Here is a 134,326-nt window from a genome sequence, read left to right as displayed (position 1 = left end):
GAACCGTGTGCGGGGCAGGCCCGTGCGAAGGCCCTGAGGCAGGACCATGGAGCGGGGCTGGGCCGTGCAGGGCCTTGTGAACGAGGCCTGGATTTCATTTTATCCTGGGAGGGAGGGAGGGAGGGAGTCCAATCCAAGGACCTGCTGTGCCTCCAGAGTTTCCTCCAACCTCATTTTTATTTTCTTTCTTTATTTTGCGACAGTCTTGCTCTGTGGCCCAGATTGGAGTGCAATGGTGCGATCTCGGCTCACTGCTACCTCTGCCTCCCGGGTTCAAGCGATTCTCCTGTCTCAGCCTCCCGAGTAGCTGGGATTACAGGTGTGAGCCGCCACGCCCAGCTAAATTTTGTATTTTTAGTAGAGACGGAGTTTCACCACGTTGGCCAGGCTGGTCTCGAACTCCTGACCTCAGGTGATCTGCCCGTCTCGGCCTCTCAAAGTGCTGGGATTACAGGCGTCAGCTACTGAGGCCGGCCTCCAACATTATTTAAAAAACATTATTTAAAAAAATCGGCCGGGCGTGGTGGCTCCGGCCTGTAATCCCAGCACTTTGGGAGACCGAGGTGGGTGGATCACGAGATCAAGATCATCCTGGATAACGAGGTGAAACCCTTCTCTACTAAAAATACAAAAATTAGCTGGGCATGGCGGTGCATGCCTGTAATCCCAGCTACTCGGGAGGCTGAGGCAGGAGAATCGTGCAATCATGGCTCACTGTAGTCTCCAATTCCTGGGCTCAAGCCATCCTCCCACCTCAGCTTCCCGAGTAGCTGGAACCATAGGACCCACATTCAACTAATTTTGTGCTTTTTTTTTTTTTTTGCAGCGACAGGGTCTTGCTTTATTGCCCAGCTGGTCTTAAACTCCCGGGCTCAAATGATGCTCCCACCTAGGCCTCCCGAAGGGTTGGGATTACAGACATGAGCCACTGTGCCTGGCCCTGTTTTAATTTTTACTTTATTTATTTTTGTTTTTTTGTAGACAAGCAGGAGAGGTGGATCTCACTCTGTTGCCCAGGCTGGAGTGCAGTGGCGTGATCTCAGCTCACTTCGACCTCCGCCTCCTGGCTTCGAGTGGTTTTCCTGCCTCAGCCTCCTGAATAGCTGGCATTGCAGGTGTTCACCACCACGCCCAGCTAATTTTTGTAGTTTTAGTAGAGACGGGGTTTCACCATGTTGGCCAGGCTGGTCTCGAACACCTGACCTCAGGTGATCCACCTGCCTCAGCCTCCCAAAGTGCTGGGATTACAGGCGTGAGGCACCGCACCTGGCCTTTTTTTCATTTTTCTTTTTCTTTTTTTTTTTGAAACGGAGTCTTGCTCTTGTTGCCCAGGCTGGAGTGCAATGGCACAATCTGAGCTCACTGCAACCTCCGCCTTCCGGTTTCCAGCGATTCTCCTGCCTCACCCTCCGGAGTAGCTGGGACTACAGGCATGTGCCACCATGCCCGGCTAATTTATTTTGTATTTTTAGTAGAGATGGGGTTTCACCATGTTGGCCAGGCTGGTCTCAAACTCCTGACCTCGTGATTTGCCCGCCTCAGCCTCCCAAAGTGCTGGGATTACAGGCGTGAGCCACGGCGCCTGGTTCATTTTTAGTTTTTCTTACAGAGTCTGGCCCTGTCGCCCAGGCTGGAGTGCAGTGGTACCGTCATAGCTCACTGCAGCCTCAACCTCCAGGGCTCAAGCGATCCTCCCACCTTAGCCTCCCGGGACCACAGGTGCACACCACCACACCTGACTAGCGCTTTAATTTTTCGTAGATAGGGGCTCTCGCCGTGTTGCCCAGGCTGGTCTTGAACTCCTGGGTTGAAACCATCCTCCTTCCTCGACCTCCCAGGGTGCTGGGATTACAGGCATGAGCCATCGCCTGGCCCAGCCTGGAAGTTTTTAAATTCCTGGGTTCCAGGACACCCAGCAGACCGGGCAGGTGTGGGCTGCTGCCACAGGCAGGAGAGGGCAGGGGCAGGAGGAAGTCGATGGACTACAGTCTCCACCTTCTCACAGGCCTCCTGCTGCGGCCCAGCCAGGCCTTCCTCCCCTCCTCCCCTCCCTGGGGACGTGGCCAGGCCAGGCTGCAGTGTGAGGTCAGAGGTCACCCCGCCCCCAGCCTGGTTCCTGGAATGAGGACAGACTAATTGTGTTGGAGCAGGGGACAGAAGCCACACTTTGGGGGCATCTCCAGACCACCCGGCGGCCGGATCTCGTTGGTGCCAGCTGGAGGTTGTGAAGGGGGGGGTAACCAGGAAGGGGAAACTGAGGCACAGAGGCAGGAACGTTCCCCTCGGGGTGTAAGGCCCTCATTCTCCATCCCCTGCACATTTATGGAGCACTGCCAGTTTGCAGGCACTGATGAACCCAGCCAGACCCCAGTCGGCTTGGCTGCCCCGGTCCTGGCCCCACAGACCCAGCAGCTGCGGCCGTCCTGCGGCAGCCCCATCATTACCTATGCCAGTGGGGAGAGCAGCAGCCGGCTCTGGTAGCCCTCTGCTTTTGGAAGCGTCTCAGCCGCCGCCTCTCCAGTCTGGACTCTTGGCTGGCTCCGAAAATCTGCTATCAGAGGAGGGTTTGAGCTTCACCTCCGGGAGCCTCCCGCCCTCCTAGCAAGCACCTAGCAAGCACCTAGCAGGCGGCCCAGGGAGGTGGCTGGGCTCTGAGAGGCTAGGGGGTGGCTGGGCCCTTCCTGGGCTGGGGAGGAGGTTGGGGGCTGAGTCCGTCCCTGGCTGGGGAGGGAGGTGGGGGGCTGGGGAGGGAGGTGGGGGCCTGGGGAGGAGGTGGGGACCTGGGGAGGAGGTGGGGGGCTGAGTCCCTCCCTGGCTGGGGAGAGGTGGGGGCCTGGGGAGGAGGTGGGGGGCTGAGTCCCTCCCTGGCTGGGGAGAGCTGGGGGCTGAGTCCCTCCCTCCCAGGCTGGGGAACTCAGAGGTGCACCCCCTCCCTGACTCCCCGCCTCTGAGGCCCTCAGCTGCGGGTGAACAAGCAGGGCCTGACGATCCAGTTTGGGGTGGGGGCTTTCCCAGGGTTCTTCCCTCCTCTCCCTGGGGCCGGCGGGCTCCTCCAGGCAGTGAGTGGGACTCCATCTCCGGGACGCAGGGTTTAGCAGACTCATTTCTGGCTGGAATGGAAAATGCCATTTTCCCTTCCGGGGCCAGGGTCTAACGTGGGTTTCAGGAACCAACCGGCTGGGACAGGTGTGGGGGTGTTGTTGGTCCCTCGCCTCCAACACAGCCCTGGGGAGGGACGTGTCCCGGCCAGCCTCGGCCAGGATGGTGCGCGGGAGGCCGGGCAGCTGAGTCTGGGCCTGTCCACCTCCAGCCACGCTGACCCTCCTCCAGTCACGTCCCCTGGGCGTGGGCAATGGGAGGGTGGACAGTGGGTTAGGCGGCCCAGGAAACCCTTTCCTGGGAAAACGTTGCAATACCACTTTCTTTGGGTTTGTGGGCTAAGAACGAGAGGCTTTTATTTTTTAATTTTTAATTAATTAATTAGTTAATGTTTTTAGAGACGGAGTCTCGCTCTGTCACCCAGGCTGGAGTGCAGTGGCATGATCTCGACTCACTGCAAGCTCCGCCTCTGGGTTCATGCCATTCCCCTGCCTCAGCCTCCCCGAGTAGCTGGGACTACAGGCGCCCGCCACTACGCCCAGCTAATTTCTTGTATTTTTAGTAGAGACGGGGTTTCACCATATTGGCCAGGCTGGTCTCAATCTCCTGACCTCATGATCCACCCGCCTCGGCCTCCCAAAGTGCTGGGATTACAGGTGTGAGCCACCACGCCCGGCCTAATTAATGTTTTTAGAGATGGAGTCTTGCTCTGTCACCCAGGCTGGAGTGCAGTGGGTTGATCTCAGCTCACTGCAACCTCTGCCTCCCAGGTTCTAGCAATTCTCCTGCCTCAGCCTCCCAAGAAGCTGGGACTACAGGTGCACACCACCACGCCCGGCTAATTTTTTTTATTTTAGTAGAGACAGGGTTTTGCCATGTTGCCCAGACCGGTCTTGAACTCCCGAGCTCAGGCAATCCACCCACCTTGGCCTCCCAAAGTGCTAGGATTACAGGCGTAAGCCACCGTGCCCGGCCTTTTATTATTATTTTTAAGAGACAGGGTCCCGGCTGGCCCTGTGTGGCCAAGGTGGGTGTTATCATTTGAGGTCAGGAGTTCGAGACCAGCCTGGCCAACATGGTGAAAACCCAACCCGTTGCTACTAAAAGCACAAAAATTAGCCAGGCGTGGTGCCGCGTGCCTGTAATCCCAGCTACCTGGGAGGCTGAGTTGGGAGAATCGCTTGAACCCAGGAGGCAGAGGTTGTAATGAGCCAAGATTGTGCCATTGCACTCCAGACTGGTTGACACAGTGAGACCCTGACTCAAAAAAAAAAAAAAAGGCCAGGCACAGTGGCTCATGCCTGTAATCCCAGCACTTTAGGAGGCCAAGGCAGGCAAATCACGAGGTCAGGATATCGAGGCCATCCTGGCCAACATGGTGGAACCCCGTCTCTACTAAAAATACAAAAATTAGCCGGGTGTGGTGGCGGGCGCCTATACTCCCAGCTACTCGGGAGGCTGAGGCAGGAGAATTGCTTGAACCTGGGAGGCAGAGGTTGGAGTGAGCCGAGATCACACCACAGCACCCCAGCCTGGGAGACAGAGCGAGACTTCGTCTCAAAAAAAAAAAAAAAAAAAAAAAAAAAAGAGAGAGAGAGAGACAGGGTCTTGCTGTTGCCCAGGCTGGAGTACAATGGCATGATCACTGTTCACCGCAGCCACCATGCCCGGCTTTTTTTTTTTTTTTTTAATTTCTGGTAGAAATGGGGTCTCCCTATGTTGCCCAGGCTGGTCTCAAACTCCTGGGCTCTATCCATCCTCCCGCTCCAGCCTCCGAGTGTTGGGATTACGGGTGTGAACCTCCGACTCCAGCTGAGTCCCTTTACTATGTTCTGGGTTTGAGGGCTGCAAACTGGCTGTCCAGGGGCCGAATCTGGCCCTTGGTCTTGTTTCCTAGGACCCGAATGGTGTTGAAAGGGAAAAGGTGAAAATGTGGCCAGCACTGGAAAAGTTCCCTCCCCCAGCCACCAGGACGCCCCTGAACCCCAGAGGCCTCAGCTCCAGGCGGCTTCACCAGTGGGCTGGTTCCTGGGCTCGCCTAGGAGGTGAAGGAGGGCAAACCTATGGGGGGCTCGGGAACAGGGTGTCCCGCTCGGCACAAGGGCCTCCATCTGGGCCGCACAGAGGGCGGAGGACGGGGGAGCCCCGTGTCTCCCACCCGAGGGGCCGCACCCTCCTGTCATGGGCAGGCGGGGACTGTGTGTCGGCTGCAGAGGATGGAAAGGAGTCTGTCAGAGCAAAGGGGGAGAGGGCTGTTCCCGGCGGTGGAACAGCTGTGTGAAGGCCCTGAGGCCGGACCGGGCCACTTGCCCTGGGAGCTCCGGTCGGATAACGCCAGGGGCGCCCGCATGCAGAACCCTGTTGAGGCAGGAGGCGAGGGGTCAGGCTCGTGGGCAGGTGGCTGGGGGTGCGCACACTGGCCCTGCCACACCTGTCATCCCAAATCCCTAAAACGGGATGGGTGTCGGGCTCTCAGCGAGGCACAGAGGTGCCCAGAGTGGCCTCCAGGGGCTCCCCTCGGCCCTGTGGACCTTGCGGTTGGATCCTTCTCTGGGGTGGGGACGTCCTGGGCACTCAGGGTGCTGAGCAGCGTCCCTGGACTTCACCCACTCCATGTCAGGAGCTCCCCCCAGATGGGACAAACACAGATGTCCCCAGACATGGACCAGGGTCCCCTGGGGGCGGAATCACCCTGGTTAAGGCCCTCTGGGTTAGGGGATTCCATGGACCCCCTACAGACTCTGCATCCCATGATCCTCGGCCCTGCTGGGGTCCCAGGAGGCTGCACACACTGAAATCCATGCCCTGAGTAGGGAGGGAGAGAGGAGGCGAGTCCCAGGAGCTGGGTTCCCCTGGGTTTACACCGTCTGCCCCGTCAGGAGCTTATCCTGGTGTCTGCTGTGGGCAGGGAGAACTGTTTTTACCCCACCTTAAATAATGAAGGCAGAATTTCCCAACTCCTGCAGTGTGGATGCTGGGCGCCAGATTGTTCTCTGCGGTGGGGCCGTCCTGGGCACTCAGGGTGCCGAGCAGCATCCCCGGACTCCACCCACTCCACACCAGGAGCGCCCCCCAGTCGTGACAACCACAAATGCCCCCAGACATGGACCAGGGTCCCCCTGGGGGCACAGACCCTGGCTGAGGACCCCTGTTTTTTTTTTTTTTTTTTTTTGATGGAGTTTCCCTCTTGTCGCCCAGGCTGGAGTGCAGTGGCGCAATCTCGGCGCACTGCAACCTCCGCCTCCCGGGTTCAAGCAATTCTCCTGCCTCAGCCTCCGGAGTAGCTGGGATTACAGGCACCCGCCACCACGCCCGGCTAATTTTGTATTTTTAGTAGAGATGGGGTTTCACCATGTTGGTCAGGCTGGTCTCAAACTCCCGACCTCAGGTGATTCCGCCCTCCTAGGCCTCCCAAAGTGCTGGGATAACAGGCGTGAGCCACCGCACCTGGCCAGACCCCCGCTTTTGTAGCTGTCTCTGCCGCCCGGAACCAGACCTAGAGTGATGCGGGGCAGAGGGGGATAGAGCACCCCGTTCCACTCACCCCTGGCTGTGCTGGGCAGGGGTGTAGGGTGGAGCTGGAGGTTGGGGAGACGCCAAAAGAAAAAAAAAACACCACAGGACGCTTTTCTGTTAAAAGTCAGAAGTGTTTTGTCTCGTTTTAATATCTCATCAGCTTTACAGGGTTACAATCGTCTTAAATATTTCTGAGGTTTAAATACAATCTGCATAATAATGTTATAAAATGTAAACTTTCAGTGTTCTTTTAAATTTCAAAATCACACTTTTTTTTTTTTTTTTTGGTCTTTTTGTCTTTTTTTTTTTTTTTTCCTTTTAATACCTGAATGTTCTGCGAAAACTGAACTTGTTACAGGCCACCCTGCCGCGGCCAGGGCGAGACAGGCTGGGCCCAGCCAGAGGTAGAGAGTAGTTTTATGTTTTTTAAAAATCTTTTTAAGTTTTTTTTTTTTTTTTACCTCCTATTACCTGAGTTTCAGGCGTGGTTCCCACGCCGTCTGACAAACTCCAGAGAAACTGAAATTTCACACGTCATGAATGAAAGGCTGAGTTTACATTTGCCAATGTAAAAGCACAATTGGGGAAAAAAGGGACCAGGTGGGTAAAAAATGATAAAAGAAAGGAAATTCAACTGTACAGATGCGTGACCCTTAACAACGACCCCAGCTGCCCCCAGTGCCCTGTGCCCACCCTCCCGCCTTTCTGGACAGCCACTTACGGGTCCCACGGAAGGCTCCAGAAGCCGCCTTTCTCCCAACATCTCAGAGCAGGGGGAGCCCCCGTTGGCCTTGACTGTGGGGCACCCACTCAGTACGCAGCTAGGCCCCACGGTCCCAAGTGAACTCGAACCCATCCAGGGTCCTCGTGGCTGAGGGGACTGCCCGACCCCCTCCCAGTCTGCATAAGGGGGGGTGCTGAGCTGCACCCCAGAAAGCCACACCGAATTTAAACCCCCACCGACAGGCGGTGGCAGGAGATGGGCACGGCTGGGGTCGAACGGGGCCACCTGAGGCAGGGAGGACCCTCTGGAGACACGGCTTCCTGCCGAGTATCCAGGACCAGGCCCCATAGACCCCCTGCAACTGCCTCCCATTTCCACGGCCAGCATGGCCGCTGCCTTCAGCGACTTCCTTCTCCTGGGCCGGGACCCAGCCTCGCGCCCACCCCCACCCACCCCGCCTGTCCCTACAATCATCGGAGTTAACAGCAGGCTCAAGTCCCCTGAGTTAGAATCCAGGTCCACCCACTGCCGGGAGGCCGGATCGCCCACACAGACACGACACGCAGGATTCCCGACACGCAGGATTCCCGACACACACACGCAGCCCGAGGGAGACGACCCAGCACTCGACCCTGCACAGCCCCTCCCCAGGCTCCGAGGTGGGCAGGTGCACGGGGGCCCCAGGGGTCCAGGGCCGCCGGATGCAGCAGGCAGCCAGGCCCCAGTGGCTGCTGCAGACCCTGGTGCACGGGAGGCGGGGGAGAGGCACCCCAGGGGCTCAGATTTTGGCATCAAAAGTCAGACCTGAGGTAGACAGAGAGGCAGCAGGCGCTTCCCCCAGCGCGGGGCCCAGGCGTGGGACGGGGGTCCCGGGAGAGGAGCCCTGGAGGCCGGGGCACAGACACGGACAGAGTCCAGGTGGTTCTGCGAGTGGGGCCCGATTGTGTCTGGAGGCGAAAAGACACCCCCTTCCCGGGGTGATTGTGCTGCTACGGTGCTGGCCCCAGGAAGGGACAAGGAAAACCTAGACGCCCACCACCCCCTCCTGGAAAGGGGGTGTGTGTCCACGGCCCTGAGATCCGAGAAGGAAGTGGGGTCCCCTCCCCAAAGACACAGGAAAGTGACAGTCCCCTCCCACAGCCCGACGGGAAAGTGAACCTAGACTCAGGGGCTCAGAAGCCCCCCAGCCCCCTCCCCAGGGGTCTCCAAGGCAATGGGGAGGTGGTTGGGAGTGGGGGGAGCTGGGGAGTCCCCTTCCTCACCGAGCCCCCATGCCGGTGGCCTAACAGGGCTCCCAGGGCCCAATTAGAGACCCAGGCTTACCCTGGGAATAGCTGAGTTAATCCCCACCGCACCCCAAGAGAAATGAAAGCCCAGAGCTCCCGTGTAGGACACGACAGCCCCGCCCAACACCACGCGGGTCCAACAAAGTCCCCAGACCCTGCTGGGCATTTCAGACCCAGCCTTTCTGCTCCAGCAGCTCCAGCCAAAATAACCCCCCAGCTCAGCTGCGGTGACCCCACTTTCTCCAAGCCAGGGGGAGGGGTACTGACCCACAGGGTGGTGGGGGGCAGCCTCCCTTCTCGGCCTCGATTTAGTCACCGCGGAACTCGGGGAGCTCGCAGCCCCAGCACAAAAGGGGTTGGGAGAAGAGGAAGGGACAGAGCGAGGAGAATGTTGGGGTGTGGGGGGTGTTCAGGATGCCAGAGCCCTGAAATCCTCACCCTGAGCGAGGTCCGGCTTCACCCCCACTCCCCAGTATTGATAGTCCTCAAAAACAGCCCTTTCGGGCAAGAGAAGAATCCCAATGAGACGCCACATTCATCCCTGAGACAGGAGCCTGGGGGCTGCGACAAGAACCACCCCCACCCCCCAGGCCCTTTTTCCAGCACTTGCTACTTTTTAGATAAGATTTCCAGACCGGGCCAGCGTGGCGGCTCATGCCTGTAATCCCAGCACTTTGGGAGGCCAAGGCGGGCAGATCACCTGAGGACAGGAGTTCGAGATCAGCCTGACCAACATGGCAAAACCCCCATCTCTACTAAAAATACAAAAATTAACCGGGCGTGGTGGCGGGCGCCTGTAATCCCAGCTACTCCGGAGGCTGAGGCAGGAGAATCGCCTGCACCTGGGAGGTGCAGGTTGCAGTGAGCCAAGATCGCACCATTGCACTCACTCCAGCCTGGGCGACAAGAGCAAAACTCCGTCTCAAAAAAAAAAAAAAAAAGATTTCCAGGCCCCTGACTCGAGAACCCAGCAGACAAGCACGGCACAAGCAAAAGCATCGTGGAATATCACAGTCAGCAAGTCACTGTCAGGGGCCCCTGGCCCGTGGGACCCCAGCATGCACCCTCTGCCCCAGCCCGGCCCATAGCACCTGAGTTCATTGGCTCCGCAGCTCTAGCCCCAGGGATCCGATGTGCTGGGCTCACAGCTGCCCAACGCACCCCCAGAAATGGACAAAGGGACCCAAATTGGTCATGGGAAAAATAAAAAGGTGAGTTTTTTTTTTTTTGGTTTTTTTTTTTGCTTTTTTTTCTTGCTTTTTCAAGACCAGTTTCCCTGAAGGAACACAAATATATAGCTATATAGATATATAGATATCCTTTTCCTAAGGTTTGATCCCCCCAAGAATAAAATAGAATATTTACACAACAAAACCCCTGAAACCTCTTAAAAACCCTACAGAGAAAAAAAAATTTCCCAAAGCAACAAGAAAAAAACAAAAATTCAGTGATCTTGGTTCAGGGGTTTCACTGGACACGAGAAGCTGGGAGTGGCGAGTGTGTGGTGAATAGAAAATAAGAGAACTAAAGCAGACAAAAATGAAAACACACAGTGCAGGGATGTATGAGGTAAACAGGATCGGCCCACGCTGCTGTGGGGCCAAACCAGACACCAGAGCCTTCGGTCCGTCAGGGCTGCCTGAACGCCCTGGGAAACGTCTGCCTCTTTCTGTTTTTCTGATGGATTTCCTTTGCTGTTCTCACAATTCATCTCTCTGAATGTCCAAAACCTGAGAAATTCAAGTGTTCCTTGGTTTTCCCCTGTTTTATTAAATTCTCTTTATATATATACGTATATATATATATATATATATCTTTTTTCTCTTCTTTTTGGCGTCAGCTGTGGCTCCTTTCTGGATATCTTCCCTCCCCACCCGTATCTTCCACCATCCTGGCCCCTGTGTGGCCCACCTGGACCCCCTGCCCAGGCCGGCGGGCTCCAGGGTGAGTGGCGGGTGGGGAGCGATGCGGTTAAGGCAACGAGTTATTTGAGGTAGATGTGGAGGGTGTGGACAGCCCCGCTGGCCCAGCCTGGCCGCTGCTGGTTCCGGTGTTTCCTCCCCGGCCGCCTGCGTTGCCGCCGCCACCGCCGCCTCCTTTGTTGGGAGCAGAGGTTGGCGTGGGGGCCGGCGGCTGAGCAAACAGAACTCCTAAGGCAAGAACAGAAGACATATGCCATGCAGAGTTTAAGCAGATGCGAGGCGGGCCACAAGGGAGACCCAATGGGGTGCTCCGGGGAATAAACTTCTCTCTCACTCTGTCCCCCGGGCTGGAGTGCAGTGGTGGCATCAGAGCTCACTGCAGCCTCAACCTCATGGGCTCAAGTGATCCTCCCAGCTCAGCCTCCCGAGTAGCTGAGACCACAGGGGTGTGCCACCACGTCTGGCTAATTTTTTATTTTTTTGTTTTTTTTTTTGAGATGGTGTCTCGCTCTGTCGCGCAGGCTGGAGTGTAGTGGTGCGATATTGGCTCACTGCAACCTCCACCTCCTGGGTTCAAGCAGTTTTCCTGTCTCACCCTCCTGAGTAGCTGGGACTAACTACAGGTGCCTGCCACTACACCAGCCAATTTTTGTATTTTTAGTACAGATGGAGTTTCACCATGTTGGCCAGGCTGGTCTCCAACTCCTGACCTCAGGTGATCCACCCACCTTGGCCTCCCAGAGTGCTGGGATGACAGGCATGAGCCACTGTGGCTGGCAATATTTTAGCAATTTTTTATTTTTTGTAGAGATGGGCTCTCAATATGTTGCCCAGGCTGGTCTCAAGTTCCTGGCCTAAAACAATCCTCCTGCCTCTGACTCCCAAAGTGCTGGGATTACAGACGTGAGCCCAGCTTAAACTTCCCCACTGTGTCTGCTCACTCCTTCATCACACACATGTGCATATATATGGATGCACGTGAGCACACACGTGTGTTTAATCCACACATGCACATCAGCGTGCACACAGCTCTTGCAGGGAGAACCCTGATGCCCATGGTTTGTTGATGTGGGGTTGCGAGACCCCTAGCACACAGTTGGCCTTCTCCCCTGTAAGATTCAATATGAATGTACACGTTTTACATCTGATTTCAGGAGGGCATGGACCCCTCAAAAATCCATTTGTGGACCTGTGAGGACACCACTGACCTCAGCTCAGCCTCTGACCACAGCTGGCGGAGGGGAGCCTGCAACAAGGCTGCTCGGTGTCGACAGCGCCACCTGGTGGCCGCTATGAACCATCGGCCTGACTCCACTTTAAGAAAAACTATTCATTTACCGCCGGGTGTGGTGGCTAATGCCTGTAATCCCAGCACTTTGGGAGGCCAAGACCAGCAGATCACGAGGTCAGGAGTTCGAGACCAGCCTGACCAACATGGTGAAACCCCGTATCATCTAAAAATACAAAAATTAGCCGGGCCTGGTGGCATGCACCTGTAATCCCAGCTACTCAGGAGGCGGAGGTTGCAGGAGCTGAGATCATGCCATTGCACTCCAGCCTGGGCAACAGAGTGAGACTCTGTCTCAAAAAAAAAAAAAAAAAAAAGAAAAGAAAAACTATTCATTTACTTATGTTCTTTTGTAGAGATGGGGTCTTCTGTGTTGCCCAGGCTGGCCTCAAGCAAACCTCTCTCCTTAGCCTCCCAAAGTGTTGGGATTACAGGCGTGAGCCACTGCCCCTGGCACTGACTCCACTTTTTTAATTAAATTTTTTAATTCTTTTTTTTTTCTTCCTCTGAGACGAAGTCTTGCTCCATTGCGCAGGCTGGAGTGCGGTGGCGCGATCTCGGCTCACTGCAACCTTCGCCTCCCAGGTTCAAGCAATTCTCCTGCCTCAGCCTCCCAAGCAGCTGGAATTATAGGCACACGCCAGCACACCTCGCTAATTCTTGTATTTTTAGGGGAGATGGGGTTTCACCATGTTGATCAGGCTGGTCTTGAACTCCTGACCTCGTGACCCACCCACATCAGCCTCCCAAACTGCTGGGATTACAGGTGTGACCTACTGTGCCTGGCAACTTTTTAATTCATTTTATTTAAAAAAATATGTATATATAGGGTGGGCGCGGTGGTTCATGCCTGTAATCCCAGAACTTTGGGAGGCCGAGGCAGGCGGATCACCTGAGGTCAAGAGTCCGAAACCAGCCTGGCCAACATGGTGAAACCTCATCTCTACTAAAAATACAAAAAAAAATTAGCTGGGTGTGGTGACACACGCCTGTAGTCCCAGCTACTTGGGGAGGCTGAGGCAGGAGAATCGCTCGAACCCAGGAGGCACAGGTTGCAGTGAGTCAAGATCGCGCCACTGCACTCCAGCCTGGGTGACAGAGGGAAGACTCCCTCTCAAAAGAAAAAACAACAACAATATATATATATGTAGATATAGATATAAAAGTATATATGTATTTATAGATACATATAAATCTATATCTAATCTATATATATATCTATATATAGCTATAGCTATATCTATCAATATATCTATATATAGATATATAGAGAGAGAGAAGGACGGGATCTCACTCTTTCACCCAGGCTGGAGTGCAATGGTGTGATCTTGACTCACTGCAACCTCCACCTCCTGGGCTTAAGTGATCCTCCCTCCTCAGCCTCCCGAGTAGCTGGGACTATGGGCGCCTGCCACCACGCCCTGCTGATTTTTATATTTTTAGGAGAGATGGGGTCTCACTATGTTGCCCAGACTGGTCTCGAACTCCTGGGCTCAAGTGATCCTCCCGTGTTAACCTCCCGAAGTGCTGGAACTATAGCCATGAGCCACTGCACCCAGCCTAGATTCAATTGTTTGGATACCTCATTTACCCTGATGTGATTATTAGGCATTGGATGCCAGTATAAAACATCTCATAAAACCCATAAATACATATACCTACTATGTACCCACAAAAATTACAAATTACAAATTAAAAAAAATAAAAAATACATTCATTAAATTTTTTTTCAAGAGACAGGGTCTCGGTCTGTGGCCCAGGCTGGAGTGCAGTGGCATCATCACAGCTTGCTGCAGCCTCAACGTCTCTAACCCCTGGGCTTATACATTCTTTGCTCCTCAGCCTCCGAAAATGCTGGGATTGGCTGGGTGCGGTGGCTCACGCCTGTAATCCCAGCACTTTGGGAGGCCGAGGCAGGAAGATTGCGTGAGCCCAGAGTTCAAGACCGGTCTGAGCAACAAAGCAATTTAAAATTTAAAGAGCAACAAAAAATTTAAAAATTAACCAGGTGTGCTGGTGCATGTCTGTGCAAGACTCCGTCTCATTAAAACAAAAAACTAGGAATGTGAACCATCCAACGTCACACTGAATATGTATCTGTGGACGACCCCCTCTGGGCTGAGCGTGGCACCGGGTGAATGATGGTATCCTCTCCATCAGTCTTGACTGTTTGTCCTGCAAAGCCCCTGGCCGTGCCCTGCTCGCCCGCACACCTGGGTTCAAGCAGGTGGCACCAGGCGCAACTCAGGGTCCTGAGTTCACGGCGGCGGGAGAGGCAAGGTCCAGGCAGGGCGTGGCCTCAGGGGTCCTACCTGTGTACATGATGCCGTTGATCTCCACCGACATGCTGATGCTGTTGCTGCCGTTGGTGCCTGTCAGGTTCACAGCAGAGTCCTGGCGGCTTTCGGAGGCTGTGGGAAGAAGAACAAATTAGTTTCTTTTTTTCCTTTTTTTTTGAGATGGAGTCTCACTCTGTTGCCCAGGCTGGAGTGCAGTGGCGCGATCTCAGCTCACTGCAAGCTCTGCCTCCTGGGTTCACGCCATTCTCCTGCCTCAGCCTCCCAGTAGCTGGGACTACCCGCCACCACGCCCGGCTAATTTTTTGTATTTTTAGTAGAGATGGGGTTTCACCATGTTGGCCAGGATGGTCTCGATCTCTTGACCTCATGATCCACCCGCCTCGGCCTCCCAAAGTGCTGGGATTATAGGCATGAGCCACTGTGCCCAGCCGAACAAATGAGTTTCTTTTTTTTTTTTTTTTTTGAGACGGAGTATCACTCTGTCACCCAGGCTGGAGTGCAGTGACGTGATCTCGGCTCACTGCAACCTCCACCTTCAGGGTTCAAGCAATTCTCCTGCCTCAGCCTCCTGGGTAGCTGGGACTATGGGTGCACACCAGCACACCCGGCTAATTTTTGTATTTTTAGTAGAGACGGAGTTTCACCATGTTGGCCAGGCTGGTCTTGAAGTCCTGGCCTCAGGTGATCCGCCCACCTCGGCCTCCCAAAGTGCTGGGATTACAGGCGTGGGCCACCGCGCCCGGCCAAAACTGCCATTTCTGATCATAAAGACACCTGTGACATGTTCTGTTTTCTGTCTGTCTCGCCAACTAGATTTTAGCTTTACAAGGTGTAGACAGTGTCTGTCACATTCATGCTGTCACCAGTGCACACAGTAGGTGCTCAATATTTATTTGTTGAATAAGTGTATTTGTCCATACTCCGCTTTGGTTTTTTTTTACCTTGTTTTTGAGACCAGGTCTTGCTCTGTCACCCAGGCTGGAATGCAGTGGTGCAATCATGGCTCACTGCAGCCTCAACCTCCTGGGCTCAAGTGATCCTCCCATCTCAGCCTCCCGAGTAGCTGGGGCTACAGGAGCGTGCCACCACGCCCAGCTAACTTTTGTAGAGATGGCATCTCACTGTGTTGCTCAGGCTGATCTCAAATTCCTGGGCTCAAGCAATCCTCCCATTTCAGCCTCCCAAAGTGCTGGGATTATAGGCATGAGCCACGGTGCCCAGCCAGTTTACTTTATTATTATTATTTTTTTTGAGATGGAGTTTTGCTCTTGTTGCCCAGGCTGGAGTGCAGTGGCGTTATCTCGGCTCACTGCAACCTCCACCTCCCAGTTCATGTGATTCTCCTGCCTCAGCCTCCCAAGTAGCTGGGACTACAGGGGTGCGCTGCCATGCCCGGCTAATTTGTTGTATTTTTAGTAGAGATGGAGTTTCACCATGTTGCCCAGGCTGATCTCGAACTCCTGACCTCCAGTGATCCACCCACCTCGGCCTCCCAAAGTGCTGGGATTACAGATGTCAGCCACTACACCCAGCTTTTTTTTTCTTATTGATTTGTTGGCACTCTTTACATATGTAGGCTCCAAGGCCCTCACCGTGTGACACATGCAGGAAGCACAGCGGGTCTGGGCACGAGGGCAGTACCTTGGCTGTTGATCCGAATGCTCATGGGCAGCTGGGCCGCCATGGCCAGGAAGTTCTGCTGGAGTGCACGTTGCATCAGCCGTTGCTGCTCATCGGCCACCAGGGCCATCTTCTTCTCCGGAGGCTCTGCAGACTCCAGCTTCTCCCGCAGCTGTTCCAGGGCAGCTGCCTGTGCGGCCACAGCTGCTTGGGCGGCTGCTGCTTGCACAGCTGCTGCCTGGGCTGCCACCACAGGGTGGCCCGCCAGGGAGACAGGCAGGCGGCCAGGGACTGTGATGGGGATGGCTGAGTCCTCCTCTAGGTAGGAAAAAAGGGGAATTGGTGGCCAGGAGGGGCTGGGCCCTGCCTTCCACTCAAGGCAGGAACATGCACCTTCTTTTTTCTTTTCTTTTCTTTTTTTTTTTTTTGAGACGGAGTTTCACTCTTGTTGCCCAGGCTGGAGTGCAATGGTGCGATCTCAGCTCACAGCAACCTCTGCCTCCCGGGTTCAAGTGATTCTCCTGCCTTAGCCTCCCTAGTAGCTGGGAAACAGGCACCCACCACCACGCCTGGCTAATTTTGTATTTTTAGTAGAGACAGGGTTTCTCCATGTTGGCCAGGCTGGTCTTGAACTCCCGACCTCAGGTGATCCGCCCACCTTGGCCTCCCAAAGTGCTGGGATTACAGGCGTGAGCCACCGCGCCTAGCCTTTTTTTTTTTCTTTGAGACAGAGTCTCGCTCTGTTGCTTAGGCTGGAGGGCAGTGGCGCGATCCCTGCTCACTGCAACCTCTGCCTCTCAGGCTCAGGTGATTCTTCTGCCTCAGTCTCCTGAGTAGCTGGGATTACAGGCGCCCACCACCACACTAAGCTAATATTTTTTTTTTTTTTTTGACACGGAGTCTCACTCTGTCGCCGAGGCTGGAATGCAGTGACGTGATCTTGGCTCACCGCAACCTCTGCCACCTGGGTTCAAGCGATTCTCCTGCCTCAGCCTCCCAAGTAGCTAATTTTTGGTGTGCGCCACCACACCCGGCTAATTTTTGTATTTTTAGTAGAGATAGGGTTTCACCATATTGATCAGGCTGGTCTCAAACTCCTGACCTCAAGCGATCCGCCTGCCTCAGCCTCCCGAAGTGCTGGGACTACAGGCGTGAGCCACTGTGCCTGGCCTAAAAAAAATTTTTTTAGACTGGGTCTCACTACTGTTGCTCAGGCTGTAGTGCAGTGGTGTAATCTCAGTTCACCACAGCCTCGACCTCCTGGGCTCAACCCATCTGACCACCTCAGCTTCCTGGGTAGCTGGGACCACAGGTGCACGCTGCCACGCCCAGCTAATTTTTTTTTTTTTTTGAGATGGGGTCTCACTATGTTGCCCAGATGAGAAATGGTAACTCAGACAGGCAAACTGAGGTGACACTGCTGTGTGTGCTGTTGGTACCTCTGTGTTATGGAGGATTCAGAGGCTCAGTGGGAGGGAAAACTGATCAACTGATGATGCCTGCCTCAGTGTAGACTGGAAAAACAGTGATCAATTAGTAATGTCTGCCTTGGCCACAGACTGGAAACACAGATTGATTAGCAATGTCTGCCTGCCACCTGTGTGGGATTAGAAAATGGTGATGGATTGGTAATGTCTGCCATGGGCAGACGACTGGTAGATTGGAAGCCCTTTTCCATGCCAACTATAGGGTTTTTCATCCTGGTTACCCAGAGAGGGGAAGAGGTATCCCCCAAGGTCAGACAGCCAGGCTGAAGCTCAGTTGGGAACACGCCCCAGGCCCCACACAGGCCCTTACCTTTCTTGATCTTAGGGGCGGGGGTGATGGAGCTGCCGTTGGTGCTTGCGGCCAGGCCCAGGGAGGACACAGGTAGCTTGGGTGAGGAGAGCATGCCGTGTGCCCCGCCTGGCGAGTAGGCAAAGAGGGAGCCCCCAAAGCTCTGGCGCCGGCCCTCCCGTCGGTTGCTGTCTATGGCTGCCTGGAGCTCATTGGGGTTACTGAGGCCCCGCTTCTCACACTCGTAGGGGTACAGGTACTTCATGTATCTGTGGGTGGGACGAGGGAAGAGGATGGCACCCGGGTCACCCCTACGGCTCTCTTTGGCCTTCAGTACAAAGTAAACCCCACTGTGGCACCACCATCCCTGGTTCTTCCCTTGGACTTGCTCAGCAGCCCCCAGAGCTGCTGGGCCTTCGCCCATTCCCTCCATCTCAATGCTGTTCCTCGCAATGGCCCCTGATTGCACAACCCCAGAGACTGTGTGGTCCTCGCACCCCTACTTGACGCTCTCGGGCCCTGGACGCACGGTGTGGCCCTGTGCCCTTTGCGGCTGCCCACCGCCCCCTCCTCTGCAGCTGCCCACCACCCCGTCCCTCTTCTGCAGGCCCCTTGCACTGGCTGCTCAGAGTGCCCTGGCCCGACCTCGGCACAACCGTCCGCCACTCACTGGGTCCGCAGGGTGAAGGCTGCGCTGGTGATGGACGTGGGCAGGTTGAGGCCCTTGGTGATCTCACGCCACAGCTTCTTGTTGATGACCTCCACGAGGCCGCCCTTCTCCGTCACCAGCACGTACAGCATGAACAGGTCAAGGACCTGTTTGGCCATGATGGGGATGCGGTTCACAGGTGTCCCTGGGGGAAGGCGCGAGAGGGAGGTTGGGGGCCACCTGGGCACTGCAGGGAGCCGAGTGTCCTGGCCTCCGCCCTCTCCATGCCAGGAGCACTCCCCCGCCCAGGCTGTGACAACCACAGATGTCTCCAGACGTTGCCCAGGGCCCTCCGTGGGTGCAGGATCATCCAGGCTGGGAACCGCTGCTCGAGAGGGTGCCGAGGGGGCAGCTCTGCCTCGGTTTATCCACCAGTAACCTGGGCTTAGGGACAGCGCAGCCCTCGGGAGGAGGGTTACTGAGACGAGGGACGTGCGGGAGACGCCCGGATCTTTGTTATTCCTTCTCCACGCCACACACCACGGCAGCTGCCAAAACAACTCTGCCTATGTTCCCAGAGGCCTGTTCCCTCCACACTGACAGGGGCTCTGCAGCCTCAGGCAGGCGAGGGGTAAAGCCTGGCTTACCCAATTTCAAGTTTGGAGAATGGAGGGCTGTGGACCGGCCTAGGGAGGGGAAGGGGATGGGCTAGCCCCGACATGGGGGGTTGGGCTAGCCCAGGAGGAGAGGGTTGTGGGCTACGCTATGCCAGGGAGGGAAAGGGGGAGGATTAGCCTAGGCAGGGGAAGGGCGGTAGGTGGGCTGGCCCAGGAAGAAGAGGCGGCTGGGCTGACTCAGGTTCCTGCCCCTCAACTCCTGGAGCCGGCTGCAGACGTGGCCCCTCCCCGCCCTTCCAGCCCTACCTGCCCCCTCCAGGGCTCTCCCAGGCTGCCCCTGCACCAGGAGCCTCTGGCTTCAGATGTCAGCTCCACCTCTGCCCAGCCCCTCCCTGGCCTGACAGTAGGCAAGCCCCCACTTAAACCTCTCATTCTGTCCGTGAAATTCTGCACTTAGGAGATCAATTGTGCACAGTCTGTGGCCCCCACCCCATGTTCTGCCTACGTGGGGTCCCAGCACTCAGTGGCATACAGTAGGCGCGCAGTGAAGACCAGTGAGGGCAGGTGGCCCAGGCCATAGCTGCTGCCCACTCACCATGGGGTGGGAGGGGACGCCCATCACCCTGTTAGGGATGGGGACGTGGACATCGAGGTTCTGGGATGTGACTGGCTGGAGAGCGGGTGCAGCCCTGAGTGAGCAGCCGGCCCTCTGCCTGGTCGAGGCCTGCTACCCCCGGAACCCCCGGTGCCTGACCTTCCAGAAACACCTCCCACCACCCTCCGCCACTTCCAGGCCCTTCCCAGGTTGCAAAACCGCCAGTGAATGGAGGAGGTCCCAGGTTGGAGGAAGATGAGCCTCAGACCCGACCCCACCTGAAACCCACTTTACAGCCTGGGCAAGAGGAGCCGCGCCGGGTTTCAGCTGCAGGATCAGCCCGGAAACCTGCCCAGAGCCTCCGCCCGGCCCCACTCGGGACACCAGTTTAGGCCTCAGAGTTTGCAAAGTAAAAGTAACGGCTTTAGGCCGGGCGCGGTGGCTCAAGCCTGTCATTCCAGCACTTTGGGAGGCTGAGGCGGGCGGATCACCCGAGGTCAGGAGTTCGAGACCAGCCTGGCCAATAGGGAGAAACCCCGTCTCTACTAAAAATACAAAAATTAGCCGGGCGTGGTGGCAGGCGCCTGTAATCCCAGCTACTCAGGAGGCTGAGGCAGGGGAATCACTTGAACCTGGGAGGTGGAGGTTGCAGAGAGCCGAGACCCCGCCATTGCACTCCAGCCTCAGCAACAAAAGCAAAACTCTGTCTCAAAAAAAAAAAAAGGATCAGCAGCAGAGGGTTGGTTCCCAGGGCCGCGCCCTGGCTCTGCGGCGGGAGGAGGATGTTTACAGAAGGAGCTGGGAGCATCACCAGGGCCCGTCGTGGGGCCCAGATAAGGAAGGGTGGGGAGGTTGTCAGGGAACAGCAGGTCAGGTGGTCCAGCTGCTGCTGCTGAGGGGAGGGGGTGTGGTCAGGACCCCTCCCTCACTTCTAGCCCCCAGAGAATTCTGAGAAATTTAGTTAGAGGTTTTTACTTTGTGACACAGGGAAAAAAAAAATTATTTCTCTCTGTCTGGAGTGAAGGAGAGGAAGATCGTGAAGTTGGGGGTGATGGGCAGGTTCACCTGACGGATTCTCAGCTCCAAGGGCCCCCATTACAGAGCAGGAAGCTCCTGGAGGAAGGCAAGGAAGAGGGAGCTTTGAGGCTGGGTTTTGAGGGATGCATAGGAGCTTGCTGGCTCCTGTCCTGTAGGAATTCCCAGCTTGGAGAGGGAGGTAAAGCTGGACACCAACCCTCACGGCCCCACGTGCCAGGGGCCCCCATCTCACCCACACGCATGAGCAGCCTACCATGCTTGCTTTTTGTTTGTTTGAGACAGGGGCTCGCTCTGTCACCCAGGCTGGAGTGCAGTGGTGTGATCTCGGCTCACTGCAACCTCTGCCTCCTGGATTCAAGCAATTCTCCTGCCTCAGCCTCTCAAGTAGCTGGGATTACAGGCGCCTGCCACCACGCCTGGCCAATTTTTGTACTTTTAGTAGAGACGGGGTTTCACCATGTTGGCCAGGCTGGTCTCGAACTCCTGACCTCAAGTGATCCACCTGCCTCGGCCTCCCAAAGTGCAGGGATTACAGGTGTGAGCCACCATGCCCAGCCCTCACCGTGCTTTCTAAGTACCCCCAGGACACCAGGCACTGTACCAGGCACGGGTAACAGCAAAACGGGTTGGCTTTGGACCCAGGAGGTCGGAGCCCCACAGCAGAGTGGTCAGGGCTGAGCAGGTGCGAACAGGATGATAAAGGGTCATGGGGAGGATCTGTCCAGCCTCACAGGGGGCAGTGGGCCCTGGTCAAGCCTGGCCTTGGAGGATAACACAGGAGGGGCCCCCGCCCAGGTCCCGGGTCTGGATCCTCTGTTCCCAGCACGGGAGGGGTTAACTCGGAGGCCGCTGGGCAGTGTGGGCCGGGGGGCCCACAACCCTCCTCCTCCTTCCCTTCCGGGCGGGCGGCTGGCAGTGGCGGGCCGGGGCCCGTGTTTATAGAAGCCAGGGGAGGGGTGGGCGGAGGCTGGGACACAGCGGGCCCCTGTGACGGCCCCAAGTGCGGGGACAGAGCCCTCTGCCCCACCCCTTCCGGCCTCTGTGGGCCCCGAGGCCTCCTCCCCCGTCTGAACAGTGGGGATCGGAGCTAGCTCCCTGCCCTAGAGGAGTGTCCAGGGGGTTGGGGCGGCTCCTACCTGGCGGCAGACGCTCCTAGGACCCTCTCCGGCCGACGAGGACTTGGAGGCGAGACGGAAGCCCTTGCCGCACTCTCTCTGCCCCGTGGTCACTCTAAGCTGGGGTGGGGCCTGGGAATGGCCGCTGGGACACCCCGGCTACCCTTGGTCGCCTGAGTCTGTCTTGTGTCTGGACCTCAGTTTCCCCACCTGGACACCAGCCCAGACCTGCCCTCTCTAGGCCAGGAGACTTTGGGGGCACAGAGCCTGGTATACCGTTGGTGCCCAATAAGTGTGCACAGTAAACAGCGGCCCTGCACTCAGCACATCTGGGGTACCTGCTGGCCACTGAGTTTTGGGCAGGGACTGTTTGTGTCCCATTTTTACAGATGGGGAAACTGAGGCCCTGGTGGGAAGAGGGGAGGGGCCAGGACTCAAACGTCGCATTGGCCGCCATGAGATCATTAGGCTCTAAGCCATCTCGCGGCCGGGCGGGGGGCTTCTGTCCTGCCGCACCTGCACCCACCTGGCCAGCCCGGATCTGACCCCACTCCCTAAACACAGAGGCTGTGGCTCCACTCCCCCATTACCCAGTAGTGGGGACCCCCACTGCACTGCACCCTGGATGCTAAGGAGACGACCTGGACTGTCTGTTCTGGGTTGGGGCCCTGAGACTGCCCTGCCCCCCACCAAGGGACCTACCCCTTAGACTCACAGGCGTGCCTCCCGCATCAAACCTCCATGGCAGGATGTGTTTCCCCCCAAGACACCCCGAGGTCCCTCCCGATTTAGGAGCCTTGGATGCCTCCAGCCACGGGGTGCTCACCACTGCCCCGACATACCTGGAGCCAGTGGGGCCCCTCCTACAGCCCTGTTTCTGTGACCTCCCTCCAGGGGGGTGGGGGCAGAGGGCTCACCTCGCTTCTGCATGAAGCTGAACAAGTCATCCAGGAATTCCTTCCTCTTGGGGTCCCCATCGAGTTCGTAGAGCTGTGAGGGCGGAGAGGGGATGGGTTAGTTGGTGCCAGAGCTCAGGTGTGGGAACCATGTCCCTCCTGCACTGGAGGCCAGGTCAGGAGGACAGGAGCAGGGGTCACCACCCCTAGGACCCCCAAGCTGCTGCCAGAGCCGAAACAGAGCCGGAGACCCCCGCTGGGCAGGTGAAGAACCACAAGGCTGCAAGACAGAAATGCCGGTGAACGAGCTTCCCAGAGGGTCTGCAAGGAGGCACCAGAAACCAGGTGGCCTGGGACAAGACAGTGTCCTCTCCCGGTCCAGGGGCCCGGGAACCCCAGATCAAGGTGCGTCCTGGCTTGTGGCCGCAGTGCTCCAGTCTCTGCCTCCGTCTCCACAAGACCGTCTCCCCGTCTCTCTCTCCTCTTCTCAGGACACCAGCCTGCTGGTTTTAGGGCCACCTCATCTCAAATCGATCCTTAACTCCCTACAGCCACACGTTGCAGCTTAAAGCAACAGAAATCTATTCTCCCGCGGTCCTGGAGCCCGGAAGTCCAAAACCGACTTCTCTTCAGGGTGGCGGCTCACACCTGTAATCCCAGCACCTTGGGAGGCGGGTGAATCGCTTGAGCCCGGGAATTCAAGACCAGCCTGGGCAACATAGTGAGACCCCATCTCTACATTATGATAACAAAAAGTTACCCAGGTGGGGTGGCTCATGCCTACAGTCCCGGCCACTCGGGAGGCTGAGGTGGGAGGATTGCTTGAGCCTGGGCAGTGGAGGCTGAAGTGAGCTGAGACCGCACCACTGCACTCCAGCCTGGGCGACAGAACGCAACCCTGTCTCTGAAAACAAAACAAAACAAAAGATGTCTGCAGGGCTGCGTTCCCTCCGAAGTCTCCAAGGGAGGAACCTTCCTGCCTCTCACGGCTTCTGGGGGCTCCAGGTTCCTGGGCTTGTGGCCGCGTCGCTCCAGGCTCTGCCTCTGTCTTCGTGCAGGATGCGTCCTGATAAATGTCTGTTGGTGATTTCGTCAGTGTGAACATCAAGGAGTGAGTCACACACACCTCACGGGTGGAGCCTCCCACACACCCAGGCACAGGCACAGCCCAGCCAGCGCTCCTGGGCTACAAATCTGTGGCTGTCCTGGGTCCCGTAGGCAGTGGCAACGTGAGCATGAGTGTCTGTGCGTCTAACACAGCTGAACACAGAAAAGGTGCACAAGAAATATGGAATTTTTTTTTTTTTTTGAGACGGAGTCTCGCTGTCCCCAGGCTGGAGTGCAGTGGTGCAATCTCGGCTCACCGCAAGTTCCACCTCCCGGGTTCACTTCATTCTCCTGCCTCAGCCTCCCGAGTAGCTGGGACTACAGGCGCCCACCACCATGCCCGGATAATTTTTTGTATTTTTAGTGGAGACGGGGTTTCACCATGTTAGCCAGGATGGTCTCAATCTCCTGACCTCGTGATCCGCCCGCCTCGGCCTCCCGAAGTGCTGGGATTACAGGTGTGAGCCACTAGAAATATGGAATTCTAATCCTGTGGGACCACCGTCCCATCTGCGGTCTGAGGTTGACCAAAGTGTCAACACGTGATTGTATGTCAGTAAGTTCCCCCATTTCCAAATGAGGTCCTGTCACAGGTACTGGGAATCCAGTGCTTGAACCTGTCCTCTTCTTTTCTTTTTCTTTTTTCTTTTTTTTTTTTTTTTTGTGAGACGGAGTCTCGCTCGTCGCCCAGGCTGGAGTGCAGTGGCGCGATCTTGGCTCACTGCAAGCTCCACCTCCCGGGTTCACGCCATTCTCCTGCCTCAGCCTCTCGGAGTAGCTGGGACTACAGGCGCCCGCCACCACGCCCGGCTAATTTTTTTGTATTTTTAGTAGAGACGGAGTTTTCACCATTTGGCCAGGATGGTCTCCTGACCTCGTGATCCAACTGCCTCAGTCTCCTAAAGTGCTGGGATTATGGGCATGAGCCACTGCGCCCGGCCTATTTCTTTTTTTTTTGGAGACAGGGTCTCACTCTGTTGCCCAGCCTGGAGTGCAGTGGCGCAATCATAGCTCACTGCAGCCTCAACCTCCTGGGCTCAAGGGATTCTCCTGCCTCAGCTGCCCAAGTGGCTGGGACCACAGGCACTCGCCATCACACCCGGCTAAGTTTTTACATTTTCTTTTGTAGAGATGGGTCTTTCTATGTTGCCCTGGCTGGTCTCGACCTCCTGGGCTCCCTCGATCCTCACGTGTTGCCTTCTCAAAGTGCTGGGGTCACAGGCGGGAGCCACCGCCCTCCACCTTTTCTTTGGGGGACACAATTTACCCTACGACAGTGCCTGCCTGAGTTCACACAGCAAATCGCTGCAAAAAGTCACCAGCGTGCCTCCCGGGGCTGTCCTGAGAGCCGGACGGGAGCGCATTTGTTCTGAGAACTGGCTCTGCTTTGCAGGTGAGGAAACTGAGACACAGCGGTGAGTGCGGGACCAGAGCCTGGGGGCTGGTGGGGACTTGGCCCAGAGCCCCGTCCTGCTTCCCATCCCGGTCCTCCTGTCTCCTGCTGGCTTCCCCGCACCTGGAGCCTGGAGTCTCAGCCTCCAGCTATGAAATGAGCCACCAATCGCCTCTGCCTGCCAGGGTGGTGGCTGGGGAGGAAGAAGATCACCAGGCCCCGGAACGTCTTCCAGAGGGGAAAGAGGCTCCGTCTGGGGTACAAGGAGCCAGGAGGTCCCCCAGCCCCCCGCCGACGGGCGGGCAGGGTGGGGGAAAGCCGGCAGGGATAATTAGAAAGCGGAGTTCAGGCGGGGGCCAATTTGCCGAGGAGGAGCTGCGACAAATACCAGGCTGCCAATTAAGCTCGGGGGGAATGTGGCTGGCTGGGCAGTGGGGAGCCTTGAAACCACCAATTAGGCCTCAGCTGGGATGATCGGTCATTAGGGCCCAGAAGGAGACCCACGCCCAGCCCCTGCTGCGAGGACATCCCAGGTGCTGGGGAGGCCGGCCAAAGGCCCCATCACCCTGCAGCCGTCCTGCCCCTCTCTGGGCCTCAGTTTCCCCGTCTGTGTATTGGAGGCCCAGTGAGGCCTTCCGGGAAGGGGCCGGGGGGGCAGCCAGGAGTCCTGACCTCTGCCCTGGGTGGTCGAGGCTGCCCGAGGTCCAGCTGCCTGGCCTTTGTCTCCGCCCCACCCCGGCCAGCGCCAGACTGGCCAGCCTGCATTCCTGCGCTGATTTATGGTGGCCGGGGAGGCCCTTTCCCCTTCAGCTGCCTGAGGGGTGTGGGGCCCGCAGGTAGACCCGGCTGGCCGGGCCGGTGGGTCCCATGAGCACAGGCACGCACACACGGCCACACGCCCGGCCTCGTCCTCTGACCCCGGCCCGGCTCCCGCCCCCTCCCCTCCACGTTCTTCCTCTGAGACCCCGTCCATCACCGAGTCACGGATCTAGGAGTGTATCTGGGGTTTATAGTCTGTTTTGTTCCCAGAGTCTGGAATCAGCCGAGCACACAGCAGTTGCCTAATAAATGCTCGTTACTTGAACCTTGATTTTCTCAGCTGCAAAAGTGAGCCGGGCAGGGTGGAGAGGGGGACAGGGCGGAGAGGGGGACAGGACGAGCTTGCCAGGGAAACGCCTGAGGCAGCAGGTACTGGAATGGGGAGGACTTCACCGCTGGGGCTGTCCTGGGGTGAACGCCACCCCCTACCCAAATTCACATCGGCCCAGAACCTCAGAACGAGACGTTATTTGGAAAAAGGGCCTTTGCAGACGTGATCAAATTGAGAAAAAGTCACAGTGAAGGCCAGTGGGCCCTGGAGACGGTTGCACAGAGACAGAGGCCGGCCACATGTCAAGGGACTCCTGGAGCCCCCAGGAGCTGGGAGAGGCGGAAGGCTCCTCCTGCGGCCCCTGGAGGGAGTGCAGCCCTGCGGACGCCTCGATTTTGGACTCTGGGCTCCAGGACGGAGGGAGAACAGGTTTCGTTTGTTTTACGCCTGCGGTTTGAGGTCCTTCGTTACGCAGCCCCCCGGCTAAGAACCGCACGTAGAGGCCAGCACACCTTGGGCCCTTCCAGGGCGAGCGGAAGGTCCTCTCCTCTGAGATTCTGACCCGGTATTAGGGGGTCTACCCTGCCTGGACCCCCCCTTCCCCAGCACAGCCCCTACAAGAAACCTCACCGCACCTCCTGCCTCAGTTTCCCCATCTCTCAAAGAGAGTGTGTGAGAAAACACAGCAGCTTTACCCCAAGCACCTGGCGCCCCAGCTACCCTCACATCCCGGATGGGGAAACCGAGGCGCCAGGCAGCAATCAGCTGCCCCATGTACAGCCAGCCAAGGTTGGGGTTGGAGAGGGGAGCCATTAACTCCCAGGCCAAATGGTGGGCGAACTGGGCCGGTGGCGAGGCACGGTCAGACCCCTGTGGGGCCGGGGCACTGATGCGTGGCAGTAAAGGGAGGACCTGCGGGGGCCCCAGCTGCTGGCGGGGGAGGCGGCTCTAATGGCCGTTGCTGTGGGCAGCCAGCAACAAAGCCAGCAGTAAAGGCCGCCTGGGCTTTATGGGTCTCTGGCCCCCGGTTCCGCTCCCCTGCGGGGGGCGCCCCGCCCTGGCCAGCTGGCCGAGGCCCCAGGGATGGGAAAGCAGGGGACGGTGTCCAGGCTGCCCATGGTGGTGTCCAGGCCCCCCTTGTGGGCCAGATCCCCGGTTGAACTGCTGGGCCACAGCACACCCCATGGCAAACCCAGGCCTTGGTTCTCACCTGGGTTCTGTGGCTGAAACCCTGCCCCTCTGAAACATCAACCAGAAAGCTCTGAAGTCAGCCGCCCACCACACACCCACAGGAGCCCTAAACCCAGGCTGGAGATTGGGCAAAATCTCCAGAAACTCCCTCCCCAGGGGCTGAGGGCCGAGATAAGCGGCCCGCACTCCCCTCCACGCCGCCTGACCTCCCTGGGGCCTGCTCGGATCATGGGAGGGGTCGGGTGTGAAGTTCTGAAGGTGCCCCTCCACTGAGACCCCCACCACCCCCCATCAGCCCCGAGCGGCCACCTTCGCCCCAGCTGTTCCTCTCGTCTGCGAGGCCTTCTCAGCCCCTTCCCTTCGTCTGGGTCCCCTGTGGTCATTCCCTCCCTGGAGGGGAGCCCCCCGTCCTCCCAGGAGTGATATCACCTCTGCAGACGCTCTGCTCCCACCCACCTTTACTGACCACCGGCCTCACGGGGTTTCTGGCTCACGGCCCCCCTTGGCCCCCCAGCCCTCGCATGGCCCCAGCTGTGTGGATTCACGCATTTGTCTCTCGTCTGTCTGCCCTGGAACATGCAGAATTCTTATCTTGTTGCCAGCATCCAAAATCGGGCACACAGCAGTTGCCTAATAAATGCATGTCACATGAACTTGCTTTCTCAGTGTGATGCCAAGAAAATGCGGGGCCACAGGGCAGGCCTGGGGGTCTTTCCCTGAGGGGGTCCCCTCCCCTCTGTCCACTTCCTGCTGTGGGGGATGGAAGGTGTGGACCCCTAATTACCAAGGCTGGGCCCATCGTCTCCCCTTCGCAGCACCACCTGCTTCGGAGAAGGGGAAACTGAGGCACAGAGCACGTGGAGCCAAGCCACCTCCAGGTCCCCCGGCCGCCCCTCCTGCCAGACCCTTCCCCACTCAGCAGTTGGGTGGGGTGGGGTGGGGGGTTTTTCACAGACATCTGAGCATGACCCTCCCTCGGCCACAGCCTCCCAGGGCCCCCCAGCACCCTCCTGGCCCCTCCCTGCCCTCTCCTGCTCCCTCTGCCCCGGCCTTGGGCTGCCCTATTTAGGGACAGGGTCTCGCTCTGTCACTCAGGCTGGAGTGCAGTGGTGACACCCTAGCTCACTGCAGCCTCCACCTCCCACCTCGTTCTCCTGAGCCAATGAGACCACAGGCAGGCACCACCACGCTCGGCTAATTTTTGTATTTCTATAGAGACAAGGTCTTGCTATATTGCTCAGGCTGGTCTCAAACTCCTGGCCTTAAGTGATCCTCCTGCCTCAGCCTCCCACAGCGCTGGGATTACAGGCAGGAGCCCCCAGACCCAGCCTTGGCGTCTTTCTATGTAAAACACACAGGCCCCCACCCCAGGGCCTCCGCGGCGCTGTTCCTTCTGCCTGGAATGCAGCTCCCGGGTCCCCGCTCGGCTCCTGCCTTCCCGCCCAAATGTCGCCTTCTGACAGAGCCCCCTCCACAGCCCCCCTCAGCCTCTGACCCCTTCATTCCTCTTTGGTTTTCTTCCCAGAAGGTTGCACGCCCGAGCCCCGTTACACGGATCTGCAAGACACACTCCGTGGCTCTGGGGATGGAGGGAAGACGCTGTGGCCCCCGACCCTGACACTCCCCCGGCTCTGCATGGGGAGGGGGGTGTGGGAGGCCTGGGGGGGTGGGAGGTGCCGCCCCCACCTGATGAGGACCGGGCCCCTCTGGAGGGGGCACCTGTGAGGAGGGAGGGTGGCGGGGCTCAGGTGGTGGCGCCGGTGGGGGAGGGGAGGAAAAAGTGAGATAACCGCCACCCCCCAGCCCTGGAAGGGCAAACAGGAAATTCTTGTTTGTGGCGAAACGTTGATTATTTTCTCCACCCCACCTCCCAGAGAAACGACAGCTCCGAGGGGTCAGTGGAGTCTGCTGGCGGACAGGGTGCAAGATAAGTCCCAGGGCCACCTGGGAGTGGGGAGGGGGTTCCCCGGCTGCCCGGACCACCCCTAGAACCAGGGAGTTCAGCCCCGGCTCAGGACTCCCCTCCCCAGCCCACCGGCTCTGGGAGGTGGGAGGAAGGTCAGAAAAAGACCTCAGAGGTTTGCAGAAAATCCAAGGAAAGGGTTGGCCAGGACAGAAGAGGGTGGCCGGGGCCAGCACATGCAGCCCCTCCCCCAGCAGTGCCCAAGGTCACAGGGGGGCAGTGCCCAAGGTCACAGGGGGGCTGTGGTTTCCCCACTCAGTCCCCAGGAAGGCCCCACCTGGGCACTCCCACCAGGTCCCAGCAGCTGCGGGGGGCCCAGGGCGGTGTCCTTGGGCCCAGAGGCCCAGGCTGTAAAGAAACTGCCTGTCTGCAGGGCCCCCTGGGAGAACCTTTGCCCCCCAGGCCCCCTCCCGTCTCCCAGGAGGCTCCAAAGTCCATGAGGCCCCACCTGGGGATGAGGCCACGGCAGGGGTGGGAGGGGTGCAGGAGCTGGGAGGCACCTGGTCAGCTGCAGCCCTTCAGACGCTCTCTTTGGCCACAGAATTCAGGGAAATCCAAGAAAGAATCCAAGTGTCTAACGTTCGGGGACTGCTGAGCCCTGAGCCTCCAGGAGGGTTGGCCTGACTGAGCCTCCAGGAGGGTTGGCCCGAGACTTGGCAGAGAGATGTCAGAAGAAGAGAAATTTTCTTTCCTTTTTTTTTTTTTTTTGAGACAGGGTCTCCCTCTGTGGCCCAGGCTGGAGTGCACTGGCACGATCACAGCTCACTGCAGCCTCAGCCTCTCAGGCTCAAGTGATCCTCCTGCCTCAGCCTCTGGAGTAGTTGGGACCCCAGGCACACACCACCATGCCCAGTTTTAACTTTTTTTTGTAGAGATGGGGTCTTGCTATGTTGCCCAGGCTGGGTACAAACTCCTGGGCTCAAGTGATCCTCCCTCCTCGGCCTCCCAGAGTGCTGGGATTCTGGGCATGAACCACCGCGCCCAGCCTGAGACACTTTGTTTTTGTTTTGAGACCGAGTCTCGCTCTGTCGCTCAGGCTGGAGTACAGTGGTGTGACCTCAGCTCACTGCAACCTCCACCTCCCGGGTTCAAACGATTCTCCTGCCCCAGCCTCCCAAGTAGGTGGGATTACCGGCACGCGCCACCACACCTGGCTAATTTTTTTTTTAACTTTTTCGCAGAGACGGGGTTTCACCATGTTGGCCAAGCTGGTCTTGAACTCCTGACCTCAGGCCATCCTCCTGCCTCTGCCTCTCGAAGTGCTGGGATTCTGGGTATGAGCCACCGTGCCCAGCCTGAGAAATGTTCTAAAAGGCACGTTTTTGCACTGTCCAATATGGCTTCTGGGAAACTGAAGAAGTATGTTTTCCTCTAAGGCCAGATATAGGTCTGCGGATGCTCAGAAGCAGCAGCAATAGATCTGAGTCAGCAGCCGCCCCCTCCGGGCAGCGGCCTGAGCCTCCCAGGCGCCCACGCACCCAGCGGGGCTGAAGGGTCAGAGGGAAAAAGAGAATTCATCCAACAGCCGGGCCCACCCAGACCAGCCGGGGAACTCTGAGGTTTGGTTCTTTAGTCTACGTTTTTTTTTTTCCTTTTTCTGAGACAGGGTCTTACTCTGTCGCCCAGGCTGGAGTGCAGTGATGCAGTCATAGCTCACTGCAGCCTCCTGGGCTCAAGTGATCCTCCCACCTCAGCCTCCCAATTAGGTGGGACCACAGGCACCTGCCACCACTCCTGGCTAATTTTTGCATTTTTCGTAGAGATGGGGTTTCACCACGTTGCTCAGTCAGGCTGGTCTCGAACTCCTGGACTCAAGTCATCAGTCCACCTCAGCCTCCCAACCTGCTGGGATTACAGGTGTGAGCCACAGCGCCCAGCCAATGCAGTCTACTGTCAAAAGATCTTTTTTTTTTTTTTTTGAGATGAAGTCTCGCTCTGTCACCCAAGCTGGAGTGCAGTGGCAGGATCTCGGCTCACTGCAACCTCTACCTCCCGCATTCAAATGATTCTCCTGCCTCAGCCTCCCAAGTAGCTGGGATTACAGGTGCCCCACCACGCATGGCTAATTTTTGTATTTTTAGTAGAGATGGGGTTTCACACCATGTTGGCCAGGCTGGTCTTGAACTCCTGACCTTGTGATCCACCCGCCTCGGCTTCCCAAAGTGCTGGGATTACAGGCGTGAGCCACCGCGCCTGGCCTTAAAAGATCTTATAAAAGGCTGGGTGTGGTGGCTCACGCCTGTAATCCCAGCACGTTGGGAGGCCAAGGCAGAAGGATCACTTAAGCCCAGGAGTTTGAGATCAGCCTCAGCCACACAGCGAGACCCTGTCTCTTCTTTAAGAAAGAATCCTGGCCGGGCACAGTGGCTCACGCCTGTAATCCCAGCACTTAGGGAGGCCGAGGCGGGCGGATCACCTGAGGTCAGGAGTTTGAGACCAGCCTGACCAACATGGAGAAACCCCGTCTCTATCAAAAATACAAAATAGGCCAGGCGTGGTGGTGCATGCCCGTAATCCCAGCTACTCAAGAGGCTGAGGCAGGAGAATCGTTTGAACCCGGGAGGCAGAGGTTGTGGTGAGCCGAGATCGTGCCATTGCACTCCAGCCTGGGAAACAAGAGTGAAACTCCATCTCAAAAAAAAAACAAAATAAAGAACTAACTCACTGTGACTCCTACAACCGAAGTTAAACTGAAAGAGCGGCTTTTTATCTCCCAAATCCCCATGAAGCAGCCAGGATGGTAAATGAGATGCCCTCTCCTTCCAGCAGCCTCCAAGGTTGGAGGGACCGAGGGGCTTGGAAGTCAAGATCAAGATCAAACCAGGTCTCTCCCCTGCTCCATGGTCAACCGTGGCTCCCTACTGCTCCCAGAAGAAGGCCCAACTCCCTGCCTGCCTGCCGGGCCCCATGTGCGCCTCCACATGGCTACAGCCATCTGTACACACCTGGCTGCTCCCCCTGAACCCCTCTTTCCCTGCGTGGGCCCCTCTCACTCCTGCAGCAGCAGGCGGCCTGTGCTAACCCTCGGCACCTTCCCGGGCTCAGGCTGGGTGCTCATCCATTCACTCTGGGGACGGCCTCATCCGTTCACTCTGGGGACGGCCTCTTTGCATCTTTCCTGCCTACCTCCCACCCATCAAGGCAAAATCTAGCCCAGACGCGGTGACTCACACCTGTCATCCCAGCACTTTGGGAGGCCGAGGTGGGCAGATCACCTGAGGTCAGGAGTCCCAGCCTGGCCAACAGGGAGAAACCCCGTCTCTACTAAAAATACAAAAATTAGCCGGGCGTGGTGGTGAACCCCTGTAATTCCAGCTACTCAGGAGGCTGAGGCGGGAGAATCACTTGAACCTGAGAGGCAGAGATTGTGTGAGCTCAGATCGCACCACTGCAGTCCAGCCTGGGCGACAGAGCGAGACTCCGTCTCAAAAAAAAAAAAAAGACAGAATCAGGGTCTGTGGGGCACAGTGGCGGGAATCCAGCAGGCGTCCACTGGAGGGAGGGGAAAGGCCAGGGGCGGCAGCTCCTGCCTATAATCCCAGCACTTTGGGAGGCCGAGGCAGGAGGATGGCTTGAGGCCAGGAGGTGAAGGAAGAAAGAAAAGAAAGAGACCGTAAGAAGCTTTCCTTCCTCCAATGCTGGTGTCCCCTTTCCGGCCCCTCTCTGAAGCCCCACTCCTGGCAGCTCCCATCCACTGACAGCACCCCCAGCCCCCCGCCCCCTCCCGGAGGCCTGATGATCCTGCTATCGGGCACGGCGGAGGCCCGGGGCAGAGGCTGAGATGACTCAGCACCTGCGGCTGCTGCTCCCCAGGTGGGCAGGGTCCCTGGGGGCCTCGGCGCCTCCCCCTCCACACAGGCACCCACGCCGCCGCTGGGAGGGGTGGGCAGGGCGGGACCCAGCACTGCCTCCCCACACCCCTGGGGCCCTGCTCTGCATTTGGGGAACTGAGGCAGGGAGGGGGTCCACACCTCTCTGGTAACCAGGTTTGCAGAGCACCAGCAACCTGCAAAGCCCTTCACTTGTCCACAGTCCGGAGAGGCTGGAAGGAGGCGGCCAGAGTGCGCCCCCGCAGCCACATCACTGCTGTAGACTCCAGAATGGCCACTCGCGGTGGCTCATGCCTGTAATCCCATAATCCCAGTACTTTGGGAGGCCGAGGCGGGCGGATCACCTGAGGTCAGGAGTTTGAGACCAGCCCGGCCAACATGGCAAAACCCTGTCTCTACTAAAATACAAAAATTAGCCGGGTGTGGTGGCGCACGCCTGTAATCCCAGCTACTCGGGAGGCTGAGGCAGGAGAATCACTTGAATCCGGGAGGCGGAGGTTGCAGTGAGCCGAGATCGTGCCACTGCACTCCAGCCTGGGCGACAGAGTGAGACTTTGTCTCAAAAAAAAAAAAAAAAAAGACTCCAGGCCTCATCCCTCGTCCCCTCCCCACAGAGTCCACAGGCCAGGAATGAACAGCTGGACAGATGAGGCAGGAATGAAGAAGGAATGAAGACGGAGCAGAGCCTGGGGCTGCAGGCGGGAGGAGGGCAGGGGGGCAGGAGGACCTGGAGGACCTGGAGTCTCGCACCCCAGTCTGCCCATTCTCCGGGCCTCAGTTTACCCATGGTGGGGGTAGGGCCGAAGCCATCAAGAAGCGGAAGCTGGCGCTGTGGCCCCGCAGGACCGCGGCCCCGGGAGGCCGGGGGATTTTGAATCTCGCTGTTTTTCCCGTCCCGGAAACTCCCAGGACTGACAGAGGCGGCAGAGCTGAGCGTGGACCACAGGGCCAGCCACACGGGGCTGTCAGTCCACAGCGTTTCTGCCAGGACAGGGCACTCTGCAGCCGTTATTGAGCACCTCCTGTGTGTCCTGGACTATCGTGTATGCCGGGGAGATGCAGTGTCCAAAAAGGGCCCGGACTTCCCGGTTCAGGGAGCAGGAGGAAGAGGTCAGCTGGGGTGGGTGGGCTGTGATGGGAAACACCAGGGGACAGGCGGCCCCGACCGACCTGGACCGATGGGTCGGGGGAGGGCAGGGTCACCCACACCCAGCAGGCGCTTACTTAGCTAGCGTCTGCTGTGTGACCTCAGGCCCTTCCCCGCCCTCTCTGGGCTCTGCCTGGCCATGGGTTGCTCCTGGTGCACCTGACCAGCCGGGGGGCTCCCCCGCCTGCCTAAGCCACGAGGTCCTTTCAATTCCCGTCAGCACAGCCGGGCCTCGGCGGATGCAGATGCTGAGAGCCCCGCCGGGCGTGGGGAAATTGGGGAAGTGATTCTGGGCAGGGCCGAACATCTGCCGGCTCCACTCCCCCGGCCCTGATGGGCCCCGAGTCCCCTCTCTGGAAATACACAGCGCCGCACCCACGGGGCGGATATTAATAACACTCTCCAGAAATGACAATGAAGCGCGGCCCGGGAAGCCGGCGTGGTGAAGGTGCTTCTCTGTGGATTTCCAGATCACGAGATTCCGGGGGAGCTTGCTGACGCCAGACCCTCCTCGTTCTCCCGTGACGGGCCCTTCGTGCGATCGCCACCCTGGAACCTTGGTCTTCTCATCTGTGAAACGGTCCTGGGGCATCTGGGTGGGGGGCTGAGACATGGATGGGGGAGTCCCTTGCTCAGGGAGGAGACGCTGACCGGCCGCCAGCCCGTTTCACAGTTGGGGAAACTGAGGCCCACGAGTCCAGGACGGCAGCGACAGGCCTGGTGCTGAGATGTGGCCGGGGTGGGATCAGCTGACAGGCACTTCCAGAAAGTGGGTGCAGAGGAGGCAGGAGGCAGCCCCATGGCGGCGAGATATGACGTGGAAATCTGGGGCCTGCAGTCCCTAATAGAGTCTCCGCCGAGGGCACTGGCCTTAAGCAGCCTCTCTATCTGCCAGGAAACCCGTTTCACAGATGCAGACACAGACACAGATCTGGGCTGACGGCAGGGGGTGCCCCAGGCCACACGCAGACACACCCCACCCCACGGTGCCCAGCACTGGGGGGCACCCAGCAAACATTTCAATGCAGAATCTCAGTGTGGGCTGGGCACAGTGGCTCCCACCTGTGATCCCAGCACTGTGGGAGGCCGAGGTGGGCAGATTGCTCGAGCCCAGGAGTTTGAGACCCGCCTGGGCAAGATGACAAAACCCTGTTTTTACAACAACAACAAAAAAATTAGCCAGGCATAGTGGCGCACCTGTAATCCCAGCTACTCGGGGGGCTGAGGCAGGAGGATCACGTGAGCCCAGGAGCTCGAGGCTGCAGTGAGCCAAGATGACATCACTGCACTCCAGCCTGGGCAACAGAGGGAGACCCTGTCACACACACACACACACACACAAACAAACAGAATTTTAGTTTTGAAGCCTTTGGGATTAAAGAAAGAAAACATTAGCTGGGCACGGTGGCTCACGCCTGTAATCCCAGCACTTTGGGAGGCCGAGGCAGGCGGATCACTTGAGGTCAGGAGCTTGAGACCAGCCTGGCCAACATGGTGAAACCCCATCTCTACTAAAAATACAAAAATTAGCCGGGCGTGGTGGCGGGCGCCTGTAGTCCCAGCTACTCGGGAGGCTGAGGCAGGAAAATGGCGTGAACCCGGGAGGCAGAGCTTGCAGTGAGCCAAGATCGCGCCACCGCACTCTAGCCTGGGAGACAGTGAGACTCCGTCTCAAAAAAAAAAAAAAAAAAAAAAGATTCAAAAAATTAGCCGGGCGTGGTGGCGGGCGCCTGTAATCCCAGCTACTCGGGAGGCTAAGGCAGGAGAATCGCTTGAACCCAGGAGACGCAGCTTGCAGTGAGCCAAGATCGCACCACTGCACTCCAGCCTGGGTGACAAAGCAAGACTCTGTCTCATAAATAAATACATAAATAAATAAATAAAAAGGAAAAAGTAAAAGTAAAAAAAAACAAAAAAATAAAAATGAAATACCCAGTGTTCTCCTCCCCCAGGCAGCGACGAACCTGCCACTCCACGCGGCCGGGGCGTTCTGTACAGGGTCCCCGCCCCCCAGACCGGCCAGCCCACCCACAATACGCCCTCATGCTCCCACCTGGACGCCGGGCCCCCGCCTCCGCGAGCCTCATTTTTCCCTGCTGAGAAACGGGCTCGGAGTAACCGCAGGGTCCAAGCACTTTGCCCAGAGCTGGGCACTCAGCAATTAACTCCGTCCTGGGGTTCCCTGCAGATGGGACCTGGACGGTCCCAGAAAGCCCCGGAAGTGTCATCCCCAGCAGGAGTGTCCATTTGGAAAGAGGCACCTGGCGGGAGACTGCGGTCCCATCACTCCCAGCCCAGGTTCTCTGAACAGAAACGCAGCCCAGCACCAGCAGCAGGAGCCGGGCAGTGCAAGGGGCCAGAACACGCCTGCCCCGGCCATGTCGACGCCGTCCCCACAATGGGACACGGGCCCGCCTGGAGTCCAAGCCCAAAGATGGCTGCAGGAAGGAAGGGGCTGCTTCCCACCTCCCACCCTGGAGTCAAGAGGAAGGGCCCTCCCTGGTGGGCTCAGGGTCCGGGGTCCCTCGGGGTACACCTGGCCGGAGCTTCTGCCAGACCCCAGGCCGAGGGCAGGACAGGAACTGCCCCTACCATGGGCAGCAGCCTCGGAGGAGTCACTCAAGGCTCTGCCCGCTCCAGGGACACCCCCCCCATCCCACCCGCCGCAGGGAGCAGACGGAGGTGGGCTGGGGCCGCCCTGGACACCTCCCCCCTAGGGAGCCGACGGAGGTGGGCTGGGGCAGGCAGCAGGGGCCATGCCACACGCCGTCCCCTCTCTACAGGAGTTAGAGGAGAAACCTGGTGAACCGTAAAGGCCAAGGATGAAAACAAAGTCACAAGAGCTGCACTCCTTCTGATACCATCCCTGTCTTACAGGCGGGGAAACTGAGGCCGAGAGGAGGAGGTCACAGGCACCAGGCCCAGGTCGGGCAGAGCTGGGATCTCTGCATGTTGGCGTGCCCAGGCTCTCTCCCCCCAGGTGGCATTAAAGCAATGAATAACCACAGAGGTGATCTGTCTAGTTCTTCCCCAAGAACCAGGTCCAAGTGCCCCCACGAGCTGGGCATATGGCCAACCGGGGGGGAGGGGGCAGTGGCTGGGCAGGGCGCCAGCTGGGGCAGAGATGCCCAGCCACTCCCGGAAAAATGGCCGTCAGGGAAGAATTACAGGGCGATGTGGTGGAAGGGACGGGGCGGGTGGCAGAGACAGGGAGAGGGGAGAGGAGAAAGAAGAGATGGAGACAGAGAGTGACCGCAGGACCCAGGGACATCCCGGCTCCCCTAAGAGCTCAGGAGTTCAGCCTGGGCAATGCAGCAAGACCCTGTCTCCAAAAAATAAAATGAAGTTAGCCGGGTGTGGTGGCGAGTGTCTGTGGTCCCAGCTACTCAGGAGGCTGACACGGGAAGATCACCGGAGCCCGGGAGGTCGAGGCTGCAGTGAGCTATGACTGCACCACGGCACTCCAGCCTGGGTGACAGCACGAGACCCTGTCTCAAAATCCACCCCCGAAAACCAGACAATGAAGGAGGTTCAGCCAGGCTGGCAGTCGGGCCCTCCCAGGGCCGGGGTCGGGGGTCCTGGGTGGGGGACGCTCACTTGCCCAGAAGACCCACATTTGTAGCAGTGAGCGTGGTGCCCCTGAGATGGGTCAAGGTTTGGGGGCATCGACCGAAGCAGCGGGGCTGAGGCCGTGGCAGACACACACCATGGCCGCGTGGGACCGCCCCCACCGACACTCCTACCCAGACAGGCCTCCGTGCAGCCACACAGCCAGACACTCCCACGCAGACACACACACACACACACACACCCCCTGGACGCGCCCCTGCAGCCAGACACACGGGGAGCAGACACGCCCGGGAGATAACGGCGAGACAGGCCCGCCCTCCACCGCGCTGCCGACGTCAGGACTCCAGTGCCGGGGGCGGGAGCTTCTGCTCCATGCACGGCTGTGTCCCCAGTACGCAGGCGGGCTGGCATACAGCAGGTGCCCCGTAAGTGCCCATGAGAGGGTCAGGCTGGCATACAGCAGGTGCCCCGTAAGTGCCCATGAGAGGGTCAGGCTGGCATACAGCAGGTGCCCCGTAAGTGCCCATGAGAGGGTCAGGCTGGCATACAGCAGGTGCCCCGTAAGTGCCCATGAGAGGGTCAGGCTGGCATACAACAGGTGCCCCGTAAGTGCCCATGAGAGGGTCGGGCTGGCATACAGCAGGTGCCCCGTAAGTGCCCATGAGAGGGTCGGGCTGGCATACAGCAGGTGCCCCGTAAGTGCCCATGAGAAGGTCAGGCTGGCATACAGCAGGTGCTCCGTAAGTGCCCATGAAAGGGTCGGGCTGGCATACAGCAGGTGCTCCGTAAGTGCCCATGAAACGGTCGGGCTCAGACACATGTGTGCCCAGGGAGGCACAGCCTGGTGTTTCTGCCCTAACCTTGCCCAGGGCACGGTGCCACGTCAGCAGAGGTTTCTTCTCTCCACAAGTCTGACATCAGCGTGTCACTGGGGCTCCAGGGGAGGGTCCTTCCCTCCTCTCCCAGCTTCTGGGGGCTCCAGGTGTCCTTGGCTTGTGGCCATATCGCTCCAGCCTCTGCCTCTGTCTCCACACAGCTATCTCCCTACGTGTCCGTGTCCAAATTTCTCTTTTCTTTTTTTTTTTTTTGAGACAGAGTCTCGCTCTGTCACCCAGGCTGGAGTGTAGTGGTGCGATCTCAGCTCACTGCAGCCTCTGCCTCCTGGGTTCAAACAATTCTCCTGCCTCAGCCTCCCAAGTAGCTGGGATTACAGGCACCTGCCACCACGCCTGGCTAATTTTGTATTTTTAGTAGAGACGGGGTTTCACCATGTTGGTCAGGCTGGTCTCAAACTTCTGACCACAGGTGATCCGCCCTCCTCGGCCTCCCAAAGTGCTGGGATTACAGGCATGAGACACTGCGTGCCCGTCCTTTTTTTTTTTTTTTTTCTTTTTTTGACACAGGGTCCTGCCCTGTCGCCCAGTCTGGAGTGCAATCGTGCCACTATAGCTCACTACAGCCTCGACTTCCTGGGCTCAAGCAATCCTCCTGCCTTAGCCTCCGGAGTAGCTGGGACCACAGGCATGCACCACCACACCCAGCTAATTTGTGTAGAGACAGGGGTCTCACTCTGTTGCTGAGGCTGGTCTCCAGCTCCTGGGCTCAAGCGAAACTCCCGTCTCGGCCTTCCAAAGCGCGGGGATCACAGGTGTGACCTCCCCCTTAGAGGACAACCGACCGGCATGGGATTTGGGGCCACCGTACGCTGCAGGACCTCACTGAAACTAACATCTTCAGAGACCCTATTTCCAAATGCAGTCCCATCTTGAGGTTCTGGGTGGACGTGAGTTTTGGGCGATGCCATCCAATCCAGACGGGGCTCCTCCCGGAAGGAGGGTTCTTACTTGCTCTCACGTTCTCCGTCTCTGAGGGTGGCAGAGGAGGCTGCTGGGCATGGAATCTGGGCACTATGTCCAGCGTGGCTTCTGGACATGGGGCCTGGGTCCCCAGGGAGCTCACTTCCTGAGCCTGTCCAGAACCAGGGCCTGTGGGGCAGCGGGAGGGGCGGCCTCCACCTACTCCCTGCCCACCCGCCTGTGCCCACGGACCCCCAGCCCAGCCCTGACCAAGGGGCAAGGCTGCATATCCCGGCGCTGGGGCCTTCAATGGCCAGATTAGTCACCGTTTAACCCTGTGACCCCCAATTGTCCTCTGGCCATGTGCAGCCGGCAGAGGGGAGAAGAGGCGGTCCGCACCCGCCCCCCGTGTGCCACCCACCAGGTCGGCACCGCAGCGGCTCCCGGCCCAGCTCCCGGCGGCCAGTGGAGAGGACCTTGAGTCAAGCGTCCCTCGTGGGTGAAGCCCCTGGGTGCCACCGCCGGGCAGCTGCAGGGGCCGTGTCACCACCGCCCCAGTCAGGATCGACAGTCAGGGAATTTGGGCCATCGAAGGGACCTGGACTTCAGCCCTTTGTGTCCAGCAGGGAAACTGAGGCAAGAGTGGACAGGGCTCTGCCGGCAGCTCCTCGGGGTCGGAGAGGGTGGAGGTGCACCCCCAGCGGCCCTGTCCATAGCTTGGTGGTCACTGGGGCTCCATCATCGGCTAGGCTGGCTCCAGAGCCCACGGGGGGCAGGGGAGGCGCTGATCTGTGCCCCGCGGCCGACGCGCGCTGCTGACCAAGACAGACAGCGCCACTCTCTAGCAGCCCCGGGGGGCTAATGGTTAACAGGCCCCACCGCGACCTCATGCTTCAGGGTCCAGCACGAGGCTCCCAAATACTCAGGCACACAGGAAGGTCGTCCGTCACGGGCACACGTGCACACACGCGGGGAGCCCAAGCAGGCACGCTTTTGGACACACACTCTCCAGCCTCGACGTGCACACACACATACGCTTGCAGCCACCCCTGACACACACACACACACACACAGCCACATCCACACAAAACACAAGAGACCAGTCCGGCACAGCAGCTCACGCCTGTAATCCCAGCACTTTCAGAGACCGAGGCGGGAGGATCACTTGAGCCCAGGAGTTTGAGACCAGGCTGGGCAACATGATGGCAAGACCCCATCTTTAGAGTTAAAAAAATGCACACACAGGAGACCATCACCCCAACACAGACATTCACAAAGGACGTCAGGGCAGACACACGTCTGGACACACTCACCAACAGGTCCACGCAAAACAGGGACGTGGGAAGTTTGCCACGTCACTCGGCACACAGAGACCTAAACGAACACCGTGGTGCTGGCTGGGGACACGCAGGCGGACGCGTGAGGTGCCGCTGGCTGGGTGCACACAGCCCCACACACGAGACCCACAGAATCCAGCAGGTGCCCGGTGGGCAGAGGCCTTGGAGGGTCCGAAGATGCTGTGTCTGGAGCAAGATTCCCTCCCAGGCAGGGTCCCACGAGACAGGACCCACGAGCCGCCTGGCCACAGCCCCAGCGTGCACACTCGCACGCACGCCACGGCGGCTCACCACGCCCATTCTCCCGCCCAGGCACCACGCGGGGACACTCTCTGCCTGCGGGCACCGCTCCCTCGGGCCGCCGCGTGTGTTATTAGAAAGCATGGGGCGGGGCCGGCGCTTGGCAGCAGCCACCAGGGTGGGACGCCGGCGGTGGGCGTGGGGCCAGGCCACGGCGGCGGTGACCCCGCGGCGGTGACCCGGCGGCCAGGCGGTGGCGCAGGGGCCAGATAAGGCTCTTCCGGCTGAGTCAGCGACGCTCCTGGCACGGGCACGGGCCGGGGCACGGTGCCAGGGGCTGGCGGGCAAACACCCACCCCTCGCCCGCCAGGGCCCAGCTGGCCCGGCGCCAGCAGCCACAGTGGCTTTGATGAGGCGGGCGCTGCCCCGGCGGGGAGGACCAGGTGCCTGGGGGGCTTCCCGACAGCCCTCCCCGCGGCTCACGTGCAGCCGGGGCTCCCGGAGGCCCAGGAAGACGCCGGCACCAGGGCTGGCGGCCGAGGGCCTGGCTCGGGGCTCTCTTGACAAACACACTCTGTCTCAAACACAGCCGCTGCCTCTGTGCGCTCGGAACCTGCTGCCTGACCTCTGGGCAAAGGCCCCAGCTGCACCATCTGCCTAGAGCACCCGCCTGCGCTGGGAAAATTCTCCTTCTCCTTCTCCTTCTTCTCAGGCCCCAGAAGCCCAGCTGCAGTGTTGGCCTCTTCTACTCCTGCCTGGACCAAGGGTGCCTCCGTTCTGTCTCCAAAACAGGCTCCAGAAGGGTCCTCCCAGCCTCCTTCTCCCAGCTCCAAACCCTGCCAAGTGCCCTCAAGCTCTGCCCACCCCTCCTGCTACACCGAGAGCTTGACTGACCCGCGGCCCAGGATGGCTGTAAATGCGGCCCAGTGCAAACGCGTACATTTCTTGGCGCACGATGAGAGTTTTTTTGCAATTTTTTTTGGCTCATCGGCTATCATTAGTGTTACTGTATTTTACTTGTGGCCCAAGACAATTCTTCTTCTTCCAATGTAGCCCAGGGAAGCCAAAAAGTTGGCCACCCTGGCCCCACACATTACGCTCCAGTCACAGTGATCCAAGAGGCAGGCCCTGCCCTGCTGTGGCTTGCTAACGAACTCTTACACATCCTGCAAAGCCCCAGCCCCCATGCCCCTTCCTCTTGGCAGCCTCCCCCTCAATCCCCTCTAGCCCAGCCCTGACCCCTCGAGGGATGTGGGGAAGCCCAGCAGCCCCCCCAAGCCTCAGTCTGAAATGGACGTGGTGAGGCCATGGCAGACCCCAGTGCTACCTTCACATCCAGCTCTGTCTCCCACCAGTCTGGGGGTCTCTGGGGCACGACGAAGAAAACGTGTTGCCGATTCTCCCAGAGCCCTGGCAATTCCAGCTCCCCACCTCCTCCCCACACTGCTCCAAGCAACTCTCACGCCCCAAAGATGTTCGTTACAGTATTGCTTACAACAGGGAAACGACCGAGGGAAGTGTGTGGACGTGGGGGTGTCCAGCGCCACGAGGGGAACGTCCATACAGCTGAAAAGAACCAGGCGGCTCGGAACATCCCAATTACGACGCGAACGCACCCGAGATAAACAGCTCCTCGAAGGCAGCGGCGGGAGGAACCTCCCGGCCTGCCCGGAAGATCACATGTTAGATACCTCCCAGGTCACATTCCTGGGTGCAAGTGGGCAGAGAAAGGCCTGGAGAACATGCGGCTCATGCCCTAGAGGTCAAGGGAGGGACTCGGGGCTCCCTGTAAACGTTCCATTTTCTTCCTCTCTGCAAGAAGAGTGTCAAGTGTTACTTCTGGAACCAAAAGCATATCGAGAGGCCGGGCGCGGTGGCTCAGGCCTGTCATCCCAGCACTCTGGGAGGCCGAGGCGGGCAGATCACGAGGTCAGGAATACGAGACCACCCTGGCCAACATGGTGAAACCCCGTCTCTACTAAAAATACAAAAATAAGCTGGGTGTGGTGGCGGGCGCCTGTAGTCCCAGCTACTCTGGAGGCTGAGGCAGGAGAATTGCTTGAACCCGAGAGGCGGAGGTTGCGGTGAGCCGAGATGGCGCCACTGCATTCCAGGCTGGTGACAGAGCAAGACTCCGTCTAAAATAATAATAAAAAATAAATAAATAAATAAATAAATAAATAGGCCAGGTGTGGTGGCACGCGCCTGTAGTCACAGCTATTTGGGAGGCTGAGGCAGGAGAATGGCTTGAACCCAGTAAGCAGAGGTTGCAGTGAGCTGAGATTGCACCATTGCACTCCAGCCTGGGTGACAAAACAAGACTCCGTCTCAAAAAAAAAAAAAAAAAAAAAGAGATAAAATAATGTATCTATGTGTATTTTCCACAATTAAAAAAAACAAATGAGCTGAAAAGACCAAAAAAAGACCAAAAACTGGATGCCCGTTTCTTGCTGGGGTCTTGCTTCAGTCCCGAGAGCTGCCTGGCAGGCACCGTGGTGAGGACCCAGTGGTCTCTGGGGCTGGGCCCAGCAAGGTGTGTCTGGCCTTGAGCCCGAGAGGCTGCTGGTGGCCGTCCCTGCCCCAGTGCCCACACACGCCCAGCTGTCAGGCCCGGAGGCCTGGATATGAGGACAGCACTGAGGTCTGCCCTGGTCTAACCACTTTCATTCCAGACAAAAAGAAAAACGGAGGGGCAGCTCAGCTTCCCCAAAACCGTCCCGCCAGCGGCTCCCTGGGCCATCCATCCACACACCGCTGGGTCCTCTCTGGCAGGTGCATCCCGGGGGTCAAATTCCAGCTCTGACACGTGCCCCGGGCGACTGTGCACAAGTCATGTGATTGCCCCATGCCTCAGTTTCTCGTCTGCACAACAGGTTCAATGGCAGCCCCTTGGGATCCAGTGAGGATCTGGGAGATGACCCATCTAAAACACTCAGTCACTTTCTTCACGCAGTGAAGCAACAGATACCGGCTAGTGCCGTCATTCCTACACCTCTGAGCTCATCTGCGAGTTACATGGGCAGCAAGCTTTACTTTGGAAAGCAGAGGGAGAGATCCTGACACTGAATGAAAATCAGAACCGCAGTGAGAAACCACGCCACCCCCACAAGGAGGCTAGGATCAAAAGTCGACAACAGGCCGGGCGCGGTGGCTCACGTCTGTGATCCCAGCACTCTGGGAGGCTGAGGTGTGAGGATCACCTGAGGTTGGGAGTTCAAGACCACCCTGCCCAACACGGTGAAACCCCGTCTCTACTAAAAATACAAAAAATTAGCTGGGCGTGGTGGCTCACACCTTGCAATCCCAGCACTTTAGGAGGCCGAGGCGGGCGGATCACGAGGTCAAGAGATCGAGACCATCCTGGCTAACACGGTGAAACCCCGTCTCTACTAAAAAATACAAAAAAATTAGCCGGGCGTGGTGGCGGGCGCCTGTAGTCCCAGCTACTCAGGAGGCTGAGGCAGGAGAATGGCGTGAACCCGGGAGGTGGAGGTTGCAGTGAGCCGAGATCGCCCCATTGCACTCCAGCCTGGGTGACAGAGCAAGACTCTGTCTCAAAAAAAAAAAAAAAAAAAAAAAAAGTCGACAATAACAAGTGGTGAGGATGTAGAGGAACTGGAACCCACATCTGTGGCTGGTGGGAAGGTAACGTGGGCAGCTGCTTGCTAAACAGTCTAGCAGTTCCTCTGATGGGTGAATATGGAGTCACCAGCAGACCCAGCAATTCTCCCAGATACACACCCAAAAGTAATACAAACGTACGCCCACATAAAAACGTGTACAGCACTACAAACCCAAAAGGCAGAAACAGGTCGAGTGATCACCGACAGCGGAATGGGCAAACACAATACGGCACATCCATCCCAGCGGAGTATGACTCAGCCGTGAAAAGGAAGGAGGTTCCGATCCACGCCACGGTGCTGATGCACCTGGAGGACGTCACGCTCAGTGAGATACGCCAGACACAAAAGGCCACGCAGTGTGTGATCCCATTTCTTTTCTTTGTTCTTGTTTTTCTGAGATGGAGTCTCCCTCTGTTGCCCAGGCTGGAGTGCAGTGGCGCGATCTCGGCTCACGGCAACCTCCGCCTCCCAGGTTCAAGCGGTTCTGTCTCAGCCTCCCGAGTGCTGGGATTATAGGTGTCCGCCACCACACCCAACTAATTTTTGTATTTTTAGTAAAGACAGGGTTTTGCTGTGTTGGCCAGGCTGGTCTCAAACTCCTGACCTCAGGTGCTCTGCCCACCTTGGCCTCCCAAAGTACAGGGATTACAGGCGTGAAGCACTGCACCCGGCAATGTGATCCCATTTCTATAAAATGTCCAGAACAGGCCAATCCACAGAGGCAGGAGGGGATGTGTGGTTGCCAGGGGCTGGGGGGTGCTGGTAGAATAGGGGGATAATAGTTAAAGGGTCAGGGTTTATTTTATTTTATTTATTTAGAGACAGAATCTCTCTCTGTCACGCAGGCTGGAGTGCAGTGGCATGATCTCGGCTCACTGTAACCTCTGCTTCTGAGTTCAAGTGATTCTCCTGCCTCAGCCTCCCGAGTAGCTGGGACTACAGGTGCCCGCCACCACGCCCGGCTAATTTTTTATATTTTTAGTACAGACAGGGTTTCACCGTGTTAGCCAGGATGGTCTCGATCTCCTGACCTCGTGATCCGCCTGCCTCGGCCTCCCAAAGTGCTGGGATTGCAGACGTGAGCCACTGCACCCACCCTATCCTTCTTATTTTTTTGAGACAGGGTCTCGCTCTGTCACCAAGCTGGAGTGTGGTGGCGCAATCACGGCTCACTGCACCCTTGTCCTCCTGGGCTCAAGGGATCCTCCCACCTCAGGGTCCCAAGTAGCTGGGACTACAGGTGTGCGCCACCACACTCAGCTAATTTTTGTAGATATGGGGTCTTGCTATACTGCCCAGGCTGGTCTAGAACTCCTGGGCTCAGGCTATCTGCCCATCTCGGCCTCCCACAGTGCCGGGATTACAGGTGTGAGCCACTGTGCCCGGCCCCAAACGTACAATTAAAACAGTGAATTGTATGGCATATGAATTATAGCCCAATAAAGCTGTTTTTTAAGATTCATCTCAAATTCATTCAACACTTATTAGAATTGTTGAGATTAAAGGTTCAAATCCTTAAGCAGCTGAAGATCTGTGATTAACGGCCTGTGCATTTAAAATCCCATCACGGGCCGGGCGTGATGGCTCACGCCTCTAATCCCAGCACTTTGGGCGGGCGGATCACGAGGTCAGGAGATCGAGACCATCCTGGCTAACATGGTGAAACCCCGTCTCTACTAAAAATACAAAAAATTAGCCGGGTGTGGTGGCAGATGCCTGTAGTCCCAGCTACTCGGGAGGCTGAGGCAGCAGAATGGTGTGAGCCCAGGAGGTAGAGGTTGCAGTGAGCCGAGATCACACCACTGCACTCCAGCCTGGGTGACAGAGCGAGACTCTGTCTCAAAAAATAAATAAACAAATAAATAAATAAAATCCTACCATGGTGGGGTGCGGTGGCTCACGCCTGTAATCCCAGCACTTTGGGAGGCCAAGGAGGGCGGATCACCTGAGCCCAGGAGTTCTAGACCAGCCTGGGCAACATAGCAAGACCCCGTCTCTACAAAAATTAGCTGAGTTTGGTGGCGCCCGTCTGTACTCGCAGCTACTCAGGAGGCTGAGGCAGGAGGATCGCTTGAACCCAGGAGATCGAGGCTGCAGTGAGTTAGGACAGCACCACTACACTCCAGCCTACCCGACAGAGTAAGACCCTGCCTCAAAAATAATAATAATAATCCAATAAAATCCTACCGTGGCCGCTTTCTAGAACCTGGGCCTGCTGTGTGGGTGACAGGAGGCCACCAGGAGGCTACGTCAGACATCAGGAGGCTGAGATCCTAATCACTGCCCGACACGTGCTGGCCTCCAAAACTGCACGTCCCCAGGCCCCAGGCAGCAAGGTTCCAGGTGTCCAAGGAAAGAACCCGTGGCCCTGAGCCTGCTGCGCCCGGCCCCCACCCCCCGCGGCCTGGCCACCCACCAGACCTGCAGCCGACAGCAGAATTTCACAGCTGTCGAGGATTTGCAGGCGGAAGTTAGCCCCGAGCCCTGCCAGGACCCGGGAGGAAGAGGCAGAGACGGTGCCAAGCGGTCGGCCGGCGGGCCAGGCCTGCCACGTGCCAGGAAGGGGGTGGGGCAGGCGCCAGAGTCAACAGGGGCCCCAGTAGGGGTGGGGGGGGGTAACACTGACTGGGCTGGTTGGGCCCAGGCCACTGTTGACACTGGGAACACAGGTGTCTGGCCAGCTGGGCAGGCGGCTGCATCGGCGGCTGGACCTGCCACGAACAGCCCAGGATAAGATCCCAGGATTGGCTGGGCACCGTGGCTCAGGCCTGTAATCCCAGCACTTTGGGAGGCTGAGTGAGGCAGATCACTTGAGCCCAGGAGTTTGAGACCAACCTGGGCAACACAGCGAAAGCCCTTCTCTAGAGAAAAAAAAGTCACAGGACTGCAGGGCAGGGGCCTCCCCCCACCCCCGCTGCCCACGACCATCCCTAGGCCCTCATCTTCTCGGAGTTCCAATCCCGTCTCCCGCAAGACCCAGAGGCGGCACCCGGTCCCTACACACAAGCCCCAGCCCGGAGGCGGCACCCGGCCCCTACACACAAGCCAAGCTTCAGTCCACCTCGGGGCCTCTGCACTGCCCGGTACACCCAGGGGGCAGGCGCGGGGCAGCAGGAGCTCCAGGAATACCTGAGGCTGCCGGTGACACAGTGACCCCCTCCCTGCACTGGCCTCAGTTTCCCCATCTCGGCTTCCTGCTGCAGAAAAACCCTGCATGGCACCTACAACCCTGACCCACGGTGTCGCCCAGACAAGGTGGACAGTGGCTTCTGCCTCCTGCCTTCGTTCAGGACACGCTGCGGGCTGTGGGGTCAGGGCGCCTGGCCCCTCATCCTTGCCTGGTCTGGGCCAGTCACCCCAAAACTCCCCCATCGGCTTTGGGCCTTGGAGGCCGGGGCTGTCTGGGCGGGGCGTGTGTCCAGGGTCAGGGGGTCCCATTCACCTCTGACCCCCGAAGGACCGACTGAATGGGGGGCCTTGACCCTCCCTCTCGGCTTGGCTATAACCCTGCGGGGATGGAGGTCTCCGTCCGGCTCCTGCCCACCCCTCCAGCCCAGGGCTCCCTGCGGGCTGAGTCCCGGGCAGATGGCGAACATTGGGTGAATATTAAATTAATTGGGTGAATTAAATTAATGAAATTAAAGAGAATCCATTCTCAGCACGCTCATCTGTATCATCTTAAACCCAGAAAAGATCACAAGACCCCTTCTCCCAACACTGAGCCTCTGTTTTCTCACTGGCAAAATGGGACCCTCGGCAGTGTGGCCCGTGGAGCATCCCCCTCTGCAGGAGTGGGAAACTGAGTCACAGAGCAGGGTGGAATCAGCGAGACGCCCCCCCCACCACCGAGTCCCCGCTGCTGCCCTGGCCATTCTCCCACACCGTGTCCGGCTTTCAGCTCTTTACTATTTGTGAGTTTCCAGGCAGCCCAACCTTAAGTCTCTTGAGGGCTGCTGGGGTTAGGGCCACCCCTTAAGCTACCCGGCACCCCTGGAGTCAGGAGCCCCGGGGAGGCCCCCCTGGGTGTCTGTGCCTTGGCCCCTCCTAGGAGGCTCCTCAGAGCGGATTCTGGAAGCCCAGGGCCGAAGGGGCTGCCCCGAGGCAGGCACGTCCCAGCGTGTCCATCATCCACCACCCTGCGGGAGCCCAGACCAGCTCCAGCCCCGGGCGAGGAGGTGGCTCCCCCCAGCCGCGCCCAGAGGTCGAGGCAGAGCCCAGCTGGACGAGGGCTGGAATGTGAGCCTGGCCACCATCTGGTTTCCATCTGCCCGGCCCAGCACGGCCCAACTTCAAAGCATCCCCCGCCCGGCCACTTCCTCTGGCCTGGCCGCCTGCGGGGAAAGGCTGGGGCGGCCCCTACTTCCTCCTTCAGCCTGGGGTCCCTGAGACCCCCCTGCCGGCCCCAGCCTTAACCGCCCACTCGGAGACTCACAGGCCCTGGCTCCTGCGTCTCCTGCAGCCACACCTGAGCCACCCCCACATCCCCTCGGCTGCCGGCTGCAGCCCGCAACCCCCCACGGCTCTCCACAGATACCAGGGGACAGAGGAGGCCAAGTCACCGCGTCACCAAGGCCCCGGCCTCTCTGCCCGCATCGCCCGCAGGCCTGGTTCCTCCAACCCACGCCCAGCTCGGGCTGGCGCCAGCCTCTCCCTCCCAGACCCACCTTTCCATCTCTGCCCCATCACCTCCGATATGGGGGCCGTGGAGCCCCCCAGGTTTCTCCTACCCGGCCGGGTGCTCCTCACACATCCCACATCAGAGCAATGAACAGCCAGCTGGTCGAGCCCACGCCCAGGAGGGAAGCGCAGGAAGCACAGCTACCGCAGGAACCCCCAGCTCTCAACTCGACGCCCGGCTCAGCACACACCCCGTGCAACGTGGGCCTTCAAAGGGCCCCACTGGCCCAGGAGCAGGTGCCTCGGCCGCCACGCGGGACGCGCCCACTCACCTGCTTAAACTGCTCCTCGTAAGTCCAGTCGCCGTGGTCAGGCGGCTGCAGCTGCGGGGCTACGTGGGCGGCCCCTCCGGGGTGGGCAGGGCCAGGCCCCGGCCGCTCCTGGCCCCCCAGCACCCTGGGAACGCCATCGCCGCGGAAGGCCTGGGGTGGCTGGGCCTTTCGGGGGAACAGTGCCGTGGTGCCCAAGCTGGCAGGGCCTGGGGGGCCCAGCCCCTCCTCGTCCTCCTCCTCCTCCTCATCCTCGTAATCCTCCTCCTCCTCCTCCTCATCCTCCCCGAGGTCTTCCTCCATCTCCTCCTCCTCCCATTTGGGCTTCCTGGGGTGAGCAGAGGGCAGGAGTCAGGGGAGAAGGTGCTGGCTCGTCCCAGCCCAAGGAAAGACCCACTCCCCGCCCAGCCTCAGTTTCCCTCTCTGGAAATAGGAAGAGCCGGCCGCCGCCAGCTCAGACTGCAGAGAGCGCTCATGAGCACAGCGTGGGGCACCCGTGACGCCCACTTTGTTCCCAATTAGCCCAGAACAGCACAAGCCGTCCCTACAGCGTGAATTCTGGGGCCTTGAAAAGCATCACGCAGGCAGCCACGGTGGCGCACACCTATAATCCCGGCAGCACTCTGGGAGGCCAAGGCGGGAGGATCCCTTGAACCCAGGAGGTGGAGGCTGTAGTGAGCTATGATGGCACCACTGCACTCCAGCCTGGGCCACAGAGCAAGACTCTCTTGGGAAAAAAAAAAGGGAATCATTACGGCAGGCTGGTTCCTGCATCCTGCACCATGCATGCTGTCCCAGCTCCACCTCCCCTTCCCTCCACAGGGAGAATTCTCCCACCACCATCTGAAATCCGCCCCACCCTCGCCACTGCCCCTCCACGGCACCCTCCTAGACTTTCTTGGCAGCCGTTTTTTTTTTTTTTGTCTTTTTTTTGAGACAGAGTCTCGCTCTGTGGTCCAGGCTGGAGTGCAACGGCGCAATCTCAGCTCACTGCAAGCTCCGCCTCCCGGGTTCATGCCATTCTCCTGCCTCAGCCTCCCAAGTAGCTGGGACTACAGGCGCCCGCCACCACGCCTGGCTAATTTTTTTGTATTTTTAGTGGAGACGGGGTTTCACCGTGTTAGCCAGGATGGTCTCGATCTCCTGACCTCGTGATCCGCCCACCTCGGCCTCCCAAAGTGCTGGGATTACAGGCGTGAGCCACCGCGCCCGGCCATTGGCAGCTGTTTGTACAACCTGATATCACCTGCTTCTTTGCTGCTAGGTTTTGTTTGGTTGTTTTTGTTTTTTTTTTTGAGACAAGAGTCTCACTTTGTTGCCCAGGCTGGAGTGCAAAGGCACGATCTCGTCTCACTGCAACCTCCGCCTCCCAGGTTCAAGCGATTCTCCTCCTCAGCCTCCTGAGTAGCTGGGATTACAGGCATGAGCCAGTTTTGTTTTTTGAGACAGGGTCTTCTCTGTTGCCCAGGCTGGAGTGCAGTGGTGTGATCACAGCTCAGTGCAGTCTTGACCTCCTGAGCTCAAGCAGTCCTCCCGCCTCGGCCTCTCGAGTAGCTGGGACCACAGATGCATGCCACAACACCCGACTAATTTTTGTACTTTTTGTAGAAATGGGGCCTCACTAGGTTGCCCAGGCTGGTCTTGAACTCCTGGGCTCAAGCAATCCTCCCACCTCGGCCTCCCAAAGTGCTGGGATTACAGGCGTGAGCCACTGCGCCCAGCATCTTTGCTTGCTCAGGTCCTCCCAGGAAGATGCGGGTTCCTGGAGGCCAGGATCCCACAGCAAGTGAGCCCTCGGCCAGCCCTGGGGGGACCCACACGCTATGCAGGTCCAGCCGGCTGCAGATTTTATCTGCCCCTGCCGCTGAATCTGCCGTAGCCATCGGTGGCTAGGTTGCTTTAAGTTAACTAAGATGAAACAAAGTTGGCCGGGTGCGGTGGCTCACGCCTGTAATCCCAGCACTTTGGGAGGCCAAGGCGAGCAGATCATGAGGTCAGGAGATCGAGACCATCTTGGCTAACATGGTGAAACCCCGTCTCTACTAAAAATACAAAAAGTTAGCCAGGCGTGGTGGCGGGCGCCTGTAGTCCCAACTACTCGGGAGGCTGAGGCAGGAGAAAGGCGTGAACCCAGGAGGAGGAGGTTGCAGTGAGCTGAGATCACGCCACTGCACTCCAGCCTGGGCGAAAAGAGCAAGACTCTGTCTAAAAAAAAAAAAAAAACCCACATTCTTGGCTCACTGCAATCTTCACCTCCCAGGTTCAAGCCATTCTCCTGCCTCAGCCTCCCGAGTAGCTGGGTTTACAGGCTTCTGCCACCACGCCTGGCTAATTTTTGTATTTTTAGTAGAGATGGGGTTTCGCCATGTTGGCCGGGCTGGTCTTGAGCTCCTGACCTCAGGTGATCCACCCACCTCGACCTCCCAAAGTGCTGGGATTACCGGCGTGAGCCACAGCACCCGGCTAAAAAAACCATTTTTCTTTTGAGACTGGGTCTGTCTCTATCATCCAGGCTGGAGTGCAGTGGCACAATCACAACTCAACTTCTGTTCTCAAGGGATCCTCCTGCCTCAGCCTCCCCAGTAGCTGGGACCACAGGTGCACCACCATGCCTGGCTAGTTTTTTAATTTTTTGCGGAGATGGGGTCTTGCTATGTTGCCCAGGCTGGTCTCCAACCCCTGGGCCCACGTGATCCTCCCACGTCGGCCTCTCAAACTGCTGGAATTACAGGAAGGAGATCCCGCGACCTGACCCTTACTCCCATTCTGCAGATGAGCAGAGTGACACTCAGAGCCAGTAACAGCCCCCAGAAGGCCCTGCCCCAGACCCCAACTCACATGTCCTCGTCGGAGGCCATGTCCTCAAAGTGCTCCTCTCCTGGCCCTTCTCTGCCTCGCCCGGGTGAGCCTGGTGTCCCCTCCCGGGCCACGTCCTCCTCCTCCGAGCCTGGGGGCCCATCCTCAGAGCCGCCGGGGCTGGCCGGGTGTCCCAGGCCCGCAGCTGCAGCCCGCATGGCTGCGAGTGCGGCCATCTGAGCCCGCTGCATCCGGGCACTCTCGGGCTCTCTGTCCTCGTCAGGGGCAGCCCGGGCCCGGCCGGGGGGTGCAGCAGGGGGATCGGGGGGCAGCTGCTGCCGGGCCTCCAGCTCCTGGCGCGCCCGCTGCTGCCGCTGCAACAGCGTCTCCATCACGGCCTGTAGTTTCATGGCCCTGCGGCCCGGGCCACCACCACCACCACCACCACCACCACCACGGGCGCTAGGGGTGGGCGGCGGGGGCGGCCCCTGCGGGGAGGGGGCCCGGCCGCACTGCAGCGTGGGGGCCGCGGGGGAGCCGGGGCAGTGCAGGGTGGCAGGGGGCGGGGGCGGGGGCCGCCGGGCTCAAGCTGAAGGCTGATGGGGCATGCCTCTTCCTCACGCTGGGCTCCAGGGGACAGAGGCTGGCATCCGGCTCATTCACGCATTTGCAGAAACCTGAGGGGGAAAAAAGGCACGGTCAGAGCAGGCCTGAGCTCCTCAGGCCCCCTCCTTCCTTCCCCATGAAGGCCCCGGGGATCAGCTCTCATGTCCGTCTCATGCAGGATGCAGACCTGGAGGCCTTCTTGGAGGCAGAGGCGCAGGCTCTTCGCATACAGCCTACTGTGGGCCTGGGTAGCAAGGTCGCCCCGCATGGGGCCACAGAGAAACACGCTGTGGCCAGACTGTCTGCCCCAGGAGATCTTGGATTATTGCTTCACAAGCAGGGTGGGGGAATGGGCGTTCCTGGCCTGTGATTGGCCAGCGGGCTCCGGGCCCCAGTCAGGTGGGTTCTAAGTTCCAGTCGCTGCCTGAGTCCCTGTTGGAGCGGCCCAGCCTGGCCTCCAGGTATCTAGGTATCCTCCCATCTCAGGCCAGACTGGAGATTGAGCGCCTGTTGTATACGGGCCCTGGGCTAACCCTCCCCCCATCACACAACTCAACAGCAACGCCCAAGCCACAACTTCTCTGGGCCTCAGGTTCCCTACCTGCAAAACAGTGTGGGTAACAGTACCCCCCCAACCCATGGCACTCAAGGAGGGATGAATCGAGTTCAGGAGGTTAAGGTGGGCACCAACAGGTGTCAGAGAAGGGGGCACCAGGGCAGTCCCATTTCATGGTTGACGACAACTGAGGCTCAGGGATCCTCTGCTTGGAGACATGGGGCTGGGGTTTGAACCCAGGTCTGGGTGACCACAGAGCCTCCCACGCAGACCCCACAATCTCTGCAGGGCAACAGGGGTCTGGAGTTTCCCGGTCCTCTGGGATCCCGAGTGGGCCAGATGTCTCGGACGGCAACACACTCACCCAGCCTAGAGTGCCTTCCACCCAGGGCCAGTCCTAATGGCCTGGGTGAAGAACAGAGACTCCTGGGGCCTGGGTCCCACCCGAGCCACCCCCTAGCCCAGGCCACACCTCCACCCGCCCAGGCCGCCAATAAAACAGGCCGGGCAGAACCCAACAGGCCTGGAGTGACACCCCAGAGGGAAGGCACATCATGGGGACAGCGGAGGGGGCAAAGCTCCACCCTCCCGAGAGGCAGCTGGGCCCAGGAGGCCGCCCCCAACCCTTACCGTGGCAAAGGAGCCCCCAAGACTCATACACAGCTCCTGGGCAGACAAGGCCTGGAGAGACGAGGAGGCAGAGGCCCCTGGAACTCAGATCCCTCCTGTGACCCGACCCCACCCAGGTCAGTGTTGCACAGCAGACACCCCCAAGCCTCCCCAGTCACCGGACAAGAGTCCTGCGGCCCCTCTGCCCCAGACACCCTTTACCCAGACCCCTGAGTCTTTCGGCCCCGTGGGTGAAAAGGCAGTGGGGGGCAGGTGGGTGGCCCCTGGGAGAAAGCGAAGAGGGCACGTTCCAAAATAGCCTCTGTTCCATCTGTTGTGGGGACAGAGGTCCCAGGTCACAAAGACCTCAGGGCCATAGCGCTGGGTTGTGACCAGGCGGCACCCAGCCCCCCATCCCCAGGCTGGAGGTCACCCCCCACCCACCCAACCCAAGAAAGTGCTGAGGGGGCATTTCTGACTCAGGGTCTGGTCGGGTCTGTCGCCCCTCCCCCACCTGGGACAACTTCAAGACAAGGCCCCCCCCCACGGAAGAGCTCCAAGCAAAGCCCCCCCTCTTTGGGGGCACAGAAGGAAGAGGCCAAAGGAAGCCACTCCCCCCACCAGCCTGCTCCGAGCCCTGCTGGGTTTAATGACCCTTCCGGGTCGCCGGGTGGGGGAGGGGAGCAGGACAGACCTCCACGTTGGGGCCGGTGGAGGGGGCAGGTGGGGATCCCAGATTCCCCCCTAGGTCAGGGCTGGGTGCCCCCCCATCGCCGCCATTAACCCTAAACTAGCTACGCCCACCCCCTTCAGACCCCTCCCCCCAAGAGCCCTTTGTCCTCGACCCCCACCCCCATTTTATGACAGCCCCAAGGGAGAGGCTGGGACGGGGCGCTGGGTGGTCGGTCGTTGGACCAGGCAGGGGTGGGGGGCGGAGGGATCCTGGGCCACACCCTCCTCCCCCCAGGCCTCCGGAGAGAGGTCACCCGCTCGGCCCGGGCCTTGCAAAACATGGTTATTTAAAGAGTTGTGCAAGGCCCCGGGCCCGCGGGTGGCGAAAGGGGCCCCTCACTCCACGAAGGGAAGAGGAGGGGGAGGGGCGGGGCAGAAAGCTGGGGAGGGGGCTAAGAAAGTCCTGGGTTGGGGGGTGCCTGGAGGAAGTGAGAAAAAAACTCAAGAAGGAGAAGAAATAAGAAGACAGAAACCCTGGTCCGGATTTCAAAGGCTTCTTGGAAAGCGGCCGATTTGCATGGGGGGGGAACCCCTCCAGCCCGAGCGCCTAAAAACGGAAGATAATTGAACCCGCCGCCCGGGGCCGGCGCCGAGCGTTGGAGTTGACAAACGCGCGCTCCCAGCGCTTCCTGCGCCCGCTTTTGTGTCTGGGGGGCCCTGAAACGGGTCAGGGGGCTCTTCCTGGGTATCCCCGCCGAGGAACCGGGCGCCCGGGCCCAACCCACCCCGGCGCGCGGGGGCCGCGGTGTCTCCCCCGGGGGCCCCTCTCTGCGCTGGGGCGGACACTTTATAAATAAACCAGCCCGGCTGGGGAGGCTCGCCGGGAACTACCCTCCCTCCTCTCCGGGCTCCCGAATAAATCCCTGATTTCGGGGAGAAAGAATAAAAATGAAATAAAATATCGGGGTGCAGCCCCCCGCGCGCGCGCAGAGACCATTTCCTTCCGCTGGGGGGGGGGGGCGCGCACTCGCGACCCCCGATCGCCCCTGCTCGCCCCTGAGCGATTGATCCAGTGGGGAGTGAAGTCTCCAAGCGGGGTGCAGAGAAAACTCCCCGAACCCCAGCCCTCCAGGGCCGCCTTCCCAGTCCGGGACCCCCACCAACATCTCCGCCCAACTTTGGGGACCCCCTTCTTTGGCTTCCAGGACGCACTGCGCCCACCCCGGCACCGGAACCCGCGCTGGGAACGGCCAGCGCGCCCCCCAGCCTTACCGCGCAGGGCGGCTCGTAGTGGGGCGCGCGCCCCGCGCCTGGGGTCGGCCTGCCCGGGCCCGCCTGGCTTCCAGCCGCCGGTGCGCGCCGCTGGCTCCCGGCCCCCGACCCACGGGGCTGTGCCGCGCGCCGACTCACCGAGCCGCCAGCCGCGTCCGCGTCTACACCCCTCCGCCCGATTGGTAAGAGGCGCCCCGCGCGCGGCCGGCCCCCGCCCCGCCCCTCCCCCACCCCCAGACAAATCACCAGGGGACGAGTCGCTCTCGGATGCAAATACCTGGCCGGTGATTCAGCGCCGCGGCCCGGGCGCGGGAGGGCCTCGCCAGGGCTCCCCACTTTTCCCCGCACGCCCCCTCGCCCCCCTCCCGCGGTCTGACGACGCGCAACCAGCCCGGGGGCGCTGGGGAGCCGGGCAGAGTGGACGGAAATTTTCAGGTCGCGGCCCCTTTAAAGGATAATAAATAATAAACGGGAAGGGGAACAGCGCCGCGGGAGGCCCCGCCCCCGGCCTAGGGACGGTGGGCAAAGTGCGCGACGCGGCCCCAAGCGCAGAGGGTGCCGGGGGCAGGGGCTGGGGCGGGAGCGCCCCGGGGGAAGAAGAGGGGACTGACTGGGGCTCCGCCTGGGCGGGCTGGCCGGAGGCATCGGAGCCAGATCCGGGACCAAGACTCTTCCCTTCTTACGGAGCACCTAGGCTGGGCCTCGTGGACTCGGAGTTTCACCTTCGCCCCTTAGATGGAGAGACCCTGAGAGAGTGACTTCACTCTCCGGAGCCGCCGTTTCCAAGTCTGAGAAATGGGCTTGAAAGACCCGGTGCAGAGCTGGGCGGGCGGCGTCGGAGGGAGGGAACCAGGGTCTCGCCGGCCTCCCTCTGGGGAGGGACGGGCTGCAGACGGGGACTCGGCGCGGGCGTGGGGAGGTGCGCGCGGGGACCTGGAGCCCCTTTGTGAAACCAGGACGACCCTGCCCGGCCCGGCTGTCACCAGCGTCGGGAGCTCGGCTGCCCACCACCCCCCCGTGAAGATGGTGATGACTTACACGGTCTGAGCGGTCGCTTGCCCAACCACGTGCCCCGCGCCTCCCTCCAGGGAGGTCCCTGCACGTCTCCAGCCCTCACTCCTCTCTGTAGTTGGCAACCTTCTTGTCGCCACTGCGCAGAGCAGGAAACTGAGGCACCGAGCGGGGTGCAAGGAAGGCGGTCGGGAGGGGGACGCGTGCTCTGCAGGGAGCTGTGTGCGCGGGAAGCGACCCCAGGGGGCTAAGCGCAGAGGCCCAGGCTCCAGCCCGGACGTGAGCCCCGGGGGAGCCTGGAGGGCGGGCAGGGGCCACCCGGGGGGACCCTCACTTGTGGAGGGTCTCTGGCGGGCTCGGGTCCCCGGTCCTGAGTGTTGGGGGCGGGGTCGTAGTCGTCTCCCTCCCCTTCCCCTAGACTAGCACACGGCATTGCAACTTTCTCTCTGTCCTTCCACCTAGTTGCACCTCCTCCCTCCACAAAACTGCAACCGGGGCCGGTGCCGTGGCTCACGCCTGTCATCTTAACACTTTGGGAGGCGGAGGTGGGCGGATCATCAGAGGTCAGGAGTTCGAGACCAGCCTGGCCAACAAGGTGAAACCCCATCTGTACCAAAAATACAGAAATAGCCGGGCATGGTGGCGCGCGCCTGTAGTCCCAGCTACTTGGGAGGCTGAGGTAGGAGAATCGCTTGAATCCGGGAGGTGGAAGTGGCAGTGAGCCGAGATCGCGCCACTGCACTCCAGCCTGGGTGACACAGTGAGACTCCACCTCAAAAACAAAACAAAACAAAAAACTGCCGGCAGGAGAGCTGCCCCCGACTCCAAGGCCTGAATCCAGCCTTCCAGCCCCAGGGCCACGTGTAGCCTAATGGCGGCAGGTGTCTGAGAGGCCTCCACCATAAGGCTATATTAAACACCAAACCCAGCTGCCACCCCTATCTCCGATGGAGAGGCCTGAGACACCTGCCCCAAGTTGGGGGTGCTTTGGAGAGACGCTCCCTGCAGCGGGATAAAGGGGTGTGGGGGTACCCCCTTCTAGGGCCAGGACCCAGCTCAGGTCTGAAGGTGCAGGAAGTCCCTCCCACCTACGATGGAGCACCTGGAGGCCAGCAGACCCGAAAGGCACCTGGAGGGCAGGTGCATGGGCCTGTCTGTGCCTCAGTTTATGCCTCTATAAAATGGGCCAATGTTAATTCAACCCTTTCACCATCCTGTTCTGGATTAGGCTGCCCTTTGTTCAAAGGGAAGGGCACAGGGTGGGGGCATAATTACCCCCAGGGCAGGAAGGGTAGAGCCCCTACCCATTTCCCAGGAGGAAGCTGTGATCTGGGTAGCTGGCTGCAGCTTCCCCCGAAGGGGCCGCCCAGGGGGGTGAGGGGATGCAGGATGGCAGCTGCCTGCAGTGAGGGGGCTCCTATTTTTAGCCCAGAGAGGGAGCCGGGAATGTCTACGCAGACTAGCTGGCTCCACCATATTCCAGATGCCCTCATGCCCCGCAGGGGTAGGCAGCAGTGTGGATTTAGATCAGTACAGACCTCTCCCAGTCTCTTTCTCAAGCTGTGCATTGGGCACAGCGGCCCCAGCTTTAAACATTTCCTAACCAGACCATCTCCTGGGGGCACAGCAGCCCTAGCTCTGAAGGTTTCCCAGCCAGACCATCTCCTGGGGGCGCCTGGGGCTTTGGGAACCTCCCCCACACAAAAACAGCCTGATCCTCCCCCAACCCCTGCTGGTCACTGGACCGGTTCTCTACTCTGCACTCAGGTAGGGGACATCCTCATAAAACCCCCCAGATCCCGCTCCCACAGCTCTGCAGGTTAAAAAGCCCAAACTAGAGCTGGGCCTGGTGGCTCACACCACCAGTAATCCCAGCACTTTGGGAGGCCAAGGCAGGCGGATCACTTGAGGTCAGGAGTTCGAAACCAGCCTGGCCAACATGGTGAAACCCCGCCTCCATTAAAAATACAAAACAATTAGCTGGACATGGTGGCAGGCATCTGTAATCCCAGCTACTCCAGAGGCTGAGGCAGGAGAATAGCTTGAACCTGGGAGGCGGAGGTTGCAATGAGCCAAGATCACACCACTGCACACCAGCCTGGGAGACAGAAGGAGACTCTGTCTCAAAAAAAAAAAAAAAAAAAAAAAAAAGAGAGCTCAGCACAGTGGCTCACGCCTGTAATCCCAGACTTTGGGAGGCTTAGGTGGGAGGATGGCCTAAGGCTAGGTATTCAAGATGAGCCTGGGCATAGACCCTGTCTCCACAAAAAATTTATAAAATAAAAAAATTAAGGCTGAGCACCGTGGCTCAAGACTGTAATCCTAGCACTTTGGGAAGCTGAGGAAGGAGGATCTCTTGAGCCCCGGAGTTTGAGACTAGCCTGGGCAACGTAACAAGACCCCATCTCTACAAAAAATACAAAAATTAGCCAATTGTGGTGGCACACACCTGTAGTCCCAGCTACTCGGGAGGCCGAGGCAAGAGGATTGCTTGAGCCCAGGAGGTCGAGGCTGCAGTGAGCCATGATCACACCACTGCACTCTAGTCTGGGCCACAGAGCAAGACTGTCTCAAAAAATAAAATACAGTGGCTCACGTCTGTAATCCCAGCACTTTGGGAGGTGGAGGCCAGCAGATCACTTGAGGCTGGGAGTTTGAGATCAGCCTGGCCAACATGGCGAAATCCTGTCTCTAGTAAAAATACGAAAATTAGCCTGGTGTGGTGGCACAGGCTTGTAGTCCTAGCTACTTGGGAGGCTGAGGCAGGAGAATCCCTTGAACCTGGGAAGCGGAGGTTGCAGTGAGCCAAGATCGCGCCACTGCATTCCAGCCTGGACAACAAGAACAAAACTCCATCTCAAAAAAAAAAAAAAAAATCATATATAATGAATCCAGCCTGTTATATCTCTCTTTATACTAACGCAGATATAAAATATCATTTTTACCCCTCTTCCAGGACATGAAGCAGAATAAAGTATCTTTTTCTTCTTTTTTTCTTTGACGGTGAATATTGTAGAATAAATTACCATTTTGAATAACGTTTTCATAGAAGGGGCCCTCAAAAGCAAAGTGCCTAAGACCGGGATAATTCATAATGTGCCTCTGATTGCCCCACTTCACAGCGGGGATACCTCCAACCGGAGGTCCAGGTTGGGATCCGAATGAGCGACACCGCCCCTGGGCACGGGGCACCTCTGGGACTTCTGGAGGCGAGAAAAGAAGGCGCGAAACCTCCGCGGGCCGCGCGTGCCATCTGCCGGGCACCTGCGGGACTGCGGCCGGCGGGAGGGGAGGGGGGCGGGCTCTTAGGGGCGGGGCCAGCGCCGGCGGCCGCTAGGTGGCGCCGTCTCACCTGAAAATGAGTTTTGTTCACGCCTGTAATCCCAGCACTTTGGGAGGCCGAGGCGGGCGATCACGAGGTCAGGAGATCGAGACCATCCTGGCTAACATGGTGAAACCCCGTCTCTACTAAATGTACAAAAAAGTAGCCGGGCGTGATGGCGGGCGCCTGTAGTCCCAGCTACTCGGAAGGCTGAGGCAGGAGGCTGAGAACATAGGATATTTGGTTTCCCATTCCAGTTTCTTAGAGTAGTGGTCTCCAACTCCATCCAGGTTGTGTGAATGCCATTTCATTCCTCTTTATGGCTGAGTAGTAGTCTTCTGTGTGTGTGTGTGTGTGTGCGCGCGCGCGCGCCACATTTTCTTTATCTGCTCATTGATTGATGGGCATTTGCACTGTCTGTTTTCACATTTTAGTCTCTCTAAAAGTGGGATGAGGCCCCGGGCGCGGTGGCTCACGCCTGTAATCCCAGCACTTTGGGAGACAGAGGCATGGGGATCACTTAAGGTCAGGAAAATCGAGACCAGCCTGGCCAACATGGAGAAACCCCGTCTCTATTAAAATACAAAAATTAGCCGGGTGTGGTGGCGGGCGCCTGTAATCTCAGCTACTCGGGAGGCTGAGGCAGGAGAATCACTTGAACCCGGGAGGCAGAGGTTGCAGTGAGCGGAGATCGCGTCACTGCACTCCAGTCTGGGTGACAGAATGAGACCCTGTCTCAAAAAAAAAAAAAAAAAAAGTGGAATGAATCGTACACAGTGACAGTCAACTACAAGACAATGAGAAAACGTCTGACACTTTCTGGAATGATCCAGAAAGTCCTGTGTTGACACATGTTTAATTTCAGGAAACACAGAAATCATAATTTCAATATCAATAGCAAACTTCACAACGAAACTGCACCGAACGTCACAAGAGACCAAAATATTTGCACAGTTGATCTTGGACAGTAAGAAAAATACTAATAACAGAAGAATGGCCGCTGTTCCAGCAGTCCCTGCTCCCGAGGGAGCCGCTCGGATTCCACCGGGTCTGCTCAGAGAGGGGCGGTGTCCTCCCCCAGGACGCACAGCCCGCGCGCGGCCAGCCCACTGCTCCCTGGCTTCTGCTCCCTGGCGGGGGCCGGGTGGGACCCCAGGCGGTGCAGCTCCGCGTGTGGGGCTGCGGGGTCCGAGGGTCCGGGCCGGCGGGGGCGGCGGGCGGGGCGCGGCGCGCAGGGGCAGACGCGGCGGAAGGCCTGTCTGAAGTGCGAGCCCAGGAAGGCGTAGAGCAGCGGGTTCAGCGCGGAGTTGCTGTAGGACATGCAGTGAGCCCAGGTCTTAAGCGCGTAGGCGGCGTAGCTGCGTGGGTGCCAGGAGCCCGCGGGGCCCAGCGCCTGCAGCACCAGGAACAGCTGGATGGGGCCCCAGCAGGCGGCGAAGAGCAGGACCACGGCCGCCACCAGCCGCGAGACCTTGGCCCGCACGGCGCCCGCGCGCTCTGCCAGCACCTGCCCCTGGGTGGGGGGTGCCGTGAAGGTGGTTAGACGAAAGGCTGGGGCCCGGCTCGGCTCATCCCCTCGCACCGCCCCTCCTGGACCCCTTGGGCTGTCCCTGCCCGCGCAGATGCCCCCACCGGCGCCTCCCACCACTGTGCCTCCCCGCCCGCCCAGCCTTGCTGTCCTCCCACCCACGCCGCGCACCTGCAGGGCGCTATCGGCGGGCGCGGGGCGCACGGCGACCCGGTCCAGGTGGCGCAGCATGGCCGCATAGCTGGCGCAGGTGGCGAGCAGCGGCAGCAGGTACAGCGCCAGCAGGTTGTACAGTGCGAAGGCGCGCTCCAGGGCGCGGCTGGGGAAGGCCTCACTGCAGTAGGCGCGCGGCCCGGGTGACAGGCGGTGCAGGGCGAGCACCGGCGCAGACACCGCCGCAGAGCCTGTGCCACAAGCCGGGATGAAGACCCCGCTCGGGGAACCAGCGGTCCCCCACGTGCCTCCCCGGGAGGCGTTCACCCAGCCACCCTGCAAAGGCCCGGGCGCCCCGTCTGCAGCCTCGCTGGCCCTAGGCAGGCAGAGCTATTGCGCCCATTTTACAGTTGCTGGACCGAGGCGGCAGGTGGCTCCGGGCGCCCAGGGCACTAGGACGTGTCCGCCTTCTCCCGTGAGGCCCCTGAGCTGTACTCACCTACCCAGATGCTGAGGCTGACAGCCAGCGCCAGGCGGGGCGTGCGGCGGTGCAGGGCGCGCAACGGGAACACCGTCACGTACCAGCGGTCCACACTCATGGCGGTCAGCGTGGCACACGTGGCCTGCACCGAGACCTGCGGGAGCCGCCAGCCGGGCGTGTGGCCACCTGCGCGGTTGGGAGCCTGCCCTGTCCGCCCGCCCTGCTGATCCCCCTACGTGTGCGAACACTCAGGCACATACACGGGAAGTGTCCTGGGAGGAGTGTCCAGTGCGGGTTGAGGGGACAGAAGGTGGGGAGACTGGGAGAGGAGGGCAGGAGGATTGGGGAAGTGAGGGAGCCCTTGGGGGGCGGCTGATACCCCGAGTCTGAGACAGGGGGGCTGCGTGGGATGGAGGGACAGGCGGGGCAAGAAGCCTCAGGGCCTCAGTAGCCCTTCCTCACCAGTGACCCAGGTCCCCGTCTGCATCCCTCCCCCATTCCCGCCCCCCACTCCAGTTCTAGGCTGCACCACCGCCCAGCCCCTTCCCGCAAGCTGGGCACCCCAGCCCCTGGTTCTCCTATGCGTTGCCTCGCGCCCCGCCCAAGGTCCGTCCCCCCTTCCCACGTGGGCTCCCCCTCCCCACATGCGCCCGCCCCCCGCTCCGGAGCGCATCCCCTCTCCTCGTCCCCACGTGCGCCTCGTCCCCACGTGCGCCTCCTCCCCTCCTGCTCCAGAGTGCACCCCTGCCCCGCCCCACCATGCGCCCCCTCCCCTCCAGCTTCTGAGCGCATCTCCCTCCGTCCCCACGTGCGCTCCCTTCCCTCCTGCTCCGCAGCGCACCCCCCCTCCCCGTCCCCACGTACGATCCCCTCCCCTCCCACTGCGGAGCGCACCCCCGCCCGTCCCCAAGTGCGCCCTCTCCCCTCCTGCTCCGGAGCGCACCTGCTGGATGTAGTTGACGAACTTGCACATGAAGTCGCCCAGCACCCAGCCGGGCAGCGGGTACAGCAGGGCCGTGAAGGGGACGCAGCACAGGAGGAAGGTCACGTCCGTGGCCGCCAGGTTGGCTGCGGTGGGGATGCGCGGGCGCTGGGCGTGGGCGCCACTGGCCGCGGGAACCGCCCAGCGCTCCTGGCCCTGACCCCTGGCCCCCACCTTGGTCCGAGTGACCAGCAGGATGGCTCAGGGAGGCCCCCCCCAGCGCCCCTGGCCTCCTCGGGCGGAGAAGTTGGGGCGCCTTCTAGTAATTCCCCCTTACATCTCAAACATTACGCCTCCGGCTCGGATTTCCTGGCCATTCCGGCAGAAATCGGTTCTGCTGGGCCCTGTCCGGGCTGGGGGAGCCTAAGCAGGCCCCTGACCCTCTGAGCCTCAGTTTCCACAACTGCAAACTGGAGACAATGGTGCCGGCCCAGCAGCCACCGACTGGGCTCACAGCTGTGTGTGATAGGGGACCCCAGGACACAAATGCATAAACAGGCTCAGAGAGCCACCGGGGCAGGGGTCGCAAACGAAGGCCCGCGGGCCAAGCCAGCCCCTCCCCCAGCCCTTTGTTCAGCTGACACCGAGCCTTTGGCCCGCGCTGCACCGGGGCGAGCCCCGCGAGTGGCCAGGTCGAGGTTTCCATGTGCCACACTCCCCACCCTCCGGCCCGCCCGGGCCCGCCCGCGCTGGAGTTTGCGACCTCTAGCCTCAGGTGCAGGGACCACAGGGAAAAGATTCGAGGTGGGGGGGACCCCTGCAGGGGACCGAGCCGGGTCCGAGAGGGCCCCGATGCGTCGCGAGAGGGCGCCCCAGGCCGCTCGGCCCTCGGAGCCCCCGGGACGGCAGCAGGTGCGGCGCAGCGCCCGCACTCACCGATGTAGAAGTTGGTCACGGTCCGCATCGGCTTGTGGCGGCAGATGACGTAGATGACCAGCGAGTTCCCCACCAGGCCCAGCAGCATCAGCGCCGCGAAGAAGAGCGGCACGAGCCAGGCGTCCACGGCCCGCGGCGAAGGGACTGGGCCGTCCGAGGCGTTGGCGCCACAGCCCGGGCAGCCGGAGGCGTTGGCCGGTGCTCCCCAGGACGCGTTGGGCCCGGACGTAGCCACGGTGTGCATGGCCGCGCGCACCTCCTCCTCCCGGCCGCCCTCCAGGATTGCGCCCTGGCACCGCCCCGGGGACCCCTCCGCCCGACCGCCCGGGGGCTGCGCCTGTGGAACTCAGGAAGGGGCTCGGCCGGAGTCCGCAGGGTCCAGAGGGCAGCTGTGCTGGGCTCGGCGGCTCCTCTGCCGGCGCCGCTGCAGCCGAGCGTTTATAGCCCGTGCCCCCCTCCCCTGTCCTTGCCTTACCGCCTCTCCGGCAGCCGCTCGCCACTCCCTCCCCTGCCCACGCGCCCTCTATTCACCCAGCGGCAACCCCCCTATTCCCTCCTCCCGGTGCAAGGTCGGAGTGAGAGCGCGGGAGGGGGCTGAGGGGGGCGGAGCAGGCAGGGGGTGGGCCGCGTGGAGGCTGCTGTGGACCTGGAAGGACCGACCTTAACCAGCGAGTAGACGCTCAGCCCGGACTAGGAGCCCAGCCAAGGCGCGAACTCTAAGGCCTGTGAATATGGGAAGGGCTTTGACCCTCCTAGGGGCTGGGGCTCCAGGGGGTGGGCCCAGCCTGGCGGGGAGGCCAGCCCTCAGCGGAGACCCTGAGTGAGGATAGCTTGGGTTTGTCACCAGGACCCTGGAGAGCCATGGAAAGTTCAGGGCAGGTGAGGGAAGTCCCCGATCTGGCGGTTTGGGACTGAATGTGTCCCACATGACTGACAAGGGGTGTCTGATACCCGCAGGGACACTAGCAGCAGGAACCAGGTGGAGGGCACCTTGCAAAGGCCACAGCCTTATTATTATTATTATTATTACTGATTTATGTATTTATTTATTTTTTTGAGACAGAGTTTCGCTCAGGTCGCCCAGGCTGGAGTGCAGTGGCTCCATCTCGGCTCACTGCAAGCTCCGCCTCCCGGCTTCACGCCGTTCTCCTGCCTCAGCCTCCTGAGTAGCTGGGACTACAGGCGCCTGCCACCTCGCCCGGCTAATTTTTTGTACTTTTAGTAGAGTCAGGGTTTCACCGTGTTAGCCAGGATGGTCTTGATCTCCTGACCTTGTGATCCACCCTCCTCGGCCTCCCAAAGTGGTGGGATTACAGGCGTGAGCCACCGCGCCCGGCCTTTTATTATCATTATTGAGACAGGGTGTTGCTCTGTTGCCTAGGCTGGAGTGCAGTGGCACGATCTCGGCTCAAAGCAACCTCCGCCTCCCGGGTTCAAGCAATTCTCCTGCCTCAGCCTCCCGAGTAGCTGGGATTACAGGCGACTGCCACCATGCCCGGGTAATTTTTGTATTTTTAGTAGAGACCAGGTTTCACCACGTTGGCCAGGCTGGTCTCGAACTCCTGACCTCAGGTGATCCACCCTCCTAGGCCTCCCAACGTGCTGGGATTACAGGCGTGAGCTACTGCTCCCAGCCCAGCTAATTTTTTTTTAATTTTTAATTTTTTATTTTTTTGCAAATAAAGTTTTTTTAAATTTTTATTTATCTATTATTTTATTTTATTATTATTATACTTTAAGTTTTAGGGTACATGTGCACAATGTGCAGGTTAGTTACATATGTATACATGTGCCATGCTGGTGTGCTGCACCCATTAACTCGTCATTTAGCATTAGGTATATCTCCTAAAGCTATCCCTCTCTCCTCACCCCTTAAATTTTTTTGTAGAGACGAGATCTCACTAGGTTTCCCAGGCTTGTCTTGAACTCCTGAGCTCAAGCAGTCCTCCTGCCTCAGCCTTCCAAAGTGCTGGGATGACAAGCATGAGCCACCCAGCCCGGTCAGCACAACCTTGACCCCATAATCCCACAGCTGGAAGTGTACCCCAGGATGACATCAAGGAGGTTCCCCCAAAGTCCATCCTGCAACAGAGTTCCAAGATGTTTGGTCATCATGGAGTAATACACAGCGAAGAAAAAGGTGCTGCCATTTGCATAAAAAAAGACAAAAAAGGGAGGAAAATAAATGAATAGGCCGGGCACAGTGGCTCATGCCTGTAATCCCAGCACATTGGGAGACCGAGGCAGGTGGATCACTTGAGGTCAGGAGTTCCAGACCAGCCTGGCCAACGTGGTGAAACCTGGTCTCTACTAAAAATACAAAAATTACCCGGGCATGGTGGAGGGTGCCTGTAATCCCAGCTACTTGGGAGGCTGAGGCAGGAGAATCACTTGAGCCCAGGAGGTGGAGGTTGCAATGACCTGAGATTGCATCACTGCAGGCTGGGTGACAGAGCGAGACTCTCTCCAAAAAAAAAAAAAAGAAGAAGAAGAAGAAGAAGGTACAGACAGGACAGGCCCCTGAAGGGAAGCCCTGGAACCCAGAATGGGAGGAAGGCCCAGGAAGTTCTCTGGAGTTGCCTCCCTCTCTCACGAATAAATGTTCAGGTCCATTCTTTGAGCATCTACCCTTACCCTGTGCCTGATGGATGGGGAAACCACTCATTCCCGATGCCCAGCTCCCCTGCCAGTCACTCCTGATCCATCTCTCCATTGTCGTTTTTCACCTCTTTGCACATTTATCTATAGGAATCTCACAGTGCACGCTTTTTTGTGTCTATCTATAGTTTCTCATCCTTTTCTTTTTCCTCCTTACTCTTTCTTTCTTTTTCTTTTCTTTTCTTTTTCTTTTCTTTTTTTTTTTTTTCTTTTTTTTTTTTTTTTTGAGACAGCGTCTCGCTCTGTTGCCCAGGCTGGAGTGCAATGGCATAATCTCGGCTCACTGCAAGCTCCGCCTCCTGGGTTCACGCCATTCTCCTGCCTCAGCCTCCTGAGTAGCTGGAACTACAGGCGCCTGCCACCATGCCCGGCTAATTTTTTGTATTTTTGGTAGAGATGGGGTTTCACCGTGTTAGCCAGGATGGTCACAATCTCCTGATCTCATGATCCACCCGCCTTGGCCTCTCAAAGTGCTGGGATTACAGGTGTGAGCCACTGTGCCTGGCTTTTTTTTTTTTTTTTTTTTTTTTTTTTTGAGACAGAGTAGAGTCTTACTCTGTGGCCCAGGCTGGAGTGAAGTGGACGGCTCCCTGCAACCTTTGCCTCCCATGTTCAAGCGATTCTTGTGCCTCAGCCTCCCATGTAGCTGTGACTACGGGTGCATACCACCACGCCTGGCTAATTTTTGTATTTTTAGTAGAGAGGGGGTTTCACCGTGTTAGCCAGGATGGTCTCGATCTCCTGTCCTTGTGATCCGCCCACCTCGGCCTCCCAAAGTGCTGGGATTACAGGTGTGAGCCACCGCGCCCGGCCCTTTCTTTTTATTGTAGAGATGGGTTTTCATCATGTTGCCCAAGCTAGTCTCAGACACCTGGACTCAAGTGATCCACTGGCCTTGGCTTCCCAAAGTGCTGGGATTACAGGCGTGAGCCACCACGTTGGCCACCAGGCCTAATTTTAGAGAAGAGTAAACTGAGGCTAAGCAGGGGAAGGGGTTGCCTAGCCGAGGCTCCAGGGCTGGGAGGGGCAGGTGGAAGGAAGGCTCGGGCAGTTTTAATTTCCGCCATCCTCTGCCTCCAAAAAGAACGTTCCCTCCCTCGTCGATGCCCAGGCCTTAGTTTCCCTGTCCGTGTCTCCTCGCCTCCCTGGGCTGGATTCCTGGCTCAGTCCGCAGCCCGGATCGGGACGCCGGGTTGTGGTTGAGTTTTCGACCCCTCGCCTAGGTGTCCCTCCTTCCCGGAGCTAGATTTCTGGGTGTAGGGATCGTGGCCGGCCCCGCCTCCCGCCTCAGTCTCCCCTTTCGTCCCCCCAGGTGCTGGATCCCGGCCCCGCCTGCCTCGGTTTCCCCGTTCGTTCCCTGTTGGCTGGATCCCCGCCCCGCGCGCCTCGGTTTCCCCGTTCGTCCCCCCAGGGGCTGGATCCCCTCCCCGCGCGCCTGGGTTTCCGCGTTCGTTCCCGGCAGCCGGGAGGTGGGTGCCCCGGCCCCGCCGCGCAGCCCCAGGCCCCGCCCCTGCCCGCCTCCGGGCGCCCGTCACTTCCTGCCCGGCCCGGTGAAGGCCCTGCCGGGCGGCGGCGGCGGCGACAGCGTGCGAGCCATGGTCGCGCTGGAGAACCCCGAGTGCAGCCCGGAGGCGGCGGAGGGCACCCCGGGCGGGCGGCGGCTGCTGTGAGCGCGGGCGGGCGGGGCGCGGCGGGCGCCGGGGGGCTGGGCTCCCTCCCCTGAGATCCTCTCCCCCCCTCCCCTCCCCTCCTTTCCCTTCCCTCCCCTCCCCTCCTTTCCCTTCCCTCCCCTCGTTCCCTTCGTTCCCCTCGCTCCCCTTGCTCCTCTTCCGGGGCTTCAGCCTGTCCTGCCTTCCCTTCTTGCCCGCTGTGGACCCCCAGGCTGGGTGGGGGGTCTTCATTGTTACTCAGCGGGGACACCCTCCTGCCGCTGCGGGGGCTCGCTGGGGGAGGGGACCCGGGTCCACGTCCCCACTTACCTGTTCCCCCCCCTACTCCCCGGTCCGCACCCTAATCCCCAGTCCGCGCCCCACTCCCCGGTCCGCCCCCCTAACTCCCGGGTCCGCTCCCCCACTGCACTGGTCCGCGCCTCCATTCCCGGGTCCACCCCCTCACTCTCCGGGTCCGCCCCCCAACTCCTCGGTCCGTGCCCCCACTTCCCGGGTCCGACTCCCCCCACTCCCGGCTCCGCGTCCCCACCCACGGGTCCGCCCCCCCCCACTGCCCTGATCCACGCCCTCACTCCTGGGTCCGTCCTCCCACTCCCTGGCCCACCCCCCCACTCCCCTGGTCCGCGCCCCCATTCCTGGGTCCGCCCCCCAACTCCTCGGGTCCGCCCCCCAACTCCTCGGTTCCACCCGCCAACTCCCTGGTCCGTGCCCCTACTCTCTGGTCTTCGCCCCGACTCCCGGGTCCGTCCCCCTACTCCCCGGTCCGCTCCCCCCACTCCCCGGTCCGCCCCTCCAACTACCCGGGTCCGCCCCCCCAATCCCCGGTCCGCCCCCCAACTCCCTGGTCCACCCCCCCCACCTCCCCGGGTCCGCGCCCCCACTCCCGGGTCTGCCCTCCCCACTCCCCGGGCCCCGAGGTGCCAGCCATGGAGCCTCCCGCCAGAGGGTCCTGGGCCCCTGTCCGCGGGTCGGGGTTCACCCACGTGGCCATGCGCTCCAGCCTGGTCCCTGCCGCACGCCCGGCCCCACTCGCCCTCTGGGCTTGTCCGCGCCCCCCTGCCTTTCCGGGCAGACCCGGCTCCTTGCTCTCCTTTGGGTAAATCCCTACAACCCTTGTGGGTTAAAACCTGGCAAGCAGGGGCCCGCGCGTCCTTCCCGGGGGACCCGGAAGCGGGGCGGTCTGTGCGGGGGTCAGCCGTGTGTCACCCCGGCCCGCACAGGGACCCGGGGACCCAGGGTGCGCCCCTGGGGTCCGTGTTGGTGGGGGGCGAGGAGAAGCGCGTGTTCCGTTCCTGCCTCCTCCGTGTGCGGACGGCGCCACCTGGGCAGGTTATTTCATGCTTCCATGCCTCAGTTTCCCCTCCTGTAAAATGGGATAGTAAGTGTGGCCTCTTCTCCGAGTGGTGGGGGTTACCGAGCTAGCACTGCGGCGCGCCCAGCAAACGGGAGTGTCCGTTGTCTCATTACTAATTATCGTTAATGTTTTATTGGTTATTTTAGTAGTATTAATATTTTGAGACAGAGTCTCGCTCTATCGCCCAGGCTGGAGTGCAGTGGCGCAATCTTAGTTCACTGCAACCTCCACCTCCTGGGTTCAAGCGATTCTCGTGCGGCAGCCTCCCCGGTACCTGGGATTACAGGCGCCCGCCACCACATTCAGCTAATTGTTGTATTTTTAGTAGAGATGGGGTTTCATCATGTTGGCCAGGATGGTCTTGATTTCCTGACCTCACGATCTGCTTGCCTCGGCCTCCCAAAGTGCTGGGATTACAGGTGTCAGCCACTGCACCCGGTCTTTAGTATTATTTGTATTTATTTATTTATTTGTTTATTTTTTTGAGACAGAGTCTCACTCTGTCGTCCAGGCTGGAGTGCAGTGGGGCGATCTCGGCTCACTGCAAGCTCCGCCTCCTGGGTTCACGCCATTCTCCTGCCTCAGCCTCCCGAGTAGCTGGGACTACAGGTGCCCGCCACCACGCCCGGCTAATTTTTTTGTATTTTTAGTAGAGACGGGGGTTTTGCCATGTTAGCCAGGATGGTCTCGATCTCTTGACCTTGTGATCCGCCCGCTTTGGCCTCCCAAAGTGCTGGGATTACAGGCGTGAGCCACCACACCGGCTAGTATTATTTTTAAACAATGATTTATTACTATCATCGTTATTATGTTTATTATATCATCACTATTATCTCCACCCAGAGGCCATACCCATCTCTACAGAGGTGATTTGTATCTGAAGGAGAAAGGATGCATTTTTGATTGGTTGATTGGTTAATTGATTGGAGACAGACACTCGGTCTATTGGCCAGGCTGGAGCAGAGGATGCTTTTTTTTTGTTTTTGTTTTTGTTTTTCATATTAGAGACGGGGTCTTGCTAACTTGTCCAAGCTGGTCTCAAACTTCTGGGCTCAAGCCATCCTGCCTCCTCGGCCTCCCAAAGTGTTGGGATTACAGGCGTGAGCCACCGCGCCTGGCCTAGTAGTATTATTATTAATACAGGGTCTCACTCTATCACCCAGGTTTGATCACAGCTCACTGCATCCTCCACCTGCGGGCTCAGGCGATCCTCCTGCCCCAGCCTCCCGAGTAGCTAGGACCACAGGTGTGCACCACCATGCCTGGCTTTTTTCTTTTTTTTGAGATGGTTTTGCTCTTGTTGCCCAGGCTGGAGTACAGTAGTGCGATCTCGGCTCACTGCAACCTCTGCCTCCCAGGTTCAAGCGATTCTCCTCCCTCAGCCTCCTGAGTCGCTGGGATTACAGGCATGTTCCACCGCACCCAGCTAATTTTGTATTTTTAGTAGAGATGGAGTTTCTCCATGTTGGTCAGTCTGGTCTCGAACTCCCAACCTCAGGTGATCCACCGGCCTTGGCCTCCCAAAGTGCTGGGATTACAGGCATGAGCCACTGCGCCCGGCCTGGCTAATTTTTTAATTTGTTGTAGAGACGAGGGTCTTACTATGTTGCCTAGGCTGGTCTCGAACTCCTGGACTCAAGGAATCCACCCGCCTTGGGCTCACAAAGTGCTGGGATTACAGGCGTGAGCCACTGCACCCACGTAACGTCTCCTCTAAGGGGGCCTTGAACCACTTGGTGTGGGCATTTACCCTCAAAATGGGCTCTTCTTCCTGGGTCTTCTGTTTTTTTTGTTTTTGGTGGGGGTTGGGGGGACGGGTTCTTGCTCTGTCACCCAGGCTGGAGTGCAGTGGCGCGATCTCAGCTCATGGTAACCTTTGCCTCCCAGGTTCAAGCGATTCTCCTGCCTCAGCCTCCTGAGTAGCTGGGATTACAGGCATGTGCCACCACGCCTGGCTAATTTTTGTAATTTTAGTAGAGACGGGGTTTCACTGTGTTGGTCAGGCTGGTCTCAAACTCCTGACCTCAGGTGATCCACCTGCCTCGGCCTCCCAAAGTGCTGGGATTGCAGGCATGAACCACCACGCCTGGCACCCTGGTCTTGAAGCCCAGGTGTAGTGACTCCTATGTAACTATGTAAATACACTCATGTTTCCGCTCTCAGCCGTCAGTCTCTGGGTGTTTACCTGCCAGCTGTGTCCTGGTGGGGGGTTGGGGACTGCTGGGGGCCGCCGCAGTCTGCCCCACCCCAGGCTGAGTCACCTCCGCCCTGAGCCCTGGCTTCCTGATGCACAAGTCGGTTCCTCTCTTGCTGTCTCTAGTGGGTTCCTGGGGGAGGGACCAGTGCTGGGAAAGGTGTGTTTTTGCCCGAGGGACTGAGGGTTCACAGTTCCCCTCTCAAAATCTGCAAGGAGTAGAATTGGGAGTGGCCAGGAGGCCTGTTCCCCCAAACTCCAGCAGCTCCCCAGCTTGGGCTGCCCCCCTCCTCTGTGGACACACATCCTCGAGCCTTCAGGGTCCAGGAAGCCTCAGATACCCCCGCTGGGTCCTCAGTTTCCTCGTCTGTAAAGTGGTCTTGTTGAGTGGTGTGGGAAACAGATGAACCAGCCCTTGGGAAGTGTGTCAACAGAAGTTTAGTTCTTCATTCAACAAACAGGCAGTGAGCGCCGCTGTGGGCCAGTCACAGGCCAGGACCGGGGGGGCGGCGGTGGGCGGGGAGCGGACCCTGTCTTGTTCTGTGGGCCTAGTGAGCTAGTGATTAAGGAGCAAAGAAGTAAACGGGCCGGCTGGGGCCAGTTGGTTTCCAGAGCTTCCTGGTAAGGCTGACTGGGCTAGGTGGGGGGGCGGGGCCGTTTCTGGGGGTGGTGAACACAGAGCTGAGGCTGGAATGAGCAGGTGCATCAGGCAGAGACCGGGGCTCCCTGAGTTTGGAGCACTGTGAGGAGGGGCCTGTGGCTGGACGTGGGATTTTTTTTTTTTTTTTTTTTTTTTTTTGAGACAGTCTCATTCTGTCACCCAGCCTGGAGTGCAGTGTTGTGATCTCGGCTCACTGCAGACTTCACCTCCTGGGTTCAAGTGATTCTTCTGCCTCAGCCTCCTGAGTAGCTGGGACCACAGGCGCCCACCACTATGCCTGGATAATTTTTTTGTATTTTTAGTAGAGACGGGATTTTCACCATGTTGGCCAGGCTGGTCTCGAACTCTAGGCCTCAAGTGATCCACCTGCCTCAGCCTCCCAAAGTGCTGGGATTAGAAGTGTGAACCACTGCGCCCGGCCAGGCATGGGGATTTTGATGTGGTCTTCCTGTTCCTTCCATTTCTGGAGAGGAGTGTCGGTGACTCCCAGGCCCCACTGTCTACCCCAGAGGCCAGATGTTTTTTTGTTTTTGTTTTTGTTTTTTTTGGAGACAGAGTCTTGCTGTGTCACTCAGGCTGGAGTGCAGTGGTGCGATCTCAGCTCACTGCAACCTCCACTTCCCAGGTCCAAGCGATTCTCCTGCCTCAGCCTCCCAAGTAGCTGGGACTACAGGTGTGCGCCACCACTCCTGGCTAATTTTTGTATTTTTATAGAGACAGGGTTTTACCATGTTGGCCAGGATGGTCTCCATCTCTTGACCTCATGATCCGCCCGCCTCGGCCTCCCAAAGTGCTGGGATGACAAGCTTGAAGATGTTTCTTAATTTCCTGCTGGAAACTGGTTGAAGTCAGCCAGCTCCATCTCATGGTGGGACTCGATTTCCAGTGCTCAGCTCAGCACTAGAGACCCAGGGGAGGGTGGCGAGCCCTCAGATACCAAACAAAACAGGCGAAGGCCCTCGTGTTGCAGTGCTAGGCCAAGGGGGAGCCAGGCCTGGCCCTGGGATGCTGGGGAGCCATGGGCTGTGCTGGAGCAGGGGAAGGACCAGGCAGGTCCTTGTGGGCCTGGAGGAGAGGCCTGTGGGGCTTTGGTATGAGGGGTGGTGAGGGAAGCAGGGTAGCTCTGGGGTTCTGGGTCAGACCCAGGTTCACATCCAGCTCCTTGCATTGTCTGGGTGGTGACGGGGGACAGCCCCACCTCTCCAAGCCTCAGATCCTGCATCTGTAAAATGGGGTGATACCAGGCCCCTTGCTGGGAGGGCTTGAGCTGTGTCACCGAGCCCCACCCCCTCTGACTTCCCCGAGGGCTCCCCTCGGATGTCACTTCTGTTATCGGCCCTGTCCAGCTGCTGGGGTGGAGAAGTAGCCCCGGGGCCTCAGGGGGGGGCTGTGGGTGAATCTGGGGCATGGGACGGAGTGCTCCGGCCTCAGGGAGGCAGCTTCAGGCTGATCCAGCTTCAGAGATGCTGGCTTAACATGACCCTGTATTCCCACTGAGTACCTGTTGGCTGCTGTGCTCTGTGCTGAGGGCATGGTCCACCACCTCCTTCTCCAGCTGCCCTCTTTGCAGCAATGGGAGCTTGGGCGGTGACTTTGTGCCTTGGTTTACAAATCTGTATAATGGGGGCCAGGCGTGGTAACTCATGCCTGTAATCCCAGCACTTTGGGAGGCTGAGGCAGGCGGATCACTTAAGGTCAGGAGTTCGAGACCAGCCTGCCAACATGGTGAAACCCCGTTTCTACTAAAAATACAAAAATTAACCAGGCGTGGTGGTGGGCGCCTATAATCCCAGCTACTCGGGAGGCTGAGGCAGGAGACTCGGTTGAGCCAGGGAGGTGGAGGTTGCAGTGAGCAGAGATGGCACAACTGCACTGCAGCCTGGGCAACAGAGTGAGACTCCATCTCAAAACAAAACAAAACAAAACAAAACAAAAAAACCCCAAATCTGTATAATGGGCATCAAAGTAATAGAACTTGCCTCCCCGGGGACAGCACAGGTGACAGGAAATGAGCCCAATGTGGGGAAAATACTCAGTCCAGGGACACTTACGATCAAAAGCAGTGTGGCATGGCTGAGGGGTGAGTTCCCCATCATAGGAGGAAAACAAGCAAGTGGCAGCTGAGATGAGGGGAATTCATCCCAGGCCCTTTTGGCTCTGAGTACCCCTCCCAAACCAACTTGTTCCCACTTTTTGAGAGGGGGCTGAGGTTAAAGGTTGCAGGGTGAGCCGGGCACGGTGGCTCATGCCCGTAATCCCAGCACTTTGGGAGGCCAAGGTGAGCGGATCATGAGGTCAGGAGATCCAGACCATCCTGACTGACACGGTAAAACCCCATCTCTACTAAAAATACAAAAAATTAGCCAGGCGTGGTGGCGGGCACCTGTAGTCCCAGCTACTCGGGAGGCTTAGGCAGGAGAATGGCGTGAACCCGGGAGGCGGAGCTTGCAGTGAGCCGAGATCGAGCCAGTGAACTCCAGCCTGGGCGACAGAGCGAGACTCTGTCTAAAAAAAAAAAAAAAAAAAAAAAATCCTGTCTCTACTAAAAATAAATAAAAAATTAGCTGGGCATGGTGGCGGGCGCCTGTATACTCAGCTACTCGGGAGGCTGAGGCAGGAGAATCACTTGAACCTGGGAGGCGGAGCTTGCAGTGAGCTGAGATTGCACCACTGCGCTCCAGCCTGGGTGACAGAGCGAGACTCTGTCTCAAAAAAAAAAAAGGGGGTTTCAGGGTGCAGCTTCGTAGCTGGGGTTCACACCCTGGGCTGAGATTCCAGGACCTGCCCTGCTAACACCGCAGCCTGGCGAGGAGGCAGTTTCGGAGTTGCCAGGCTTGCCTGGGCCATTGAGTTCTGAGCACCTGGTCCAGGGTGGAAGCTTGACCCGTGCCTCTGCCTGCAGGTCCCTATTGGTGGGTGCTTGTGCATATGTGAGGTTTTTGTTCTGATGACTTTTCATAGATTTTTGCCGCAGTCTGTGGAGACTGTGCTGTTTATCTGCCCGTCCCCTTCCCGCTTCAGGCAGCCCTGGGTCTCCTCACCTTGCTTACTTTTTTTTTTTTTTTTTTTTTTTTTGAGACAGAGTCTTGCTCTGTTGCCCAGGCTGGAGTGCAGTGGCGCGATCTCGGCTCACTGCAACCTCCGCCTCCCAGGTTCAAGTGATTCTCCTGCCTCAGCCTCCCCAGTAGCTAGGATTACAGGTGCATGCCACCATGCCTGGCTAATTGTTTTTTTTTTTTGAGACAGAGTTTCACTCTTGTTGCCCAGGCTGGAGTGCAACGGCATGATCTTGGCTCACCGCAACCTCTGTCTCCTGGGTTCAAGCAATTCTCCTGCCTCAGCCTCTCGAATAGCTGGGATTACAGGCATGCGTCACCATGCCCGGCTAATTTTTGTATTTTTAGTAGAGACTAAACATGGGGGTTTCTCCATGTTGGTCAGGATGGTCTCGAACTCCCGACCTCAGGAGATCCTCAGCTTCCCAAAGTGTTGGGATTACAGGCATGAGCCACTGCGCCCAGCGTACTTTTTTTTTTTTTGAGACCAAGTCTTGCTCTGTTCACCAGGCTGGAGTGCAGTGGCACAATCTTGGCTCACTGCAATCTCTGCTTCCCAGGTTCAAGCAATTCTCCTGCCTCAGCCTCCTGTGTAACTGGAATTACAGGTGCATGCCACCACGCCCGGCTTATTTTTTGTATTTTTAGTAGAGACGGGGTTTCACCATGTTGGCCAGGGTGGTCTTGAACTCCTGACCTCAAGTGATCCACCTACCTTGGCCTCCCAAAGTGCTGGGAACACAGGCATGAGCCACCACGCCCGGCCAATCAGCTTGTTTACTTTTGATTGAGATGTAACAGCTGGTCTGTAAAGTGCACAGACTTAAGGCTTGAGGACTCTTTACATGTGTGTGGACCCTGGTGAGCATTGCCCTCATTTCTGACCCCCTTGACTGCATGGTTTTTTTTCTTTTTTAAGACAGAGTCTTGGTCTGTCACCCAGGCTGGAGTGCAGTGGTACGATCTCATCTCACTGCAGCCTCCACCTTCTGGGCTCAAGTGATCCTCCCACCTCAGCCTCCTGAGCAGCAGGGACCATGATTTTGCCCAGGCTGGTCTCGAACTCCTGGCCTCAAGCTGTCCTTCCTCCTCACCTTCCCAAAGCTCTGGGATTACAGGCATGAGCCACCGCGCCCAGTTTCCCTCGACTGAATCTTGTCTCAACTGGCCTAGAGTTTCCTAGCGTTTTCCAGTCTTTTGGGGGTTGCAGGGGTGGGGTGGGTTGCTTTTAATTTTTGTGTTGGGAACTCTGGATGCTATTAGGGATTTTGGACTGTGGGCTCTCTTGGAATCACAGAATTTTTATTGAGGATTGATTTGGTGGTTATTTTTCTGAGTGTCTCCTGTGTACGAGGCTTGGCTGTGAGTGCCGGCGGTGGGGGTTACAGCCAGCCAGCAAACCCGGGCCGCCTGTGCAAAGGTCCGAGGCGGGACTGGAAATCGTGTCTTGGAAGCAGCAGCGGCCAGGAGGTGCCACTGTGGGGTTGGAGCAGAATGTGTTTCAGGCGGGGTGGAGTTAGGAGATAAAGGTGGAGCCGATCCTGGTACCCCCAGACCCTGGAGGCCATGGTCAGCCCTGTGGTGTGGGGGTTTGTGAGCCCAGTGGAGCTAGCGTTACGGTTTTTTGTTTGTTTGGCTTTTGAGACAGAGTCTGGCTCTGTCGTCCAGGCTGGAGCGCAGTGGCACGATCTCAGCTCACTGCAAGCTCCGCCTCCCGGGTTCACACCATTCTCCTGCCTCAGCCTCCCGAGTAGCTGGGATTACAGGCGCCCGCCACCACGCCCGGCTAATTTTTTGTATTTTTAGTAGAGACGGGGTTTCACCGTGTTAGCCAGGATGGTCTCGATCTCCTGACCTCGTGATCCGCCCGCCTCGGCCTCCCAAAGTGCTGGGATGACAGGCGTGAGCCACCGCGCCCGTCCTGTTTGTTTTCAGACACGGTCTTGCTCTGTTGTCCAGGCTGGAGTGCGCGGTATTGCAGTCACAGCTCACCGCAGCCTCAAACTCCCCAGGCTCAAGGGATCCACCCACCTTGGGCTCCCAAAGTGCTGGGATTACATGAGCCCCCACGCCCAGTTTGTGTGGTTTTTCCTTGCCAGAAAAGTCCCCATCCAAGAGGCTCCCCCTCACCGGCCCGCTTCCCAGGTGCCGGGTGGCTGCGGTGCGCGCCTATCACCCCCTCCCCCGCCCCACCCGCGTCCTGGGTGCCGGGTGGCTGCGGTGCGCGCTTACCCCCACCCCGTCCAACCACCGTCCAACCACCGGCTTCCCGGGCGGCTGCCTATTCCCCCCACACTGAGTGGCTCGGCCCTTGGATTCTCGGTGGGAGGCCCAGCTGTGACAGCTAATCCATCTCCACAATTAATGCCATTTGCTCCGGCCAGGCGGATTAGCTCTGCGGGGGGGGCCGCTGCAGCCGCACTCTCCTCCTGGCCCTGGGGACAGGGGACATTAAGGGGGGGCTTGGGGGGGGGGTGCTGAGGCATCACCTTGAGCTTCTGGGGCTGTTTCCTGGCTCCTCTGCTGCTGGGAGTGGGGGATGTGGAGAAAATCAAGTTTCTTGACTCTCCGTTTCTGAAGGAAGCCGTTCACGTCCCAAAGGCTGTGGGCCTTGCTGGCTTACAGCTAACACCTTGAACACTGGGGTTGGGGGTGGGCGGCAGCTTTTCTTGGTCATTCACCTGCTGTGTGACTTTGGGCAAGTGTCTTCACTTCTCTGAGCCTCGGTTTACTAATCTATCATCACAGTTTTTTGTTTTTTTTTTGAGACAAGGTCTCACTCCGTGGCCCAGGCTGGAGTGCGGTGGCACAATCTCAGCTCACTGGAGCATCCGCCTCCCGGGTTCAAGCGATTCTCTCACTTCAGCCTCCTGAGTAAGCTGAGATTACAGGCGCACGCCACCACGCCTGATTAAGTTTTGTATTTTTTTTTGGTAGAGACAGGGTTTCACCATGTTGGCCAGGCTGGTCTTCAACCCCTGACCTCAAGTGATCCACCCACCTTGACCTCCCAACGTGCTGGGATTACAGGCATGAATCAATGTGCCTGACCTAATTTTTTTTATTTTTCTGGACACAGTCTTGCTCTGTTGCCCAGGCTGGAGTGCAGTGGTGCCATCATGCCAACCTCGACCTCCTGGACTTAAGTGATCCTCCTGCCTCAGGCCCCTGAGTAGCTGGGACTACAGGCATGTACCAGCACACCGGTTAATTTTTTAATTATTTTTTTTTTTGTAGAGACAGAAAAAAATAATAGTCTTTTTTTTTTTTCATAGTCTTGCTATGTTGCTCAGGCTGGTCTTGAACCCCTGAGCTCAAGTGATCCGCCGGCCTCAGCCTCCCACAATGCTGGGATCACAGGCATGAGCCACCACACCCAGCCCGTCTTCACAATTGTATCTGCTTCCTGGGTGATGTGAGGATGAAACAAAATAGGATTTTAAGGGCCCAGGACTTCACACACCGTAGGGGTGAGCTCTCCATTGCTGGGAGAAACCAAGCGGGCCATGGCTGTGGTAGGGCCCTTCTCGGAGATCCTGGCCAGCCTTGGCCCTGAGGACCACCCCTGCCCCGGCCCACAGGCCCCTTCCCAGCTGCCTGCCTGCCCTAGCCAGCTCCCAGGTGAAGAGACTCTCGGCTTCCAGGCGGAAACAGCACTTCATCAACCAGGCAGTGCGGAACTCAGACCTCGTGCCCAAGGCCAAGGGGCGGAAGAGCCTCCAGCGCCTGGAGAACAGTGAGCAGGGGTCGGGAGGCGCCTCCTGGGGGCTCCTGGGCCTTGCAGAATGTCGTGCATATTGGTGTTATGTTACCCCTCCCATGAGCTGTGCCTGGGTGGGGCTGGGGACCCAAAGAGGTGTCAGCTGTAGGCTGGGGGACCATATAAATAGAGCCAGACACAGGCGCCCCCTGGACTCTTGGATCAGGGCTGGGTGGGAGGGCGCTGCGGGCATTGGAGCTGGGGCTTTAAAGGATATATAGGAGTTCGACAATCCAGAACCTGGGGTCTAGGCGGTCTCTGTACCTTCTGGGGAAGACAGTTGGAGCATGGAGGTGTGGAGGCTGAGATGATAAAAAAGGAGGAAGGCTAGTTCTTGGGTCCCCATGGTGCCTGGGGGTCCCCAAATGCCACCCCGGCCCAGAGAGCATCTGTTTCCACCTAGCCCAGTACCTCCTGACCCTGCTGGAGACAGACGGGGGCCCGCCTGGCCTGGAGGATGGGGACTTGGCACCCCCTGCATCACCAGGCATCTTTGCCGAGGCCTGCAACAACGCCACCTACGTGGAGGTGTGGCCCCCGACCCCCTCGCTCCCTCCACACGGGGACCCCGGCAGTTCTCCTACGGCCAGGCCATCGCCTGTGCCCATCCCCCGCCAGAAGCACCCGCCCACTTCTGATCTCCTAATGAAGGCCCCTCAGTCTCCTTCGGGGTCCACAGACCAGGCCAGAATCCCCACCCTACCCCTGGAACCTTCGAGCTCCTGGATTCACCTGCCCAACACGTTTGGGAACCCTCCAACGATTGCAGGAGTGTTTCACCTCAATCCCCCCCACCCCGAGACAGCTGGGCCCATCCCGGTTCCCCGCTTCCCTGCGCTCAGCTCAGGGCCCGACACAAGCAGCGGCCCCTCAGTGGACAGAGGTGACCGCAGGAGCGCGTCCACGTGCTTGGCGGCCTTACCGTGCCCATTTGCCCGGGGATGTCAGCCCAGCCCCAGCGTCTCATGGCAAGCCTGCCTCCCTGCCTCTCTTCCAGGTCTGGAACGATTTCATGAACCGCTCCGGGGAGGAGCAGGAGCGGGTTCTTCGCTACCTGGAGGATGAGGGCAGGAGCAAGGCGCGGAGGAGGGGCCCTGGCCGTGGGGAGGACCGGAGGAGAGGTGCGGGCCTGGAAGGGGCGGGTGTGGGTGGGAGCAGGGCATGGATGGGGGCGGGGCCTGGGGTGGGTGGGGCCGGGACGGAGGGGGGGGCAGGATATGGATGGGGTGTGGGCGGGACCTGGAGTGGGTTGGACCTTGTATGTTGGGCCCAGGTATGGATGGGGGATGGGGGCGAGGCCTGGGGTGGGTGGGGCCGCGATGGGGGGGGGCAGGATATTGTGTGGTGTGGGCGGGACCTGAGTGGGTTGGACCTAGTATGTGTGTTGGGCCCAGGTATGGATGGGGGCGAGGCCTGGGGTGGGTGGGGCCGGGAATGGGAGTGGGGGCAGGATATGGATGGGGTGTGGGCGGGACCTGGAGTGGGTTGGACCTAGTATGTTGGGCCCAGGTATGGATGGGGGATGGGGGCGAGGCCTGGGGTGGGTGGGGCCGGGACTGGGAGTGGGGGCAGGATATGGATGGGGTGTGGGCGGGACCTGGAGTGGGTTGGACCTAGTGTGTGGGTGAGGCCAGGGTATGGATGGGGACAGGGCAATGGGGTGTGTGGGGCCAGGATGGGGTGGGTAGGGTATGGATGGGGCGGGACATGGAGTGGATGTGGCCAGGATGTGGGGGCAGGATCTGGATGGCAGTGGGTAGGGGTGGGGCCTGGAGATGGATGGGGGTGGGGCCTGGAGTTGGATGGGGGTGGGGCTAGCTGGCTTGTGTGGGCCTGGAGTGGGTGGGGCCTCATGTCTAGCTGGGGTGAACATACAGGTGAGGGTAGGGTCAGCTGGATGGGTTGGGGTCAGGGCCTCGTGCGGGTAGGGTCTGCTGGCTGGGTGGGGCCACAGTATCGTTGAAGGTGTGGTTTGGTGGGCAGGAGAGGCCAAGGCACAGATGGGCGTGGTCTTCCCTGGGTGGGCGTGGTCTGGCAGGTGGGCAGGGCCAGGACGAGCGCCCCAAGACTGCCCCTTGTTCCCCTCCTCCTGCAGAGGACCCCGCCTATACACCCCGCGAGTGCTTCCAGCGCATCAGCCGGCGTCTGCGAGCCGTCCTCAAGCGCAGCCGCATCCCCATGGTGAGTGCGGGATTTCTGGGCCTCCCCTTTCTACCCGCCTGGTCTTTTTTGAAGGCCCGTTTCCCAGGCACAGGTTCTCACCCGGTGCAGGTCGTGTCAGGGGAAACAGGGCAGGATACAGACAGCGGCACCAGGGCCCTGAGCAGGAGGGCGGGGGCAACGAAGGCGGGCACTGCAGGGTGTGTAGGAGTTTCCTCCGCGGAAGGCACAGGCAGGAGGTGGCATGGTGGCCTCAGAGACACTTAAGCAGCCTCACGTGGTGGGTCAGAGGTCATGTTTGAGCCCAGCGCTGTGGGCTCCTGGGCGTCCTGGACCTCCCTGGCCCCCCATCCGCAGGTCCCGCAGTTCCCTGACCACCGGGCCGCTCTCCCCAGGAAACGCTGGAGACCTGGGAGGAGCGGCTGCTTCGGTTCTTCTCCGTGTCCCCCCAGGCCGTGTACACAGCAATGCTAGACAACAGGTAAGGGGGGGCGGCCAGGCGAACGGACCCTCCCAGGCTGCGGCCAGGTGGGTGGACCCTCCCGGGCTGTGGCCAGGTGGGTGGACACCCCACGCTGCGGCCCCTGCACGGCGCTCACTGCCCGTTCCCCACAGCTTCGAGAGGCTTCTGCTGCACGCTGTCTGCCAGTACATGGACCTCATCTCGGCCAGTAAGTGCCGGTGGCCCCCAAGACCCCAAGTTGGCCAGCTCAACCTGGGAAAGTGGCCAGGGTCCCAGGGGCCTGGTTCCTCAGAGTGGGGCTTGGTGGGGAGGTGGGGAAGGGGGCTGGAGTGGGGACGCTACGAACTCAGGGGTGGCAGTGGGACCCTGCCTTGAATTCACCAGAAGCTCCCTGCATATGCGGCCCCACGCAGGGTGACCGCAGACACAACCAGGCTGCTGGACACAGACACTCCTCCATCTGCATCTTCGGGGCCCGGGGTGGGGGTGATGAAGCCTGGATTTGAGGGACCTCCCAGAGCCAGAGATAAGATGGGGGGACGCAGTGTCTGGAAGGTGTCTGGAAGGTTTGCCCGTAGTGAAGGTCTGTGCAGGCGCCGCCGGCCCCAGGCACCCCATCTGGTCCTGAGCCTCTCACACCTGTCTCTGCCGCCCGCCTGGAGTTGCCGAGGTGACAGTTTCCATGGCAACCGGACGATGCCTCCCTCTGTTCCCTCTGTGGGAGACGCAGCCCCCATGCCTGCCTCTGCTCAGAACATCCGGCCTTGGCTGGGGGTGCGGGGCTTGGAGCTTGGTGGGTGTGGAGCTGTGGTCCTGACACGGAAGAGGAGGGGTCCCAGCAAGATGGGGAGTAGAGGACGGGGGGTCCCAGGAAGAGGGGACTGCTGAGGCGCGGAGCTCACATGGGACATGGCTCTTTTTTTTTGTTTTGGTTGGTTAGGTTTGGTTTTTTTGAGACAGTCTCATTCTGCCGCCCAGGCTGGAGTGCAGTGGCGTAGTCTTTACTCACTGCAACCTCCACCTCCGGGTTCAAGCGATTCTCCTGCCTCAGCCTCCCGAGTAGCTGGGATCCCAGGTGCCGGCCAGCACGCCCGGCTAATTTTGTATTTTTAGTAGAGACGGGTTTCTTTTTTTTTTTTTTTTGAGACCAAGTCTCGCTCTGTCACCCATGCTGGAGTGCAGTGGCGTGATCTCGGCTCACTGCAAGCTCCACCTCCCGGGTTCACGCCATTCTCCTGCCTCAGCCTCCCGAGTAGCTGGGACTACAGGTGCCCACCGCCACGACCAGCTAATTTTTTGTATATATATATATATTTTTTTTTTTTTTTTTAGTAGAGACGGTGTTTCACTGTGTTAGCCAGGATGGTCTCGACCTGACCTCGTGATCCGCTCGCCTCAGCCTCCCAAAGTGCTGGCATTACAGGCTTGAGCCACCGCGCCCAGCCCTAGAGACAGGGTTTCACCATGTTGGTCAGGCTGGTCTCGACCTCCTGACCTCAGATGATCCTCCTGCCTTGGCCTCCCAGAGTGCTGGGATTACAGGCATGAGCCACTGCGCCTGGCCAGGTCATTCATTTTCTGCAGTGAGGGGGAGATGGGGAAGGGGAGGCCGGTGGGAGCTGGACCACTCAGGACCTGGGTGCCTCAAAGCCACCTCTGCAGGGCAGGGAGCCTGAGGGGAGGCCGGACACTCCGCCAGGCAGGCGTGTGAGTGGCCATGCGGCCTCAGGCCCAGTGCGTTTCAGGGTCCCCATCGGCACAGTGGAATGAGTGCTAGCGGGGAGTGAGATGGGCCCGAGGAGAGTGCTCCTGTAGGGAGCCTTAGGTATTCTTGTGAGCCAGGCTCCCGGACCTGTGGGCTTAGGGCCAGCCAGGCCGCAGTGACCAGCACACACCAGCTGGCGGTGACCTCCCTGGGAAGAAGCGAGGGCGGTGCAGGTCCGAGGCACCTCTACCTGCCGCGGCTCCCAAATTCCTCCCGTTCTTGCCCCGCTGGTCCCTTCTGCAGGTGCTGACCTGGAGGGGAAGCGGCAGATGAAGGTCAGTAATCGGCACCTGGATTTCCTGCCGCCGGGGCTGCTCCTGTCCGCCTACCTGGAGCAGCACAGCTGATGGCGGCCCCGCGGAGACCCCGCTGCCACCTCGCCCAGCCATCAAGCCCTCCGATACCTTCGGCTAAAATATCTTTCATATTTTTAGAATTTGTCCTCGGAAACCTTTTTCGCTTGGGGTGGTCTCTCTCACTCTGCCCCCTCCTCACGCAGCTCTTGGCAGTCAACAGACGCTGGCGGCTGGGGCTGCCCATGCCATCCCAGCTCCAAGCTTCCCACTCCGGGACTTGTGTTTGGGTGGGGAGACCTGACCTGGGCATGTTCCTGTTTCTTCATCGTTGAGCTTTTCTGGCCCGGTCTGAAGCTCAAGTGAGGAGGGGGAGGCTGGGTTTTTATCACTTTTAATGAATTTGGTGTGATTTGTTGTAGATTTTTAAATTTCCCTTTTGGAGAGAAAAACCAAAAAAACTCGCCCCACTGGTAAAACATGGATCTTGGTCCCAGCCCCTGCTCAGCCCCTCCCAGTTTTTAGCTTGAATGAGGGTGGGGTCTCTGGGACCCTGCCCCTCATGCCAGAAGCATCTTGTGTTGTATATGTGTGCGCGCGTGTGCCCTGAGACCCGGGACAGAAGCCACGGTCCTAAGAGCCGGTTTTATCCTCGTCATTCTGCTTGTCCTCCCCCACGCCACCTGTGTCGGGGCTCAGGGTCTCCTGCTTTATATGAGCCCCCCTCCTTTCCTCCCTTCCTTTATGCTGGGGGTCCAGGACTTCCAGCCAGAAGCCTCTGCCCTTGCACTACCTTGTCTGTCCCCCCTTCCCGTGTCCCCTCGTCCCCCAGCCTGACTCCTGCCTGATAGCTCCTATGTCCCCGTGCTGGTCCTCCTGGCCCAGGCTGCAGGAGCCAGGCTGGGGGGCCTCCGCACCCCCTTGCTGCGTGTGGGTAATTGTGTTTTGGGGGAAAGTGGGGAATTTAATAAATTTCTGGTGCTCTGGCCTCGGGCTATGTGTGTTTTTCTTCGGGGCAGGGCCGGGGGCTTAGTAGGTCCTGGCCACCAAGGGCTGCAGGTGCCCCCCTGGCTCCTCTGCCCTTGGTTGCCTGGATTCAAACCCTGGCTCTGCCACACGCCTGCCGTGTGACCTTGGGTGAGTAGCTTGTAGGAGTGCCTTGGGGCCCCTGTAGACCTTGAGTGAGTGGCTTGTACGAGTGCCTTGGGGCCCCTGTAATGGAGGGTCTCATACAGGGGGCTTGAAACGACAGAAGGCCAGTGCAGTAGCTCACGCCTGTGATCCCAGCACCTTGGGAGGCCAAGGCAGGAGGATCGCTTGAGCCCAGGAGTTTGAAACCAACCAGGGCAACATAGCAAGACCCTGTCTCTACAAAACATGAGAGAAATTAGCAGGGTTGGCTGGGCGTGGTGGCTGCTCACACCTGTAATCCCAGCACTTTGGGGATGCAGAAGCGGGTGGATCACAAGGTCAGGAGTTCAAGACCAGCCTGACCAACATGGAGAAACCCTGTCTCTACTAAAAATACAAAATTAACCGAGTGTGGTGGTGCATGCCTGTAATGCCAGCTACTCAGGAGGCTGAGGCAGGAGAATTGCTTGAACCCAGGTGGTAGAGGCTGCAGTGAGCTGAGATCGCACCTTTGCACTCCAGCCTGGGCAACAAGAGCAAAACTCTGTCACACACACAAAAATTAGCAGGGTGTGGTGTGCGCCTGTAGTCCCAGCTACTTGGGAGGCTGAGGTGGGAGGATCACTTGCGCCTGGGAGGCTGAGGCTGCAGTGAGCTGAGACCGTGCCTCTGCACTTCAGCTTGGGTATGGAGGAAGACCCTAGGTCAAAGAGAAGCAAAAGGGAAATCTATCCTCTCACAATGCTGGAGGTAGAAGAATGAGGTCATGGTGTCTGCAGGGCAGGGCTCCCTCCAGCGTCTCTAGGGGAGGAGACTTCCTGCCTTTCCCGGTTTCTGGGGACTTCGTGTGTCCACGGCTTGTGGCCACATTGCTGTGGTCTCATCTCCAAGTGGCCGTTTTCCCTGTGTGTTATGTCTTGTCTTGACATCATCCTCTCCTCACATGTCTGTGCCCAAATATCCATCTCTATGATGCCCGTCATTGGGTTAGGCCCACGCTAATCACCTCCTTTTAACCTGATTACCTCTGCAAAGACCCTGTTTCCAAATAAGGTCACATTCTGAGGTAGTGGGAGTTAGGAATTCAACCTCTTTTTTTTTTTTTTTTTTTTAGACAGGGTCTGGCTCTGTTGCCCTGGCTGGAGTGCAGAGGTACAATCCCAGCTCACTGCAGCCTTGACCTCCCAGACTGAAGTGATCCTCCCACTTTTGCCTCCTGAGTAACTGGGCCTACAGGTGTGCATCACCCCATCCAGCTATTTAATTTATTTATTTATTTATTTATTTTGAGACAGAGTCTTGCTCTGTCCCCCAGGCTGGAGTGCAGTGGCGCTATCTCAGCTCACTGCAACCTCCACCTCTTGGGTTCAAGTGATTCTCCTGCCTCAACCTCCCGAGTAGCTGGGACTACAGGCATGTGTCACCATGCCCAGCTAATATTTTTGTATTTTTAGTAGAGATGTAGTTTCAACATGTTGGCCAGGCTAGTCTCGAACTCCTGTTCTCAGGTGATCTGCCTGCCTCAGCCTCCCAAAGTTCAGGGATTACAGGCCTGAGCCACCTTGCCCAGCGCCCCTCCCTCCCCAACCCTGCTAATTTTTAATTTTTTTTTTTTGTAGAGACGGGGTCTGCCTATGTTTCCCAGGCTGGTCTTGAACTCAAGCTGTCCTCAGACCTTGGCCTCCCAAAGTACTGGGATTACAGGTGTGTGCCACCACACCCGGGCCCCTAAGAACGTTAAACCCCTACCTCTGCCTGGGAATGGGGATTTTCTGTAAGGTCACTGAGTGGCCCTCTTGGAGAACTGAACCCTGATGCAGAAAAAAACACTCTGATATTTGGGCCATTGTTAACCTGTAATTTTAGAACAGTTTTATAGTTGCAGAATTCTTGCAAAAATCATGCAGTGAGGCCGCGGTGGCTCACGCCTATAATCCCAGCACTTTGGGAGGCCGGGGTGGAAGGAGGGCTTGAGGCCTGGAGTTTGAAATCAGCCTGGGCAACATAGTGAGACCCCATCGCTATTAAAATTTTGAAAAAACAGGCTGGGCGCGGTGGCTCACGCCTGTAATCCCAGCACTTTGGGAGGCTGAGGCAGGCAGATCACCAGGTCAAGAGACTGAGACCATCCTGGCCAACGTGGTGAAACTCCGTCTCTACTAAAAATACAAGAATTTGTTGGGCATGGTGGTGCGCGCCTGTAGTCCCAGCTACTCGAGAGGCTGAGGCAGGAGAATCGCTTGAGCCTGGAAGGCGGAGGTTGCAGTGAGCTGAGATCGCGCTACTGCACTCCAGCCTGGGCCACAGAGCGAGACCCTGTCTCAAAAAAAATAAAAATAAAAATAGAAGAGCACCACATCCATTGCATTAAACTGGCTTTTGGAGGAGGAGGTGGGAATGGGGTTGGAAGTAGGAATACTCAACGGGGTCGGTGACTTCGCTTACAGGACTTCGCTTAGTTTCCCCACTCTTGGACATTAGAAAATGGAAGAAAGGCCGGGCGCGGTGGCTCACACCTGTAATCCCAGTTCTCTGGGAGGCCGAGGCGGGCGGATCAGGAGGTCAGTAGATCGAGACCACCCTGGCCAACATGGCGAAACCCCGTCTCTACCAAAATACAAAAATTAGCCGGGCGTGGTGGCGCATGTTTATAATCCCAGCTACTCGGGAGGCTGAGGCAGGAGAATCGCTTCAACCCGGGAGGCGGAGGTTGCAACAAGCTAAGATCGCGCCATTGCATTCCAGCCTGGGCAACACAGCAAGATTCCGTTTCGGGGAGGAAAAATGGAAAGAAAAATATGGAACGCTTCACGAATTTGCGTGTCATCCTTGCGCAGGGGCCATGCTAATCTTCTCTGTATCGTTCCAATTTTAGTATATGTGCTGCCGAAGCGAGCACGAACTCCTAGCTCCACCACCAGCTATTTAAAGCCCCTGGAACAAATTTCTGTACACATAGGACGATTTCTCTTAAATGACCTAGAGATTTAACCTCTATTTATATTAGCCCAATGTGTAATGCAACTAACGTAGTTATTGAATGGAGTTGAGAAAGTGCTCGTTGTTCTACGAAATATAGCTACGGTGGCTGCTGGGAATTACTGGAAATTGTCGTATGCAAATAACCCCGGAGGCGGGGCAGAGCCTGAGCCGCACCGCCCTCCCAGAAGTCTTTGGGAGGCGGCCCCACGTCTCAGGCGACTGGTTGTTACCGAGGAAGATGGTGGCGCCGGACCCGAGGCGCTAGGGAAGATCGCACCGCGGACGCCCGCTGGGCTTGGCGCACGGGCCGACCAGGTGAGTGCGGGGCTGCGGGGGCCCGGCGAGGGCGGACGGACCCCTGACCGTGTCCACGGATCCGAGGGAACGCGGCGCAGCCGTGGCGGGGCCTGCGGGGTCGGAGGCGTGGCCGGGAGCAAAGGCTGCTGGGTAGGCGGCCTGGGGCGCGGGGCGCGGGGCTCGGGGCTCAGGGCTTAGGGTTTGCGGCGGAAACTTGGGGGGGGCCTGAGGCCCGCGGGACTGGGTTCGGGGCGGGGCCTAAGGCGAGTTTGGGGCGGGGCTGAAGGCGCTTGGTGGGACTTGGGGGCGGGGCCTGGAGTGGGTTTGGGGTCGCCGGGGTGGAGCCTGGGGACTGGGAGGCTGTAGAGGCAGGGCCCGGAGACTGCGGGGTTATCGGTGCGGGGCCTGGAGAGGGAATAGGGTCTCTAGGGTGGAGACTGGGGACTGCGGAGCTATAGGGGTCTGGAGAGGGTAAGGGGTCCCTGGGATGGACCCTGGAGGTTGGGGGTTATAGGGGCGGGGCCTGGAGAGGCTATGGGGTCCCTGGGATGAAGCCTCGTATTTGGGGGCAATAGGGGAAGGGCCTGGAGAGTACATGGGGTTCCCGGGGTGGAGTCTGGGGATTGGGGAGTTTTAGGGGTTGGGCCTGGAGAGCTAAGGGCGTTGGAGGCTGGACCTGGAGAGTACATGGGACCCCCTACGGTGAAGCCTAAGAATTTAGGGTGAGGCCGTGGGCTCAAGGGGTGAAATGAAGTGTGGGAAGCAAAGGGGGTCAGGGGTGGGGCTGAAAGACTTTTAGAGGCTTGTGGCGGAGCCTTGGGGGTCTGGGGCAGGCCCTGAAGAAGTAGGGAGCCGGGGTTAGGGTTTGAGGAAAACCTGGTTGCGGGTGATTCCAGGCTCGCTGGGCTTTTGCCTTTGCGAAGCGAAACAGCCCGTCTGGATGCCAGGCGCTTAGAAAGCCTCGAGGAGGTGCCCCCTCTGTTCCCTGTGACACTCAGCCCCCGCCTCGGCCACAGGTGTTTCCCGTCACACTCAGCCCCGCCTCGGCCACAGGTGTTCCCCGTGACACTCAGCCCCCGCCTCAGCCACAGGTGTTCCCCCATCACACTCAGCCCCCGCCTCGGCCACAGGTGTTCCCTGTCACTCAGCACCCCCCCCGCCGCCTCGGCCACAGGTGTTCCCCGTCACACTCAGCCCCCGCCTCGGCCACAGGTGTTCCCCGTCACACTCAGCCCCCGCCTCGGCCACAGGTGTTCCCGGTCACACTCAGCCCCCGCCTCGGCCACAGGTGTTCCCCGTCACACTCAGCCCCCGCCTCGGCCACAGGTGTTCCCCGTCACACTCAGCCCCCGCCTCGGCCACAGGTGTTCCCTGTCACACTCAGCCCCCGCCTCGGCCACAGGTGTTCCCCGTCACACTCAGCCCCCGCCTCAGCCACAGGTGTTCCCTGTCACTCAGCCCTGCCATGGCCACAGGGAGCCGCCCCACCGCTTGCCTGTCTGCGGGCTCTTCCTTCAGGAGAGAGCCAGTGTCCACTTGCTGCCCCCATCATCACTCACCTGGGCCAGCGCAGACCCTCCGCTGCGTCTCCCGGCTGTGCCCTTGGCCCCCATGGTCTGTTCCCTAGACAGCCAGAGGGGTCCTGGTGAAACCCAAATAGGTCCCAGCCCTCCTGGGCTCCCACCTTGCTGAGAGTAGAAACCCACAGGCCCAGGACTGGCCCTGACCTCTCCATGTTCCCCCTCGGCCCCAGCCCCAGGCTCTGTCTGGCCTCCGGGCCTTTGCATCGGCTGTTCCCTCTACCATGGGCCTCCATTGTTTTCCCACTTCTGGCCTGGCACTCCACATGCCCTGGGTGCTCAGCCAACATAGACGTCCCACCACACCTCTCCCGCAGGAGCTGGTGACTGCCCTCATGTGTGATTTGCGGCGGCCAGCGGCAGGTGGGATGATGGACTTGGCCTACGTCTGTGAGTGGGAGAAATGGTCCAAGAGCACCCACTGCCCATCGGTGCCCCTGGCCTGCGCCTGGTCCTGCCGAAATCTCATCGCCTTCACCATGGACCTGCGCAGCGATGACCAGGGTGCGTCCCCCTCCCACTTCTTCCCCTCCCGGCCGCATGGTGTCCCGCCCTGTTCCCCAGGTGCCCGGCCCACTGCCTTGCAGGGACTCGGTCTCTCAGGCCACCTCTCACTCACCCCGGCCCTCCTCTGTAACTTGTGTGAGAGCCTCAGCCTCCTGGGGGTACAGAGGGTGGATTCAGTGCCCCCCAAACCTGGTGCCGGGAGACATGAGATCGCCCCGTGTGCGGGATCGAATCGGGCTGGAGCGGTGGTTGACGGAGGCTTGTTGGAGACACGTGCCCCAGTTTTCCAGACGGTGTGTGTCACTGGTTTTTGAAAGGTGCGTGGTGGCTGTGCCCGTTTTCTCTCCATTGTTTGAGTAATAGGTACTCATAATACGTGGTCATTAGAGAAAACTAGAAAACCACAGAAAATTGGAATCAAATCGGGGTGCAAAACCACCTATTATCTGCTGTGGAGAGGCTCCCACTGTTCACATTTTGGAGTCATTTTCTTCTAATCTGGTTTTAAAGACACAGTTGTGGTGCCTCATAGGCCTGCTCTGTTCCTGCGGGGGGACAGCCTGTTCCCTGAGCTGTCGATTCGGCTGACAGCAGCTCTGTGACCTTCCTGGGGTAGGACACACACCAGCTTACCTGGAGCCTGCCTGGGGTCATCGTCATCGTCTCCAGGCTGTGGCCCCAGGCCGTGCTGACCATGCCCCGTCCCCACAGACCTGACCCGCATGATCCACATCCTGGACACGGAGCACCCCTGGGACCTGCACTCGATCCCCTCAGAGCACCGCGAGGCCATCACCTGCCTGGAGTGGGACCAGTCAGGTGAGGCGCTGGTCCCACGTGGCCAGGGGTGACGACCGGGATCCCGGAGCAGGGGGCCCTGTGTTTCTCCGGTCAGTCTGGAGTCCGGCGCTGGGTCTAGAGCCCCTGGTCTGCAGCTTTGCACCTGCTGCTCTTTCCATAGTGGCCTGAATCGTTCTTGTTCAGGGCGTCTCAGGGTGTCTCAGGGTGTCTCTGGAGTGCGCCTTGTGCCACCTGCTGCTGTGCCCTACCTGGGCCGAGACCTCTCCACCGGGCTGGCTTTCCCCAGGCGCTGTGCCGTCCTGCAGCGCAGTGCTCTGCCCATCCCTGGAAGGTTCGCAATGATGGCTTCTTGTCCTCAGGCTCCCGGCTCCTGTCAGCAGACGCCGACGGGCAGATCAAGTGCTGGAGCATGGCGGACCACCTGGCTAATAGCTGGGAGAGCTCAGTGGGCAGCCTAGTGGAGGGGGACCCCATTGTGGCCCTGTCCTGGCTGCACAATGGTGTGAAACTGGCACTGCACGTGGAGAAGGTGAGTGTTCTGCCCAAGTGAGCGGGTGAGGCAGATGAGATGTCACCCTACCCAGCCACCCGCCAGCCCCTCTCCTCCTCTCCATCACCAGCATCCCCTGGTTTCTTGGACCTTGCACTTGGCCCCCACCTGCAGTCCGGCTGTCATTAGCACCTGCGTGTTCAGTGGGCCCTCATTTAACTGAGGGTGGCTGTTCACTTGGCTTCCACCTGCAGTCCGGCTGTCATTGGCACCTGTGTGTTCAGTAGCTCCTCATTTAACTGAGGGTGGCCGTTCTTAGTGAGTTATCTCTTTCACTGGAGGCTACTGTCTTTAGCTAGCAGCTTGTATAACTGGTGGCTGCTGTCTTCTGAATGCAGCCCACTCTCTGATTTAGTAACATCCCAGAGCCCTTCTCTATGCTCCCTGTGATTCAGCCCCACAGTTAAGAGTAGAGGTGGCCAGGGTTAGGGGGGACAGTTAAGAGTAGACGTGGCCAGGGTTGGGGGGGGACAGTTAAGAGTAGAGGTGGCCAGGGTTGGGGGGGACAGTTAAGAGTAGAGGTGGCCAGGGCTGGGGGGGACAGTTAAGAGTAGAGGTGGCCAGGGTTGGGGGGGACAGTTAAGAGTAGGCGTGGCCAGGGTTGGGGGGGGCACCTGGGTTCAGGCTCATGACGCCTCACCTCTTTGTGTCAGTTTCCTCACTGACGGCAGGGTCTCGGGGATGTTCCTGGCAAAGGCCCCACAGCCACCCCAGCTTCGTGCCTCTGCTTGTGCTGGGGCTCTCGCAGGAACTTAGGAGGCCTTCCTGGAGGGATGCAGTGGACAAGATCTTTTCTCTTGTCCTTTCGTGAGTCCCTCCCCAGGGACTGCCATTGTCAGCGCATGGCCGCAGTGCACGCAGCACCGGCTTTGCAGTTGCACGCAGCACCGGCTTCGTGCCACGGGGGCCCTCCTAGGTGTACTCCCCACCCTGCGGTCCCCGTTTGTCTGTGTTTCCTGTTTTTGGTAACAGTTTTGTCGGGATGGAGTTCATAGACCTTAGAACTCACCCATTGAGAGTGCGCAGCCCACACGGTCCAGAGGTTTCCTATACACTCGCCATGTTGTGCGGCCACCACCATAGCTAACCTCAGACCTTTATCTTTTTTTTGGAGACAGAGTCTCACTGTATCCCCCAGGCTGGAGTGCAGTGGTGCGATCTTGGCTCACAGCAACCTCTGCCTCCTGGGTTCAAGCGATTCTCCTGCCTCAGCTTCCTGAGTAGCTGGGATTACAGGCACCCACCACCACGCCTGGCTAATTTTTGTAATTTTTTAGTAGAGACGGGGTTTCACCACGTTGGCCAGGCTGGTCTGGAACTTCTCACCTCAGGTGATCCATCTGCCTCAGTTTCCCAAAGTGCTGGGATTAGAGGTGTGAGCCAACGAGCCCGGCCAGACCTTTATCTTTTTTGTTTGTTTTTTGAGACAGGGTCTTGCTCTGTTGCCCAGGCTGGAGTGTAGTGGCGCGATCTCACTTGCAGCCTCTCCCTCCCGGGCTCAAGCGATTCTCCTGCCTCAGCCTCCTGAATAGCTAGGATTACAGGCACCCGCCACCACGCCCGGCTGCTTTTTTGTATTTTTAGTAGGGACCGGGTTTCTCCATGTTGGTCAGGGTGGTCTCGAACTCCTAACCTCAGGTGATCTGCCTGTCTTGGCCTCCCAAAGTGCTGGGATGACAGGTGTGAGTCACTGAGCCCAGCTTCAGTCCATTCTCATCACCCGAAAAGGAAAGCCGGTCCCCATCCTGCGTCACCCTGATCCATCCCCCACCCCAGCCCCCGAGACCCAGTTGTCTCTGTGGATCTGCCTGTCCTGGACATTCATAGAAACAGGATCACACACTGCGTAGCCTTCTGTGTCTGGTGTCTCTTACTGAGCGTGATGTCCTCAAGGTGCATCCCCGCTGTGGCCTGAGTCAGAGCCTCGCTTTTTAAAATAACCAAATACATTTTTTTTTGAGACAGAGTCTTGTTCTGTCAACCGGGCTGGAGTGCAGTGGTGCGATCTCGGCTCACTGAAACTTCCACCTCCCAGGTTCAAGTGATTCTCCTGCCTCAGCCTCCCGAGTAGCTGGAATTACAGGCACGCACCACCGCGCCCGGCTAATTTTTGTATTTTTAGTAGAGACGGGGTTTCACTATCTTGGCCAGGATGGTGTCGAACTCCTGACCTTGTGATCCGCCCGCCTCGGCCTCCCAAAGTGCTGAGATTACAGGCGTGAGCCACCACGCCCGGCCAAATTTTTGTTTAATTACATTAATAAAAGGCACATGTGCTCCTTTAACATAGTCTCAGACATGCCAGCCTGCGACCCACACAGACGTGTGGTGTGGACACCAGATGAGTCGTCGCCATGGCAACCCCTCACCACCAGGCCTGGCTTGCTTCCTGGACTTCTGGACCTGCTTCTTGCTATAAGAAGTGGTTTTTTTTAACTTGTAACTTAGAATGGAGCCGTACGATACGTATGATACACTTCTCTTCCTCGCATTTTTTCACAACATAGAGACATTTTTTCTTGTTTTTGTTTTTTTTTTGTTTTTGAGACAAAGTTTTGCTCTTGTTGCCCAGGCCAGAGTGCAATGGTGTGATCTCGGCTCACTGCAATCGCCACCTCATGGATTCCAGCAATTCTCCTGCCTCAGCCTCCTGAGTAGCTGGGATTATAGGCACCCGCCACCATGCCCGGCTAATTTTTTTGTATTTTTTATTAGCAACAGGCTTTTACTATGTTGGCCAGGCTGGTCTTGAACTGCTGACCTCAGGGGATCCACCTGCCTCAGACCCCCAAAGTGCTGGGATTGTAGGCGTGAGCCACCGTGCGCAGCCAAGACACCATCTTCTAAAAGACTCATGTTGAAAGGAGGGTGGATGTTTCCGTATGTCAATAATGACTTGACAAATTTGATTTGAAATCAAATAGTGCCCGCAGCAGCCTCTGGTGCTTACACAGCACTTCCTGAGTGCTATAGCTCAGGTCTGCACGGTGCGGCCCAGGGTCCGACGGCCCCCGCCTGGGTTTGTGAGTGGGGCTCATTGGCACCAGCTGCCTGTGTGCCTCACGGCAGAGCCAGAGCCAACTCGTTGCAACAGGGACCACCTGGCTCCCAGAACCGAGCATGCTGGTGTCTGTCCCTTTACAGAAAGAGGAGGTGACTCCCATTGCGCACACATTCACCCATTTAATCTCCCCACTGTCCTCCAAAGCAAAGGTGCCGTTCCTTCCACCTTACAGATGAGGAGACGGAGGGTCAGAGGGGATCACATCCCACACGGCTCAGGTGGCCGAGTCAGGATCTGAACGCAGGTGCACACACTCCCGGCTTCTGCGTGGTTCTTCTGTGTGCGTGTTTCTGGGGGTCACGGGGCAGTCCCCGTGAGCCTGAGCGGCCCCTCCTCCCTCCCTCTCTTCTCCACAGTCGGGCGCCTCCAGCTTCGGGGAGAAGTTCTCCCGAGTCAAGTTCTCACCGTCGCTCACGCTGTTCGGCGGCAAGCCCATGGAGGGCTGGATCGCGGTGACGGTCAGCGGCCTGGTCACCGTGTCCCTGCTGAAGCCCAGCGGGCAGGTGCTGACGTCCACCGAGAGCCTGTGCCGGCTGCGCGGCCGCGTGGCCCTGGCCGACATCGCCTTCACCGGCGGCGGCAACATCGTGGTGGCCACGGCGGACGGCAGCAGCGCGTCGCCCGTGCAGTTCTACAAGGTGTGCGTGAGCGTGGTGAGCGAGAAGTGCCGTATCGACACGGAGATCCTGCCCTCCCTGTTCATGCGCTGCACCACCGACCTCAACCGCAAGGACAAGTTCCCCGCCATCACCCACCTCAAGTTCCTGGCCCGGGACATGTCGGAGCAGGTGAACGGGCGCAGGCCATCACGTGGGCTGGCAGGCTTGGAATGAAGCGCTGCTTCTCGGGGTCCTGGGGGTGGAGACCCGCGCGGGCCTCCACGGGCTAAACCATGGTGTGGGCAGGGCCAGTCCCTCCCGGGGGCTCCAGGGGAGAACCCATTTTCTGCCTTTCCCAGCATCTGGAGGCGCCCAATCCTTCGGTTCGGGGCGCCTTCCTCCCGCTTTGTGGCCACAGCACAGCCTCTTCCTGTGTCTCTGAATCTTAACCTCCCACATCCTCTCCTGAGGACCCTGTGAGGACACTGGGGCCCCCGGACCCCCCCCCAAACGTGCTCTGCTGTCTCAGTGTCCCGAACCGAATCCCACCCGCAGGTCCCTTCTGTGTGAGAGGCCCAGCCACTGGTCCCAGGGCTGAGGATGGGATGTTCTGGGGGCCACTGTTGAGCCAACCACACCAGGTCGCCTGGATTCCCGTTGTAATGAGGAATCAGTAACGCCCCAAACTCCTCGAAGCCCCTGACTTGGTTCCCTCTGTCCCTTTGCTGTCCCTCTGGGAGGGCACCATCTGGGGACATTTGCGTTCCTGTGAGTGGATATTGGGCTTTGGGGACAGGCAGGCCTGGGCTGGAATCCAGGAGGGCCCGAGGGGCAGGCGTGGCCGAGGAGACAGGCCCAGCAGTGTGCGGCCCCAGGGTCCCGCAGCTCAGGCTCCGGTGGCGTGGCCACCACAGCAGTGCCGGGTCTGCCCTCACCCCCACCTCCCCCGCAGGTGCTTTTGTGCGCGTCCAGCCAGACCAGCAGCATCGTGGAGTGCTGGTCCCTGCGCAAGGAGGGACTCCCCGTGAACAACATCTTCCAGCAGATCTCCCCCGTGGGTGAGTCTCCCGCCGGCTGCGGAGGCCCTGGGCCTGCCCTCGGGGGCAGCTGGTTTTTATTTGGAGGCAGGTCTTGCTGTGTCACCCAGGGTGGTCCTGAACCCCGGCCCTAAGCGATCCTCTCGCCTCGACCTCCAATAGTGCTAGGATCTCGGGTGTGACCCGCGCCTGCCAGCATTCTGAGTGTGTTAGGCGTATAGACTCTTCCATCCTTCCACGCCTGCTGCGGCGGCTGCCACCATTCTGTGCCAGGCCGAGGCTGAGAGGTGTCATTGCTCAGCCAGCGGGGACACTGTGAGGGGCTGCAGGCGTGTGGGCGGCTGTGGAGTGGGGGTCTGTGGGTGGGGCCATCGGGCAGCAGGGGACAGGCCAGACCGGGCAGGGGCGGTGCACGGAATCCTCCGGAACCTGGTTCAGGGAGCGGAAGCCAAGGCTCAGCAGGTCAGCTGAGGCTGCTGAGAACACGCCCCCCACCCCACCCCACCCCACCCACCTCCCCCCACCTCCCCAGCAGCCTCTTCTGGGGCCCCCATTCCCATCTCTATCTGCCCGATGGGCCCCCCGCACCCACGGAGCCAAGCCCGTCACCCCGACCTCCGGCACAAAATCCTGGGGCTGGAGCGAAGCAGGGACGCCCGCCTGCCATGACCGGGGACCAGAACAGCCGCTTGGTTTTCAGAGCCTCGGAGGCTGCGGGCCTGGTTTCTAGGCTGGCCTCCGCTCTGGAGAACGGAGATGTTTTCCCGGCAGATGAGAGCACAGGCATTTGCCGATTAGCGCTAATGGACCCTGGAGTGGCCAGACGTGGGGGCACGTGGGGCAGGTGGGGCAGGCGCTCCTCAGAAGCCACTAATGAGCACGTGTCAAGAGGCCCCGATGGCTCCCGGGGCCTGCAGGTGGTTATGTCAGCTGCCCATTGTGGCCGCAGAGGCAGTAAAGGTGAAGAGGGCCCTGCCATTCCTTCCCCCAGGGCTTCTAGTGAGTCACCAGGCAGGTGAAGAGGGCCGCTGCCATTCCTTCTCCCAGGGCTCGTTCCTTCCCCCGGTCCCCAGGGCCTTGTTGGGCCTCATTCCTTCCCCCGGGCCTCGTGGTGAGTCACCAGGCAGTTAGGGCTGCGCTGGCTCCTGCAGCAGCACCTGGCGCCGCCCCGCGTGGCTGCACAGACCCGCACCTTCACTGCCCGGTGCCCCCGCCGGGCACGTCTGTGTCTACATCTGCCCACAGCCAAGCCACTGGGCAGTCCTGGGCTCCGACACTCCTCCTCGTCTCCTGCAGCCGTCCTCACCTGCTGGCCCAGCTGTTACCCGCCCCTGAGAGCCACGTCTCACACACATGCCACAGCCTTTCTCGGGTCTCACATCCCCGGCAGCTGGGGGTCACTGGGACAGTCCCCGCCTCACCCATCTCTCCCCCTACCACCCCACGTGCCCACCATGCCAGGCTTCGGTCCCCGCCATGCCCAGCTCTTCACCCACCGCCCCACGTGCCCACCATGCCAGGCTTCGGTCCCCGCCATGCCCAGCTCTTCACCCACCGCCCCACGTTCCCACCATGCCAGGCTTCGGTCCCCGCCATGCCCAGCTCTTCACCCACCGCCCCACGTGCCCACCATGCCAGGCTTCGGTCCCCGCCATGCCCAGCTCTTCACCCACCGCCCCACGTGCCCACCATGCCGGGCTTCGGTCCCCGCCATGCCCAGCTCTTCACCCACCGCCCCACGTGCCCACCATGCCGGGCTTCGGTCCCTACCATGCCCAGCTCTTCACCCACCGCCCCACGTGCCCACTTAGCAGCTTAGCTTCTCCCTGCCTCGAGTCCCCCCTCATTTAGGAATGCTGACCACAGCCGTCAGTTGGATGGAGGAGGGGATGTAAATTGGGCTGTGAGGGCACCCTGGCCACTAGCTGGGGGTGTGGTCGTCATGGCAGCTGCCTCACCCGGCGCTGGGGCGTTGAGTTTCCTGTCTTTCCTATGAGAGGCTCAATTCCATGAGGGCCAGCCACCCCTGACCACTGTGTGCCCTCCGGGCGTCTCAGCCACTCTCTGGGCCTGTTTCTCCCCAGGGAATGCTGCTCACAGGACCCCTATACAGGTTTGCAGGAGGTCAAGGCTCTGTGACCATGATGGCCCGTCCGGGGCAGAGACCTCATGATGTGGGTGGCACAGAGCAGCTGCGTGGTAGTCAGCTTCAGCCGAGTAACAAGCCAGCCCCAAACTGCGCAGCTCGGGCCAGCAGCCCTGCACTGTTTCTGTTTCTGTGGCTGCCTCAGCTGCGTTCTCCTGGTTCCCACGTGTCTGCGGTTAGCAGCCGAGGTGGCGTAGCCTGTCCACTGGCCGCACATGCTCCAGCAGGCCGGCTCCAGTTGCCCTCCCTGTCCCACATGCAGCCACAGCAGGATCCCCCACACGTGCTCTCTGGGCCACTGTTTTTGTTTGTTTTTTGTTTTTGAGCTAGGCTCTTGCTGTGTTGCCCAGGCTGGAGTGCAGTGGCGTGATCTTGGCTCACTGCAGCCTCATCTTCCTGGGCTCGAGCAGTCCTACCTCAGCCTCCTGAGTAGCTGGGACTACAGGCGTGCGCAGGCGTGCATCACCACACACAGCTAATGTTTACTGTGTTTTTTTGGTAGAGAATGGGGTCTTGCTGTGTTGTCCAGGCTGGTCTTGAACTCCTGGACTCAAGCCATCCTCTGGCGTTGGCTTCCCAAAGTCCTGGGGTGGCAGATGTGAGCCGCTGTGCCCGGCCATGTCACATTTGCTAAGGCTTGGCCCGAGATTCCCAGAAGTCTCTGCCCTGTTGGGAGGAGCTGTGTCTTCATGCAGGGGCTGTCAGGCAGCGGATCTGTGGGTGCGACCATCCCGCATGGCTTTATTGGAATTGTAGATGAGGAGGGATGGGAATCCCGGCTGAGCTGGCTAAGGCCGAGCGAGTGTTAGGGTTTGCATGGCTGCAGGTCTGAGGTGGCGCCATCTCCCCACTGTCTGCCCCATCAGTGGGGTGAGATGGCGCCGGCCCACAGGTTTCCATGAAATCCCAGGGCCCACCTTGGGTCACATGCCCATCCTGGAACCAATGAGTGGCTGAGGCACGAAGCGCTCGGATTGGCCGGGCATGGGAGCAGGGCAGCATGAGACCTGGGAAGGGCCCTGGGGAGGTTGCATACCAGGCCGTGCTGGACTCCTGCGGCTGTCTCAGCCTGTCTTTACTCCATTGCCTTCCTGTTTTCCTGCCCCTGATTTTTCAGTTGGCGACAAACAGCCCACGATTCTCAAATGGCGGATCCTGTCGGCCACCAACGATCTGGACCGTGTGTCGGCCGTGGCGCTGCCCAAGCTGCCCATCTCGCTCACCAACACCGACCTCAAGGTGGCCAGCGACACACAGTTCTACCCTGGCCTCGGTACGGTGGAGCCAGCAGCAGCCACGTAGGGCCTCAGTTCACACCAGGGGAGGTGGGCCCTGAGCACAGGCCACGGGGTCGTGGGAGCTCACACCAGGGGAGGAGGGCCCTGAGCACAGGCCACGGGGTCGTGGGAGCTCACACCAGGGGAGGAGGGCCCTGAGCACAGGCCATGGGGTCGTGGGAACTCACACCAGAGGACGTGGGCTCTGAGCACAGGCCATGGGGCTGTAGGAGCTCAGCCTCCTGGGTTCTGATGGGTTCCCAATTAGGAGGCGGATCTCATCTTTCGGGATCTGTGAGGCTGGCAGACAGATCCAGTGTTCTTTAACATGTAAAGAATCATTGCAAATCAACAAGGGAGCCTGGGGAACTTGGTGGAATTCCTTCCTGGGTAGGCGGCATCTGTCCTCTCTGTGCTGCAGCAGCCATAATGTGGTCCTGAGCTCAAACCGTGGCATCCGTGCCCCTGAGTGAGTCTGCACACTCTTCAGTGCTTACCCTGTTTGCTCAGCTGTAAAATGTGGACAAGTCGGCCCTAGCTCAGGCCCTTCCTTCCCCCAGCTCCCGTTCTTCCCTGGTTCCCTGGAAAGAGCGTTTATCAAAACCCGCTCGGGGCTCAGGGCTGTTCCTCAGAGCCTGCAGAGAGGCTGAGGGGATGCAGTTCCCTGCTCCAAAACCCTTGCTTTATGCTCCATTTTCCAGGCTCTATTTTTTTTTTTTTTTTTTTTTGAGATGGAGTCTCGTTCTGTTGCCCAGGCTGGAGTGCAGTGGTGTGATCTCGGCTCACTGCAACCTCCGCCTCCTGGGTTCAAGAGATTCTCCTTCCTGCCTCAGCCTCCCGAGTAGCTGGGACTACAGGCACGTGCTGCCACGCCTGGCTAATTTTTTGTATTTTAGTAGAGACGGGGTTTCACCGTTGTTGCCCAGGCTGGTCTCGAACCCCTGAGCTCAGGCAATCTGCCCGCCTCAGCCTCCCAAAGTGCTTGGATTACAGGCGTGAGCCACCGCGCCCGGCTTTCTAGCCTCTCTACTGCAGGGACTCCTTTCATATCCTCTTTTCCATGAGCTTTGGGCTCAGGACCCCACCTCCCCCTGGCCCTCGTACAATGGCAGAACCCAGTGTGAGTAACAGCCCCAGCCCACCACCCTAAGATGCCTCTCTTTGGGACGCCAGGAGCCCCAACCCTTGGTCCCCAACCTGTAGCGCCCCCCTCCCCTGCGCTCCTTGAGGGGCGTGTCAGCCAGGACATGGGCCCGGCAGGGAGGGGCTGGGAGCAGTGTGGCCAAGGCTGCTGGCTCCTGCTCCCCTGGTTCTCAAGGACTTTGTAACTAAAGAAAGAGCGGCTGGGGGCACGGGCACTGGATGCCGGTTGGCGGGGCCGACCCCCTGGATGGGCAGCCCCGGCTCTCCACACCCTGCAGAGCAGGAGGCCCCTCCCCCGGCGGGCGTGTCCTGGGCCTTGCTCTTGTCTAAGCAGTGCCTGTGCCCTGCCCGTGTCTGAGCAGTGCCTGTGCCCCGCAGGGCTGGCCTTGGCCTTCCACGACGGCAGCGTCCACATCGTGCACCGGCTCTCACTGCAGACCATGGCCGTCTTCTACAGCTCCGCGGCCCCGAGGCCTGTGGATGAGCCGGCCATGAAGCGCCCCCGCACCGCGGGCCCCGCCGTCCACTTAAAGGCTATGCAGCTGTCGTGGACGTCACTGGCCCTGGTGGGCATTGACAACCAGGGGAAGGTGAGCTGCTGGGGCACATGGGGCTGGTGGGCATTGACAACCAGGGGAAGGTGAGCTGCTGGGGCACGTGGGGCTGGGGCTGGTGGGCATTGACAACCAGGGGCAGGCGAGCTGCTGGGGCACGTGGGGCTGGGGCTGGTGGGCATTGACAACCAGGGGCAGGCGAGCTGCTGGGGCACGTGGGGCTGGGGCTGGTGGGCATTGACAACCAGGGGAAGGTGAGCTGCTGGGGCACGTGGGGCTGGTGGGCATTGACAACCAGGGGAAGGTGAGCTGCTGGGGCACGTGGGGCCGGGGCTGGTGGGCATTGACAACCAGGGGAAGGTGAGCTGTTGGGGCACGTGGGGCCGGGGCTGGTGGGCATTGACAACCAGGGGAAGGTGAGCTGCTGGGGCACGTGGGGCTGGCCCTGGTGGGCATTGACAACCAGGGGAAGGTGAGCTGTTGGGGCACGTGGGGCTGGGGCTGGTGGGCATTGACAACCAGGGGAAGGTGAGCTGCTGGGGCACGTGGGGCTGGGGCTGGTGGGCATTGACAACCAGGGGAAGGTGAGCTGCTGGGGCACGTGCGGCTGGGGCTGGTGGGCATTGACAACCAGGGGAAGGTGAGCTGCTGGGGCATGTGGGGCTGGCCCTGGTGGGCATTGACAACTAGGGAAAGGTGAGCTGCTGGGGCACGTGGGGCTGGTGGGCATTGACAACCAGGGAAAGGTGAGCTGCTGGGGCACGTGGGGCTGGTGGGCATTGACAACCAGGGGAAGGTGAGCTGCTGGGGCACGTGCGGCTGGGGCTGGTGGGCATTGACAACCAGGGGAAGGTGAGCTGCTGGGGCACGTGCGGCTGGGGCTGGTGGGCATTGACAACCAGCGGAAGGCGAGCTGCTGGGGCACGTGGGGCTGGGGCTGGGGCTGGGGGGGTGCCAGAGGGAGGCGCCCCCTGGGGAAGGGACCACAGGTGCAAGCCCCTCGCCCGCCCCCCTCGCCCGCCCCCCTCGCCCGCCCCCCTCGCCCGCCCCCCTCGCCCGCCCCCCTCGCCCGCCCCCCTCGCCCGCCCTGCCTTGTCTGTGTGATGGGTTCGTCTTGTTGAGCGAGCTCAGTGGGGTGGCTCACAGCACATATTAGGAGCTTCGTAACTAGGAGCTGTTTGTTGAGAGGACTGCCTTTCACAGGGTAGACTCCTCAGGTAAAGGAGACGAGTGTAAGCCTGGCTCGGCATCCAGTGCAGTCGGGGCTCAGGGAGGTTTCCTTCCCTGTTCCTAGAGGCATTGTGCATGACCCTGACAGAAAGGTACAGACACATGCACACACACAGGCCCACACACAGGGGCGTGCGCACACACAGGCCCACACACGGGGGCGTGCACACACATAGCCCCACACACGTGCCTCAGCCCCACACACGTGCCTCAGCCCCAGGGCCCCATTCCTCTCCCGGCTGAGGGCGCAGCCCCATCTCACCCGGCTCTCCTGGGCTCTGTCTCTGGCAGCTGAGCGTGCTCCGCCTCTCACCCTCCATGGGCCACCCGCTGGAGGTGGGGCTGGCGCTGCGGCACCTGCTCTTCCTGCTGGAGTACTGCATGGTGACCGGCTACGACTGGTGGGACATCCTGCTGCACGTGCAGCCCAGCATGGTACAGAGCCTGGTGGAGAAGCTGCATGAGGAGTACACGCGCCAGACTGCTGCCCTGCAGCAGGTGGGGCCCCGTGGCAGGTGGGGCCCCGTGGCAGGTGGGGTCCCGTGGCAGGTGGGGTCCCGTGCCAGGTGGGGCTGTCCCTGTGGTAGGCAGGGGCCCTGTGGTCAGTAAAGAGCCAGCAGCAGGGAGGGGGTTCCCTTGGAGGGTGGAGGAGGTCTCTGCAGCAGTTGTAGAGGTCCCCATGGCAGATGTGGGGGTTGTGGCAGCTGGAGGGGTTTCCCTGCGGCAGGTTGGGGGCTCTATGGCAGGCGGAGGGCAAGAGGGGCAGGTAGCCTGCGGCAGGTGAGGCTGCATGTGGGGTGTGCTCCCAGAGGCCTGTCCAGGAAAGCTGCACCTCAGAGAAGCACTTTCCTTCCTTACCTGGGAAGTTTCCTCTGTAACACGTTAAGCTCCGATCCCCCCTGGACGGCCCCCCTCTCCAGTGTTCCCAGTCTGGAGGTATCTTTCTAAGCCATCCTCTCAGAATGTGATGGGTACCAGGATGCACACCCGGTGGCCCTGTGGTGTGAGGCCTCAGCAAACATGGTCAGAAGATGAACACACAGAGACCCGCCCGTCGGAAGGAGAGGAGGGAGCGGATACGGAGGCCCACGTGCCAGAAGGGTCCCTTGCAGTGGTGTGGTCATGCGCCTGCAATCCCAGAGTGTCCGCGAAGGACCTCAGATCTAACGAGCTCAGCCGGCAGCTGCACGTGGGACCAGTCCTCTAAGCTTCAGTTGTTTTCCTCTGTGCCGTCAGGAACCAACACGAAGATAAAATGGGAAAAAAATCCCATTCACGGCACAGCCTGCCGAGAAACGCCTGAGACCCAGGCGGGGGCTGCGAGGCTAAACCCCAGCGTGGCTGGGATCCGTAGCCAGTGACAGCGCTAGTGATGGCGAGACCTCGCCCTCTCCCTCTTTGGGCCGTCGCTGTGTGCCAAGCGTTTCATTTTTGTTTTTAGTTGTTTCTATTTTTTGTAGAGATGGGGTGTCCTACGTTGCACAGGCTCTCCAACTCCCAGCCTCCAGGAATCCTCCAGCCTCAGCCTCCCAAAATGCTTCAGCTCATTCATTCATTCTCGCCAGACCAGGGTCTCTCCCCGTAGGCATCACAGACATCGGGGGCTGGAGCAGCCTCTGGGATGGGGGTGTCCTGTTGAGCAGCCTCCCCAGCCTCCACCCGTTACTTGGCAGGGGCACCCCCAGCGGTGACAACTAAAAATGTCTCCAGACATCACCAGGGGTCCCCACCAGAGGCAGAGCCGCTCCCAGCTGAGAACCCAGCACCTGGTCCTGTGCGCCTGGTCTTCCGCACCTGTTTTGCCATGAGGTTGCTGAGGTGCAGAGGCGAAGCTGCTTGCCCAGCTGACCGAGCGCCTGGTGTCAGAGTCGAACTGCTCTTCTCCTCAGCTGGGGCCTTGGCGGGCGCCTCTGCTCCGGCCCCTTGGGGTGACCTGGCTTCCTGCCCTCAGGTCCTCTCCACCCGGATCCTGGCCATGAAGGCCTCGCTCTGCAAGCTGTCGCCCTGCACGGTGACCCGCGTGTGCGACTACCACACCAAGCTCTTCCTCATCGCCATCAGCTCCACCCTGAAGTCGCTGCTGCGCCCCCACTTTCTCAACACGCCTGACAAGAGCCCCGGCGACCGACTGACCGAGATTTGCACCAAGATCACCGACGTCGGTGGGTCCCGTTCCACGCCCGGGGCCTCGAGGTTTCTTTCATCTATTTATTTTATTTTTATTTATTTATTTTTACTCTTTTGAGATAGGGTCTTACTCTGTCGTCCAGGCTGGAGTGTAGTGGTGCAATCTCAGCTCACTGCAGCCTCCGCCTCTCTGGTTCAAGTGATTCTCCTGCCTCAGCCTCCCAAGTAGCTGGGATTACAGGCACGTGCTACCACGCCCGGCTGATTTTTTGTATTTTTAGTAGAGACGGGGTTTCACCATGTTGGCCAGGCTGGTCTCGAACTCCTGACCTCAAATGATCCGCCCACCTTGGCCTCCTAAAGTGCTGGGATATAGCCTAAAGGCTGGGATTACACCACACCCAGGCTTTTAGAGACGGTCTCACTGTGTCATCCAGGTTGCAGCACGGTGACGCAGTCCCAGCTCAGCGCAGCCTCTGCCTTCTGGGCTCAAGCAATCTCGCCTCAGCCTCTGGAGTAGCTGGGATTACAGACATGCGCCACCACACCCGGTTTTTAATTTTTTGTAGCGACAGGGTCTTACTGTGTTGCCCAGGCTGGTCTTGACCTCCTGAGCTCAAGCGATCCTTCCACCTCTCTCTACTCCTGGGGGCTGAGACGCTCCCAGGCCGACACCCGGCACCCGGGTCCTGTGCGGGCAGGTCTGCTCCTTCTTCCGTGTTGCCGTAAGGGGACTGAGGCAGAAAGGCTAAGCAGCTTGCCCAGGCTCACCCAGCACGTGGTGTCCCACTCGCCTCGGCCTCCCAAAGCGCTGGGATTACAGGCGTGAGCCACTGTGCCTGGCAGGCTGTTTCTTTTAAAAATTAGGGTTGCTGGGCGCAGCGACTCATGCGTGTAATCCCAGCACTTTGGGAGGCCGAGGCGGGTGGATCACGAGGTCAGGAGATCGAGACCATCCTGGCTAACACGGTGAAACCCCGTCTCTACTAAAAATACAAAAATCAGCCAGGCGTGGTGGCGGGCGCCTGTAGTCCCAGCTACTCGGGAGGCTGAGGCAGGAGAATGGCGTGAACCCAGGAGGCGGAGCTTGCAGTGAACTGAGATCACCCCACTGCACTCCAGCCTGGGCGACAGAGTGAGACTCTGTCTCAAAAAAAAAAATTTAGGGTTATCGTTTGTCTGGAGTACCCGGTTGACTGTGGACACGTGGCACTCCTGGTAGCTGGGAGCCGTGTGCACAGTCATGGTTAGTTCTGTGGGACCACCCTAGTCACCATCTGAGAGGCATCTGTTGGGTGTGTAACCGCTGTCAGCTGCCAGGCGGGGGTGGCTGCAGCTGCACACTGTGGACACGCCCCTGTGTTCACAGAGTTCACCTCGGAGCAGGGGGCAGATGTACACCAGTGGGCCGGGCCTGAGCACTGGTGGCCCTGGCATGGGGACCTGCCCGCACCAAGGCCTGCAGGCCGAGAGAAGCTGGTTGGTGCTGAGCACAGCGGCCCCCGGGGGGGGGGCAGGCAGTGGGCTCCCAGTTCCTCTCTGTCCGGCAACGCCATCGCCCCCTTCTCGTTCCTGGTGTGGGTCCCCTTGTGTCCTGGCACTGGGTGGGCACTCGGTGCAGGTCGAAGGACCGAGGGGTGCAGTTAGGTCACCCTGTGTGTACAAGAGGCCAGAGCTGACCCGACCCACGTCTCCTTGCAGACATTGACAAGGTCATGATCAACCTCAAGACGGAGGAATTTGTGCTGGACATGAACACACTGCAGGCGCTGCAGCAGCTCTTGCAGTGGGTGGGCGACTTCGTGCTGTACCTGCTGGCCAGCCTACCCAACCAGGTGCGCCATGCTCTCCCCTAAGGCCCCGCCCCCCACCCGGGCCCCGCCCCCTACCTGGGCCCCCATCTCATCAGGACCCTGCTTCCCTGCCCCTGCCCCTCAAAACCACCTCAGCCCCGCCCCTACTTGGAGTCCCGCCCCTACTTGGAGTCCCGCCCCTGCTTGGAGTCCCGCCCCTGCTTGGAGTCCCACCCCTGCTTGGAGTCCCACCCCTGCTTGGAGTCCCACCCCTGCTTGGAGTCCCACCCCTGCTTGGAGTCCCACTTCCCGAGTCTGTCTCTTCTTAAACCCCCACTTCCTAGCCCACTCCTCCCGAAGCCCTCCCCCACCTCGGAGCCCTGCCCCACCTCGGAGCCCTCCCCTCCCTCGGAGCCCCTCCCTCGGAGCCCTCCCCTCCCTCGGAGCCCCTCCCTCGGAGCCCTCCCCTCCCTCGGAGCCCTCCTCTCCATGAAGCCTCTGCTGTAAGAAGCCTTTCCTTGGCCACACCCTTCCTGCCCATTCTCAAAGCCCTGCCTCCCAGGCCCTGCTCCTTCTCAGCCCCACCCCTACACGAAGGCCGGTTCGCCTTGCTCCTGCTGCTGCCCCCACCCCTTACCCTCCCCAGCTCCCTGCGCCTGGGGTGGGCGGCCTTGAAATCAAGTCTCCATCCACACCTCCACCTTCAGTTCTGCGGCTTGTGCGCCCCTGACCAGGGCTCCAACCTCGCCTCCACCCCCCGCCGGTACACTCTGTCCTGCCCCAGCTGTGATTTCTTCCGCCCCACCCACCCGGCTTCATCCTGCCCTGGGGCCCGCCCTTCTCCACCGCGCCCATCAGGGACGGTTTGAAGTTCCTCTCTTCTTTTTGTGGGGCTTTAGGCTGCCAGGGGCCACCCCCGGGGCCTCCCTTCCCTGATCCTCTCAGCTCCCAGTACAGTCACCAGGGGCCCGGGCCCGCAGCTGTAGTAGGGGGCGGCTGCTCCTCCACGTGCAGGTGGGGATACTGGCCTCAGCCAGAGCCTCCTGTTAGTCTTGTGGACTCTCAGGGATGGGACGACTCTCCAAATGGGGCTGTCCTGGGCCCTGCAGGGCTCTGAGCAGCGTCCCCGGCATCCACCCACTCGGTGCCAGGAGCACCCCAGTCCTGACCACCACAAATGTCCCAGACCCTGCCCATTGCCCCCCGGTCGGTGTTCCACCGACCCCAAGAGACCTCATCCCATCGCCATCTGCCCCCCGCCACCCCAGCCACACCCATGCCTCTTTCGGGCAGGGTTCCCTGCTGAGGCCGGGCCACAGCTTCCTGCGGGACGGCACCTCGCTGGGCATGCTTCGGGAATTGATGGTGGTCATCCGCATCTGGGGCCTTCTGAAGCCCAGCTGCCTGCCCGTGTACACGGCCACCTCGGATACCCAGGACAGCATGTCCCTGCTCTTCCGCCTGCTCACCAAGCTCTGGATCTGCTGTGAGGCCCCCCCGCCCGCTGCTCCCCGCTCCCCCCCCGCCGCTCCCCGCTCCCCCCCGCCGCTCCCCGCTCCCCCCCGCCGCTCCCCGCTCCCCCCCGCCGCTCCCCGCTCCCCCCCGCCGCTCCCCGCTCCCCCCCGCCGCTCCCCGCTCCCCCCCGCCGCTCCCCGCTCCCCCCCGCCGCTCCCCCCTCCCCCCCGCCGCTCCCCCCTCCCCCCCGCCGCTCCCCCCTCCCCCCGCTCCCCCCTCCCCCCGCTCCCCCCTCTCCCCGCTCCCCCCTCTCCCCGCTCCCCCCTCTCCCCGCTCCCCCCTCTCCCCGCTCCCCCCTCTCCCCGCTCCCCCTCTCCCTACCAAAACACAAGCCCTGCCTGAGCCCCCCGCCAGAACATAAGCCCCTGCAGGTGGCAGTGGTTCTGCCTTGATCTCTGCCATTTCCCCAGTTCCTAGCACAGGTCCATGCTGTGTGTGGGTGCTTTTGGGACGGCAGCCACTCCCAGGCACCTGTTTGCTGTCTCTCCTTGTCGGGTTGTGTGTATGTGAGGAGGGTGGGCTGTGTCATTCTTACATCCCAGTGTCTGGAAAAGGCACAGTGCTTCCCACATACTTTTTAAGTGAATGAGGGAGTCTCATGACAGGCCAGAGACGGGGAGAGAACCCCGGGGTCACCCAGCCAGGCAGGCAGAGCTGGGGCCCTGACCTGGTGCTCCTGAGCTGGAGGGGCTCCCAGCATGTCCCGGGTGGCCGGGCGGTGCCCCAGTCAGGGGTGCTGAGACCTCTACCACCTCTCTCCACAGGTCGCGATGAGGGCCCAGCAAGCGAGCCGGACGAGGCGCTGGTGGATGAATGCTGCCTGCTGCCCAGCCAGCTGCTTATCCCCAGCCTGGACTGGCTGCCCGCCAGCGACGGCCTGGTCAGCCGCCTGCAGCCCAAGCAGCCCCTTCGTCTGCAGTTCGGCCGGGCGCCCACGCTGCCTGGTAGTGCTGCCACCCTGCAGCTCGACGGCCTCGCCAGGTGCGTGTGTCCCTGCATTGGCCCCCAAACACAGGACTCCTTCCTCCGTGTCCTGCCCCGGGACCCCCGAATCCACACGGCTCCCTCCCTCCATGTCCTGCCCCGGGACCCCCCGAATCCACATGGTTCCCTCCGAATCCACACGGCTCCCTCCCTCCATGTCCTGCCCCGGGACCCCCCGAATCCACACGGCTCCCTCCCTCCATGTCCTGCCCCAGGACCCCCCCGAATCCACACGGCTTCCTCCCTCCATGTTCTGCAGTCATGGCCATGACTGCTGCTTCCTTCCAGGTGCTCCTAACTCCATCCCCTAGTGGTGTCCTCTGCTGTGTCATGAGCCACCCCCTACACGGGCACCCAGCCCTTCCATTCACCCTCTCCCTTTTTTTTTTTTTTTTTTTTTTTTTCTCTCCCCGACAGGGTCTCACTCTGTTGCCCAGGCTGGAGTGCAGTAGTGCCGTCTTGGCTCACTGCAACGTCTGCCTCTCGGGTTCAAATGATTCTCCTACCTCAGCCTTCCCAGTAGCTGGGATTACAGGCATGAGCCACCACACCTAGGTATTTTTTGTATTTTTGGTATAGAGGCGGTTTTGCAATGTTGGCTAGGCTGGTCTTGAACTCCTGACCTCAGGTGATCACCTGCCTCACCCTCCCAAAGTGCTGGGATTACAGGTGTGAGCCACCGCCCCGGCTTTGCCTTGGTGTTTCCTGATTGTGTGCTGGCCTCGCTGTACAGGGCGCCCTGCCTTAGCCTCTGCCCTTAGTCTCTGGCCCCCCTGGATGTCAGGCCTTGCCGTAGATCCCTCTGTGGATGGAGAGAGACGCCTTAGCGTATGGCCCAGCGCCCTGCTGAGCAGACACCTCATCAGGAGGATCTCCCGGGGGCAAGAGGTCACCTTGCAGGGCCCGGGGCTGGCCTTTCTCCGGAACGTGCGGGGTTTGGGCAACCCAAGTGTGCTGAGCTGACCCTGGCCGCCCAGCAGCCCTGTGAGGTGGGACCTTGTCACCCCATTTCACGGTGAGGAAACCCAGCCTGGAAAGGGTGGGACCTTGTCACCCCACTCGTCTGGGGTCACGCGGTCAGGAAGTGGCCGAGTCAGGATTTGAACCCAGGCCCGTCAGACCCCCAGCCTGTTTCAGACACACGTTTGAGAAGGAGCACATGCAAACCCTCTGAGCCACTGATTGCTCAGGGCTGGAATTTTAGAAAACACAGATGAGCAAAAGGAAGAAAATGAAGTGAACCTCCAGCAGCCCTGCTCCGGGGAAGGCCCCGACTTGGCTCCAGGACCTCCGGGGAAGGCACCTCCGGCTTGGCTCCGGGACCTCTGGGAAGGCGCCCTGGCTCGGCTCTAGGGCCTCCAGCATTTTCTTCCTCGTGCTCACCGTGGGCGGGGCCTCCTAATGAGTCACACACGAGGGTTTGGGTTTCAGGAAAAGACTTGATGGAAAGAGAGGACGGTTACGTCAGAGGCTCGTAAACTGGGAAAATTTCAAATATTTAATGAGAGCAGAATAAGCCGGCCCACCCCCACCCAGACCCAGGTCCCCCACCCGCCACCGAGGGCAGCTTTTGCCACCAGAATCTTGTCGTTCAGAGGTCCCGGCGCCTCCAGGCCGGGTGTCTGGGCAGAGGTGGTGTGGAAGTCCCCATGTACCTGCTTCTGTCCAGCCTCAAATGGGAGCGTCACAAGCACCTTCCCTGTACCTCAGGCTCCCCGGGCACGTGGCGGACCGACCCTCGTCCTTGTGTGGGCCCCGTCCCCTTTACTGGGTCTCTGAGCCTCAAGCTCCCCAGGCACCTGGGAGACCAACCCTCCTCCGTGTGGGGGGTCCCGCCCCCTTTACTGGGCCTGTCTCAGGTGGTGCCGCACCTCCCACTTCACTGTTGACAGACATCTGGGCCCACCTGGCAGATGGTGTGAGGCCGGCCATCCCCTCCACCCCCGCCTGTGGACAGATGCCCCTGCCGGAACCTGGCCTCATGGTGCCCAGGCCTCCCTCATGTTCTCCCGTCTCCCGCCAGGGCCCCAGGCCAGCCCAAGATCGACCACCTGCGGAGGCTGCACCTTGGCGCTTGCCCCACGGAGGAATGCAAGGCCTGCACCAGGTGAGGGGCCCCCGGAACCCCTGACTCCCAGAGCTGTGCCGCTGGGGATGGCTCAGCCGATTCTAGCCCCCACCCAGCGCTCCAGACGGTCAAGGGTGGTGGAGGGAGCACGTCCCAGAGGGAGTGTTGGAGCCAGGATCCCAGGATGTGGAGCAGTTAACTTGGTGTGGCGGGGCTAGTTCAGGGAGCAGCATTGCTGGTGGGAGGAGAAGCATGGGCAGAGGCCCTGTGGCAGGTGGGGACGTGGGGAGCAGGCGTGAGGGACGGCGGGCAGAGGGAGACCTGCCTGGAAGCAAAAGTGGGGCAGGCGTGAGGGAGGCCCGCCCGGAAGTGGGAGCCCACTCAGTGCCTGCCTCCCCGCAGGTGCGGCTGTGTCACCATGCTCAAGTCGCCCAACAGGACCACGGCGGTGAAGCAGTGGGAGCAGCGCTGGATCAAGAACTGCCTGTGCGGTGGGCTCTGGTGGCGGGTGCCCCTCAGCTACCCCTGAGCCCAGCTGCCCCTCAGCTACTCCTCAGCTACCCCTCAGCCGCCCCTGAGCCCGGCTGCTGCAAGAGCCACGGCTCGCCCTGGACTCTCCTTGGCGCGGTTAACCTCAGCCCACCCTGCAGGGCTGTTGAAGGCCGTGGGCCGGATGCCTGCATGACCAGCAGAGCTTCTGAGGAAGCCCCTGCCTTTGTCCAGCTGGGCCCGCGGTCCACACACCACCCTCCCAGGACCCCCAGATCCCTGGACCATCTGCATCCAGAGGACCATCTGTGACGGCCGGGGGTCCAGGCGGACCTTGTGGTGACCCGGCTCGGGCGTCTCCTCGGTTTCCTTGCCTCACCCGCAGAGAGCGCTGAACCTGGACAAGCAGCGGCTGAGAAGGACAGGTCCAATAAACACCCTCTGCGCCCAGGCCCGCGTCCCTGCCGTCGGTGCCCCCGACCCCACCCACGACCTTGATTTGGTGCTGGGAGCCTGTGTCCTCTTGGCCTGTCTTTAAATCCTTCAGCATTTATGGGGCACCTAGTGGATGCCGAGTCCGGGGGTATCCAAAGTGAGCAGTGGGGACAGGACACAGCAGGCTGGTGGATGGGATGGGGCGGCCATTGTCAGGGTGGCTTCTGTCCAGGCATCTGCCTCTCAGTGTGTGGTCTGCCTGTCTCTATACTGTCTCTGCGTGCTCTCCTTGTCTCTGTGTGTCTCTGGTATCTCTGCACTTCTCTGTGTATGGTCTCTGTGTCTCTGCATGCTGTTTCTGTGTCTCTGCCTGACTCTGTCCCTGTTATGTTTCTCCAGCTGCTCTCTGCTGGAGGTTGCTTAGCCCCTGGGCCAAGTTTCTGCCGTTTCTGTTGCTGTCCCCAGGGGTCCCGCCTTCCGTCTCCAGCAAACGCTTCTTCCAATTAGGCTGTGTCCCCGTGGCGGGAGGCCTTCCCAGCACAGTGGTGCCCCTGCTGTGTGCCGATGGACTCCTCCTTTCTGCAGCTCCGGGGAGGGCAGCGAGGGTGGGGGGAGTGCCCAGTGCCGGCTCGCGAGGCGGGAGCTCAGGCACCCCGTCACCTGGCCGAGGCACCCCCACTTTAAGGCCCCCATCCTTGGCCGCAGACTCCAAGCTCTGCTGGGACACCGAGCCCCGTCTCACCGCCCCCCTGGCCACCCTCTGAGGGACAGACCCTAGGGCAGCCCCTGGCCCCACTCCTGCGACCTCCTCTCGAGCTCAGGAGTGTGTGGGCCTCCATCTCCCCCAGTCACTCAGCATGTGTGGGGCGCCTTGTGGATGCCAGGGGTGTCCAAAGCAAGTGACGGACAGAACACAGTGGGCCCTGGCGGGTGGTTGGGGCCCCAGCCGCCACGGGGGTGGCTTTTCTCCGGGTGTCTGCGGCGTTTCCATGTGGCTCTGCAGAGACCAGAGTGCAGGAGCGCTGGCGAGGGGTGTGGGCCCGCGGCGGGTGGACAGAGAGGAGATGGGAGCACTGGTGAGGCGTGCGGGCCCGCGGCGGGCGGACGGGGAGGAGACAGGAACGCTGGCGAGGGGTGTGGGCCCGCGGCGGGTGGACGGGGAGGAGACGGGAGCGCTGGCGAGGGGTGCGGGCCCGCGGCGGGTGCACGGAGAGGAGACGGGAGTGCTGGTGAGGCGTGCGGGCCCGCGGCGGGTGGAGGGGGAGGAGACGGGAGTGCTGGTGAGGCGTGCGGGCCCGCGGCGGGTGGACGGGGAGGACATGGGAGCGCTGGCGAGGGGTGTGGGCCCGCGGCGGGTGGACAGAGAGGAGATGGGAGCACTGGTGAGGCGTGCGGGCCCGCGGCGGGCGGACGGGGAGGAGACAGGAACGCTGGCGAGGGGTGTGGGCCCGCGGCGGGTGCACGGAGAGGAGACGGGAGCGCTGGCGAGGGGTGCGGGCCCGCGGCGGGTGGACGGAGAGGAGACGGGAGCGCTGGCGAGGGGTGCGGGCCCGCGGCGGGTGGACGGAGAGGAGACGGGAGCGCTGGCGAGGGGTGCGGGCCCGCGGCGGGTGGACGGAGAGGAGACGGGAGCGCTGGCGAGGGGTGCGGGCCCGCGGCGGGTGCACGGAGAGGAGACGGGAGCGCTGGTGAGGGGTGCGGGCCCGCGGCGGGTGGACGGGGAGGACATGGGAGCGCTGGCGAGGGGTGTGGGCCCGCGGCGGGTGGACGGGGAGGAGACGGGAGCGCTGGCGAGGGGTGCGGGCCCACGGCGGGTGGACGGGGAGGAGATGGGAGCGCTGGTGAGGGTGCCCATGCATTGTGGGATGCAGGCTCGTGGGCAGCTTCAGGGGCCGGGAGATCAGAGTCACCCAGCGCCCGACTCATAAGTGAAAATGCCTCTAGGTGACCTGGCTGAGGTCTGGACGCGTGGAGTGGGGACAGGCCGCCCCCTGGTCCCATCGGTTCTTATCGGTTCCTGATCACTTGAGCTGGGGTGGGCTTTGCGTCACTAGGTTGGGGGGGTCTGTCTCTCAGACCACTGTCACTAGCTGGCTGTCATGAGCTCCTGCCTCACGCAGGTACAGTGGGGTGGGCGAGGCAGGCAGGGCATTGGGGGTGCTGAGAGGAGGCCTGTGGCCCTGAAGCTCTGCTGTCCCCGCCCCCGGCTTCCCAAGGTCCTCGTCGCCTCGTGGTTCCCCCAGGGGTCCTCAAAATCTCCCTAAGAGCCAGGGACGATGGGGTCCCGAGATACAGATGAAGAAACAGAGGCCATATATATGGCAGCGCGGAGACTGGACCGGGTCTCAACTCAGAGGACTACATGGTGCCCAGATGTTCCCGGCCTGCGTCCTCCACACCACTCCTCCACCGCCTCCTAAACCATCTCCTGCTCCGGAACCCTCTGTAGCTCCTGCAGACCAAAGGATGCAAAGATGCCCAGGCAGGCCGGATGCAGCAGCTCACGCCCCAGCACCATAAGAGACCCAGGCAGGAGGATCACTTGAGCCTGGGAGTTCAAGACCAGCCCAGGCAACACTGCGAGACCTCATCTCTACAAAAATCTTAAAAATTAGCTGGGTGGCCAGGCGAGGTGGCTCATGCCTGTAACTCCAGCACTTTGGGAGGCCGAGGCGGGCTGATCACCTGGCCTGACCAACATGGAGAAACCCCCTCTCTACTAAAAATACAAAATTAGCCGGGCGTGGTGGCGCATGCCTGTAATCCCAGCTACTCGGGAGGCTGAGGCAGGAGAATGGCTTGAACCATCAGCCAGAGGTTGCAGTGAGCCGAGATCATGCCATTGCACTCCAGCCTGGGCAACAAGAGCGAGACTCCATCTCAAAAACAAAAACGTGAAATTGACAGTGAGCTCCAACTTCGTGGTGGTCACCAGATGGCTGAATGGGCCCCCTTCCATGCAGTGCAGTATTTACCGAATTCCTAAGAGCAGGGCTGGGGCTTAGATGTGTCTTACCGTGCCCGGCCCAGGGCTCTGCACACAGTAAGTACTTAATACTTGCTTGCGCGTCAGTGTGATTCCTAAGTGAGTGTTCCATAGCCCCAAAAACACCCAAGCACAGTGTTCATCAATCATCCCCCCTTCTCCCGCGGACCTGCCTCTCAGATCATCAGTCTTTTTTTTTTTTGAGATGGAATCTCGCTCTGTCACCCAGGCTGCAGTGCAGTGGTGTGATCTCCACTCACTGCAACCTCCGCCTCCTGGGTTCACGCCATTCTCCTGCCTCAGCGTCCCGAGCAGCTGGGACTACAGGCACCTGCCACCACGCCCGGCTAATTTTTTGTATTTTTAATAGAGACGGGGTTTCACCGTGTTAACCAGGGTGGTCTCGATCTCCTGACCTTCTGATCTGCCCGCCTTGGCCTCCCAAAGTGCTGGGATTACAGGCATGAGCCACCGGCACCCGGCCCCTCAGTCACTTTTTCTTTCTTTTCTCTTTTTTTTTTCTTTCTTTTTGAGAGGGAGTCTCCTTCTGTTGCCCAGGTTGAAATGCAGTGGTGCTATCTCGGCTCACTGCAAGCTTCACCTCCTGGATTCAAGCTATTCTCCTGCCTCAGCCTCCCAAGTAGCTGGGACTACAGGCATCCGCCACCATGCCCGGCTAATTTTTTTTTGTATTTTTAGTGGAGATGGGATTTCACCGTGTTGGCCAGGATGGTCTCAATCTCCTGACCTTGTGATCTGCCCGCCTCGGCCTCCCAAAGTGCTGGGATTACAGGCGTGAGCCACCGCGCCTGGCCCATCAGTCTCTCTTTCTACGATAGCGTCTGGCTGCCCCTCCACCAGGTGGGAGAAAGGGCACAGGGCCTCAGGTGTCCTCCCTGGCCTTGCCAAGAAGGGTGACCTGAGGTCCAGGGCCTCCAGCAGGTGCCGCTGCTCGTTGTCCTGGTGTGGGTCTGGCTGCACCCAGGGTGGTTTGTGAAGGCAGGCTCCGTGGCTCTGGGCTGCAGTCCAGGCTGTGTCCTGGAGCTTCTGTGTAACCTCAGGAGAGTCGCACAGCTCCTGTGAGCCTCAGTTTCCCCTTATGGGATATGGGTCATAGAAACACGGCCTCGCAGGGTTTCTGTGCACCTGAGTCTCAGCCCACAGCCTTGCACACAGAAGACGCTCACATTCCCCTCGGTAAGCAAAGGGAAACGATATGAGCCAGACCAGGAGGGGACACCCATGCCTGGCGGGCCTTCCCCTGTGTGTGTGTGTTTGGGGGTGGGGGTGACCCTTTTCTGACTTCCAGGGAAGAGCAAGGGCGCCGTCGTGTGGCCGCGTCAGCCCCACGGAAGCGCTGGACCCGCGAGCTTCGCTGTATTCTCAGTTCTTGCGCTTTTATCTGTAGCTTCCTGCCTTCATCTTTTTTTAATGTTTCTGTTTTTGTTTTGAGACAGAGTCTCGCTCTGTCACCCAGGTCGGAGTGCAGTGGTGCGATCTCAGCTCACTGCAACCTCCGCCTCCCGGATTCAAGCGATCCTCCTGCCTCAGCCTCCTGAGTAGTTGGGGCTACAGGTGCCCAACACCACGCTCAGCTAATTTTTTTTGTATTTTTAGTAGTGACGGGGTTTCACCACGTTGGGCAGGCTGGTCAGGAACTCCTGACCTCAAATGATCCGCCCGCCTCGGCCTCCCAAAGTGCTGGGATTACAGGCGTGAGCCACCACGCAGAATTTTTTTTGGAGAGAGAGACAAGGTTTCACTCTGTTGCCCAGGCTGGAGGACAGTGGTGCAATCACAACTCACTGCAGCCTCAGCCTCCTGAGTAGCTGGAACCACAAGCACCCACCTCCATGCCCGCCAATTGCCCAGCTAATTTTTAATTTTTTTGTAGAGATGGAGTCGCGCTACGTGGCCCAGGCTGATCTCAAACTCCTGAAATCCAATGATCCTCCCACCTCGGCCTCCCCCTCTGCATATAGTAGGTGCTCAATAAAGACCAACCAGATGCAGGAGTGGATGACTTCATTGCTCGGGACTTTGTTGCTTGGGTGACCCTGACCTTCAGGCCCTGGCACCCTAGGCCAGGACGCTGTCGATCCAGGCCGCATAGCTCGCCACGCGGGTGTAGATCCCGGGCTTCTTGCGGTTGCCGCAAACGCGCGAGCCCGAGGTGACCACGCCCTCGAGCACGCCCCCGCACACCAGCGGGCCCCCGGAGTCACCCTGCCGGAACAGGACGGGGCCGTGAGGGGCGGCCCGCGCCCACCCCGGCCTCACGTGTCGGACCCCCTCACCTGGCTGCCGCTCCCGCCCCACAATTCTCGCTCCTCCCTCCCGTGTTAATCTCGTCTTCACTAGTCAATAGCCCCGCGCCACGCCTATCGCCTGGGCCACAAACCACGCCCCTCGGCCCGCCCCCAGCTCCTGGCCACACCCCCTCTGGCCTCAATCTCACCACGTGTTCCCCCGACCCCACCCCGCTCCAGGCCCTTTCCAGTATGGGGTCCCACACCTCACTCCTGCTCTTCCAAGCTTTGACTTGCCGTGGATCCCACTTCTGCCCTAACGCGTCTCAGTGGCCACCTGCTCTGCTCAGTCCCCACTCACCTCAGGCCACGCCCCTCCCTTAGAGCCCCACCCAATCTTGGCCCCGGCTACCACGCAAGCCTCGGCTGGTCTTAAACCTCGGCCCTGCTCAGGACCCCTTCTCTTCCCCGCCACAGCAGGGATCCCGCTCTGCACCAGTCCTGCCCCTTCAGAGGTTCCCGCCCCTTCCACCTGCCCCACCCCGTGCCCCGCCCCTTCCTCCACGTGCCCGCCCCCTATACCTTCCACCCTTTCTCTGCCACCTGCCCTTTTGCCCGCCCTGACCCTTCTCCAACCCCACCCTCCCTACAGATACCGCTCCTTCCTCCATGCCCTGCCCCTCATTCCCCACTCCTCTTCCTGGCCTCGCCCCCTTGCAGTCTCGCTGTTACTGGACTCCGCCCCCTCCTCGAGCCCCGCCCCCTATCCCCAACGTAACCCACAGGTCCTTCCACATCCCACCCGTTCCTGCCCTTTTTGCCCGCCCTGACCCTTCTCCAGTCCCACCCTCCCCACAGGTACCGCCCCTTTCTCCATGCCCTGCCCCTCATGCCTGGTCTCGCCCCCTTGCTGTCCCGCTGTTACTGGACTCCGCCCCCTTCTCGAGCCCCGCCCCTATCCCCGCCCTAACCCACAGGTCCTTCCACATCCCACCCGTTCCTGCCCTTTTTGCCCGCCCTGACCCTTCTTCAGCCCCACCCTCTCCAGAAGCCCCGCACCTTCTCCAGGCCTCGCCCCCAAGGCCCCACCCTACCCACATGCCCCGCCCCCTCGTACAGGCTCCGCCCACGGGCCACCCTCATGCACCGCCCCTGTTCCAGTTCCCGCCCCCTACGCGCCCCGCCCCTTCCCTGGGCCCTGTTCCTACTTGCCCCCCGCTTCCCGCTCCCTCTGCAGGCCCTTCCCGGGGCCTGCGGGCCCCGCGTCTCCTCCCAGGCGTGAAGGCTCACCTTGCAGCTGTCCCGGCGATTGCTCTCCGCGCACATCATGCGCTCGGTGATGGCGCCGTCGTGGTGCGTGCGCCGGTTGCAGGTGGCGCGGTCCAGCACTGGCAAGAGCACGTGCTGCAGCCTGTCCGGGCGGCGGCCCGCGTGGTTGACTATGCCCCAGCCGGCCACGTCACAGAGAGTTCCCGGCGCCACGTCGCGGTCCACGCGCTGCCAGGGCAGGGGGCGCACAGCAGGGCCCAGCGTGGCCTTCTCCGACAGCTGAGGGTGGAGGCGGACGTCAGGGTTGGGGTGCGGGGGTGCGAGGCTGGGGAGAATGCCGCTAGGCTCGGGGAGACGGGACGGGGGAGGTGGGCATCAGGGCAGGGGCGGGGGTCTCAGTGCAGCAGGAGAGATCTAGGCTAGACCCTGGGTGGGGGTGCAGGTGGGGATGGGGTGGGTGCGAGGCTCACCAGTGCAGCTGCAAAGGTCGAGGCTGGAACCGGGATGGGGATGCAGGGGGAGCGGGGGATGGGGGGCTCCCAGTGCAGCCGCAGAGGCCGAGGCTAGACCCGGTGTGAGGGTACCAGGGTTGTAGGGCGGGGTCCCCATGCAGCAGGAGAGGTCTAGGCTGGACCTGGGGTGAGGGTGCAGGGGGTGGGGGGGCTCCGAGCGCATCAAGAGAGGTCGAGGCTGGACCCGGGGTGAGGGTGCGGGGGTTGAAGGGCGGGGTCCCCATGCAGCAGGAGAGGTCGAGGCTGGACCTGGGGTGAGGGTGCAGGGGGTGCGGGGGCTCCGAGTGCAGCAAGAGAGGTCAAGGCTAGACCCGGGGTGAGGGTGTGGGGGTTGTGGGGCGGGGTCCCCATGCAGCAAGAGAGGTCGAGGCTGGACCCAGGGTGAGGGTGCGGGGGTTGTAGGGCGGGGTCCCCATGCAGCAGGAGAGTTCGAGGCTAGACCCGGGGTGAGGGTGCAGGGGGTGGGGGGCTCCGAGCGCAGCAAGAGAGGTCGAGGCTAGACCCGGGGTGAGGGTGTGGGGGTTGTGGGGCGGGGTCCCCATGCAGCAGGAGAGGTCGAGGCTGGACCTGGGGTGAGGGTGCAGGGGGTGGGGGGGCTCCGAGCGCATCAAGAGAGGTCGAGGCTGGACCCGGGGTGAGGGTGCGGGGGTTGAAGGGAGGGGTCCCCATGCAGCAGGAGAGGTCGAGGCTGGACCTGGGGTGAGGGTGCAGGGGGTGCGGGGGCTCCGAGCGCAGCAAGAGAGGTCAAGGCTAGACCCGGGGTGAGGGTGTGGGGGTTGTGTGGCGGGGTCCCCATGCAGCAAGAGAGGTCGAGGCTGGACCCAGGGTGAGGGTGCGGGGGTTGTAGGGCGGGGTCCCCATGCAGCAGGAGAGTTCGAGGCTAGACCCGGGGTGAGGGTGCAGGGGGTGGGGGGCTCCGAGTGCAGCAAGACAGGTCGAGGCTAGACCCGGGGTGAGGGTGTGGGGGTTGTGGGGCGGGGTCCCCATGCAGCAGGAGAGGTTGAGGCTGGACCTGGGGTGAGGATGCAGGGGGTGCGGGGGCTCCGAGCGCAGCAAGAGAGGTCAAGGCTAGACCCGGGGTGAGGGTGTGGGGGTTGTGGGGCGGGGTCCCCATGCAGCAAGAGAGGTCGAGGCTGGACCCGGGGTGAGGGTGCAGGGGTTGTGGGGCGGGGTCCCCATGCAGCAGGAGAGTTCGAGGCTAGACCCGGGGTGAGGGTGCGGGGGTTGTAGGGCGGGGTCCCCATGCAGCAGGAGAGTTCGAGGCTAGACCCGGGGTGAGGGTGCAGGGGGTGGGGGGCTCCGAGCGCAGCAAGAGAGGTCAAGGCTAGACCCGGGGTGAGGGTGTGGGGGTTGTGGGGCGGGGTCCCCATGCAGCAAGAGAGGTCGAGGCTGGACCCGGGGTGAGGGTGCGGGGGTTGTGGGGCGGGGTCCCCATGCAGCAAGAGAGGTCGAGGCTAGACCTGGGGTGAGGGTGCGGGGGTTGTAGGGCGGGGTCCCCATGCAGCCGCAGAGGTCGAGGCTAGACCCGGGGTGAGGGTGTGGGGGTTGTGGGGCGGGGTCCCCACGCAGCAGGAGAGTTCGAGGCTGGACCCGGGGCGCGGTGTAGGCGGGGTGGAGAGAGAGTGGGCCGGGGATCCCAGTGCCGCAGGAGGGACTGCGCTACACGGGGCCGACCTGTAGCAGCAGGAGGTCGTGGTCGATGGTGTCAGGCTGGCTGTCCGGGTGGGGCACTGCGCGGAGCACGTCGTACAGGCGCTTGGAGGGCTCCGGCTGCGACAGGGAGTGCGCGCCCAGGAGAACCTGCACCTTCCCGCCGGCCCTGGGGACGGGACGGAGGCCGCGGTCGGTGCCAGCCGACTCCCCCCACCCCACCCGGGCTCTTCCCCCGCGCGGCGCGGGCACTCACGCGTCCTCCAGGCAGTGCGCCGCGCTCAGCACCCACTGCTCCGCCACCAGGACGCCGCCGCACAGGTGCGCGCCGTTCAGCTGCACCGACGCCATGTAGGGCCGCGCGTGCGCCTCGGCCTCTCTGCCGCCCAGGATCCGACCACGGGGCGGCGCCGCTGTGGGTGGGCGGGCGCGTGAGGGCCGCGGGGTGGACTCCTCCCCCGGGCGAGGCTGCCTGACGGGATCCCAGCTCTCACCCCCCAGGCCGCTCCCCGCAAGAATCCCATCTCTGGGCGCGGTGGCTCACGCCTGTAATCCCAGCACTTTGTGAAGCCACGCGGGGGTGGGGCGGGGGGGTGCAGATCACGAGGTCAGGAGTTCGAGACCAGCCTGGCCAATATGGTGAAACCCCGTCTCTACTTAAAAAATAAATAAATAAATACAAAATTTAGTCGGTGTGGCCTATAATCTCAGCTATTCGGGAGGCTGAGGCAGGAGAATCGCTTGAACCCGGGAGTCGGAGTTTGCAGTGAGCCGAGATCGCACCACTGCACTCCAGCCTGGACGACAGAGCGAGACTCCCTATCAAAAAAAAAAAAAGAAAAAGAAAAAGAAAAAAAAGAATTCCGTTTCCGTCTTGGGGCCCCTCAGCGTTGCAAACTCAGATACCCTCCGGCGGGAATGCCCCAGAGTACAGAACCCACAGTGGGCTGGGGACCGGGGGCAGATCCCAGCGCCCTACCCTGGGCGCAGTGCCTTCCAGTTGGACATAAGAGAAATGGGGCTGACCCAACCAGTGCCTGGGCCAGCCAAGTCAGCCACGCAGATGAAGTTTTCCACGCAGACGTTCAGACTCTGTCTGCAAGAAAAGCTGACTCCAGAAAGTTCCGATTTCCAATCTGAATTTTCTAGAATTTTTCAGCGTTCAGAGCCTTCCATTAGTGAGGAGAGACACCCCCTTCCTGCCCACCTGGAGGGGCTGGAGGACCGTCCGTGTGACGGAGGGGAGCACCACGCCCCTACACAGCCCTGTCCCTCACCCCAGGCCCAGGCCTCCTCACCGCAGGCGGCCGCTCCTAGGAGGACCAGAACTGCCAGGCGCTCCCAGCTGTGCATGGTGAAGCCGCTGTGGCTGAGACACTGACCCAGGCAGGGCCCTGGGGGTGCTTTTATGAGGGTGGAGGGGGCGGGAGGCTCCCAGGGGCCTTGTCCGCCGGGTGGGCAGCGGCCCAGCTGGGGAAAGGGGAACCTGCCCGCCCAGCCTCCGCCCTCCGCGGGACTGGGTTACCTCCTGCCAGACTCACACCAGAGTCGACAAGTCGCTGGGAGACCCTCGGGCCTCTGTGAGCCTGACGGCCTGCTGGCCCTGGTGGGGGGCAGTCCCTCAGATGGGCAGGAGGCAGAGAGGGGGGCTGCACCCACCCCGGCCCCAACTTCACCAGACCCAGAGTTCCCCAGGGTGTTTCACAATCCTAGCTGGAGGCCACAGCGTGTAAACAACCCACTTCCTTGTCCTGCTACCCTCCCTTCTTTTCCTCCTCTATATTAGAGAGAAGGTCTGTTGGGGGTAGGAAGATCACTTGACACCCTTGTCTCTGTCCCTGTGGCCTCTGGGGCTTGACACCCTGACGAATAGAAAGTTGGAAAGGCCAGGGCAGAGGCAGCTGGGAAGACTGACTACAAGGGACAGGAAAACCCAGACAAACTGGGTGGAGACTGAATCATGAAAGTTATATGGAAAGTTCAGGGAATGTCCTCCTTCAGGTGTGGCTTGATCCAGGTGCCTGAACAATGTCCAGTGTCTGCCTCTGGCTTCTCCTTTCTTCTCTGATGGCTTCTCTCCTCACCAGCTTCCCCTGGTGTGTTTCCAGGGACCCCACACTCAACCCAGTGGCTCAGTGGGCCCCTCCTAAAATTCTTCCTCACTCCAGCCAAGTCTCAAGGGTGCCTTGGGTTGGTGGAGCCTGGATCACACGCCCCCTCCCAAACTGTTCACTGAGGGCAGGTTCTGATGAACAGAGTCAGGGCTGGCCGGGCACAGTGGCTCCCACCTACCATCCCGGCACATTGAGAGACCCAGATAGGAGCATCTCTTGAGCCCAGGAATTCAAGGCCAGCTTGGGGAAGACGGCAAGACCCCATCTCTACAAAAAAATTAAAATAAAATACTCAGAATCTGGGCCATAGGGCCTTCTGTGAGGTGGGGATTTGTGTGTGTTGTTTTTGTTTTATTACAGACAGGGTCTTGCTCTTTCGTCCAGGCTCGAGTGCAGTGGTGCAATCATAGCTCACTGCAGCCTCCTCGACCTCTGGGGCTCAAGTGATCCTCCCACCTCAGCCTCCAGAAGCGCTGGGACTGCAGGCCTGCTCATGGTGTAGCTCCATTTTTCACATCTGCCCCCCAGGGGCCAGCAGGATTCACCCTGCATTAATCCATGGTGCAGGGACCAGAAGGATGGGGATACCTTGTGGGGAGGACCTCGGACATCGTCCCCAGGGGGAGCAGCACACGAGGTTCCCCCGGCTTTTCTCTTCACCGTGGATCATTTCTTTCTTTTCTTTCCTTTTTTTTTTTTTTTTTTTTTTTTGAGACGGAGTCTCGCTCCTTCGCCCAGGCTGGAGTGCAGTGGTGTGATCTCAGCTCACTGCAAGCTCCGCCTCCCGGGTTCACACCATTCTCCTGCCTCAGCCTCCCGAGTAGCTGGGACTACAGGCGCCCGCCACCACACCCGGCTAATTTTTTGTATGTTTAGTAGAGATGAGGTTTCACCATGTTAGCCAGGATGGTCTCGATCTCCTGACCTCCTGATCCGCCCGCCTCGGCCTCCCAAAGTGCTGGGATTACAGGCGTGAGCCACCAAGCCTGGCCTCATTTCCTTCCTTCCTTTCTCTCTCTGTCTTTCTCTCTTTCCCTTTCTTTTTCTTTCTTTCTCTTTCCTTCTTTCTTTTTTTCTTTCTTTCTTGCTTTTTTTTTTTTTTTTGCAACACAGTCTTGCTCTGTCGTCCACGCTGGAGTGCGGTGGCACAATCTCGGCTCACTGCGACCTCCATCTCCCGGGTTCAAGCAATTCTCCTGCCTCAGCTTCCTGAGTAGCTGGGATTACACGCATGAGCAACCACACTGGGCTAACTTTTTGTATTTTTAGTAGAGACAGGGTTTTGCCATGTTGGCCAGGCTGGTCTCGAACCTCTGACCTCAGGTGATCCACCCACCTCGGCCTCCCAAAGTGCTGGGATTACAGGCATGAGCCACCACGCCTGGCCCCCTGTGGATTATTTCATACGCACAGAGAATAGAAAATGATATAACAACAGGGCTGGGCGTGGTGGCTACGCCTGTAATCACAGCACTTTGGGAGGCTGAGGCGGGCGGATCACGAGGTCAGGAGATCGAGACCATCCTGGCTAACACGGTGAAACCCCGTCTCTACTAAAAATACAAAAAATTAGCCGGGTGTGGTGGTGGGCGCCTGTAGTCCCAGCTACTCGGGAGGCTGAGGCAGGAGAATGGCGTGAACCAGGGAGGCGGAGCTTGCAGTGAGCTGAGATCGCGCCACTGCACTCCAGCCTGGGTGACAGAGCGAGACTCCATCTAAAAACAAAAAAGAAAAAAATACAATGTGGGGAAGTCACTTCTGCTCCATTGCCCTGGCTGTGCTGCCCCCTGGTGGTGGCTTACTCCAGAGATGCCCAAGAGACTCTCGATTCTAGTTTGTTTATTATTATTATTATTATTATTATTTATTTATTTATTTTTGAGATGGAGTTTCACTCTTGTTGCCCAGGCTGGAGTGCAATGGAGCGATCTTGGCTCACTGCAACCTCCACCTTCCAGAATTCAGGTGATTCTCCTGCCTCAGGCCTCCCGAGTAGCTGGGATTACAGGCATGCACCACCACGCCCGGCTAATTTTGTATTTTTAGTAGATATGGGGTTTCTCCATGTTGGTCAGGCTGGTCTCGAACTTTAGACTTCAGATGATCCGCCTGCCTCGGCCTCCCAAAGTGCTGGGATTACAGGCGCGAGCCACCGCACCGGCATTTTTTTTTTTTTTTTTTTTTTTGAGACGGAGTCTCTCTCTGTTGCCCAGGCTGGAGTGCAGTGGCGTGATCTCGGCTCACTACAGCCTTCGCCTCGCAGGTTCAAGCAATTCTCCTGCCTCAGCCTCCCAGGCACCACGACGCCAAGCTAATTTTTTTTGTATTTATAGTAGAGATGGGGTTTCACCACATTGGCAGACTAGTCTTGAACTCCCGACCTCAGGTGATCTGCCAGCCTCGGCCTCCCAAAGTGCTGGGATTGCAGGCGTAAGCCACTGGGCCAGGCTTGGACCATTTTATTTTATTTTATTTTATTTTATTTATTATTTTTTTTTAATAGAGCGGGGGTTTTGCCATGTTGCCCAGGCTGGTCTTGAACTCCTGAGCTCAAGTGATCCGCCTGCCTCAACCTCCCAAAGTGCTGGGATTACAGGTGTGAGCCACCACGCCCAACCTACTGACCATTTTCAACACCCAATCACACAGCCAAGGAGCATCAAACACATTCTACAAAACAGAGGAATGTTTATTGTGCCAAATGCTGGAGAGTGTGGGTGTGGGCAGCTGAGGTGACCCGGGCAGCCCTTCTCAGTGGGTCCTGCTGGCCGGGTCCGGGTCCCGGGGGTGGGGACAGGGGTTGTCCTCGGAGCGTTGGATGATAGAGTTGATCCAGTTTACAAACTGTGCCACCGGGGCAAAGGCGTCGGGGTAGAGCCCTGAGGCGCAGCCTCCCCGGACGAAGGAGGCAATTCCGTGGATTAGCCCGTTGCAGACCAAGGGGCTGCCGGAGTCCCCCTGTGGAGGCAGACAAGGTGGGGAAGCTGGACTGGGAGGCCCTGCCCACCTGCCCGCCGCCTGTCAGGGTTGGGAAGTCCCTCCTAGGGTCTAGCCACGGTGCCTGTTGCTGCAATCCGGGCTGGGAGCGGGTGGGGAGCAGAGGGACACCCAGGTCACGTACGAAACAGACGCCGGCCCGCCGGCCCCTCACGAGAGTGCAGACGTTGCTGCGACGGCAGAGGGACGTCACCACCGTCACGTTGAGCTCCTGCAGGACGCTGGCGATCCCACGGTTCCTGCCCAGAAGGCCCCAGCCCATGGCCAGGCACTGCACCCCGTTGCCCAGGTGGCGTCCCTGAGCCGGCAGCTGGGCCACCTGCACGTTGGCGTTGATGGTGGCCGACCCGTTGAGCTGTGGCGGTGGGGACAGATCGTCGGCGCGTCACACGGGGCAGTGATGATGACCCTCCCCTCTCCGGGCCTCAGTTTCCCCATCTCAGGTTCTACTGTGGTTCTGGGATCCTGCAGGGCAGGATACCCACCCCACACTCTGCTCCCCAAGGCGAGCCTCAGTTTCCCCATCTGTAGAGTGGGAGCCGTCACCAAGGCTCAGGGCGTTGGAGGTTGTCCCTGGATGTGGCTTGAGTGCAGGAAGCAGTAGGTGCTGAATTAACAAAAAAACTACAGCCGGGCGCGGTGGCTCATGCTTGTAAGCCCAGCACTTTGGGAGGGCGAGGCAGGAGGATCACTTGAGGCCAGGCATTCAAGACCAGCCTGGGCAACGTGGCAAAGCCCCATGTCTACCAAAAAAAAAAAAAAAATTGCCAGGTGTGGTGGCTCACGCCTGTAATCCCAGCATTTTGGGAGGCTAAGGTGGTCCAATCAAAAGGTCAGGAGATCAAGACCATCCTGGCTAACATGGTGAAACCCCGTCTCTACTAAAAATACCAAAAATTAGCCAGGCCTGGTGGCGGGCGCCTGTAGTCCCAGCTACCTGGGAGGCTGAGGCAGGAGAATAGCTTGAACCCAGGAGGCGAAGCTTGCAGTGAGCCGAGATTGTGCCACTGCGCTCCAGCCTGGGCGACAGAGCGAGACTGTGTCTCAAAAAAAAAAAAAAAAAAAAAAAAATTAGCCGAGCGTTGCCAGGCGCAGTGGCTCACACCTGTAATCCCAGCATGTTGGGAGGCTGAGGTGGGCGGATCACCTGAGGTCAAGAGTTCAAGACCAGCCTGGCCAATATGGTGAAACCTTGTCTCTACTAAAAATACCAAAAATTAGCCTGGCGTGGTGGCGGGCGCCTGTAATCCCAGCTACCTGGGAGGCTGAGGCAGGAGAATCACTTGAACCTGGGAGGCGGGGGTTGCAGTGAGCTGAGATTGTGCCACTGCACTCCAGCCTGGATGACAGAGTGAGACTCCATCTCAAAAATATATATATGTGTATATATATATATATTTATTATTTTATAAAAATAATATTTTTATATATTTTATAACATTATTTTATAAAATAATAAATATATTTATTTTATAATATATGTGTGTGTGTGTGTGTATATATATATATTAGCCAGACGTGGTGGACGTGGTGGTGGCACCTGTGGTTCCAGCTACCCCCCATTCCAAGCTGAGAGGATGGCTTGAGCCCAGGAGATGGAGGCTGTAGTGAGCCGCGATCGCGCCACTGCACTGGGTGAGAGCTATGAGAAAATTTAGTGACAAGGAAACTCTCCCTCTAACTCTTCCCAGGGAGGAATCTTTTTTTTTTTTTTTTGAGACCCAGGCTGGAGTGCAGTGGTGTGATCTCAGCTCACTGCAATCTCCGCCTCCGGGGTTCAAGCGATTCTCCTTCCTCAGCCTCCTGAGTAGTTGGCCACCACACTCGGCTAATTTTTTTTTGTATTTTAGTAGAGACGGGGTTTCACTATGTTGGTCAGGCTGGTCTCGAACACCTGACCTCGTGATCCACCCGCCTCAGCCTCCCAAAGTGCTGGGATGACAGGCCTCAGCCACCGCGCCCGGCGCCCAGGAAATAACCAGAACTGCAAGCCGCGGACAGGGGTGGAAAGGTGGGGACTTTTGCCCCTTTTCCCAAAGACAGAGGCGGCCCCTGCCCTCGGCCACAGGGCTGGTGAATGGAGAGACACAAAGAATCTCAGTAAGTTTGTTGATTGACGGCAGATCGGGGCCTCCCTTCTCAGTAAGTTTGTTGATTGACAGCAGATCGGGGCCTCCCTGCAGGATCTCATTTAACCCCTCAACAGCCCATGGCGGGTATTTTCCCGTTTCACAGAGGTGCAGACCGAGGCGCAGAGAGGGGGCCACCCAGCCCACGATGCCACCCCAGGTCCCCACGAGCGGCCCCGACGCGCCCCTCCGTCGCCGCCTCCACCCTCCCCAGGCCTCTGGCCTCCGCCCCTGCGCCCCCCGCCCCGCCCGGCGGCACCTGGAGAATCACGATGTCGTTGAGCAAGTTTACGGGGTCGTAGCCGTTTTCGAAGATGCGCTGCACGGCGAACACCTGCCGGGTGGGCTCCCGCCGCGAGAGGTTATGGGCTCCCAGGACCACCCGCACCGCGCGGACGTTTCTGCTGGGGAGGGAGAGGCGGGGCTCAGGGGCGGCCCCGGGGGTCGGGGCTCAGCCGCGCCTTGTCGTCCCCATCCGGCGACGGGCCTGAGGGCGAAGGTGCTCGAGGGCCCCCCCCCCTCCCCCGAGCAGCCCCGGCCCCGGCCTCCCCCCACCCACCTCGCAGACCGGGACGCGGGGTCCGAGCCCGGCGCGCACACTCCCGGCTACTCACACATTCGCCACGCAGTGCGCGGCCGACATGACGAAGTTGGGTGCAATCAGGGTGGCGCCGCAGAAGTGGCCTCCGCGCAGCTGCAGGGACACCATGAAGGGCCACGCGTGGGGCCGCGCTCGCCGGCCCCCCACAATCTCCGAGGCCAGCGCGGTGCCTGGGGACACACCGGGTGCGGGTGCTGAGTGCCTGCCAAGGGGCCTGTCCCTTCCCGGCCACGGGGCCTCTGGATCCCCCACCAGGAACCCACGGGATCCCCCACCGGGAACCCACGAGATCGGGGCCGTTCGCACCCCTGTTGTTCAGATGAGGAAACTGAGGCACGGAGAGGCAAAGGGACCTCCCCACGGTGCCCCTCCAAGGCACAGACAGACCTGGACTTGAACCCAGAGGGCGACCTGCGACCCCCACCCCTCCCCGGTTTTCAAACCCCAACTCTGGGCTCCTGGTGGTGGCTTCACCGCTCAGAACCTCAGTCTCTTCTGGTCCCCTTGTCCCAGCTGGCACCTCCCCTGTGAGGATGAGGGACCCACACTGGTGGGGCCCTCCATGGAGAGGTGGGAACAGAACCCCGGGACAGAGGGAGCAGCGGGAGGTTGGACTCAAAAACTCACCCCCCAGCAGCAAGGCCGGCAGGACACAGGCGAGGAAAAGACACGCGAGTCGGCGGCCGAGGGTCATGGTGGGGCTGGGGCTCCGGGGTCTCTGCCCCTCCGTGCCCGCCCGGCTCCTCTTATAGCCCTGTGCTGGGAGGCCGTTGCATTGCCCCACGGCCGGCCAGCGCCCTCCACTTCCTCTCCCCTGGCACAGGGTGTTGATGAAAAGGGGGAGAAGGGGGACAAGACGCTGGGTTGGCTCGGGTGGGGCCTCCAGACAAAATTCAGGATGCACAATCGCATTCAAATGTCAGATAATCAACGTGGGTTTTTTAATTTATTTTTTTGGAGACAGAGTCTTGCTCTATCGCCCAGGCTGGAGTGCGGTGGCGTGATCCCGGCTCACGGCAACCTCCGCCTCCCAGGTTCAAGTGATTCTCCTGCCTCAGCCTCCTGAATAGCTGAGATTACAGGCACCTGCCACCACTCCCGGCTAATTTTTGTATTTTTAGTAGAGACAGTGTTTCGCCCTGTCTGCCAGGCTGGTCTTGAACTTCTGACCTCAGGTGATCCGCCTGCCTCAGCCTCCCAGAGTGCTGGGATCACAGGCGTGAGCCACTGCGCCTGGCTAATTTTTTGTATTTTTAGTAGAGACGGGGTTTCACCGCGTTGGCCGGGCTGGTCTCAACGTTTTTTTTTTAATCTAAGTCTGTTCCAAATGAGGCCCAGGATATACTTACCCGAAATTCAGATTTAACCGAGCGTTGCTGTGTTTTTGCCAAACCTGCCAAACCTAGACCTGAGGGACTTGATGGGGGTGGCCTCGCCTGCCTCAGTTTATCCAGGGCCCCGTGATACTGGCCACATGCAGCTGTGTCGCCTGCCTCTGTTTACCCAGGGCCCCGTGATACCGGCCACATGCAGCTGTGTCGCCTGCCTCAGTTTACCCAGGGCCCTGTGATACGGCCACATGCAGCTGTGTCGCCTGCCTCAGTTTACCCAGGGCCCTGTGATACTGGCCACATGCAGCTGTGTCGGGCACTCACTGCGCAATAGGCACTTCTCTGGTCCTTCCCAGGGTTCCTGTTTGGGAACAGAGGCACGTCAAGGGCCTCCCCCAGGAGCTGCGAGTGTAACCCAGGCCTCTGGGACCCGCAGCTGGACGGAGATCTGGGGCCGGCTCACTCCAGCCGCTCCCTGAACCTCAGGGCTCATTCTTGGGGGCCAGGCCTTCCATCCTTTCCTCGGCTGTTGCCTCCAACGGGGAACTCACTCTCACCCAGGCTCACGGTCAGTCCCTGGACACCAGCTGGGGCTCTGACAATCTCTCCCGCCCTTCTGCCTTGGTGAGCTTCCCTGAAGCCCTCCCCGCCTGAGGCAGGGGCTGGGCGAGCATCTGGCAGGGCTGCTGGAGAGAGAATTCCTGTCCAGGCCGGGAGGCTGGAGTGAGGACCAAGCCTGAGGGCTTCCGCCTGGAGGAACTGGCAGGGGAGGTGGAGTCCCAGCTGCGGGAATGGGATTCCCAGGACCCAGCCCCGGGCTCCAGGCCCCGTTCCTCTTCCCATCTCCCCCACGATGTTCCAGTTGCAACGGCCGGGCCAAGGCTGTCGCAAGAACCAACGTCCTCCTGGCTCCAGGACAAGGGGAGGGGAAGGGAACCAACGGGCCTGTCTCCAGGAATAGGCGGGGCGAGGGCACCCGGGGACACGCAGAGCCTGGGCCAGGCTGGAGTCCTGACGTGACCACAGGCAAGTGGACCCCCATGGCTCTCGGGTTAGGGAGACAATGGCCCTGCCCTCCCAGAGCCTGGCACACAGCAGGCGCTCAGTCCATGTCTGCCCTGTCCTCAGCTTAATCAGACACACACTACCCTGCCTTCTCCCCTCCCCTTTTGGCAGGGTTCCCACCTTGCTGCCTTAACATCACCACAGTGCACTTAGTAAGCGCCTACTGTCTACACAGCCCTGTTTCAAGTCGGGGGTGGGGGGATTTCAGGGGTGGGGGACGCCATATCTTTGGAAGGGGCTTGGCCTCCAGCACGGAGATCAGACTTGGCGTCAGCTGCATTTATTGAGCACCAGCTGTATACTACGTTCTCACGTGCAGTCATTATTAAGTGTGCCGACGCTGGGTTCATATCCTGGTTCTGGTGTGGCCATTTGGCCACTGTGTAACTTCAGGCCCCTGAAATAAACTCTCCGTGACTCAGTTTCCTCCTCTGTAAAATTATAATCATAGGATCCATCACATAAACCTGTCAAGTGGATGAAATAAATTCACGTTCGTAAAGTTCTTAGCTAAGAAAGGGTTGTCTGGCCGGGCGCGGTGGCTCAGGCCTGTAATCCCAACACTTTGGGAGGCTGAGGCGGGTGGATCACCTGAGGTTGGGAATGTCCAGCCTGACTAACATGGACAAACCCCATCTCTACCAAAAATACAAAATTAGCCTGGCGTGGTGGTACCTGCCTGTAATCCCGGCTACTCGGGAGACTGAGGCAGGAGAATTGCTTGAACCTAGGAGGCGGAGGTTGCAGTGAGCCGAGATCATGCCACTGCACTCCAGCCTGGGCGACAAGAGCAAAACTCCGTCTCAAAAAAAAAAAAGAAAAAAGAAAGTGTTGCTTTGAGAGCTGGTTCACCATTAACTGTGGCAGGGAAGGTAGGGGTGTTATGGTCACCGCGGGTATAGACTCCAAGGGGGACGTGGGGTCTTCTGGGAGGCCAGGAGATTGCTAAGATTACAGTGACCTGGAGGTGTTCATATGTAAAGAGTCACTGAGGACCCACCTGGGCAACACAGCCAGACCCCGTCTCTACAAAAAATAAGAAAATAGCTGGGTGTGGTGGCACCTGTAGTCCCAGCCACTTGGGAGGCTGAGGTGGGAGGATCACTTGAGCCCAGGAGGTTGAGGCTGCGGTGAGCCAAGATTGCACCACTGCACTACAGCCTGGGCGACAGAGTGAGACCCTGTCTCAAAAATAAATAAGTAGGCCGGCTGTAAATAAGTAAGTAGGCTCACGCCTGTAATCCCAGCGCTTTGGGAAGCTGAGGCGGGTGGACCACCTGAGGTCAGGAGTTCGAGACCAGCCTGGACAACGTGGTGAAACCCTGTCTGTACTAAAAATATAAAAATTAACTGGGCGTGGTGGTCTGTGCCTGTAGTCCCAGCTACTCCGGAGGCTGAGGCAGGAGAATCGCTTCAACCCGGGTGGCGGAGGTTGCAATGAGCCGAGATCACACCACTGCACTCCAGCCTGGGTGAGAGAGCGAGACTCTGTCTCAAAAAAATATTAAAAAGAAAAAAAAACACCAGCAATGAGCTTCATTTCTTCTCTACACGTGTCCTGGAGCAGGTCATCCTCTCTCTGTGGCTAATGCCTCCTTCTAGTGGCCACTTGCCCGTCTTTGAGCTGGACTGTGAGTCCCACCTCTTCCCCGCCTCGGACCTCCCCTCTGGCCAACCCCCCCAGTTCATTGCTCATGCTCCTACCAGGGAACTCCTGCCCTGCCTACCCCTCCTACGAGAAATAGCGCTCCAACCCCATTACCCCTCCCCTGCACCCACATCCCTCCCCTGCTTGCCCTCCTCCCCGTCCCCTGGCCTCTAGCCCTCAGGTCTCTGCCCGGACTGTGCCCCCTGCCTGGCGGCCCTTCGGATGTTTCTGTTCACACCTTGATATGCAGCTCTGGCACTGCCACCTCCTCCAGGAAGCCCCCCAGGCTGCTTCCCCATCCCCATCCCCTTCCTCAAGGAGCCCCTGAACCAGCAGGGACAGTTCTAGGAAACGTCTGGGGCGAGTCCATTTTCCAGATGAGGAAACTGAGGCACGGAGATGAATAACAACCTGCCCAGGGCCACCCTGATGGGGCCGGGTTAGAACCCACAGCCACGAGCATCCAGGAAAGAGACCCCCTGCAACCTGGGCCCCCATCCCCTGTTCCGACTCCCCCCATCCTGAGTTTGGGGCTCGGGGACTTGAACCCAGGGGACCTCTGGGCAGTTCCCCCTCCCCTCCCTATATGGGAAGGACAGACAGGAGCCAGGGGGAGTTTCAACGTTTATTGAGGTCACGATGGGGTGAGGTGCAGGGCCGGCCTGTCTCCCGGAGCCCCGTGGGAGGGAGTGTGGGGGGATGGGTGGGGCCGTCCCGGACGCCACAGTGTTTGGGGAAGAGCTGCTTCTGTCCAAAGATCCGCCTCGAGGGTTTGGAGCCAGGCTCGGGGTCCCGGCCAGCGCTGTGGGAGGGGCGGTTCAGAGGCGGCCCTCGGCCTCCACACGGCGCAGCGTGGAACGGATCCAGTCCACGTAGAGGGCTACCCGCGCGAAG

General features: G+C 59.8%; 7 protein-coding genes, 3 long non-coding RNA genes and 1 other non-coding gene across 19 annotated transcripts in view; 4 read left to right on the top strand and 7 right to left on the bottom strand.

Moving 5' to 3' along the window:
- Positions 1-6,725: 6,725 nt before the first annotated feature.
- ARID3A (AT-rich interaction domain 3A) lies at positions 6,726-56,635 on the bottom strand. 4 transcript variants are annotated; one of them, XM_016934503.4, is made up of 9 exons: positions 56,463-56,635; positions 52,513-53,147; positions 49,678-50,002; positions 22,463-22,535; positions 18,202-18,385; positions 17,553-17,800; positions 15,777-16,073; positions 14,148-14,246; positions 6,726-10,775 (listed from the first exon to the last, which is right to left on the bottom strand). In XM_016934503.4, exons 2-9 carry the CDS (start codon positions 52,878-52,880, stop codon positions 10,597-10,599), a joined length of 1,773 nt encoding a protein of 590 aa, XP_016789992.3. In that variant the 5' UTR covers positions 52,881-53,147; positions 56,463-56,635; the 3' UTR covers positions 6,726-10,596. The 4 variants fall into 4 exon arrangements, with proteins under 4 accessions (XP_016789992.3, XP_016789995.3, XP_016789994.3 ...); XM_016934506.4 differs by lacking the exon at positions 56,463-56,635 and adding an exon at positions 56,324-56,417; XM_016934505.4 differs by lacking the exon at positions 56,463-56,635 and adding an exon at positions 56,186-56,317.
- Positions 20,349-22,454, bottom strand: LOC134809056 (uncharacterized). Its single transcript, XR_010153644.1, has 2 exons — positions 20,684-22,454; positions 20,349-20,505 (listed from the first exon to the last, which is right to left on the bottom strand). It is a non-coding gene; the product is annotated as an uncharacterized LOC134809056 (long non-coding RNA).
- LOC107969633 (uncharacterized) lies at positions 53,505-55,961 on the top strand. Its single transcript, XR_001711569.4, has 2 exons — positions 53,505-54,378; positions 54,725-55,961. It is a non-coding gene; the product is annotated as an uncharacterized LOC107969633 (long non-coding RNA).
- Positions 56,636-61,316: 4,681 nt separating the features above from the next.
- On the bottom strand, positions 61,317-65,246 carry KISS1R (KISS1 receptor). Its single transcript, XM_016934502.4, has 5 exons — positions 64,539-65,246; positions 63,624-63,748; positions 62,699-62,834; positions 62,218-62,450; positions 61,317-62,031 (listed from the first exon to the last, which is right to left on the bottom strand). The coding sequence occupies exons 1-5, from the start codon at positions 64,780-64,782 to the stop codon at positions 61,573-61,575; spliced, it is 1,197 nt and encodes a 398-aa protein (XP_016789991.1). The 5' UTR covers positions 64,783-65,246; the 3' UTR covers positions 61,317-61,572.
- Positions 65,247-68,720: 3,474 nt separating this feature from the next.
- Positions 68,721-85,560, top strand: R3HDM4 (R3H domain containing 4). 4 transcript variants are annotated; one of them, XM_024351888.3, is made up of 8 exons: positions 68,721-68,862; positions 79,713-79,867; positions 80,295-80,419; positions 80,889-81,012; positions 81,987-82,072; positions 82,447-82,532; positions 82,667-82,722; positions 84,523-85,560. In XM_024351888.3, the coding sequence occupies exons 1-8, from the start codon at positions 68,792-68,794 to the stop codon at positions 84,624-84,626; spliced, it is 807 nt and encodes a 268-aa protein (XP_024207656.1). In that variant the 5' UTR covers positions 68,721-68,791; the 3' UTR covers positions 84,627-85,560. The 4 variants fall into 4 exon arrangements, 2 of the variants coding, with proteins under 2 accessions (XP_024207656.1, XP_024207654.1); XR_010153508.1 differs by having other exon boundaries at positions 68,733-68,862; positions 82,409-82,532; XR_002940803.3 differs by lacking the exon at positions 68,721-68,862 and adding an exon at positions 68,906-69,962 and having other exon boundaries at positions 82,409-82,532.
- A 2,935-nt stretch (positions 85,561-88,495) lies between these two features.
- On the bottom strand, positions 88,496-88,602 carry LOC112206463 (U6 spliceosomal RNA). Its single transcript, XR_002940827.1, has one exon. It is a non-coding gene; the product is annotated as a U6 spliceosomal RNA (small nuclear RNA).
- Positions 88,603-88,839: 237 nt separating this feature from the next.
- On the top strand, positions 88,840-112,896 carry MED16 (mediator complex subunit 16). Of its 2 annotated transcripts, XM_054673890.2 has the most exons (16): positions 88,840-89,000; positions 90,880-91,066; positions 91,781-91,888; positions 92,230-92,399; positions 95,841-96,272; positions 97,036-97,141; positions 100,384-100,539; positions 102,065-102,276; positions 103,762-103,968; positions 105,422-105,632; positions 107,299-107,432; positions 108,684-108,876; positions 109,670-109,886; positions 111,913-111,996; positions 112,360-112,443; positions 112,608-112,896. In XM_054673890.2, the coding sequence occupies exons 2-16, from the start codon at positions 90,898-90,900 to the stop codon at positions 112,756-112,758; spliced, it is 2,634 nt and encodes an 877-aa protein (XP_054529865.1). In that variant the 5' UTR covers positions 88,840-89,000; positions 90,880-90,897; the 3' UTR covers positions 112,759-112,896. The 2 variants fall into 2 exon arrangements, with proteins under 2 accessions (XP_054529865.1, XP_054529867.1); XM_054673892.2 differs by lacking the exon at positions 108,684-108,876.
- Positions 112,897-115,839: 2,943 nt separating this feature from the next.
- Positions 115,840-117,879, top strand: LOC134809027 (uncharacterized). The gene is made up of 2 exons (XR_010153507.1): positions 115,840-115,924; positions 117,762-117,879. It is a non-coding gene; the product is annotated as an uncharacterized LOC134809027 (long non-coding RNA).
- Positions 117,876-123,258, bottom strand: CFD (complement factor D). The gene is made up of 5 exons (XM_054673893.1): positions 122,846-123,258; positions 121,804-121,960; positions 121,572-121,716; positions 119,407-119,664; positions 117,876-118,093 (listed from the first exon to the last, which is right to left on the bottom strand). The coding sequence occupies exons 1-5, from the start codon at positions 122,898-122,900 to the stop codon at positions 117,947-117,949; spliced, it is 762 nt and encodes a 253-aa protein (XP_054529868.1). The 5' UTR covers positions 122,901-123,258; the 3' UTR covers positions 117,876-117,946.
- A 3,071-nt stretch (positions 123,259-126,329) lies between these two features.
- ELANE (elastase, neutrophil expressed) lies at positions 126,330-130,254 on the bottom strand. Of its 2 annotated transcripts, none has more exons than XM_054673185.2 (5): positions 130,016-130,254; positions 129,402-129,558; positions 129,047-129,191; positions 126,783-127,013; positions 126,330-126,619 (listed from the first exon to the last, which is right to left on the bottom strand). In XM_054673185.2, the coding sequence occupies exons 1-5, from the start codon at positions 130,080-130,082 to the stop codon at positions 126,413-126,415; spliced, it is 807 nt and encodes a 268-aa protein (XP_054529160.1). In that variant the 5' UTR covers positions 130,083-130,254; the 3' UTR covers positions 126,330-126,412. The 2 variants fall into 2 exon arrangements, with proteins under 2 accessions (XP_054529160.1, XP_054529161.1); XM_054673186.2 differs by having other exon boundaries at positions 129,047-129,188; positions 130,016-130,196.
- Positions 130,255-134,044: 3,790 nt separating this feature from the next.
- PRTN3 (proteinase 3) overlaps positions 134,045-134,326 on the bottom strand; it is a 7,517-nt gene continuing 7,235 nt past the window's right edge. The window contains exon 5 of the mRNA XM_054673036.1: positions 134,045-134,326. This exon is cut by the window's right edge and continues 95 nt beyond it. Coding sequence (XP_054529011.1) covers positions 134,251-134,326 — 76 coding nt within the window. The 3' untranslated portion in view covers positions 134,045-134,250.

The sequence above is a fragment of the Pan troglodytes genome, chromosome 20 (genome assembly GCF_028858775.2).
Source record: "Pan troglodytes isolate AG18354 chromosome 20, NHGRI_mPanTro3-v2.0_pri, whole genome shotgun sequence".
Classification (NCBI taxonomy): Eukaryota; Metazoa; Chordata; class Mammalia; order Primates; family Hominidae; genus Pan; species Pan troglodytes.
The sequence above is the reverse complement of the archived record's forward strand: the minus strand, read 5'-3'. Positions and strand labels throughout refer to the sequence as shown.

Bases quoted from the DNA above. Each gene is read 5' to 3' on its own strand.
- ARID3A (XM_016934503.4), bottom strand. From the start codon at position 52,880: ATGAAACTACAGGCCGTGATGGAGACGCTGTTGCAGCGGCAGCAGCGG. The intron at 18,386-22,462 runs GTGAGCCCTCTG...GCCTTCCCCCAG, and splicing joins CAGCTTCATGCAGAAGCGAG to GGACACCTGTGAACCGCATC. The intron at 16,074-17,552 runs GTAAGGGCCTGT...TTTCCTACCTAG, and splicing joins CGCCCCTAAGATCAAGAAAG to AGGAGGACTCAGCCATCCCC.
- KISS1R (XM_016934502.4), bottom strand. From the start codon at position 64,782: ATGCACACCGTGGCTACGTCCGGGCCCAACGCGTCCTGGGGAGCACCG. The intron at 63,749-64,538 runs GTGAGTGCGGGC...TCCCCACCGCAG, and splicing joins CGTGACCAACTTCTACATCG to CCAACCTGGCGGCCACGGAC. The intron at 62,032-62,217 runs GTGCGCGGCGTG...CCCCCCACCCAG, and splicing joins CCGCCGATAGCGCCCTGCAG to GGGCAGGTGCTGGCAGAGCG.
- R3HDM4 (XM_024351886.3), top strand. From the start codon at position 69,793: ATGGAGCCTCCCGCCAGAGGGTCCTGGGCCCCTGTCCGCGGGTCGGGG. The intron at 79,868-80,294 runs GTGAGCAGGGGT...GTTTCCACCTAG, and splicing joins CCTCCAGCGCCTGGAGAACA to CCCAGTACCTCCTGACCCTG. The intron at 80,420-80,888 runs GTGTGGCCCCCG...CCTCTCTTCCAG, and splicing joins ACAACGCCACCTACGTGGAG to GTCTGGAACGATTTCATGAA.
- MED16 (XM_054673890.2), top strand. From the start codon at position 90,898: ATGTGTGATTTGCGGCGGCCAGCGGCAGGTGGGATGATGGACTTGGCC. The intron at 100,540-102,064 runs GTACGGTGGAGC...TGTGCCCCGCAG, and splicing joins ACAGTTCTACCCTGGCCTCG to GGCTGGCCTTGGCCTTCCAC. The intron at 107,433-108,683 runs GTGCGCCATGCT...TCTTTCGGGCAG, and splicing joins TGGCCAGCCTACCCAACCAG to GGTTCCCTGCTGAGGCCGGG.
- CFD (XM_054673893.1), bottom strand. From the start codon at position 122,900: ATGCACAGCTGGGAGCGCCTGGCAGTTCTGGTCCTCCTAGGAGCGGCC. The intron at 121,961-122,845 runs GTGAGGAGGCCT...GCCCACCCACAG, and splicing joins CCTAGGAGCGGCCGCCTGCG to CGGCGCCGCCCCGTGGTCGG. The intron at 118,094-119,406 runs GTGAGCCTTCAC...CTGTTCCGGCAG, and splicing joins ATCGCCGGGACAGCTGCAAG to GGTGACTCCGGGGGCCCGCT.
- ELANE (XM_054673185.2), bottom strand. From the start codon at position 130,082: ATGACCCTCGGCCGCCGACTCGCGTGTCTTTTCCTCGCCTGTGTCCTG. The intron at 129,192-129,401 runs GTGAGTAGCCGG...CTCCCTCCCCAG, and splicing joins GCGCACTGCGTGGCGAATGT to CAGAAACGTCCGCGCGGTGC. The intron at 127,014-129,046 runs GTGCCGCCGGGC...CCACCGCCACAG, and splicing joins ACGACATCGTGATTCTCCAG to CTCAACGGGTCGGCCACCAT.